This window comes from Astyanax mexicanus, chromosome 1 (assembly GCF_023375975.1).
Source record: "Astyanax mexicanus isolate ESR-SI-001 chromosome 1, AstMex3_surface, whole genome shotgun sequence".
NCBI lineage: Eukaryota > Metazoa > Chordata > Actinopteri > Characiformes > Acestrorhamphidae > Astyanax > Astyanax mexicanus.
Genome location: NC_064408.1, coordinates 49,689,192 through 49,820,791, shown reverse-complemented (window position 1 = coordinate 49,820,791; position 131,600 = coordinate 49,689,192). Strand labels below are relative to the sequence as shown.

Here is a 131,600-nt window from a genome sequence, read left to right as displayed (position 1 = left end):
TGCAAACTGTTGTGGAATAAAGCAGTGCATCACGTGTATCATCACTCCATTTATAGACCTATGACGTGCTGCTCTATACACCAACAGCAAATATGAACAGAATACAGAATTATACATTACACATTAAATGAAATTTATTTTATACAATGCAAGTTAAACATTAGAACAAATTGTTTTTATTTTTTAAAGAAATAAAAAAAAAGAATCCTCAGTAAAGACGGTGGTTCTCTACACTGACATGCCAAATTTCAAGGGAGAGCAGCATGTAAATTGTCTTGAAGTGTTACCTCAGAGGACAACTTGGGAATGTTCACACCTGTATAAGTTGTGAGGTGTTATCTTGTGAGTAAGGTTAAAACCAAACAGAGTTTAAGTGAGGCCTGATAGTGGGTGTATGAAACATTTAACATTCTTCGATCCACTGTGTCATGTGGACACCCACAGTGAACAGCGCAGTGGGTGGGGTAATGTCCCTGTCCCATGACATTTGCCATGGCATTGTATAACATCATGAAAACTCACAGAACCATATAGATGTGTACTAGATGTTATTTGCTCACTCATAGGATTCTTCACACTGGTGTAAAATGTTTTCTTTTGTGGATTGTTTTAATGGAATCTCCTGAAACATGTTTCTATGTAACACTAAATTGATCCCACTAGTGTTTCCCTCCTTCGGTACAATATAAAACTGTTTTGCCTAGAGTGTACTATAAAAATAATTTAAAATCAATTGGAGCTAATAATATGAGACTATGAATCTATGAATGTGTGATACAGAAAGAAGAACACAGGGTATAGTGTGCAATGTGACAAACAGTCAGAGCTAGGACTGAGCATTTAGGATTCTTTCTTGCAGGGGCACTCAAGGGCAAAGCTTGATTTAATGTGACATCATACCCTGGCTTGACCTTGTGTCCTTGTGTTTTCCCTGTGTGTTCATTCCCCTTTGTGTCTAGGGGGATATTTCACCCACTGGTGCGGAGTGTTCAAGGAATGTCCTTCAGCTCTTCTGGTATTGGACAGTGTGTTATTTGAGTCTGGGCTTCAATTGTCTGGATAAACTGAGAATTTGCTTTGTGAAATTTAAACCCCTTTAGTCTATGTGCTTCTTTGTGAATGTTTTGGTTTCGATCTTTGTCACTGCTTTGCCCTTGTCATCCCCCTACCAGTGTTTGGTTTGTAGTAACACCCCCATGATACTGCCCTCAAGTGTTCCTAGTACTGTGTTGGCTCTGTTTGTTGGTGGTAGGTGGTTTATTTCTCACAGCTTTTGTATTACATTTTATTTTTTATATTTACAAACCAGACTGCTATTAGTTTAGTTGTCTTTGTGTTTTTCTGCCTATCATTTTCCCAGTCTAGTATTTTGGTTGTTACTGACAGCTGCCATCATGGACATTAAGAAATCCCCTGATGTGTATCTTTCTCTTTCACTTCCTCCTGTATTCAAATTATATCTGGGGAAATAACAAATCTTTGTTTAAAGAGATAAGTAACATATTTGAAGTTTAATAGCCATGCTTTAGTTTAAATTTCTGAGTAATATCTAATTTCCTACCCAAGGTGGCACAATTATCAGGTTTGTAACTCCCTCTGCACCCTGTTAATGAAGGAAATAAATGCAAGATGTTCCTAAAATAGTGTAAACATAGGAAAAATATACGGCAGTTTTTTGGCTTGGGTCTAGCCTAGGCTTGGACTAATCTGCAGTGCCAACTATCCAAAGGTCTAAAGCCCTATCCGGATGGGATTAGTTTCTCAGGGGGGCATCTGTGGAAAATATTTCACACTTCTACTCAAAGATAAAACTCTTGCATCCGGACTGCAATGGAAAAAACAGGAGGACCAGTGAGTTTTTTTTTTGGCTTTCTCTGTCACATGACATCACAATCAGTAGCTCCTCCATTTCCACTCCCTGTTGTGTTTAAGTGCATGTCCATAGAAACGCATCCAAAGTGTAATTATGGTGTGTGTAAGTGGACAAATAGCTATTTTATTAAACGCAAGGTGATGAAATTTAGAGATGTGAGTCCAGATGGGACTAAAATTACTAGAGAACCATGGAGTTCAGCGAAAAACAGTAGTAATTAAGTAATTAAATTCCCCATAAAAAATAAAATGACCACAAAACCCCCTGAGAAACTAATCCCGTCCAGATAGGGTTTTTGTCTAACCTTGTTCTATGTCTGGAAAAAAAAACAGCCCTGGCATTCTGAATGACACTGTAAATATTCTGAAAAGTATAGCCTGTAGTCAGGCTTAATCTTTGTGCAGGACAACAGTCTTTAGTGTGTCTGGGAATAAGTAGGCTAATAACTGTGTTTTTCAAAAAAGCAAACACCCAGCACACTGAGAGGTTGTTACCGGGCTGCATCAGGTGTTTGGGAATTAGATCAACTGTGGAGTTTGTGGCTTTCTATATTGTGTCTGGTAGGCAATTCTTTTGAAAAGAGCAAAAGGAAACGTTATCTACTATATACATCTGGTTCATACATAAGACAGTCTGTTTTTTACCCCTGTAGACTTTGTTGAAGCATGTATAAACCCAGCCTGTTTGTGTGAGGTAATGTCACTGTGACACTCTCTGAGACAAAGGGCGCCCAACCCCCCCTCTGATAGACACATCCTCCTGTTAACAGCATTAGCCTAGTTACTCTGGGCAAGCGGGACAAACCAAAGGCTATTTTCCATACTGTGAAGAGAATGGGAGCTTTGGATATAAGAACTAATAACTAAATATATATATTGGTTTGTGTTCATGTTGACAAAATTCCCAACAAAATAATAATAAAGCTGCTTTGCTCTTCCTCTCTCTTCCATTACGTAATCCTCCGGATGCGTAGCCCATATATGGAGAGGCTCGGGCTTCGTCCTTTGTGACGTGGTTTCGCTTGTAATCGCCGGTGTTCTGTCGAGTTGTGTTACCCATTAATTTGTGTTTCTAACTAACAGTGCGCATGCGCGGACCCACATTTTCTGAGTTATCATGTGTTTCTAAGGTAATTCTCTTTTATTTGGGTGCTTTAAATAATCACAGCCCCCTTGTCATTATTTGTGTGTTTTGAGTGTTACAAGTGTAACAAATGTGTAAATTGCAGTTAATAATATTAATAATAATAATAATAATAATAATAATAATAATAATAATAATAATAATAATAAAATAACAAAAGTAATCAAATGACAACGAAAAATACAAATATTATATCGAGAGATATTTCATTCTTTTATTTTTATATTTTTATTTTGCTGTACTTGTAACTTTGGGAAGGAGATTTATTAATTTCAGTTCTCTGTATGTCCTGTACATATTGTTGCTGTCCAATGAAAAAACAAGTATCTCCAAAACAGCAACTTCACAGGAGAGAGAAAAAACCTTTTAAACTTTCAGTTGAAGTCAATGTAAAAAGAGTTTATTTCAGGACATTTTGAAGTATTTCTATTGGTCCATTCATCAAGAAATTTTGGCACAATGTAAGGGAGATCTGTTCAAAGGTCTGTTCAAATTATGTAGTAATCTAAAAACCGACAAAAATGGAGATACTTGTTTTTCATTGGACAAGACGATATGCAGTACTGACATTAAAACTACTTGGATTTACTTGAGTAGGGTAGCACGATTTGACAAGATAGCATAACTCGCCGTAACAGCTCCGGAGCCCCGCCCCCGGAGTTGAGCAGAGTGGGAAAGTCCAGCCGTTTGGACTCTGTGGAAATAAAGAAACGAGAAAGAATAAGCTCTCTTTAGTCTCTTCGGTTTAAAGAGTTGTGTAGCGAGCTAGACTAGGCTGGGTGCGGTTTGTTAGTTTGTTAGCTAGTTAAACCGCTGCTGCTGAGAGTGAAGCTTAACTTATTTAGTTGGAAAACTCTCTCTGGACTCAGCTTCATTCTGAGACTTTAACTGACACTAACCTGCCTTCTGCTGTTCTGACAGCCAGAGCTGAGCCCTAGTTCTCTCAGCTGTTCGTTTTTTACCGCAGTTTAAAGTCAGAGTAAAGGAGTAAATGTTTAGTGGTTTAGTGTTTTTTTCTGCTCCGGGTTGTTTTCCTTTGTTCCGCGGCGGTGGGAGGGGCAGGACTACAGCCGGAACTTGCGATGCTTCTGCGCCATTTCGGTGAAGTCAGCTCGAGCTGCGCCATATCTCTCGACCTAAACTTTTTCAGCTCGTCTTTCTGAGCGATTTCAGCATCTGAAACGACTGAATTCAGGTTAAAGCGGACTTGTTTTCGGCCGTATTTTCTGTTTTCGAGTAGAAGAGCCCGCGAGGCGGAGACTCGAGCGAGTAAAGCGAGTTTTTTTCCGCTGTTAGCTCGCAGGCTAACACTATAGCTGTAGTTAGTTAGCTTGCCCGCGCCTAATCCTCAGCTCGGCTCGGTCCTGTGTCTGTTTATTCACCGTCCATGTATCCACCTCTACCGCCCTGCGGCGGGTTTGAAATCATGCTGGGAGAAACACTCGTGCATCGAATCGAGTCAAGCCTGGACGACGTGGAAAACAACAAGCCGCAGTTAACGACGACCACAGCGGCCACCACCTCCTCCTCCGCCCGCTCCAACCTCAACGCCTCCAGGAGAGCGCTGCTCAAGAAGGGCGCTCGCCGAGTCCGCACAGCCACCAGCCTGCAGGGCAAACACGGCCAGAGCGGCCAGGGGCAGCAGCAGCTCCACCACCACCATCAGAGACAGCAGCAGGCGGCTCTGATCCGCAACAACAACCACCACCATCAGGCGCGCCTGGCGGACATCATCAACAACAATAACACCAACACCACCAGCAGCAGCAGCTCCTCCAGAACCGCGGCTCCAGCAGCCGAGCTGCCAGCCAGCAGAACCGCGGGGAACGCGGTCACACACCTAAAACCTGCAGCCAAAAAGGAGGTAAATATAAGAGCCTACTTGTTTTGAATGTCTGTGGTCTGTCCTGATATTCAGAACAGCTCTAAATCGCGATTTCCCTGCATGTTTTTCGTGCTCTAACCAGCTATACAGAGGGAGAGGTGGATGAAGGTCAACAACACCAACAAAATAATGACAGCTCGAGTTGTTTTGGTCTCTATTAAAACGAACCAAATCTTATATAAATGTTTGTTTATTATATCTACTTTTGGACTAGTGTACAAGATTTGGACTTCGCTACAACACTGGGTACTGGGGATGTTGTGCTAATTGTCTGATCTGTAACTAATTTTCTTAAATGCACTTTTCTTAATGTAAGTTACACTGTTGACAGTATAAATAAGTTCTTTTGAGGAGTTTTTAAGTGTTCTTCAGTTTGACTGGAGAAATTCTGGGGAAACCTTTAAGGAAGATTAATGTGTTTTAGGGAACATCTATCTTCTAAAAACATTTTTCTCAAAGCACCTCGAAAACACCTTAAATGTAGCCTAAGAATCGTATAGTTTTAACAGTGTTTTACTTTTTTATTTTTCAATTTGTGCTAAACATACATATTAGATAGCTACGTCGTAAGCTATCTTTACGTCGTCGTAAAGAAAAAAATGGTTCACTTCTTTGGACCACTTGGTAAAGCTGTGAAGCCTCGCCTTTAAACATACCAGACAGACAGCCTTTACCTAACAACTGTTTACCACAGCATCTGCTCTATGCACGGTATGTCTGCCAGCAGCGTTGTTCTTTCTATTGAACCTGATCCTGCAACCAATCTCCGAGCCAAACACGGAAGGAAGAGAGGGGTAGAGGCACGGCAGAGGGCGGTGCATTAGGGCATACGTGCTGTTCGAGCAGTTGTTTATGAAAGCGAGGACAAATGCAGTTCCTGTGTGTTTTTGTGTTTTTTTTTTAAGTGGCATTGATCCACCTTTGAGTGAAAATGCCTGGCAAATTTTCTTGATCTTATACTAATGTTGCCTCCTTTTTTTTGTTAGCTGCTGAAATCGAAAACAGGAAGAGCTGAGAGAGGAAACCAGCCAAACGGGCAGTCCATCCACAGCCTGAGCAAGCATGAGCAGTCCGCTCCTAACCTGATTGTACGCAGTCAGAAGAGCAGGCTCAGCAACACACCTGGAATCATAACACTTGCAAGAAAATGTGACAGCAACAACAAGCAGAGCCCCCCTGTGTTATTGCTCTCCAGCCACAGGGACGAGAAGAGGCCTTTAAGCTCAGCAGATGGCGGCAGGAACGCCAACCTGTGTCCACCTCTACCTTCACCCGAGGAGAACCTCAAAGATGGTGAGAAGACGTACGCAGGGGCCAAGTTCAGCGAGCCACCCTCGCCGAGCGTGCTGCCCAAACCACCCAGCCACTGGGTGGGCGAGAACAACCCCAAACATTCCGTCAGCAGCAGAGAGCAGATGTCCGTGCATTTGAAGACCCTGCTGAAGGTCCAAGCCGAGCCATGACCCCACATTCGGCAAACATATCGTCCAAATTTGGATTCTCAGTGGACGCCCAAACACCTTAATAGTCACAAATTGGCATTGGACAATCGAGCATAAAGACTGGAAACGTTATTTGTTGCAACAGAAAGTATTGAGTTTGGACTGCGATTTACAAAAAGAAGAAAGATTAGAGTTCTGCGTTTGTTTTAAGAAAGTGGCCTTGTGTTAAATGGGTTTTTTTCCTTTTTAAACAAAACTTGTGTAAATGTAAATACTGTAAGACATGTAATATATGTGTATATTTTTGATGTTCATTTTAACAAAAGAGTAAATCTAGTTTTGTTACTGAGGCTTATGAGTCACATGATGACTGCATTCATCATGGTATATCATGATGTGGTATGCTCTTTTAAAGTGTACTGATAAGCTACAGGAGCCAATTTTGGGGCACATTGCATGTAAGAAGTTTGCTTACAATTTTGCACAAGACTGAAAAAAACAACACGGGTCCCTTTAAGGTGTGAGAATTAATTGAGAGTGTGGCGCTGTAAGGTTCTGTGAACCCGTCCACACGTCCTGTGGCTGCTATGGCTGAATGCACTGCATAGAGAGCCTGCATCATGGACTGTCTTGGAAAGGGGGCTCAACAGACAACAGAGAGAAAGAGTGTAAGTCTAAATGGAAGGACTTTGGTCTCGTATGAGGAGCACTGCCGACAACCGAAGCAAAACAGAGAAATAACCAACAGCATTTCCAAAAACCTATGGATTCTTGTTCCGCTCTGCAAGCACTGATCCTTTAGATTAACTTTTTGTTTTCTTTGTATTAATTCCTTTTCTGTAGCATTAACAGCCTTGCTCCTGGTTTATTGAATGTTGTATTTGTCATACTGGGGAGAAAGAAGTTTACTGTGAGAGAGAAGGATTATATGTTGTGAGGTGTTTACTTGTGTTTGGAGAAAGCCAGGCAGCTACCAGCATCCTTTCCTTCTTTTGACTAAATTTTCACACGACTTTACTTTTTTTTTTTTTTTTTATAACCGTCTGAAACCCAACACATTTTGTTGCAACAAAAAAAATGTTTTCAATCTTTTGACCACAGTCTGTTTTAAAAGAAAACAAACAATGCATTCCCCTTTATCTGATTGGAAAGAGAAACGTTATGAACGTTTTTATTGAAAAATATATATTGAAATAAAGAATTGGCTATCCCCTTTATATGTGCATGTGCATGTGTATTTGTTTTTTTTTTATCATGGAAGATGACAGGGTAGTTGGACACTAGGCAATGCCACACTGACATTATGAAATGACAACATTCAGGGAGAGAGCTCCTCTTTAAACTGATCTCATTAATTATAAATCCTCTCAGAGCCTGCCCTGCACTCTTCACTTAAATGCTATTTTACAGTCATGCCCCACACACACACACAGGTTATACAACAGCCAAGTGCAGCAAAATGCTGTGAAACACTGTTGCATAATATTCAACGCTGCTTCAGTTCACCTTGCCTCAACCAGCTGGGATATACTGTAACCGTCTGGCAGCTGAAATCAGACTGTTCTGTAGCAGTGTCAAGCTCTAATCCCAGAGATGTAAGTCTGTGCATGAAGGGCTTAATAATTAGCTGGCTAATCAAATCCAGTGTGTCAAAGCACAGTCTGGAGGTTGATATTTGTGACCTACATTGTTTTTATTCGGCACTGTAAGCAAATGGAAATATCTCTGAAGGAATAGCAGATCCTCAACACTTTTCAAAAATCAAATCTGCTACTGTTGAAAGCAATTTTATTTAGGACTGGACTATTGGGGCTGTCAAGTAACTTTGCCTGGTGGTATTGGAAGAAATAAACAGAGGAAACCTGATTAAAACAAGCTTATGTTATTATGGTTTGACATTCAGTAATCAGCTGCCTGTTACTACACTGGAAACTATGGAGAATTCTGTTAACATACATGTTTTAATAGCTTCAACTGAAACTATAACATTTGGTGCATTAAAATCCTAGTTATATTAGACACTAAGCATTATTGTGTATTTAACTTGAGTAATCTCAGTGCAGATATTTTGACTTGATTGCTAAGGTATAGAAATATGTAATTAAGCATTACACCTATTGGCAGGTTCTGGCAGTGTTACACCAGTCAACCATAACATTAACACTAACTACCTTTTTGTTTTCTTCCCTCGCCATATAGGAGCATAGTTCTGTAATTCCAGACTGTGGTCCTTTTGCCATGTTCCTCAATGTTGACCTCATGGTTCCCACAGGACCACCACAAAACAGGTATTATTTTGCCCATTTTTTCATGAAAATGGTGCTAATTTTGCCTCTGGGTAGTATTTAAAACTCTTAAAAGGAACTTTTATTTATTTTATTTTATTTTTAGGATTTTTTTTTACGGAGCACTTGTACTATTACTCAAGTCTCTCTAGTACTTTATACATGTCTATTGATTTATGAGTATTGAGAAAAAAATATGATCTTTCAAGTGAAGTTTATTAATGATTTCAAGTCCTCAGGGTTTACAGGGTGTGCGTGCAGTGCTTTGGACTTCACTGTCCACAATGCCCAGCTTGTGTGTTCAGTCTGTATAATGGACAGGACCATCTGTTAAAGTGTGCTGTAGCTGCATGCCAGCTTCTTGGAGCTTGTCCAAGCTTTTACGCACAACAGAACAGACAGTAAAACTGCTCCAGGTTAGCAATAGCTTAATGATTTTCCTGGCCAATATAAAACTCAGTAACTGAGAGAGTGCTGGAAACTGGACTTTTGCCTTTATGTAGTCTACCTCACCTTGTTCTTGTCCGTGCAGTGGCTTTGGTGTACAGAAGAATGTCTGGAAAACTCCAGCAGCTGAAGCAGCAGGTCTGCAGTGCTATTGATCAGTCCAAGGATAAACTCCATCAGCTAGGTACAGCCATATGGCGCTGCCCAGAGCTGGCATATGAAGAACGTCAGTCTCATGACATATTGGTGCGCATTTTCCAAAACAGATTTTCTTTGTTGCCACCACGTAATAGCTTAGAAAATATCTGGCCAGCGGCCAAACTTAATTGCCGAACCCCTGTCCTAGACTAATAAACTCAGGGACAAAAAAATAATGCACCAAGCAGATATTGTTGGAATTGAATTAAACTTGAAAAAAATGTGTTGTAATTATGGGATTTGTGCAGGCTCTAGTACTATGTTGGACCTCAACCCTCGATACATGAAATACAGCATACAGGTTCCATTATGGCATCCTGCAGCCCATTCGCCCTGAAGCTGGGCCTCCACTTCTTACACACTTGTAGGTTTCTCAAGCTGGCTCCCATCTGGTCCCATAAATGCTTGATTGGTGATGAATCAATAAAGGATGTGTTGTAGTCTGGTGGACACAATTCTGGGAAACCCTTGTTTTGTGTGGGCAAGCATTTTCCTGCTGAAAAACAAAAAACGAGACGCAACATATGACCGTATGCACACAATGTTGAGCTGTTAGTGTCCCTTATATCACTACTAGAGGTGACTGACTGTTGTATGCAATGACTTCCCAAATCATTACACCAGCAGTTGGGACAGTTTGTTCCTCCACAGGAAAAGCAGTATTGAAGAACTCACCACAAGGCCTCCATAGTAGGCACCTGGCTGTCGTCAGATCCCAAACCTTCTTGTGCATAGACCCAGTGTGTAATCATTTACGTACCTGCCTGAGCAAATCTGGGTTTTTTTTTTTTGTCAATGATTACTGCTTAGAGGCTAGGGGAGGGACAATATATTGATACCACAATATATCTTATTACCTGGCATTAAATAACAATACCTTCTATTAAAACATAGGTGCTCTAAACTCTTTAAGGCTATCTTCACAGAACTACATTCTGATTTGCAAATGTTTCCTAACTGCATATCCTTTCAGACCTTCCAATATGGAGCCACCTTCTGAGAATAGACTAATAGACAAAAACTGTTGCAGATTTTTGCAGATCTAAAGTGAAAATGGAACTTCATTTTTATCTCTCTCTCAGATATTTGTGCTTCAAGTTCTGTTTTTATTTTTGATGGCTAATTGTGTTTTTGTTTATAAAATATTGAAAGGTTGTAGAGGCCCTAGATTTTCCTTAAAAATATCTTATGGAAAATGAATAACTTAAATATTGTGACTGAGAACTCAGTAAATGAAGCAAGCTCTCTGAGATCCACAGCAGTGGTCCGTACATGCAATACTTCTACAAATCTCAAACCACAGTAAAAAGACAGACCTCCATATTAAGTTATGACACTGAGTATGACCCACTCTCTGTCATCTATAAATATAAAGAAAAAAAACGAACACTTTGTTTTTTTTGCAAGAATGTACAGTTCTTTTGTTTATGTTTATCTATAGATAACGTTGTGTCACACTGCCAGAAACCACACAATCATGGCTACTCAAGACTGCTTAATGTGCAACAAGACTAATGCTTCAAAATCTAGGCAAACGTAGGTTAGATTTTCACACTGCTTATTGGCAGCTATGAGCAAAATACTGTAGAAGCTACAATCTTCAGATATTGAAAAGGTCTTATACAATATGTAGAGAGTGTGTTATTAAAGCTCTGTATTTAATTGGCAGGTGACTGTTCTGGGAACTCCAGCAGAAGAGGATGGAGGGGGGAAGATTGACCTGCTGAGGGAGGGGGCCTTCGAGGGCCTGGATGTCGTGTTAATGGCCCATCCCTCTCAGGAGGATACTACTTATATTCCAGACGTGGCTGAACATGAGTAAATGCATATTCTATTACAGGATGGTGTCCCTAGGATGACCCATTACCCTCCTGTTATGTTGTAGGCCAAACTGACTACTTTGGAAGGGTTGGGGTTTAGGAAGTCTGCAAGAAGACCCAAAATCTAAATAAAAAAGTACAAAATAAGATTTAAAAATGTAAAACAGATGCTTATGTTTCTCCAACATACAGGAATAGGTGGGTGAAAAAATGGGGGGGGGGGGGACGACTTTAAGTTTTAAGTACTTAACACTGGGTCAATTTGGATTGGTTTAAGCTTCTATTACTTTTTAGCTACTTTACCTTTTAATACAAACCAAGAAACCACAGTCAGATACTAAAAATGCATTAGCAGTTCAACTATATTTGGTTTAAAGTGAATCTTTTTTTTTTCTTTTTCTTTTATTTGTCAGACCGGTCAGCCTTCACTGGAGTCTAAGGCCGCACTTTTTTGGATAAAAGTCATGACCCAGTCACACTATATAGTTTTCATGCCAAGCCATCTGCATGCCGTTGCTATCTCAGTGAAGCAATGCCCTGGCTCCTGACTCCCAGAATAGATTACAGGGCAAGGGGCCATATTGAGGCATGTTAGCACAGCGGCGCTGATTCTGAAATGGAGGTCACCACAACTAGGAAGTCAAATGATGATACAGAAATGTATGAGAGGCTACAGCTGCACCCCTCCACTGTCAGAATCCTTTAACCCCTTAACAGGCCTTGGCTTGTCTACGGGTGACAAGTTTAGGTGATACAAAACCCCTTTCTGTGCAGTAGAATACGTTATTAGCATCCTGAAAACTTTGAAGGCTTTGAAATCTCCTACAGGACACTTGGAGAAGCGTCTCCAACCTGTCCACTCTCTACTTCACTTAATAGTTCAGATCAACCACCGGTAATTAATCCCAAATTATTAAATAAAAAAAACACACATAAAAAACTAGACAACCATAACAAAATTAAAAATTTGAAGGACATTAAGTGTTTGATTTGCATTCAGTTTTTTAACAGTTGTAGATTTACCTCAGTATTCTTAAATATTTTCTATCACAATTCCAATTACTTTCTTGTGAAACATGAAACCTTTTCTTATGTAATGCTTGAAAATAAATCCTTTAGATTTACAGGGATTGGACAATGAAACGGGAATACCTGGTTTTAGACCACAATAATTTATTGTGGCGACAGACAGTTCTGGTGGAAACAGGAGAGTTGAGGTGCACATTGAATTCTGTCGTGATTTGAGCAGACGTGGTTTTATGTATTTTGGATACAATCCGGGTTAGCACCCGAACATCCCTTTCAGACAGCTTCCTCTTGCGTCCACAGTTAATCCTGTTGGATGTGGTTGGTCCTTCTTGGTGGTATGCTGACATTACCCTGGATACCGTGTCTCTTAATACATCACAAAGATTTGCTGTCTTGGTCACAGATGCGCCAGCAAGACGTGCACCAACAGTTTGTCCTCTTTTGAACTCTGGTATGTCACCCATAATGTTGTGTGCATTGCAATATTTTAAACAAAACTGTGCTCTTACCCTGCTAATTGAACCTTCACACTCTGCTGGTCCAATTTAGCTATGAAACCTCCCACACTAAAATGACAGGTGTTTCAGTTTCATTGTCCAACCCCTGTAGGTGTATAATATTAGGCAGAAAATAACAATGCTGGCCTGGTAAGGGGGTTAACTGCAGCTACTAACTGTGTCATTGTGTGTTATGTGTGTATCATTCTGTATTATACTTTTCAGTGTGGTGGTGAAGTACCATGGGCGTGCATCTCATGCGTCTGCATACCCCTGGGAAGGTGTAAATGCTTTGGACGCAGCTGTGATGGCTTACAGCAGCCTTTCTGTACTCCGACAGCAGCTCCGGCCTGACTGGAGGATCCACGGTGGGCAATTTCATTGTAGAGACACAAAATTGAAAAAAATATATTTAGCTTATTTTATCATACAGTGTCAGATTAACCACACAACTCTTTACTAGCCTCATAACTCCAGTGCAAAACCAAGGAAGTATACCTAAGACCATTACATATTTCTTTTGTTTTTTTAAAGCACTTTTTTTACATTCTACCAGTATCCATGGGAGAAAAAAAACAGTGCTGACCAAAAAGAATACAACAAACATCTTAACGATCCCCAGGACTGTGATGAGACATAAGTAGAACTTTGTGGATGGTATGTGTCCGGTTACATCTGGCATAAAACTAACACATAATTTCAGAAAAAGAACATCAAACTGAACATAAAACATGGGGGTGGTAGTTTGATGGTCTGGGGCTGCTTTACTGCTTCAGGACCTGGACAACTTGTTGCAAATAATAAACCATGAATTTTGCTCTCTACCAGAAAATACTGAAGGAGAATTTCCAACCATCAGTTAATGACTTTAAGCTCAGGTGTATTTTGGTTCTGCAGCCCTGAATGGCTAAAACAAAGTCTGATAAATTATCAAACTGTTTTTTTATATTTAATCAGGATACATTTGCCTTATACTGTATTTGCTTGTTAATCTGAGAAAAAAAATGTAAGTATGATTAAAAAAGCAAAAACAGAAGAAATCTGTAGTGGGGAAACATTTTTTATGAAACTATATTTTGCTTTTAAGTGGGAAAAGGTGTAAATGAAGATTAATATATCTGTGTTGGATTACTAATAGAAAACATGCCTGAAGCTTCTCCTTCTTTTTTGGTAATGCCTTAAATGTTCATATCAAACTTGCGTTTATTGTTACTATTTACAGTTCCCTTCTTAAGTTCTTCTTAAGCCTGAATCCTAAATGGCCCATTCATAAACAAACACTGAGGATCATAAACATCATATCTGCCTAATATGCTAGTGGAATGCCTTTAGTTTCTTAATTTAACCTAAAATGTCATCAGACTTTTACACCAGATATAAAAGTAAAATCATTATAACCAAATCAAACAAATAAAGTATTAGATGTTTAGTACATGAACCTATTATAGATTTGTCCTGTTTCTGTACCAGCATATCTGACAGATTGATATTTAAACATTTGAAGGCCAAGGCTACACCCTGTGTTCCCTGTGTCATTGTCCTTAAACAACCCTCAAGCAATGTGGTCAGTCCTGCTGAAACACACCATTGCCACTGGGGAATATCACTGACATTTACCTGGTCTACAATTATGTTTAGACATGTGTCATGTGTCAAATTGGCACCCATATGACTGCCTGGGACCAGGATTTTCCATCAGAACATTTTTCTCATCATAATACTCGTCTACTGACTTATTATTTTTTTGTCATTATATCCAGATGCTTGCATGGCTATTGCTGGAGCTTTTGAAGGAGGACAGTGGTTACCTGTCATGTCTGGTGCTGAAAGCACGTCTGTGTCTCCCACATCCAGCTCTATCTGCGATTCCCACAGTAACAACTACAATACCCAGAACGCACCACTCCATGACACAACACACACTCCCGATCACATGACACATCACATGACGCCACCAGGAAGCCCCGAGTACTGATTATCCACAGTATTTAAGGACCATGCTCACGCTCACACCTCGCCGAGTATCTGTTTGGTAATACCTGCAATACAAAGCGTTTCTCTTGCCCTTGCCTTTTTCCGTGTATGATCTTGTTTTTGTTTTCTACCGACTTTGATTTTTGCCTGCTCCCTTGTGTTGGATATCCGTGTATGACCTGGACTGTTTATAGTACTTTGGATTTTTGCCTACCCTGTTATACTGCCTACCCGTGTATGAACTCTGGACTGTCTTCCGGTTATGGTATGGTTTTTTCTACACTGTGTATTATTGGTACTGACCCTGTTTCCGTTGACTACCCCTGTCTGCTCTATAACTTTTACTAAAGTTATTTTATTGTATCTGCACCAGTCTCATTCCTGTCTGGCCCTGACAAGATACTCGGCCGTAATGACAGAGACTGCGGATACAGAGTCTATTAAGTCTGGTTTGGCTAACCAGGGTCGGCTTTTAGGTCAGCACCAGCAAACGCTCGCTGGTGTGACTCAAGCTGTTGACGAGCTAGCACGCCACCAGGTTAACCAACAGCAGCAGCTAGCCGAGATCATGAGTCATCTCCGGGGTTTATCCACCCAGAACCCCAGCCCAGTGGTTAGTCCTGTGGTCAGCCCTAACAAGACCACTACTCCCTTTTTCGCTGTCTGTAAACCCGAAGTCTATGACGGTGACACTGAAAAGTGTAATGGGTTTCTACTCCAGTGCTCCGTGTTTTTTAGCAACTCTCCACCTGCATCTGATAAAGCTAAAATCGGGTTTATAGTTTCTCGACTGTCTGGCAAAGCTTTGGACTGGGCTACAGCTATTTGGGAGAACATTTCTGAATCCAGCTACGACACTTTTTTGTCTATTTTTCGCAGCGTTTTTGATCATACACGCTATGGGCAATCTAGTGGAGAGCTCCTGATTAGCTTAAGGCAAGGTAAACTATCTGTAGCAGCCTTTGCTCTGGAGTTCCGTACGTTAGCTGCTAGCAGCGGTTGGAACGACCCTGCTCTCATTACCATGTTTCGACACGGACTTAACCCCGAGATTCAAAGAGAGCTTGCATGCAAGGACGACTCACTCACCCTGGATCAGCTTATCGCTCTGTCTATCCGTCTGGATCAGCTCCTTTCCCGAAAACCCAAAGCTGTTAGCCACACTCCTGTGGTTCGCCCTGTACTACTCCAGTCCGGGAATCCAGTTCCGGAATCTGCGCCTGCACCCATCTCTGAACCCATGGACATCAAACGATCCAGACTATCCGTCACTGAGAGGCAGCGTCGGATTCGCCTTCACCTGTGTCTCTATTGTGGTGATCCAGGTCATCTGAGAGCTAACTGTGACCTCCGGCCCAATTCTGCTCAAGCGTCTGCTCTGGGACAGCGTGTGGAGTACTCCACGTGCTAACGTGGTATGTACCCCTGTTTCTGAACTTATAGAAAAATGTTTCATGTTACCTGTTATTATTACCACTCCAACGGATGTGTTTTGTGTCTCAGCGCTTGTAGATTCAGGGTCGGAGGGGAACTTTATCAGCCTGGACCTGGTGGAGGAGCACGCTGTACCCACGAAGGATCTCCCTAAACCTATCTCCATCCATGCCATCGATGGAAAGACTGTACGCTCCAAACCCGTGACCCAGCAGACTCTTCCTCTCACCCTTCAGGCCAGCGCTCTGCATGTTGAACAACTCTCTCTCTACGTGCTCCCACGCACGGAGCATCCACTGGTTTTGGGAGCACCATGGCTAAAGACACACGACCCCGTCATTTCATGGAGCCTGGGAGACATCACTGCCTGGTCTCCTTTCTGTCGTGAGAACTGTTTATCTTTAAATTCTCTCTCTGTGCAATCTACCTCAGTTGAAAGCCCTAATTCTGTAGATTCCCCTGCTATTCCTTCCGAGTACTGTGATTTTTCTGACGTTTTTAGTAAATCTAAAGCTACTCAGTTACCTCCGCATTGCCCCTATGATTGCTCTATTGATTTAGTGGAGGGTTCAGTTCTGCCCAAAGCTCGTGTGTACCCACTCTCTCGTGATGAGGAGAAGGCTATGGAAGAGTATGTTAGTGAAGCTCTTGCGCAGGGTTTCATTCGCCCATCCAAATCCCCTTTTGGTTCCGGTTTCTTCTTCGTTAAGAAGAAGGATGGGGGTTTGAGACCCTGCATAGATTACAGAGGTTTAAACGACATTACCAAAAAATTCGCTTACCCGCTTCCGTTAATTCCAGCAGCTTTAGAGCAATTGCGTAATGCCGTATACTTCACCAAACTCGATCTCCGTAGTGCTTATAATCTCATTCGCATCAGGGAGGGTGACGAATGGAAAACAGCATTTTCCACCACCAACGGCCACTACGAATATCTGGTCATGAGTTACGGTCTCGCTAACGCCCCAGCCATTTTCCAGTCGTTTATGAATGACATATTTCGCGATCTAATTAATCACTCCGTTGTCCTTTTTATAGACGACATCCTTATCTACTCCCCAGATCTCCCCACACACATCCAGCAAGTCCGCCAAGTTCTCCAACGCCTGAGAGAACATAGCCTGTTTGCCAAAGCCGAGAAATGTGAGTTCCACACTCAAAGGGTCACATTTCTCGGCTACGTTATCAGTTCCTCCGGTGTCCTTATGGACGATGAGAAAGTAACTGCCGTTACTAATTGGCCTGTGCCCCAGACCATTAAAGAACTCCAGCGATTCCTCGGCTTCGCTAATTTTTATAGGCGGTTCATCCGTAACTTTAGCTCCATTGCTGCGCCCCTTACTGCCCTCACTAAGGGGGCTACTAAAATTCTGAAGTGGTCAACCGAAGCTGAGCGCGCTTTCTGTGAGCTGAAAGCTGCGTTCACTTCAGCTCCTGTACTTAGGCACCCTAATCCCGAGTTCCCCTTCGTAGTGGAAGTGGACGCTTCCGAATCGGGAGTTGGCGCGGTTCTCTCTCAGCGTAGTGGGTCGCCACCCAAATTGTTTCCTGTAGCCTTCTTCTCACGCAAGCTTTCCCCTGCGGAGCGTAACTATGGGATAGGGGATAGGGAACTTCTTGCTGTGAAATTAGCTCTAGAAGAATGGCGTCACTGGCTGGAGGGGTCCGTCCATCCGTTTACTGTGTATACTGATCACAAGAATTTGGAATACCTCCGCACGGCTAAACGACTTAATCCTAGACAGGCACGTTGGTCTCTTTTTTTTCTCTCGGTTTAACTTTTCGATCTCGTTTCGTCCGGGAAACCGTAATACTAAAGCTGATGCGCTGTCCAGGGTCTACAGCACTGTGGACAGCACATCCCAGCCCCAGGAGGCTGAACGCATCCTTCCTCCCTCTGTTCAGATCGCAGCCATTCAATGGGAGTTAGATGATCAGATTTGCCAAAGTAATGCTAATCAGCCCAATTCTGAGGACTGTCCTCAAGGTAAAACGTTCGTACCCGTTCAGTTTCGTGACAGGCTCATCACCTGGACTCATTCCGCTTTAACCTCCGGTCATCCCGGTGTCACACGCACTTTACAATTACTCTCTGCCCGTTACTGGTGGGATTCTATGCGTGCTGATGTTCACTCTTTCGTTACCTCCTGCTCTGTCTGTGCGCAATGTAAAACGCCTAAAACCCTTCCAGCCGGTAAGCTACTTCCTCTCCCTGTACCTGAGAGACCTTGGTCGCATATTGCTGTTGATTTTGTTACTGATCTGCCTGTATCTGAGGGTTATACTACTGTTCTCACTGTTGTTGATCGTTTTTCTAGAGGAGTTAAGTTTATTCCATTCCCAGCTCTGCCTACTGCCTTCCAAACTGCTCAGGCTATTTATATGCATGTATTTAGACACTTTGGTATCCCCGAAGATATTTTGTCTGACCGTGGTCCTCAGTTTACCTCTCGTGTGTGGAAGGCATTTTTTGAACATCTTGGTGTACATGTCAGTCTCACTTCTGGGTTCCACCCTACATGTAATGGTCAGTGTGAGAGGGTTAATCAGGAACTCGGGAAATTCCTCCGTACATACTGCTTCAAACATCCCACTGATTGGTCACAATACCTCATTTGGGCTGAAATAGCACAAAACTCATTAGTCAACACTACTTCTGGTCTCACCCCCTTTCAGTGTGTTCTGGGTTTTCAGCCTCCTCTAGCTCCTTGGACAGCGGTATCCACTGATGTGCCGGCTGTGGATGAGTGGATGAAGCGTAGTGAGCAGGTGTGGGAGGACACGCATCGTAAAGTCTCTGAGGTACTGCGAGTGTACAAGGAGCGTGCTGACAGACACCGTGGTGACAACCCCAACTACCAACCAGGAGATCGGGTGTGGCTTTCTACCCGGGATTTTAGGTTTGAGGGTAGTTGTAGGAAACTCCTGCCTAAGTTTATTGGTCCTCTTAAGATTTTGTCACAAATTAATGAAGTCACTTACAAGGTGGAGTTACCCCCTCAGTATCGTATTAATAACTCTTTTCATGTATCTCTCCTCAAGCCTATGGTCCCGTGTCCGCTCGCTGACGCTGCACCGGCTGATGTTCCACCCGCGGCTGTGGAGGGGGAGCGGTCGTCCACGTATGCTGTCCGGGAGGTGCTGGATTCACGCAGACGTGGGGGTGTACTCCAATACCTTATCGATTGGGAGGGGTATGGTCCGGAGGAGCGTTGTTGGGTGGCTGCCAAGGACGTGCTGGACCCTGCCTTGCTCGTGGAGTTTCATGCTCGTTTTCCTGGTAAGCCTGCTCCTAGGCCCCGTGGACGTCCAAAGCGTCCTCCGACCTCCTCTGCTCCAACTCGTCGGGTTTCTTGCTCTGGAGAGCCCCGTCTGTCCGGCACCTCCGCTACGACACCTGCACCTCCCGCCGGTACTCCCTGTCCGCCGGGTGGTCGTGGCCGGGGTCGGCCCCGTTCTGCCTCCGCTCCGGGTCCTTTGGGGGAGGGTACTGTCATGTCTGGTGCTGAAAGCACGTCTGTGTCTCCCACATCCAGCTCTATCTGCGATTCCCACAGTAACAACTACAATACCCAGAACGCACCACTCCATGACACAACACACACTCCCGATCACATGACACATCACATGACGCCACCAGGAAGCCCCGAGTACTGATTATCCACAGTATTTAAGGACCATGCTCACGCTCACACCTCGCCGAGTATCTGTTTGGTAATACCTACAATACAAAGCGTTTCTCTTGCCCTTGCCATTTTCCGTGTTTGATCTTGTTTTTGTTTTCTACCGACTTTGATTTTTGCCTGCTCCCTTGTGTTGGATATCAGTGTATGACCTGGACTGTTTATAGTACTTTGGATTTTTGCCTACCCTGTTATACTGCCTACCCGTGTATGAACTCTGGACTGTCTTCCGGTTATGGTATGGTTTTTCTACACTGTGTATTATTGGTACTGACCCTGTTTCCGTTGACTACCCCTGTCTGCTCTATAACTTTTACTAAAGTTATTTTATTGTATCTGCACCAGTCTCATTCCTGTCTGGCCCTGACATTACCATTGGCGCTCTGGTTGGGCTAATGGCTATAAAGGCCTGTAGCAATTCCTCAAGTGACCATCATCAACAGAAATTAAAATATTGAATATGATCAAAAAATTCGAACTTTATTGAAAAGTTTTAGTAATTAGGTTCAAAATGTGAAACTATTAAATACAAAGTTATCTATTTTAACACAGTTTATTTTTAACACAGTGTTTATTCATTTTATTATTGATGATTATGGCTTACAGCCAATGAAAATCCAAAAATCAGTGTCTCAGAAAATTAGAATATTATTAAATACAAAGTGATAAAAAAAAATTAAAAACAAAAGAAATCTGTAATGGGGGAAATGATCTTTTTTCTTCTGATAAATCTTACAGCACTTCATGCTTCCCTTTGCTGACAACTTTTCTCGAGATGCTGATTTCATTTTCCAGCAGGACTTGGCGCACTGCCCACACTGCCAACAGTATCAATTGGTCTTATATAATACTCAAATTTTCTAAAATGGATCACTCTGTGTATAATACATCTATATAACATATACGTTTTACATTTTGAACTGAACTTTTCAATGCTTTTCTAATGTTTTGGGATGCACTAGTACATGTTTTCATTGGACAGCAGTGATATATTTACACACTGTTGGCAGTTTATAAGTTGTCACTTCTTAGACCACTGTCAGTAGGTTCTCACCCCTGCAAACCAGGAGCAGCTCATAGGCCTTGCTATTTCAGAAATGCTCCAGCACAGTTGCCCTTTGGCTCTGGCCATAGTTGCTGACTTCTCACGCATCTAGTATGTCAACAACTGTTCACTGTGTAAACTGTGCCATAACTAGACATGCATAATCATCAATATTCACTTCATCTGTGATAATATTTTGGCCCACAGCTGTAGAATGAAGTATTGGCTCTTAAATGCTCTATTGTATGACATTTGTAGAGTAGTAGTAAATGCTGATCTGCTTAAGATTCAGCACCAAGGGGTGACCTTTGGGTTAAAGCTCAGTATGCACCAGGCAGCCAGCTGTCCTGCATTGTGTTACCTTAGAGCATGCAATGTGCCATAGAGCAAACTGTAGCATATACAATTAAACTGATTTAGCCATTAGGTCAAGTACCCACCTCAGATCAAATTAATTAAACTTTAATAAAGTCGAAATACCTTTTTTAAAGTTTGGACTCTAGTTGAACCTTTTAGTACAGTTGTTCTCAAGCTGTGGTATATTTTCCACTGGTAGTATGCCAGTTGATCTTAGAATATATGCTGCATGCACATTAACAAATTAAAAATAGAAATCTACAAACATTTTACCTGTTATTCATAATATTACATCTGTTTATAATACATCTGTTTGAGTTTTGCTTAACCTGTAATACCCTGTATGTAATCCCACCATTCAGTTATTTACTCTCATAAACACAGTAATATCATTATTACCATCAGTGTTATAGGCTTTGCAATGAAACCCTATGGAACTCCACAAGATATGCTAACCCAACCACTCATCAAGTAGTTCAAAGTAGTTTCTTCATTAAGATTAATAGCCCGAAAAACAATTAACTTAATTAATTAAGACACTGTAGTTTACAACACTGCACTTCCCATCTGATGTCTCAAGCTTTCTGAGATATTTCTGTATATATACTGTGTTTTAAAATGAAAAATATTCAATCATGACACAATGCTAAACACCAAAGTAGAAAAGAGTTGGGGCAGAAGGAAAAAATGCAAATTTCTTACCTTTAACTTTTATTTGTTTGTAAACAGTTTGAACCCACACTTTTTCATGTTTTATCTAGTCAACTTTATTTCATTTGTTAATATAAATCCATGCATTTCAGTCCTGCAACACATTCCAGAAAAAATTGGGATAGGGCAGTTTAGGGCTAGTAATGAGGTAAATAAACTAAACAATAAAGACATTTCAAACAGGTGAAGATAGGCGGAGGATCTTCAATTTGTAACAAACGCATGAGACAATGATTGGAACACTTAAAAACAAAAATATATAATGAGAATATCATGAAACCATTCAAGGAGTCAGGAGGAATTCCAGTGCATAAAAGGAAAGGGCACAAGACTAAACAGAACACCTGTGATCTCTTACCCCTCGGGCGGTATGGCATCAATAATCGTCATTTAACAAAAGCAGATAGAACCATACGGGCAAGGGATGACTTAAGCAAAACTTTTGACAAGCACTACAGTACAGAGTTACTACATTCATCAATGCCAGGTAAAACTTGATTGCGCAAAACAGAGCCTTTTGTTAACCATGTCCAGAAGCAGCATCGACTTTTCTGGAATCTGGGGCATCTGGGACTGACCGGCACTCAGTGCCAACATGTATTGTATTTTTTAAAGAAATGAGCTCTGTGGGCTCTGAATCAGAGAAAAGCACCATCCAGGCTGTTATCAGCAGCTAGCCCAAAAAACAGGGTCAGACCCTGTCATGGTATGAGGGTATGTCAGCATTAAGACAAAAGAAACTATGAGATTTAAAGCAAGAACATATGCTGCCCTCGAGACCACATCTTTTTCAGGGGTGCCAATGCTTTTTTCAACAAGACAATGCAAAACCAAGTGCTGCACACATTACTAAGACATAGCTGTTTAAAAAGAGGGTAGGAGTGCTGAACATTCCTGCCTGCAGTTGTGACCTTTCCCCAATATAAAATGCACACCTTATTACGTGTTTGCAGAAAGAATAATACAAAATATTTTAGCATTATACAAACATTTTAGCACTTGGTAATATAGTATATTATATTATAGTATAGTATATTAATAGCTTAAATTAAATTGAGCAGACAAAACATGAAATATCTTGGGTTCATATTGTCTGCTGTCAAATAAAAGTTAAAGCCAATGGGAGAAAAACTGCATTTTTGGTGATTGTAGCTTGTAGACTGTAAAATCAGGCAAGCTCTACACAAATGGTAAAGAAAAACTAGCAATTTGAGACTACTATGTTTTATGTTTTGTTGTTTGATCCTTTGTCCTACTATCATATTTCTGTATAGCTCATTTGTGATAAAAGCACTATATGTAAAATGATATTTGATGGCATTTGTTCCTGTGAAATGACTTGTAGATGATACTTGGACATCAAGCATTTATTAACATAGGACTTTATGTTTGTGAGACTCAGTTCTTCTCTTTCTTTGGTCTTAAATTATTTCTTAATTTATGAAGTAAGAGTTGTGAACATCAGTAAGGTTCTAGAAACTGATTTGTGGAGTAAGAACTATTGTCTAAGTGATGTAAATCATATGAGGCCATGTATTGGCATGTCTTACAGGTATCATAAAGCACGGAGGAGTGAAGCCCAACATTATCCCTGATTACACTGAGCTGGAGTATTATTTACGCACCCCCTCCCACCGGGACCTGGCCACTATCAGAGCCAAGGCGGAGGCCTGCTTCAGAGCTGCTGCCATGGCAACAGGCTGTGAGGTCAGTGTGCTGCTGGATGCTCTCCTGTAAACATATTAATGTCCACTCTGTAGCAGAGCTGAGCCGAGTGTAGAGTGTAGTGTGTTTCAGAGTGTCAGCTGGCCATAGTGCAGCGGGCTCAAACTCGATTAGCACACAGGCAGCATGAAACTGAAATAGAAGACAGCCACCTGCTGCTCTGCTTTTTCACAAGCTGACTGAAACTATGCCCTGTTCACTGTATCCTGCACGCTGTATCGCTTTGTGTTTATTGCATTTTTGTATCAGTGATCAAAACAACAGTAGAGGACAGACAAGTACAATCCCATACAATATACAATTACAATATACAAGTACAATATTACATCTATTTTGTGATTTTTGTTTGTGACACATAGTAGACTTGTTTCTGTATAGTTAGTTTTATAGACAGTCTAATATGAATGTTGTCCATCAGCTTTCAACCAACAATCAGACAGGCTGCAACTTAGTTATTGGTTACTTGGTTATTAGTATAGTTACATGTCCATAGTGACATGTTCCACATGTCTATTGACATTATAAATATTGACATTAAATTAAACGGTTGGTTCAGTTTTTCACTTTTCAAAAATCTACTCAGTTGTTCACTATAATGTTTCAAAATGTTATTATTGATGGGATATAATAGTTATAATTTCGAAATACTTGGAATAAAATCTTCATACATTTACATCTATTGAACACAGAGAAAGTAAATATGCACTCTCCTCTAAAAGTATTGTAATAGTGAGGCCAATCACTTTATTTCGGCTGTAGACTGAAAATGGTTCAGATAAAAGGTGCTCAACTTATGAACTGTGGATCAGATCCAGATATAAATACCAGGAAATAAAAGCTGAAGTGTTGATTTTTATTTTATTTCAATTGTATCTTTTATCATGTCAAATTCCATTAATTTTAGAGGATCGTGTCACGCCCTCACTCTGTTTCCCTGTGTTTCTGCCTTTCCCAGTGTGTTTTCCCAGTTATTTTCTGTCACGTGTCTGTAATTTGTAACTCCGCCCCTCGTTACCTGTCTCCCCAGGTGTTCATTGTTTCCTGTTTGTATAAATAGTCCCCTTTTGTCTGTGTTTTTTCGTCGGTCTTTGCACCCTCTCATGTTGTTTGTTGTTCCACGTTTATCCTAGCTCTAGTTTCCTTGCTCCGTGTTAATCTCTGTGTTTATCTTAGTTTACTTCCCTGCCCTGTTTAGTTTAAAATTTATTCTGTTCTGTTTGTTTCTTAGTTTATTTCTCCTTGTTTGTTTGTTAGTTTATCTCTTGTTTGCTCCTTGTTTATTTCGTTGTTTATTGCTCCCAGTTTATTCCTTTGTTTATTATCATTACCCCTCGTTAGTTTTGGTTTGTTTCTTTGTTCTTTGTTTACTCGTTTATTTTTTTTTATTTGTTATTTATTTAATAAAACCCCCCTTTTACCTGCTTTTACGTCCGCCTCCTCGTCATCCTGCCTGCAAACTCTGACAGGTAATATACAGTAGATATTAAGATATAAGGTTTTTGTGTCACAGTGACAGTATCAAAGACTGTAAAACACAGAAAGGTTGCACAGGTAAATTGGATTCTACCTTCTACAAATTTTAGACTATTAGACTATTTTATGAAGATTACAGTTAACGTTCTTAGGAAACTTTTTTGACATTTTAAACATTCTGGTAGCATTGCTGCAACATCACATTTGTCAGTGTTTTCATTTTTAGTTTTGGCAATGTTATTTTGATATTTCCATAATGTTAGTATTTGTCTAGCTGGTAAAGTTATGTAAGAAACATTCTAATGATGTTGTGATGCTTGTTGTGATTTTAGAATGTTCCTGGAACATTATTTTTGTAACGTTAACCTTCCTGGAATCTTTTCCAAACGTTGCTAAACGTTTTTAAAACATTATTTGTTAGCTGGGTTTTTATGTGGTTTTTATGAACTTTCAGGTGTTTTCCATGGTTTTACTAGTTGGCTGATATTTAAGCAATAGAACAAATGATTGCTATGGTGTTGGTAATTACCATAGCAACCAGTTGCCAGCTATGGTATCCCAGGTATATGCTCTGGTGTTGTACGCATGGATGCTACAGTATGGGAAGGTGATTGCTATAGTATTACAGGCAGTTACCAGGTTGATGCTTAGTGGTTGCTAAAGTGTTGCTAGGTGGTTACTAGGCATCTGCTATGGTGTCTCAGGTGGTTGCGCAGATGTTGTGCAGTGGTTGCTGTTGTACCTCATGTTGGTGGCTGTGATTTCACCTGTGCATGTAATATGTAGTATTTTGTAATATTTAGCTGTGTTTTGATCAGTGTACAAGCGTGCCTACTAGTGTAGCAGCATTCAAACACCAAGTGTGCTAAATGGAACACAGCCATATTTTGGTGGTGTAAACAGGAATCACATGGTGCTTGTTTCCATGGTGATGACTGCACGCTGATTGAGCTCTTTATAGATTTTTGGCTACACTTCTCCAGTTTTCACACATGAGAACATGTGAAAATGCAGATAGCACTACTCCACACTGCTACGGTACTGTCATAATGAGGATACTGAATATCATATTAAAATTAACCTCTAAGTTAAAAATGCAGTGAATGACATTGACATTGGATAGGATGCTGCAGAGCTGTTAATAATAATAAAAAAACATAAGTAGCTCTAAAAAAATAAGAGAACACTTCAGTTTCAGTTATAGGTAAATGTTTGAGTAATATGTACATTGTTGTTTTATTCTATAAACTACAGACAACAATTCTTCCAAATTCCAAATAAGAATATTGTCATTTAGAGCATTTATTTGGCTGAATGGTTGAAATAACAAAAAAGATACAGAGCTTTCAGACCTCAAATAATGCAAAGAATTCATATATGAATTCATATTCATAAAGTTTTAAGAGTTCAGAAATCAGTATTTGGTAAAATAACTTTAATCACAGTTTTCATGCATCTTTGTTGTATGATGTTCTCCTCCACCAGTCTTACACACGGCTTTTAGATAACTGCATGCCACTTTTTGATGGTTGTGATCATCAATCTTCCTCTTGATTATATTCCAGAGGTTTTCAATTTGGTAAAATTAAAGAAACTCATCATTTTTAAGTGGCCTCTTATTTTTTCCAGAGCTGTATAAGAAAATATAGAATAAATGCATGTTATTTCACTGTTTAAAAGCACAAGGCATTAGTATATCAAGTAAAAATACACAGAAATGTGTTACTATTTAACATATGGACATTAAATAAGATGAGAATCCTATCAATCTGAATATAAGGTGAGTGGGGAGAGAGTCTTGGTGGGTGCAGTGTGACAGCAAGTAAAACACAGGGTGCAGAGTGAGTTTGTATGGGGGTGATGATTATATCTTGTATAGTTACTCTGGTGAGATGAATTATGATGGACTATGGACTGATACACTGTTTAGCAGCCTAATTACCTGGGGAAGAAGCTGTTTCTGTTTCTTCTTGCTTCTGGTCTTCATGCTTCTGGGCCCATATTTATCAAACTTCTTGGAGTAAGAATGCTTATCCAGGATCAGTTAAAGTGTACTGAATTCTGTCAAACTGATATCAGTACTTTGACTCTGAGATGCTCAATAAATGAAACCCCTGTACCGACTGAAGAAGGCAGTGGTTTGGTTGGAGTTCTTAGAATCCTCCTGGCCGATACGAGACAGTGTTTAGTTTATAAATTGAGAAGGTTTGGGAGCTGAACCGCCGTGATACCCAGGTGGTGATGCAGCCTTTCAGAATGCTCTCCACAGTGCAGGAGTTGGAAGTCCTGAAGATGCAGGTAGACAAACAAATTAAGCCTTATAAGTGGGCTCAGTCTCAGGACACATTTAGGATGCTTTTCTGGCCTCAGTTTGAAGTGACCTTTAAGTAAAATTTTCCTTTTTACAGGTTGAGGTCCTGTTTGCAAAGAACGAGTTTTATGAAATCCTGAGGAACCGCACACTGGAAGACCTGTATGAAGAAAATGGAAAAGCCTTAGGCATGAAGTTTATCACAGACGACTCCTCTGGTAAGACCAAAACACCACATATCACACCTTTAAAAGATTAATGTTGCTTTGGATGAGTTAGCAACCAACAATATGAACCCAACGAAATCAAACTTGCTTCAATATAGTTCATAAATGTTTGACAGCTGTTTGTTTGTTTGTTCGTTCAAAACATCTGGGGAGCCACCATCACCCTAATCATGCTACTCTAGCACATACAGTGAAGAAAATAGTTATTTGATCCTTTGCTGATTTTGTAAGCTTGCCCACTTACAAAGACATGAACTGTCTATAATATTAGGGGTAGGTTAACAGACAAAATATTTAAAATAAAATCCAGAAAATTGTATAAATTATATAAATTTACTTCAATTTTGCAGAGAGAAATATTTAATCCTTCAGGCAAACCAGATTTAATACTTGGTGGCAAAACCCTTGTTGGCAAAACAGCAGTTTTTTGTAGTTGATGATGAGGTTTGCACACATTACAGGAGGAATTTTAGTTCACTCCTCTTTGCAGATCATCTCTAAATCATTAAGATTTGAGGCTGTCGCTTGTCAACTCAAAGCTTCATAAGTTTTCCCTCCAAAGGTTTTCTATGGGATTAAGTTCTGGAGAGTTCTGGAGTCCTTAGCAGAGAAACACCCCCAAAATATATTGTTCCCACCTCCACTATTAACCTGAGATCATTACCAAGTTCCCCCGGTGTAGTTTCAGGCTGATCTCCCACCTTCCTCACTTTCAAGGACACCCCACGAGGTGAGATTTTGCTGATGACAGTCATTTTGTGTTTCTCCTATTTTCTTACTATTGCACCAACAGTTGTTTTCTTTTCACCCAGTGTCTTACTTATGGTTTTGTAGCCTATTCCAGCATTGTGCAGGTCTATGATCTGGTCCCAGACATCTTTAATAAAACTCTTTGGTCTTGCCCATGTTGTGGAGGTTAGAGTCAGAGTTAGAGTGGACAGAAGTCTTTTATACAGGTGACAATTTAAAATAGCTGTCTTTAATGCAGGTAATGAGATCATTAGGAGTGTCTAACTGGTCTTTAGGAGCTAGAACTCTTAATAATTGGTAGGGGATCAAATACTAAATAATTTTATATAAATTATACAATGTCATTTTCTGGATTTTATTTGTGATATTCTATCTCTTACTGTTAAAATAATAATAATAAAAAAGATAGACTGTTAATGTATTTGTCTGTGGGCAAAAATCAGCAAGGGATCAAATAGTTATTTTCTTCACTGTATTATTGTGCGTTTTAAGGTTTAACAGCTTAAACCACAATGAAATGATACTGCATCCTTTATACTTTGCCTCAACTAACCATTATTGCTGGCAGGTCACTATTTTTAGTTGCTTATTGCCAAATGCCAATTGTGGCAATAACTACTACTACTAACCCATGTCAACATGCTCATGTAAGTCTCACATTGTTGAAATGTGGGCTATGTAGGCTCCAGGTGGTCATGATCTGTGGGTAGATTTGTACTTGCTTTGTTACTGGGACTCTTTTGGGCTTCTCAAAAGTGCACTATCATTACAGCCCACCTACATCTATCAAAGGCCTCAATTAGGCCCTGTGCACAGTGTACAGCCCAAATGGTGTCTAGGTTTAACCCCTCCTGGTCCCATCACTGACCCTGACATGCATATTCTGGGAACCAGTTAAACTTTTCCTGTTGGGCTTCCCATAGAGACACTACATATCTGGAACTGCAACTGCAGCATATAACTTTGTTCACTTTAAACCTGATTGATTCTTAAGGACTACTAATGCATTTTGCCCAGCAGTAAGTTAACAGATCAATGAAAGCATTATATCACATTAATATTTACCGTAATTTAAATAATTAAATGCATAAATGAAGCAATGCTGGGGGTTTTCTGGCTTAGATGTGGTCATGACTTTTTATTTCTATCATTATGTACAAGTCATCAGGGCACGTATTACCACAGGGGGAAATAATTTTTATGCAACTAAGCATTTTTAAGTTGGACATGATTTTGCATGTTTAGACATCCATCTTTTTAAATAACTTCAATTGTATATTTTTTTAGTCAGACAAATATATTATTTAAGATTTTAAAAGTTACTAAGAAAAATATTACTAATTAATTAATTAATTAATTCATATATATATATATATATATATATATATATATATATATATATATATATATATATATATATATATATATATAATTTTTTTTTTTTATTCTGCTGCAGCAGCTCTTTTGGGAAACTGAATCAGATAGACTAGGTACTGGTCACTACGCACATCAGAGACTCTTGTCCATATATTTTCATAAACCAGATAGATTTATTTAACATAAACCTACCTCAGAAATATTTGGATACAATAACATTCATATGTGTACAGTACTGATTTTACAATTTTATTTTTATATATATATATATTTTTTCATTTCATTTATCTCTTGGCTTATATTGCATTTCAGTGCTCTTTATTTCTTTAACACTTTTAACTATATTCTTATTCTATTTATTGTTTATTGTACCTTCTTTCGTAGTGTAATGTTTGTCAATAGTCTGTGTAATTATTACATGTTATACATGTGTTGCTCCCACCAAGCCTAATTCCTTGTATGTGTAACATACTTGGCGGAATAAAGTGATTCTGATTCTGATTGTGACATACCACCACAAGAAAACAGGAACACGTCACAATATTTTAAATTGTGTATGTTATAATCATATCATATACGATGAAGTGATTACTTATAAGGTGCCAGAGTAACCTGTTGGTCAGTGTTATTCCACTTTTTCCTCCACATGATGGGGTTATTTTTAACTTAATAAAGATTTTTTTTTTATTATTCTCTTCTGCTCTCAGTTTGAAAAGTTATTTTTGCTCAAAAGTAACATAACTGTATCCAATCAAATGTGCTTGTATTCATTTTATAACTGGTCTAACTGTACAACAGTTCAGAGCACTGTTCTCTCTGCAGGCTCTACAGATTTTGGGAACGTGACTCACTCTGCTCCTGGAATTCACCCATATTTCTACATTGGCTCAGATGCACTGAATCATACTGAGGAATACACAGCTGCTTCAGGTGAGTGTGAAAAGAAAGGGGACAGCTCCCTCTGCCAGTGTAACAGTGTTACTGCATGTGTTACAGCACTGAAGGGTTCTTCTTCTGTGTAACAGAGTTCATATATATATATACATGTTTTATTGTTAGAATTCCCCAAAATTCTTCTCCCTATGTTTGTCTTCTTTCCCTCTTTTAAATATGTGTGTGTCATATTTTTCATGCACATCATTATTATCATCATATGGTGCAAACAACAGGATTTTAATGTTGTTTTATATTTCGATAATTAAAAGTGTAATTAAATACTGTATGACTGTAGGGTTTACTGCCCTTTCAGTAATGTTGAAGACAAGGATGTTTAGACAAATACGAATTTGCTCCAAAATTGTACTTGCCACTTTTTCACTTTAAAGCAGATTATAGGAAAAGAAAGGGCAAGACTAGTGAGGGGAAAAATTGTCTGATCAAACACATATTTTACTAAGAATACTGTATGTTTTTTAACCTTCAAATAACCAATTTAGAGTACCAAAGCTTGAACAGGCTTAGGAACTCCTTTATTCCTCAGTCTGGACGATGTGATAGTGACGATATTAGGTGTGGATGTTTCATTTGAGTGTGAGGGTATATAAGAGGAATATGATTTGTGTTGGTGTTTTTTGTGTGTGTGCGGGTGGTGGTTTGGGATACATGTAACCAAATTTGTGTCATTTGTATAATATGATGCGTATGATACACTGTACACTTTTGAGTGACGCAAGCCACATTTCAGATAACTCTAAAAATAAAAGTTTCTTGTATTGTATAAACAATTCATACGTAATAATTTAGCACATCAGTGAAAGCTCTTGTAGATGTGCTGGGTTAATTTTGGAGAAAAAAATATCTATTTTTAAAAGTGCATTTTTAGTTACACGTGCCTTTTTAAATTTTATGACAATTAAAATGCTTTAATAAAATGTTTTGTGTTCCACAGCATTAGTTTTCACTCGATTCCTTACACAAAATGTTACGATACAAGTTGTGTCATTAATGTAACGTTGGGACTTAAAATAATCTTAAAATACAGTCATTTGCTCTTTTCATCACAATTAGAAGAGAGCTAGAAATGAAATGATTTGTTTCAATATCCTTAACTTGGCCTGGGCTCTCGTGTGTTAAGCTAGTGCAGTATTAATCGCTGGCATACTATTGAACAGTTGGTTTATTTTAACAGTGTTTTATTTTATTCAGATGATGACTGTGGGCAAGTCTTTGTGATGGCTGGGAGCACCAGTCAGAAATGTGGAACCTTCTAATCTTTTTAAAATACAATACCTTTTTTTTGTACTAGGTTCCTTGTTTTGTTGACATTAAGAATAAACCAGTTTAAACCTAAGTTCAAAATTTTAAAAAAGTTTAAAGCAGTGATATGTTTAAAAATAAATTAATTAACATTTCAATAATCATGTTTTATTACTTCAGTATGGAAACCCATTCCCGCCACCTAAAAAAAATAAATGTAGCACATTTTTTAAATTACAATTAAGTAAACTGCTTTCTCAATATTTTAACATACTAGGTCATTATTTTGAGATAGTAAATCATTATATAAAGAGTTGACTTATGTTGTTCCACATCGCTTTTCGACCTTATTATTCAAGTGGTGACACATATATAACACACAGCATTGTCGGAGCCACAGCCACACTCTTCAACACACTAAAATAGAATGTGTTATTAAATTAATCTCTTCTTTTCGGAGGTCTGGAGGCTTATTTTGATATTGTGTGGTTCATCTAAAAGCAGCAATATTTCATGATTTGTGAATCTATGTCTGAAGTAATCCTCAATAACAGTATCCATTTTGTGTCTTTGTCTCACCTGCTTCTGTCTCTGAACAGTCTACTTGTATCCCAAAATAATGACTTACTACCTCAAAATATTGGAATAGTATATCAAAATAATGACTAAGTATCTCAAAATACTGAGACAGTATTTCAAAATAGTGACTTAACCCTTGTGTGGTGTTCAGGTCCGTTTTCATTTTTCATCAAATGATACTAAAAAAAAAAAAAAAAATTCTAACTCAAACTCATTGGCATTGGCTAATTGTTTGTGAAAAACATATATCAAAACACATTTTCACACCCAAATTTCACAATTCACAATTTAAAATTTTCTACTCTATTTTCTTTTACATTTTATTAAAAAACTAATAAAAAAAGAGTAGCACTTTTTGAAAGAAATGTAACATAAGAAAGGTAAAGGGCAAATATTAACCATGTAAACTGTTTATATTGCTTGCAATTCAGGTGAAGCAAGCATGTGTAAAGCACTTTAAAAATTGCTTAATTTTGCTGAATTAAATACAAAGTAACAAAGTAAACGAGTAACAAAAAATGAACACCACACAAGGGTTAATATCTCAAAATATTGAGATTATTGAGATTTATTGAGATTGAGGGAAATATAAAAAAAAAAGAATGTGCTGAATTATTTTTATTTTTGTAGGTTGCCGGGAATGGGCTTTAATACTTCAGGTCTGTAATTAAGTGCATTGATATATTTGTATTTTGATGCCTGCAGGTGCAGATGAAGCTCTGTTCTTCACCCTCCGTGCTGCCAAAGCACTGGCAATGACAGCAGTGGATGTGCTCTTCAGCCCGAGTGTCCTAGAGAGGGTTAAGCAGGAGTTCACAGAGGCTAAACTCAATGAAGAAAGAGGCCTGAGGAACACGCCCACCAAGGAGGACCAAGTAGAATCATCAAACACCCACACTCAATAAAGTTCAGGAAAGAAATGATTTGTGCCCTCCTTTCTTCCTAACTGAATTAGGTGCTCAGTCTGACCTGGTCTGCACTGAAGATATAAGGATAATGTACAGAGTGATTCTAGGATCAGAGATTTAGGGGTGCTGAAATTGCCGAAATTGAGGCGAGTTCCCAGGAGGAGTGGGTCATATTAGAAGGAATGCAATAATTTGTATTTTAAATCAGACACACAAAGCTATGTTATACAGGGGCAGGTGTGTTACTTTCAATTTAAACATATATTCAACAGATAAGATGACAAAACTGTTGGAGGTACATTTTTATGGAGAAGAATTAGTGCCAAATTGAAAAGCAAACCCTACTGTGTAAAAATGTAAATGCAATTCACAAGATATTGATTTATCTCACTAACATGTAGAATATGTGCCAAAATTAAATGCAAAACCACTATTACATTACCCTGCACTTAATCTCTTTATTGAAAAACAATACACAAGAATTTTCATTTTTAAAACCAAACGCAAAATTTGTTTCAGAATTGCACTTAAAATGCGACCAACTCAACAGCATTTGTATTCCACTGTGTGGCGCTGCAAATGTTCAAAATCAAATAACAATTCTGACACAGATTTAATGTTTGGTTTTGAAAATGTAAATTTTCCTGTATTGTTTTTTAATAAAGAGATCAAGTGCAGTGAAATGTAATGTAATAGTGGTTTTGTATTTCATTTTTGGCTCTTATTCTTCATGTTAATGAGGAAAATCAATACATTTTTTATAGTTGCACCGTATTATCACAGTAAAAATAAACATCTATTTTCTGGTCTATTTTAAAACGTAACGTGCACCTGATTATAAGGCACATTTTATGCAACAATATTAAGGAACAGGGGTGTCGCCATGTTTTCCTTCTAATTCAGTAAGTTATGTAAAGCTAAGCTAAGTAGGCAAAAATCATATTTTTACAGATTTCCAGTATTTTAGCGCGGTTAGCAGCAGCGCTAGCCATGGTTAGCAGCGGTTAGCGCTTTTAAATGCCGCCCAACAGCGCTAAACTGATAAATCCTGAGTGTTCCGGTAATCCAGGACACAATCAGCTAGTGCCTCCTCCCATGTAGCTCGTTTTAACACGGAAAACACGCAGGCTACAGTCCGATAATACTGTTTTTCTGAACAGTGAAAGAGCTAGCGCTTAGGGCAGTTAGCTGGTAATGCTAATGCTACTCTAGCAGTGCTAGCTGCAGTTAGTAGCAGACTAGAGGCCGGTAATACTTAACTCTGAACAGCAAAAGAGCTACCACTTAGCACAGTTAATTGCTAATGGTAATACTGTTCCAGCCTGGATTACCTTCACTAAAACTCCTGCTTAGTCATTTTATTTTTTAGGTGTTATTAAAAATACCATTTAATTGCTCCTGCCAATCGGCAGCAGTTCCTGCTTGTGTTTTTTTTTCACCTCAGTATTAGTTGTTTTTGATGTCTAACCACTAGTTGACTCAATCCAGGACTCAATCAAGCCAACCGAAACTCCAAACTCAAACTGCAGCAACACAATATTATTGGACATCTAAGTTATGGAGGATAACACCGCCAGCAAATTCAGTTTAGGTCAGTTAACAGTTGTCCTCTGACTAGCACTATAAAATATATATAAAAAAACAAAACAAACAACACTTACAAGATCTCGCAGTAGTTGCTTCCTTTTTAAATCACAGGGCAATACTGCAGTTCAGAGACGGCTAAGAATGCAACAGAAGGTTTAATTCAATTAGTGAGACATTGTTACCATACAGACACTGGTGCAGTTTTCAACATTTATCATAATTCCATAATTGACTCATTCTGACCAGGGTATATACAAAATGCACATTTTAGTCCAAATAAAACAAAGTGAAAAACAATTGAATTAATGAAAAAAAAGAATGAAAGACATTTAATACCATTTCATTTTCTAATAAATATTTCCCAGCTTATAAGGAACACTGCTGTGTGTATTTAAGTACACTCCATGCATGGTCATATGATTATACTTTAATTTTCCTAAAACAGCATGGTCATAGCTTATAGCTAAAACAAAAACACTATATGACAATATCTCTTAGGCAATGTATTCACAAATATAAACAAGCAAAGTACATACAGTACACAACAGAACTTCTGTTGGATAATGTATTTGGTGCAACTGCTTAAGTATGATACTTTTCAAATTGAAATTTGGACATTACAACAGTAATACACATCTAAATCAAAGGGGCTTCGTGTCAGCTTTAAAGGCAGAAGATTTCCTGATTTCCATTATAATACAATTAATAAAAATCTATAAGTCTCAAGATAATATCTAACCCTAACTGTAACCTTAACCACGGTAATTATAGTGATTACATGTATTAACTTTAAGAGGAATGAAACATCTCAGATTTCTCAGACCATTCTGAAGGGCTTTATCTGACCATGTGTTTCTGCAGAAATTATAAAACTCTCCTTTCAGTGGGTATTTGGATTACATCAAATGCTGTATGTTACAAGTGTCTATAAATAAATAAAAAATCCACAGTTAATTTATTTTCACACTAGGATAAGCAAGGTTAACTTACTTTCATAGCTTTAAGACCTGCAACATATTGGACTCATAACACAACTGTCCCATGCATCCACTGAGGTGTTCCACATTTCTATTTACACTATACAGAATGCATCACAGAAATGTCATCTGGCACACCGGCAGATAGGCCTGGACGATACACTGCTAATGACAATTATCAAAATAAAACATATTTTTTTCGATATTGATAATATTCACACAAGGTATTTCTGGATAATGATTCCCAGATTTAGTAACTACTTCAGCACTATTTTACATGCTCAGTGGGGAGGGAGAAGCCTGCTAGCCAATTACTGAGAACAGCTAAAACCAGTATAACAGTTAGGAAAGCCGGTTAGCTATTTATTTAACAATTCATTAAAAAGAAAAAGGCCGCAGTTGTTGATCCCTTTATGTTCTAATTAATTGTAGTGTTGTTGCGTTGTTATACTGTGTTATACACTGTGAAGATTTAATTGCATGCAGTGACAGAAGCATTAGTGAGGTCAGAAACTTGCGTGATCACCATCCTCATCCCAAATCATAATAGATATTATATGGAGCACCGTCATTCCAGAGAAATCAGTTCCACTGCTCTACAGATCAATAAAGTTTTTATACCCCTCTAGCCCACACATGACATTAGTCCTACTCTATTGGCAATAATTATGAATAGAGACTAGTCAATCTGCACATCTGTATGAAAAAGGGATGCAATTTAATATAGATGAATTGAATCATTAGAAGGTGTGTTCACAATTATTTGGACCTATAGTGCATGTGTGTGCATGCAGTTTGTCCTTTTAACAGTGTGTGCTATTGACTTTGAAATACACACTGACAGACATACTGGGCCCTATTTTAGCTATCTATATGCCAACACATTGGGTAGCTTGATGTAGGATGTGTCAGTGTGCCTTTGCTATCGTAACAGCGGGGAAAAATACGCTGTTCACAGCTCAAAACTCGCAAAAAGCGTGTAATAATTCTCTTAATTAATCATGGGTGTGTTTTGGCCAGAACATGAAATAAACCAATCAGTCACTTGCCATTCCCTTTGTGCACCTGTGTTTTCTATTGCCAGGACAATAATACACCAGTAATTTACCTGAACACAACTCACTTCCAGACCACTACGTGCATTAGCGCAGGTGGAAGGCGTGAAAACAGACTGTTGGTGGGGTGTAACAGCAAAGAGCATCACTACTTGCCATGGAAGGGTGTAAAATAGGGCCCTTTGTCTATAATTAACAATATTGCCTGTCATTGGTTTCATTTTCTTTTCTTTCACTAATTACTAATTATTATTATATATAGCACTTTATTAATTTATTGAAAAGCACAAATTAAATTGAAAATGTTGACTCTTCTAACATATTACTGAAACCTCAATAATCAAATGCACATAATAAATGTTTTATATGCAAAAGTATTATAATAATGATTATCAATATCGAACAGCATGGAAAAAAGCGTTTTTGGTCTTATCGCCCAGCCCTACCTGGAGGTATACTAAAAAAAAATAAAAAATATATACAGACATACAACTGCTTCTACATACACTACAATATCAATGCAAATGCCTAAAAAATGATCTCCCATTGTAGTGTGAATATAGTCTAATCAAAGACTAACTAATGAGAACGTCTCTCTCATGCACAACTTTACAATGAAATTGTAATAAAGTCAAACATGTATCATCATTGCCTTTCCTATGAACTGTTCAGTGTAAAAAAGAAGGTGGATAAAGTCTCTGAGTCTCTGTAATGTTGTGAGAGTCTGGCTTCATTGCTTCACTTGTGCTCTGACTTGGACTGAATGAACAGAATGGTCTAGCACTCTCCAGCGTGACCTCCATTACAGACAGTTAAAATGTCTGAAAGCTTCCAGGACATCTCTATTGTGCTGCGCAGTAGCTCCAGCGAGAGCCGTTAGGAGTAGATGGACCAGTATATGATGTTGAAGAGCGTGTAGGCTCCAGGGAAGATCACCCGTGAGTATTTGTCTATGGCGTGGGTGTCGATCCACATGCTGTTGTAGGAGCGTGTGTTTCCGCTCTGGCTGTGACTGCTCTGCTCTTTGTCCATGGCCAGCTGCACCAGGATTCGCTCGCGCTTGTCCCCATTCATCTCCGGCATGCCGTAGTGACCCGTGGTCATGGCATCCATCTCGCTGTAGCTGCTGCTCATCATGATCTGGCCCGGGTGAGACATCCCACACGTGCATGGCAGCTGTAAACACAGGTGAAAAAACTGTCAGGGATTTTTGTAATAATTATTAACATATTAGGGTCACATTAGCTGAGGCCGCTGTGCCAGCTGTGCCACGGTTGCATTGGGACACGTCCTCAGAGAGGAAAATCTGAGGACTACCTTGATAAAACATCAAATTACCACGATTTTCTCTTTACTTTAAATGTAGATAATTGAAACTCATGTCTTAACACATTGTTTAGAGCAAATTTGGCCACCTTTTTATACACTTATCAAGCACAACATTTTCACTACCTCCTTGATTTTCAGCTCCCCTGAGGACAATTGGTAGTTCTATAATTTCAGACTGTAGTCCTTATTTTTCTATGCACACTTTATTATCCTCCTTTTACACGGTTCTTCTTGTACGGACCCCAAAGACAGACACAAACACCTTACTTTCACTACTGGAGTAAGAATAGACCAACAGCCTCTTGTGGGCAATATATAAGCTTCTGCCATTTACTTTATATCCACAGTTTGGAGCACCTAGGTACTTAGTGGACGCTGTTTAAAAACTCCAGCAGCACTGCTGTGTCTGGTTGAGTCATACTACTCATACTACACAAAGTGGTAAATCATTGAGGAGCTGAGAAAATGGACAATGGATGTGTCAAACTATGTAAATATCACTGTTTCATACCTCCACTTACAGACCCATCCTATAAAAGTTAGAATATCGTGGAAAAGTTGATCAATTTCCATAATTCCATTCAAAAAGGTAAACTTTCATAGATTTTAGGTTCAGGGCCCACAGTTTAAATGATTTAAAGTATTTCTTAGTTAATTTTACATAATTAATTGAGGCAATGATTAAAGCAAAGGATTTCCAATGAAGTATTGACATATTGTTTTTAAAGTACCTTATTTTGATTGATTTGATGTGATCCTATTTTTTCACAGTATTCAATTTTTTTTAATTCCTGTTTTCATGGGTTTTATGAGCTGGAAGCCCAAATTATGTAAAAATAAACAAAAATAGATACCTGAAATCATTTAAATTGTGGACCCTGAATCTATAAAAATGTAACTTTTTGAATGGAATTATGGAAATTAATCAATATCAACCATGATATTCAAACTTTTTGGAATAGGTCTGTATGTCTATGTCTACGACAGATATGTCTATGTTTGGGTTAAGGCGGGAACTTGTGTAAAGTCGTTTTTTTGCCCACCAAATAAGTTCTTTAATATGAAATGTTCTTTAATAGTGGATGCCAGTTTAATCAAAACCTCTAAGGGCTTGTTTTCCAGTGAGGGTTTAAACCTAGTACTGGAACACACAACAGTCCAATTGGAAGGAGAGTTTTTGGTTAGTTTGTGTCGGCAGTTGGAGTAAATAGTGTGTGTAATGGGTGCAGACTTTGATTTCCGGCCTATGGATCGTGGTACAGGCGAATCTGAGCATATCAAATATTTAATACGTCATCTCGTCCTGTCAACAACCAACGGAAGACCAACGTACAAGGCTGAGGTTGCCTTTCTATTAGGCAGTTTCATAATTCACTTTTACGTTCCACCTTAAATCATGTAGCAGCTATACCCTGGTTCTAAGCTACAGTAGTGATCACATTCGTTTTAATTACATTGTGATCCTTTGAGAAGGTATAACCTTTCTTTTGACAGTTTTGATGTAATCAGCTACATTTCAGGGGGGAGCTGAGGTGTTGGAAAACAAACCAGGTACTAAATACCCAGATGTTCAAAACCAAGTAAAGTTGAGCAGTGTAGGCCATATGATATCTATGCAGACATCTTCAAAATATTTATCAACTTCTGTTGAGTGAAAATCTAAGACTTGGATGCTGACCTAGAGTTGTATCTCATATATTGCATAAAGCTTTCACTTCCCACTGCTTACATCCATCTACACTACTGATGTAAAGTACAAACAAGACAGACAGATACAGCCAATATCTGCTCAATAAGCTTCAATAAGGATGACATTCTTTAATCAGAGGTTATAGTGATGAAAGAACAAGTATTTCAGCATTTCAGAAATTGCAATACCAGAAAACAAGAAGTGCAGCTTTCACTGAAATCTCACCCTCTCTCTGAGCTTCCTCTCCTTACGCTCCTGCAGGGTTGACAGGTAGTTGACAGCTGCGTACTCTATAACAGAGAGGAAGACGAAGACAAAGCTGACCCACAGGTAAATGTCCACGGCTTTGATGTAGGACACCCGCGGCATGGAGGCGTTCACTCCTGTGATGATGGTGGACATGGTGAGCACCGTGGTGATGCCTGAAAGAGAATAAGCTCATTGTACTTATAGTATACTCGACAGATGGAAACAACTGGCGAATAACAAAAGATACTTTGTATGAATTATTTAATTGGAGGAAGGCTCTAAAAATGTGTAAAAATATGTCAAACATATAATGTACAGTGAAGTTCAGAGTTTATGAATGTTGAGTATCAGCCAATACAAGCCAAATCGGATCTTTGTGAAAAACGTCCATACAATTTGTGTAAATGTGCTGTGCTGCTAATTAATACTGCAATAAAAAAACATCCTATACTGATTTTATATTCAGCTTAGTTTTTTTTATTACCGTATTATCCACACTATAAGGTGCACCACATTGTAAGGCACATTATGAACAAATGTCAATTTTCTGATCTATTTTTTTAAACATAAGGCACACCAGATTATTAGGCGCATTATAAGCGGCACTTGTTAGGAACAGCAGTGTAGCCATGTTTCCCTTCTAATTCAGCAGGTCTGTAAAGCTAAGCTAAGTAAACAAAACTTTAATTCTTAAAAAAACATTTTCAGACGAGTCAGACAAGTCAAACGAGCGCTGGATATTAAACTACACAGATTTCTCTCCTGAAAACTGTTTATTTGGGTGAGTAAAGCACTTATATTTATTTAAAATAAGCTTAGATTTCCAGATTGCCTCTAAGGCTTGGAGCATTAGCAGCTAACCGCTAATGCCACCTAACTGCTGCCTGACACCACTACACTGAGAAACCCTGAGCGTTCCGGTAAACCAGGGCGATATTAGATATTAGATATCGGTTCATCCCACGTAGCTTGTTTTAACACTTGTTTTAGCGGCTAATGCTAATACTGCTGGAGAACTAAACTGAAACTCCTGTATAATGCTGTACTTCAGCAGAGTGGCTTTACTGCTCCTCACAACCTGACTGGTAAAATTCATACATTGCTTCTGCAACAATATGGTTTCTACTATTAACTATAACTCATGTCAGGCCTAATTTCCACTTTTTTACTATAATTTAGGAAACACAAAGCTTCTATTATATACACAGTTGTCCCACTTCTGTGGAACATAAGTAACCTTTTCACAGCTCAGTTGCTTCTTAGACACCTGTGTGTTATTAATAGCTCACACACAGGAGAGCTAACAAAAGGTTCTACCTGCAGCCTCTGCGCTTAGAGTCTAAGAGTTTAACCGGACCAAATAGTGTTGGTGTGAAAACGCCCTAAAACTCATCTTGCAGCATGCAATGCCACCAAATAAACTGATAAAACAAAACATTTCATTATCTAGGCAAGCATTCATTTAACTTACTGTTGCTGTTTGATCAAAACCTTGTATCTCTATAAAAGTAACATATATGCAGTTTACTAATATATTATTAACCACTGGGAGGAGCAATAAGAAAATTTACCTTCAATGGTTTACAACTAAACAGGCTTGACCTACAAATAACCATAAAACCATTTATTTCTTTATGATCGTTTCAGATGTTTGACATCACAAGACATGTCTTTTTACAAACACTCACCTAAAACAAACACTGAAATATTAAAGCCTTACTTAAAAAAAAAAGTTTTCATGTTTTTCAGCCAATCAGGTTTATTATTAGTTTGTGATGGACTTGAATCACTGCCCAATTACTGATGAACTGCACTCTATACTAATCATTTTGTGACTGCGTGGTTGGTAGCTGTCTGTCTATATTTTAATAGGATTAGTTTTAGAGATCAGCGCTCTACCAGGGGAAACATTCAGGTAATGAAATGTGAAAGTCCTACACAGTATTGCTCCTGCAGTCCACAGTTAATCCTGTCAGCGTAAAAGATCCTCCAAGACACAGATCATGCAGTGTGAAAAGGGCATAATCCCTTTGCTTTTAGCAAAGTGACATCTAAGCCATTTTTCATCTTTTAAAAGTCTGTGTCTCTTACCCAGAGGCACCCTGGCAGGAACGGCGCGGCGGTCAATCCAGAAGGACACCCAGGACAGCATGACCATCAGAGTGGCAGGGAAGTAGGTCTGCAGCAGGAAGAAGAAGATGTGACGCCGTAGAGTGAAGTTGATGTACAGACGGTTATACCAGCCTGGAGGAGAGGAGTTAAAACAGAAGAGCTTTTAGTTAAAAAAAATAAAACTCAGTATCAAATGAGTTAAACAGCATAAAACTGTTTCTACAACTTTATGTATCTGAAACAGTTATAAACAATTTCAATACATAATTGTTTTTAATCTGTACACCTTTTTATCCCTGGTCTTGCATGGGCTGTTTCTGTTAATGTGGCTTTATGTAATGTAAAACGCAGAATGTCTTCACAGAAAACAACAACATACAGATCAGTAGAAAACAGAATGGCTGTTAATTAGAACTTTTGGACCTGCATTGAAAGAGTACAAGCAGTTTGGTGGCTGTGGGACAAAAGGGAGACTTAGATTTGATCCTGCCAGCAATGAATGGGAGTGAATAAAAAAACAAGAGTTGAAAAGAAAATGAAAAACAGTTGAGTGTGGGTCAGAGCAACAGTGAATTAGTTTACAGGGCCTTTACTAAGATAGAATATAGTTTTTATATTAATTTCAGTTTTTTTCCCCACTTAGTTCAACAGTTACCAAAACTACAAAACAAAGAAGACAGAAAGAAACAAACAAAATAAGAAAACCCCTCTCCATTCCTTACACTTACACTGGTTCATTCACCCCATTTCCTGTACATACAGTCTAACTCACATATAATATGAAATCAGTAAATCCAAAATTTAGTATCTAAAGGTTTGTTTAAATGTGTGCGTCTGATTATGTATATAATCTAACAATAGACCACTAGAGGGTGTACTGTAACACTACTGCACTGATTTGGTGATTATAGTCTTAGAGGTAATGGTCCTGACCCAGCCAGCGTAAGTTAATCTTGTCAATACTGATCTTGTTGCAGGTTAATCTGATTAACACTAACCAGATTGGAACAAATATTTCAAATTCTACCTCACTTTCAGGTCTCATTTATAAAAACAGAATTTGTGAATCCTAAAAATAATTTCAGTCTACAACAAAGTAGTCATAACATGACAGGGGTAACAGTGAAAACTATTTATACTGCTCTACTGCACACCTTCATTTATTTAATTTCCAATCAAAGAAGCCATTACATTCAAATTCTACTCTTTTTTTATTATTTTATTTCAAATTTTTCCCATTTTCTCCCCAATTTACACGACCAATTACCCAACCCACTCAATAGGACTCCCCCTATCACTAGTAATGCCCCAACGCACCAGGAGGGTGAAGAATAGCACATGCTTCCTCTGATACATGTGAAGTCAGCCATTGCATCTTTTCGAGCTGCTGCTGATGCAGCATTGCCGAGCAGCCAGCACACTTGGAGGAAAGCGCAGCGGCTCGGTTCCGGTACATCAGCTCACAGACGCCCTGTGCTGTGCATCACTAAGAGTGATGTGGCGAGAGAGTGCCATCTACCCACCTAGAGGGAGCAAAGCTGCATGCAAATTCTACTCTTTTCAGAATCAGAAAAAATGCAGAAACCTTTATTTAGAAGACAGTTATACAAGAATCATCAGCAAATCATAATTTGTTTGTTGTATCTCTCTTAGCGCTTTTCCACCAAAAAAACTCTGGTTCTTGAACCAGTTCCGTTTGGGCTTATAAGAACTGTGGTGCTTTTCAGTAAACCAGCCCTGGTTTCCACCAGTTTTAGTGGAACCGTCAAAAGGTCACATCATAGGTCATAAACAGAGGGTGTTGCACAGTTCCGGTGAACAGAAACAGTCATGGTTTGAGCTGAAGAAACCAGTATTCCTCGGTTCCCAATGCGAACGAATGTTCCTGGTTCCAGAACATACTTTTGTTGGTGGAAACGTTTTAAAACTAGGTTCACGAACCAGAACGGTGCCAGTTCCACATCGGTGAGAAATCTTTGTAAAATAAAGAAACCACTCAGATATAAACCTTAACTTTTAGATGTAAGGTACTTTGCTGTCGTTCTAATCCAGAGCCAGTGTATATGAATCAGCTTACACAGACCAGTGAATGAAGAGTTAGGGGCCCTGCACAAGGATTCTTATCAGTGATGTACACTGCACAATTTGGGAATTAAACTCCAATTAAAATAGAATCAGTCACAAGGGAGTTGCCTAGAACACTCTACCAACCAAACATTGGCTGGTCTGGTATCAGTGATAAATCATGGGAATTAATTAACTGAATAGCTGTTTTGACTGGACAGTCAATAAACTAAGAATGGTCACTGAATTTATTTTGTATGATACTGTAAACTCACTAAGCCTGTCACAAAAATGCGATGCCAATATAGAATAGATTCCGGCACCCTTTGAACATCAGCTAAAAATCTATTTTTAAATTATGTCACATCATATGCTTTGGAGCAGGGAACACACAGGATGTCAGGTCTCTATCCTTGTTTTTTCTAGACATGCAGAATAAAGCGTATGAAAGCTCTAGAGCTGACTGCAGATGTGGCATTTGCTGCTGTCTCTCCACATAAGGTCAAAAGCAGTAGCATTGCCAGCAAAACAGGCCATCAGGAAGCTGAAAGTCAAAACGAATCAGAGACACAGTCAAAACAGTACCCGTGCTGCTGTAGAAGGCCAGCTTTGTGGTGGTGTGGAACTCCTGAATGAGGAACTGGGAGAGTGAGATCCTGTCGTCAGTTTTCAGAGAGTCATTCCCTTTCTTCCAGTACAGCATCAGGTCATCATCAGTGTAGGCGTCTGCAAAAACCACAAAATACTCAGGATCGTCCTACCTCTGATCAAACCAAGAAAAGTCTCCAGAAAATTACCAGGAATACTGCTAAAATAACAATGAGTGCTAACTATGAAATAAATCTAAAGAAAATGAGATAAGATTACTGGAAATATACAACCAGTAACTAAAAAGCTTCTATTTTATATTCTCACCAACCTAAATACTGAATTTAAAGTTTTTTTACTATGTATTACTTTACAGATTTGAACTGTATGTAAATTTGGGGTTTTGCTGGCTGTTCAAGTTCAGTTTTCAATCTAAACAATTTTCTGTGCTTCCAGATTTATGGAGATTAAGAGGACAAACTGAAGTGGCACCAGTTTTGCTGGTGTGTGTTTTCATATAAAACACCAAGCATCTCTACATTTCATGTAAAATAGATGTGGGCTCAAAGATAATCAACTAATTATCTGATTAGCTTGAGTACCTGGTTGTAGAAATAACTGCTAGATCAAAAGGATGTAATTAGGTACTCACAGCTTTCAATCTCCAGTGAACATGTCTGAGTATCAAGAGGAAAGTGGCTAAGGTCCATGTTGCACATAGCTGTAACAGTGACCCTGAAAAAAAAAACATACACACATAGAAACACACCATATTAAATATGCTGTCTTTCCATCTGCCTTAAACATGTTCAAATACATAAAAAAACTAAATTTGATCCCAAAAGTCAATATTAATGTCAAACTATCTGTAAATTATTATTTAGTAAAAATACCAACATAGGGAAATTTAATTAGTACACACAGTACTGAGACAGCACTGCTAAAAGTGTCTGGAATTAGAGTTGGCACCAAGGGTATTGCATTAGTAGTTTGCTGTTTGTTTAAAAGATCAAAATTCGTCTTCTGTGGCATCTGTTACTTGTGGGAAACTGCAAAGTTCTATTTAAGGCCCAATTTTATTATATCAATTCTATATATGTACTTGTTATGTTCAATCTTTTAAAATCTAACTTTGTCATCATTATACATATTATTATACAGATATCACACAGCTGCCCTGTTTCTTTTATTTACGGATAATAAGCAGTTTAACTAATTGTTTTCAAAGCCTTATACTGCATATTCCTTAAGTTTAGTATCTTTATTTAGTTTAGTCCTTCTGTATTCAGGCATCTTATACTTTCTAATAAATTGCTTGCTAAGTGACTTTGAATCTATCATGGCCCCCACTATCTATCATCGTACATCATATCATCATCTAATCAGGTTCTCTCACTCTATACAAGTGCATTTAAAAAAAACATAGAATATCAATGAAAAGATATTAAAAACTTTATTTCAGTAATTATTTCAGAGTGATCTATTTTAAGCATTTTTTTGGTAGAGTGGGCCGTGTGTCAAGTCCTGCTGGAAAATGAAATCCGCATCTGCATAAAATAAGTTGTCAGCAGAGGGAAGCATGAAGTGCACAATCATTGACATAATATTGTAATTTTCTGAGATACAGACTTTTGGCTTTTCATTAGCTGTAAGCCATGATCATGAACAATACAAGAGATAAATGCCTAAAATAGATCCCTTTGTGTGTAATACATCTATATAATGAGTTTCACATTTTGAACTTTCTTATGTAATGATGCTATGTTAATTCCACCTCTGGTGATGTAAAGAAATGTAGCATTTGTACATGCAGGCTTAGGAGGAAGGTCAGAGCCGGAAAGCAAGACTGTCCTCACTAGCGCTTCTGTAAAATATTACTTTGGAGGGGATTCATTCACAGTCCAGCCTAAAAGCTAAAACCTCCAGCCTGTGCTGATGAGCGGTATGTTATCAAAATGAACGCAACCCCCAGAAGCAATCCATCTGGTGACGGGACAGAGCTGGCCAGAGGCTGACTGTGGAGTGTACAGAGTCCATATGCAGGCTGGATAAATAAAAAGGAAATCCTCGCCCACGTTTAGAGTGAGCGAGCGGGACACAGCTGCAGCTGTGGGCTCAGAAGATTAACCCCTCAGCAATCAGCCAGCTTTGCATCCGCACCAGAACACCCTCCCACGTGGCCTCTCCACCCAACTCCATCGACACAGCCCCTAATCCAGTCGTAGAAGAGGAGTGGGATTACGGGATGCTCCACCGTCATACCCTGCACCCTTCAATCACCGCCCGCTCTGCAGTTTAACCAATAATACCACTACAAGCTGTACAGCAGGGGTAGATTGCTCAGGGTGGATGGAGAGAGGTTAAATTGCATCACTGCGTCATCGCTTGCTTTAGTCTGAAGGCAGGGAGTGATTTGATTGAGATGTTACATTTAACAAATGAGCCAGTTCAGTTACTTTCTTTATTTACAGTATGTTATTGTATTGTATCTTCATGAATAAAAAAATATAAGTCTAAATAAAGCACATTTTAGTTTTTCTTAAAAAATAAAGCAAAAAAACTTTGGAAATTCATCAGAAGATTCAGAAGTTACTACATTCATTTGATGTTGCCTATAATTAAAAATATATATATATTTCCAAAATAAAAGTCTTAGAAAATTAGGATGATCTGTTTTAACTTAATAATCATCTATGGCATAAATGGAATAAACATATATATTTTTTTATTTTTAAAATTTACTTTCTATTTTCACTTTTGATAACAAACTGATCATTCGATTCAGATATTTAAGAGCAAGGAAGCACCCAAAATATGAAGCAGTGGTCTACCTGCATAGCGTTGCCCAAAGTCAGGTTTACAACAAGAATATAGTAAGAATATAAACATCCAAATATACTTCTTTACATATTTGTGCACATATACATATTTTTTATTTATGACCCACTTGTACATGTCATTGTAATGGATATAGATGTTATGTAACATTTTAATACAAATAGTGGTGTCCCAAACGATTAAAAACAATAATAACATGAATCCCAATAGAATTCTGATTAATCACAATTAACCACTTTTTATTTTTATATTTATATTTATTTTTTCGGGGAGGGGACAGTAATAACAGTGTATTGTAATTTACACCTGGCTGACTAGATACTTATTTTACTGTATTATAATATATCAGGGTATTTTTAATGTGCTGAGTTCCTGAATTTAACGGAGAGTTTTAAATGAGGAAAGAAACGCTAGTGTAGCTCAGCATTCCACATTCAACTGTTTGAAAACCGGAAACGTGCCATCAGCTGTGTGTTTTTATGCACATGACCATGCAAGGGTGTGTGAGAGAGAGCATAAACTTCAGCATAAATAAAAGGTAATATACCTTCTGAACTCAACAGTAAGCATTGCTGTTTTGTTATTTCACTTAATTAAACTGCTAATGCGTCACCAGGCTGTCAGTTTTGTCATGTGATTAATTTGTTAAAAAAAAAACATGATAAAATTTCCAGATTAACTGCATGCATTAATGTGTTGATGTTGATAGCCCTAATTAAAAATAAATAAACATAAATACGGCACGGTGTGGTAAAGTGTAATAACAAAACATTTGATTTGTTGCGTAAAAAGCAAATATATGCAATAGAGGGTTAACTTCTTATATATTTCATTTTTGGTAAACAGTTCTTTCAGTCAACTCTGTGTATTTAATCACAGTATTTTTGTGTAATATAGAAACATCAATATTAAGGGTTAAGAGATTTACACTGTTAGTGGATTGTGCTGTGCATACAAGTTGTGGAGGAGTGAATACAAGTGAATATTGCTTCACTGAAGTCCAAGTAAGTGCAATATCACCCCTAGGGGGAGCACCGGACCCACTCCCAGTATACAGCCTAAGTGATTATGAGAGCACTAATGAGCTGCGGTTCTGCGAGAGAGAGAGAGAGAGAGAGAGAGAGAGAGAGAGAGAGAGAGAGAGAGAGAACGTGTGGATTATGCTCTCTGATTTCAGCACTCTGATAATTACTCACCCACTTCCAACAAGGGTTTTGAGCAGCACACACTGCCAGACAGCACTTGAAATCCACAACAATGAAACTGTCAGGCTGAGCAAATGCACATTCCTCATTTATTCCTGTAAACAGATTATCCAGGCAGAGGACGCTTGATGAATTGCTTTGAAAACAAGTGCTAACTGGCGTCCTGAGTGGTTTGTCAGGAAGGTGTTTGATTTGCTTGATGAAAACGAGCTCACTGGAAACACTATTAGACAGCTATAATTTCCCGCTCTTATCTGTCCTCTGTTTACTGCCTGCTTTCTCTTGATCTGGCAGACAGAATTTTGGATAGAATCACTTTTTTCTTTTTTTTTTTGTCACACGTCGACTGCTGCAAAGCCTCGCCACCTCCTCTTACGTAACGAGACAGCGGATGATTTGGCGACGGCTAAAAAACTAGCATCTGTTTCATGCCCGGGCTCAGAGCGGGGTTACCGGCTGTGTTTCCAACACGGCTTCAGAAGATTAAACGATGAGGAAGAAGCGTTCCAGCGGCCCAGTGATCGCAGCATGCCCTTCGAGTGCCTTGGCTGCAATCGGTTTGGGAAATGCCTCCCGATACCTCTTGAACTATTTCTGAAGTAGTACAAAAATGGGGTATAGAGAAGATCTGGCATTAGCAATCGCACAATCAGATCTGAGGAAACTGAACTGAAGCAAGATTTATGCAAATGCCAGAATCTTGCTTCTCTCTTTTATCGTCTCTCTCTTGCTCGCTGTTTGTCTCAGCTACAGCCTTTGCATTTTGATCCAAGCTCACAGAAACTTCCTCTACATTACAGGCAAATACAAAGGGTTCTATAAAAGAGTTCACTAGTATCTTTTCTGATGCTATTTAAAGGGGACATGAAACATTTCAGTTTGTACAAGTTTTCTAAGGGATTATATATAATGGAATTTATTTGGGGGGGATTTTTTTATATAAAATGTTTACACACTAAATTATAATATATTTATTTTTGTTACGTTTGAGCTAGGGCGCCGCCATGTTGCCCGTGCAGCGCTGGTGGCGTCACGAGGTTGGTTGGTTTAAGATCCCAGGCATATAGCTAGAGGAAAAGCGCTTATTGTTTGTGGAGGTTATGGATGAAGATGAAGCTGAACTAGGCTAACATGGAGCATTTGCTCAGAGATCTTTCCTGTATAAACCTGAGCAGGACTTTTCAGATGCTTTTCTGAGAGCAAGGGGTTTTGGGAGTGTTTATTCTCTCTACGTGGAGCCGTGCAGAACCCTGCAGCGCGTCCAAAGCAGGTAACTACCATCCCGTTAACCAGCTATTTTATATACATTTAGCTATTTAACATGTAAAGTCCAGAGTTCATTAAGACTGAATGAAACGAACATGATTTAAGTGGATATTGAAACACCAAGGCACTGTTTGGTTGATAAACCGTTCAGTTTAGAAGTTAGAAAGCTTACTGGGTACTTAGCTTCATCTAGTTAGTGTTAGCTAGCGTTGGCTAGCTATAATAAGATAGCTAGCTAAGTAGCTAACGCTAGCTATGTTCTCTTTAAATTGTCATTTTATCTAGACTCTCGGTAACGGTACCTCTCGCTGCTCTGCTGGGTGAGCGCGGTGTTCTCGTTCCGTGCGGCTCACAGCTGCTGCTCTCATAGTAACGTTACCCATTCGGACGGTCTGTACATCTCAGCTGATCAGAGGAAAAATAAAAAACGGAGGAAAAAAGCCTCGGACTGCAGCTTATTTATCCGGCGCTAATGCTCCTGACTCAAACCCCTCTCCTTCACATAGTCCTGGTCTAGAAAGTGCTCGCCACTAACCCCTAGCATTGCGGCTAACCGGAGGATTCTCACGCTTCAGCGCTGCGAGCTCCCGCTGAAGGTATGAAAGTGAAAGTGAATATTTCTCATTCCTCACCCTATTAAATTTCACTACTACCAGTATTACTACACACAGGGACAATACAAAAGTGCTCCCCCGCTCTGCATTGAGTTTTGGTTTGGATTTTATGATCTATTGAGGATCTAAATTACGGTATTCTCATAGATTATAGTAGTGAGGCGTTCGAGAACCAACCTCGTGACGTCACGTTCAGCGCTGGGACAAGATGGCGCTGCCCTTACTTAAAAAAATGACATTTAGATTGCTTATTATTTTAATTCCGCTTCACTGACAACTGTTAAACTTCTAAAATTAGTTAGAGTGAAAATACATCTTGTGAATTATACTAAATACTTGAAGTGTTTCATGTCCCCTTTAACCATCTTTTTATGTGTAAGTATAGTGCCTTACAGTGCCTTGAAAAAGTATTCATACCACTTGAACAAAACAAAGTAGCAAGTAATCTGTAAAGTGAAAAGAAAATTACAAATTGTTTTTTTTTTATTTTTATGAAATTAAGTACCGTATGTTTCGCACTATAAGGTTCACCGGGTTATAAGGCACGCTATCAATGAACATCTATTTTCTGGTCTATTTTCACACATAAGGCGCACTGGATATCCGATATACTCACCTCAAAACGGCGAAAGACCTAAGTTGAAGTTTTTGGCCTAAATGTAAAACGCTACCTATGGAGGAAAACTCCACATGCATATGAAGAAACATTATACATCACCCTGAACACACCATCCACACCATGAAACATGGTGGTGGCAGTATTGTGCTGTGGGGATGCTTTCCTGCAATATCACCCATTGTGTTTTCACGTGCATTTGTTCACAAGAGAATGAACGTTGCCAATGTTTTAGCCAGTCACACAATGACCAGTGCATTAATAATACACAGAAATACACCAAGCTACAAGGTTTTACTCAGGCCTTTTCTGATTAAAAAATTAAAATATCTAGGTTTATCTAATTTATTTATTGGACAATATATCATCCATTCCTCAAAAAATAGTTAATCACGACAGGTTTCCACCAACCAGACGACCATTTAAGCCTGGCAATTAATCCGAATGTTTCTTTATATTGCATTAGGTCTACACACACCTGTACTAAAAGTGGCAATTAACTGATTCAAGAGGAAATAAATGATCCAATTAGGATCTTGGGTTTTCTCACTTTATTTCGATCAAAGTGAGAAAACCCAAGATCTTAATTGGATCATTTCTTTCAAATAATGAGTCACATGCTGCTCTGTTAGGTCAGACTGATCTCACCTCAGTCTCAGCTGAATAATATTCACTTCAGAAGAGAAGTAAGAACTGACAACTTTTTTTCTACAACTAAGACTGTTTCTCTTCACTCTAAAAGAGAGAACTATCCTGTTAGCTCTTAGGTCATCAGGAATAAGTCAGTTACTGCTGTTTAAGGTAAAGTCTAAACACAAAGACGTGGCATTGAACTATAATGCTGCTGTTAAATTAAAACATTCCTGTCTGAGGAAGCTTTCAGCTCATTTTAAAACATAGTTAGTTCAACAACACTTATATAATGTAAAGGGATGCTTTTGTCCTCATTCTTATCTGTTTAACCAAATTTTTATGAACACCACATAACCAGCAGATCTTCATGATTTTATAACAGTATTTGGTGGTTAGTATTAGGAAATTGACTAAATAATTATACTGCTGGAATATAATATGTTTCATTTAAAAAAAAAATCACAGCCATCCTATTAGCAGTTTCTATTTTACCTAACCTTCACATTCCCAAAGGCTCAAACATGTACTTCACAGGCTTGTGCTGAAGTGCGCTATCTCCCCTGCTATTCCAGAGTAGGAGAAGCAGGTGGGTGAAAATCTACCACACTGCTGCTTCTCTCACTTTCCTCATCTGTACATTGTTGTATATTAAGGCTGGTTCTCCAGGTTTCAGGACACTGCCCACCTTATCATATATAATACACTGTTATTCATCATGATGCAAACATTTCAAATTGCACATTTACAGTTTGAAGCACTCGATATTCAGGTTGTGGAAAATATCACTTGTTGCCATAAATATTGTAAGAATACGGAGGAGTTTTGTCTTACTATGTTCATTGTTCATTGATTAAAGGGTTAATCTGTGTGTTACTAAATCAGCATTTAACTTAATCAGTAGGTTATTCCAGCATTTAGCATGATTCCTGATGATTCACGTTGTGACTTAGAATGTACGTATATTGTGTCCTTGTGCTTAAAGCACGAGGCCGGTTTTCTTGCAAGATAGCATGGTTGATTCCACAGGTGTCCAGAGATACTGTGGTTTTTCCAGCAAAACCATGAGTTTCTGTACATGTAATCTATAGAATGGTTAACTATGTCTGATAAGGTTGGGGTAACAGACTTCTCGGCTGCAAATATGATGAATAACCGCTTAGAGATCAGGATCCGGGGGGGGTGTGAGGAGGCTCCTCACACACTATTGGACTAAGGCCATGCGAATGCCTGTATAATTGGCCTCGACTGTCTAGGTAGAGGAGTAGAGTTGGGAGGGGGTGAGCTTCTCCCCGCATGGACCACAGAGCCACAGGTCCTGTTCACACAGCCGAGAACTCTGGAAACCCAAACTTTTCTCACCTTTGGGGTTTTCCTCTTATTTTCACCTTTTTATTTCAATTCATTTTTCAATCATCTTTTACTCAATTTTTGATGTACCCAAAAACTGTTTTGCTCAGAAGATTCTTTGAATAAAATCTGACGGAACTACAATTTTTAGACTGGATCTCCTTTTCTTCTTTATGACGTATCAAGCCAGATACATCATAATTCGAACAATAGGTCAATAATCTTTCAATATGAAAGGTTGCAATGCCCAATCATATAGGTTTTTACATATACACTGTGTGTATTTAGACAGTTATAAACCATGCTTTCTTATAATTAACAACTGAGCACAGCCCTTGGTACTAGAGTTAAGATTCTCTGCCCAAGCCCGAACCCAACTGATGCCCAACCAGAACTCGGGCTAGGTCAGTGGTCTGTGACGTGGTGGTCTGTTTTTTTAATGCTATTTTTATAGCATTACAAAGTAGTAGCAGTAACAAATCAAACTGTGTTTTAAAAAAAGTTGCTAAAAAAAATGTATAATCACGCAGCCCACAGGTGTCCTCCACTTGTCATTGTAATTTACAAAGTCATTGTAAATTAGGTTATTGTTGTTGACCCATTTCAATTTAATGATTGTGCAATGCATAGTCGTATTGTTGTATTTTTTGTGTATGTGTTTTTGTACAGCTATAAGCCAAATATAAAAAAGTTGTTTGTTTAGAAAGTATTTTAGATTCTTAAACCATTTTAAATTATACTAGATTAGAGGAAAGTCATTCAGACATCATTCTTGTAGCCTAATTTACCAATGTTGAGGCCTGTGGATCATTGTTCACATTTTTTGAGGTTTTAATATTTCAGAGATCTGTTAATAACCTTTTTTTCTATTTTATTGCTATGCTTTTTCAGTGTTGCAGTGTTAATTAACATCATTCTAAACAGATTTTGCTCACAAAATCGGAAAAAGACCGGAAATATTTTACCTTGTACTAATGCTGTGGTCCATCTAAACTAGTTTTAAATTTCAAATTTTAACTTGAACACCTCCAAAGATCTGCTACTCTGAAAGTCAGGAGAGCTAGATCTTCACCAACTCAGAGCCTGGAATCCAAGATGGCTGCAATGCACATCATAAAAAGTTTATTAGCTCTTCTACAGGACATTTTTGCTGGTGTTTAGATGCATAAAATATTGCAAATGGCATCACTTACTATGTTAACCTGGGGCAATGCTAGCAATGATAAACAGGGGCATAAAAAGTGGGACATAGTTGGGTTAGGTCCTTAAAACACTAGAAAACGACTGTCAAACCAGCTGTTTAAACTCCAACGGTTTTTGCTAACACTTTTTTGAAATGTGTTGTAATCACGTACATTTATTTTAATGTTTAACTGCAACAGGGTTATCCTAGGTGTGAAGTTATTCCTAGCACCAACAACCGACTTCTAGGGTAATTTGAATGCTGTATAAGGAAGGCAATAAGAGCATATTGAAAAACATAATAATCTACCTGGAGTCACATTTCTCTTGTCCATTGGATGAACACACATTTTAATAATTAGCAATGGCTCCAATCCAATAATGGCTTTTGAAATCAGGCTGATACCAGAACAAAATGCTGCCCTGGATATCAATAGAAAAAAGAATCCAATCTAACCTTGTAAAATGTTTCCTCCGGAGTAGTAGAGTGTTTTAGCAGTGTTTTACATTTGGGACTTACATGTTCATCATATTACACAGATAAACAAAAGTACCTAGACAGACATGGTGGGTGGTGGATTCATAACATGAGGCGCAGACTCTCTGCTTCTTCAGACACTAGCTTTTTAGCTCGCTTTTTTTTTATCCCAGACTTCCAGACGAGCATCTTCTACAGAAGACAGATATTGCTTAATACTGGTATATTGCTTAAGAGCTGTAACATCATTGCAGCACATTTTTATTTACAGAGAATATCCTCAGCTCTTCTTGTGCCTGCAGTTTACGTCCTTGCTAACACTAATGCACTAAGTTAGCTATGGAAGAATTTAGAGCATCAATCAGTAATCAACAAACTGTGCACCCAGATGGAGTTTTTATTGTTGCGGGGGACTGGCTGTGGCTGAAAAAGTTAATCAAGCCAATTTGGGAACCGCTATAATGTCTACTGCCCAAACAGGGCTGATGACACTTCATCATGTTGTCAGCCTCATCATAAATATAAAAGTCTGTCCCGCCCCAACATGAAACAAGCTAATTACCTCTCATTGTTCTTGCTCCCATCACATGTCAAAAACTACAACAAAGACAGTTAAAGTATATCCAGAAGGAGCTGCTCTCTATGGCACCAGAATTAAGACAAATATTAGAGGACGTTATCCTTTTCCTCCCCATAATAGACTCTCAGAGACATACACCTCAGCTACCATGACTACACTCATCGTCAAAAAACAAATGCCTGCAAAAATACAGCAGGAAGTGTCAGATTGCAATGCTATTCAGTTGGAAGATAAATGTTACCAGGAACAATAAATTATAAAAACATTTTGACTGACATGGGCAACTCATGATCATATGAACTGAGCTACACATAAAGAAGAAGTAGTCTGTAGTTCATGCCATACATTTCGGCATGGAGTTGTAGAGGTTCCTAATGGTGTCCTATAATAATTCAGTCCATTTAGCTTGAATATTCTTGAAGTTCCTGTAGATTTTTTGGTAGGAGTGGAGTGCTGATGGGGCATCCAATAGAATCCCACCATCCTTATTTTCAATCGAGGATAGGTTTAGCCAGTACCTGGGTTTCCAAGCAAAGATCTTAAGATGGCAGTAGTATGCATACAAACATTGTCCTTATGGAACAGTGCACTGGATTATGCGTTGTAAGATGTAGGATGCAATGTTGGATGATGCCTGTAATGAAGACCTATATCACTGACCATGGTTCAAGTTTCATTCATGTTGGCTGATTCCTTCTGGTGCTTTTTGACAATGTGTATAGATTTTTTTTTATTTATTCTTTATTTAACCAGGCAAGTCATTAAGAACACGTTCTTATTTACAATGGCAGCCTGGCATGAAGCAAAAAGACTCTTGAAAAACACAAGCACATTTTTTTATTTTATTGTATTTATATGTATTGTTACAGTTTATCCTTTTGTAACTTTGTGTACTATACATACCTGCTGCTGGATGTCTAGAATTTCCCCTTGGGGTATCTATCTATCTCAATATCAGACATGTGACAACAACATTTGTCATTTAAAATGTCCACAATAGATTTTTTAAAAGTCAACTAAGAAATAACATGATCCTATTTTAATGTTTTCTGTAGCGAGTTCAAGTCTATGGCTGCAGCAATTGAAAGCAGCTTGAAATGCCGACAAACCAAGTACTGTATTTATTTTGGGGATGGTAGCATGATGCGCTGAGCAGTATGGGTGTTATAGGCAAAAGATGAATAATGTATCAAGCTACATATAAACTGAGGAGACACAAAAAAAAAAAAAAAAAAAAAAAAAAAAAAAGAGTTTTATAAATAAGCATGTACCAGTGGATCGAATGGTGAATATGTAGCAATGGCGAAATAGCAAATCTTACAGCAGTGTAAAGGGAGCAATTATGTGTTTTAAAAGGAGCATTTATGGCAAACCGAATAGCTGAGTGATAAAGCACATCAAGTTTCTGGAGAAGGCTTTTGCAAGCAGCTCTGTATATGATATTAGCGTAATCAAACATACGCAGGATAGTCATTTGGACTAAGGTCAATTTGGTAGAGCGACGAGGATCGTATTTTACACAAATAGCAAATTTTAGATCTAAACTTAGACTGTAACTTGTTAATGTTTTGAGAACAACAAGGTATTTTCTAACCAGATACCCCGGTACTTATATTCTATGACCTGATTTATTTTATTTTATATCAAGTTGTGTATTGAATAGATCTTTGCAAAACTATGGATTCACTGAATATTTGGCAACCAAACTGGAAAAAGAGCACTTTCAGTGTAAAGCTCAATAAGTTAAAATGCTGCATACGTTCTGATGATGTGACATCTGTACACACTTTTAAAATGTAGTTCTGCAAAAGTGTATTTTAGGCTATTTAGTATATTTAGTATAAACTAGTGTCATTTACAGTAGTTTAAAGTTTACATACCTCACACTGTAGAGAACTTTTCCATCAGGATAAACCCTGAGCATAACATTGTCAGTCGTGGTGTCGTGGATAAAGGAGCGCTTGGAGTGGACGAAGAACATGTCCGGGACCCAGATCTTCTTCACCAGACGGCTGTCGAAGGTCATGCTCTGGTTGGTGGTGCTGGGGAAGGACAGCCGCTCATCCTTCCAGTAGTGCCTCAGATACAGGGTCATGGTGAAGTCCTGCAGCAGAGTAACAGCTGTTATAGTAGGCTTACCTTACATACAGTAATTTACTAGGATTTCGTCACTTTCGAGTTCCAGTCAATTTTAGACGACCCTTCCATGAACTTGAAGCACATTTCAGCTTGAGCTTCTCTGTACAGTGTTCCACCTGCTGTTTCTGAGTGAGAATTAGGATTCAGGTATAGTGTTGCTGTCAGTCAAAGGGTCCCAGTGTTCCCTGATGATCTTTTGAACTAGTCAGGAACAGACCCCCTACCGATTCCATCCTGTATGCAGAAGTGTCAGTGTTGTGCGCTGCTTGGACATGAAGTATAAAGTTTGTGGACGAGTGGGCTAAATTGACAGAAATTCCCATGAGACTGGTTTAATTCTTACCTGACAGAATGAGGGCTGCCATTGAGGAAAGGGGACGCATAAATGTATAGGAAGAAACGAGGGCAATGTTTTGTCCTGCTACAAAGATTTAAGCTTTTTAGGTCCTTCCACAACATTTCTATAGATTTTTTTACAGTTAAGCTTTAGTTAATGGACAGATAAACCATGATACTACCACCCTCATATTTAGGAGTTCAAATGATCTTTTTATACTTAAATACATTGTTTGATTTAACCAGTTTTAGGTTTTGCAATAAATTCCACACAGGGTTCTTATCTTGAAATTCTTGGACTGTCTTACATAAACTGCTGTAATGTTGGGCTGATGGAGCAGATGGTTGCAGACTTGAGTAAAAACTGAGTTTATTAAAATATATCAAATTTCAAAACGGTCTGGATGAAACAAGTCCAAAGGAGCAAAACAGAAACAGAGAACCAGAAAAACAGGCAGGGAGCCAAAACTCAGACATGCAAACAAACAGATAAAGACTCTGCAAGTTACAGAATAAACACTACCTCACAAAGTAACAGGTAGCGTCAGAGTGAAGACCGCTAGAGCTGAGTTCGAGTCAAGGACAAGACTTTTAGTAGTCAAGTCTGAGTCAAGACCTAGACTTCGTATCAATGCCATTTATTAAAAATGTTTAGTATCCAAATTATAATTTACTTTTACTTTTGCTCACTAAAGCAAAATACTGAAAGAAATATAAATGATAATTAGTCCAAATCAGAATATATAACTAATTTTACTAATACTGCTGTCATTTTAAAATGAGAGATACCTAAATCAGCACTGTGTTCTCGGGCTGATCTGTTTTCTAAAACTCTAATTTTGTGTGTGCTGTTTGTATTACTGGCAGAGTGCAGTGCGAGGGGGGCTATAGGCAGCAAAGATGGCTGCGTCTCAAAAACCATGTGTTTAAAACCACGTGTCCTGTAGGTCTCTCGCCTCTATAGTACTGCATGTTGATGATGTCATCAGAGAGTAGACTTTGAGGGATAGTGTAGGGTGAAGGGAGTGATTTGGGATCGGCCTGTAAAAGTTAATATATGATGTGCAGAAGTGTGAAGTGGGTGAACGTAAAAATGAGTGGCTTTGGTATAAACATTATGTTCAGGGCTGTAGCTTTAGAATCCCAAGACCAGGGTCATTTCTCGAGCTGTGTTCTTTACTGTACTTGTGTTCTTGTGGACTCTGGAATCGTCCTCAGTCGCAGCCCAAGTACTGTTCCATTAAGAAGTTCGCAGTTAGCCAAGTTCACTACAAATAACCGGATGAGTTCTTGCTCCTTCCACATTATCAAGGATGCATTGAAGGTGATTGTGTGGACCTCTGACAGTCCAATATCCCAGAATGCACCTTGCAGCAGTATCGGCGTGCATTCCTGGAAGTTTTGACGAGTTATTTTTAGGGGAGAATATAGTGGTTTAGACTTCAGAAATGTGGTTTATTTATTAAAAAGCATTTGAAATTGTGCTCCTACGTTTTGGGAACAACACTTTTTCGCTTCCCTTGGAAGGTAAAGTCATCAAGTACACAATTACAGAATAAAAGTCCTGCTCCCTCCCGTCCTCAGGAGTATGCACTCGCGAGCCAAACTTACCAAATACTTTCTGGCCAAGCATGGGAGTCCAAACTTGGGCTGTTTCTTATCACGGAGTACACAAGACTGCTCGTTTATGGTCTCAAAACCGAGACCTGACAAGCAAAACTGGTGTATAATACTAATGCTAACAGGTGTGGAGCATTAGTGTATTGGGAACATGAGAACTGGCTCTGATTGGCTGGAAGGATTGACTATACACAAATCTGTGAATTGTGTGATTTGTGAAGTCTCTAAAGTAGAACAGGTCTGTGGGCGTGAGAGGAGCAGACAAGTGTGACAAATGTTAAGGTAATGGAAAACCCCTTATCTGGGTGGAGGAGTATTATCCTGCTGTAGAAGTCATCCTCTTCCTATCTTTAACTTTCTTAAAGTATTGGTGGTGTTTGCTTCTATAATATTCTGGTACTCACCGATACATTTTCAGTACTGGTACATTTATTTCTGCCCTTTATACTGTACACAGAGGCTGGCTGTTTGAAGTTTGCTGGTTGAACTCAAGTATGATCTAGGTATGATACTGAAAGATGAGCTACATAAGGTCTTTAATATGTGCATACATATTAGCATTGTGTTATCTCTGACATCCACTGACAGCACGAGCCTGGGGCCAGTCCGTGGGATTGTCTTTCAATGAATCATCATGGGGCAGAAAGTGGCTGAAAAAGTCTGTGAGCTCTGTGTGTCTCTAGCATTCACCGGTTAGTTTTGAACTCAGGCAGAGAAATATTTAAATTTGCACTGGTCACTCAGGCCACAAAGCCTTTGAACCTTGTGGCCTAAAGTAAATGATTTCTGCAGCACCCTTAGAAACTGAATAGAGGAATATTTTATTTTTTTAACTTCTTTTTCAAATCCACAGGAGCTACAGTGTAATAATGTTCATACCGCAAAGTAAAACAACAGGGTATTGAAGTACCATATTTTACCGTGTTGTGTAAAATATTTTAGACAGCAATAAAAAACATTTGAAATCCTGTTGAATGTGGATTAGTAAGTGTTATATTATTTGTTTAAAGTGTAACTTATATGTGCTATTCCTGTTTATGTGTTTGTTATGTTTATAATAACATTACATCTGACATTAACAACATAAAAATCTATACAGGGCTTAGATCATGTTTAATATATACTAAGTAAATGCAATATTAATATCACTGAGAACACTGAATATATAATATACCCTCTGAAATAAACACTCTGAAAGGTTATGCTAAAGCAGTTACAGCCTCTTATAGGAAAAAACGCATTAAAAATCACCAGATTGGCAACAGCTAGAATATGGAGCAGACCACTGTTCACTGTACAGGGTTCATAGTAGTGCTTAAATATGCACCCCCGCCATGAAAAGCACCCCCTCTTGGTAGCGCGTACGCACATTCTTTTTGATAAAAGCAGAGATAATTGCTTTAGCTAAGTTGGAATAGAAAGGCACTCCCGAGAGGTGGTGCTTTCCATGATTTTGGTGCACTTTCAAAATAAAAATTTATTTTAAATAACAATTTCAGATTTTTTTCTAGAACACTGAATTCAATTGGTTATGCAGCTGTCTTGTGACTTCATGCAGAGCTGTATTAGCTCTCAATATATTATCATAAGATCTGACCAGCTTTTAGAATTTACAAAATTATCCGCCAACCGCTAACTGCATCATTCCATACCTATTGAGCAATTTTGGCAAATTTAGTCAATGAGGACACATGGCTTATATGATACCAGGAGGCCCTTCTACTACTACATTAAGCTTTTCTATATTTTAAGTGTTTTGTTAAAGAGAAAAACAATGAACACACACACAAACCTTAAAGGCAAGTGACCAAAATTCAATCTCCTGTAGCATTGTATGGGGCATGCCCACTGCTGAAACTCACTGGTTGACATGCAATGGTTCTTTATCATTTCTGTGGTCAATTAAGAAATAAACAAGAGTCTCTTACCATGTCCACTTCTGATATAGTGTCCAAGCTCTCGACTTGGACATCCACACCCACAGGAATAGCTGGACCTGAAAAAAGGGATTTTTTTATTTGAATATATGTCTTATCAGAGTCAAAACACACTGTCTATCACAGTGAATCTCTAACAATTACTTAATTAATAAGTATATTATCATAATAATAAGTTACTATCGTATTTTTGCAGGCAAATGTCGGTTCAGCTCACTTATCGTCATCAAAAGACCTGCTCTGAAGTCACACGGCCCTGGTGAATGTTTTCAGAGGCAGGGTGGACACAGACAAAATTCATTATTTCCGCAATTTATATTTGTGGCCTGTGAGTCCTCAACACATCCCCAGGGCAGGGGGACACAATTAGGTCACAGTGCTTCCACACAGTCATATACTAGCAAAAATAAGTCACTGTGCCCTATAGCTTAGAATACATTAGCTTTCCAGGACCTTTGTTTGGCATGTCACAATGCATTAGGTTTTAGAGTTGTTTTTGCACTCCTTCACACTCACAATACATCTCTAATAATTGTTACTTTGCATTCCACACGTCACAGAGGAAGCATTATCACCAAAGGTCAAAATTCAGTAGGTCTGCTCTTCAGTCTGCCCTTCGCTGGCCTGATATGCAATCCACTCAATCCATCTTCATAGCTCTTTAGAGCTAAAGCGAGACATAGCATGTGGATGTAAATGACTGAGGATTTAAATGCATACATCACTCGCCGTAATCCACAATGCCATAAGAAGTAGCACTCGCTCCATAATCCTGCTGCACATAGCCCCTAACCCAGTAAATCCCTGCAGTGTAAGTACAGAGAAATGGAACGCCGTGCTTACATACAGCGCAGTCGGACTTCCGAAAGTCAAAGCTGCGATTTCCTTTTTCCTTTTTTTTAATTTCAAATTAAAATGGGTCCAGGTCAAGAGCACAAATCATGGCATAAATTCATGGCTTAGCGCTGGAAAGGTGAGGTCTAACAGGTTCAAAGTCCAGGCCCATCTGTGCAATGCTCTGACCAATCGCAGACCGGCTATGCTGTTGTCATGAAACAGCATTGTGAGATTAAACTTCTCCTTAGAAGTTCACAGAGTCCTCATGATAATGCAGTGTGGCTGACAGTTGGAAAAGTTCATCAGAGGGAAGGCTTGTGTTGGGGTGAAAAATGATGACTGTCTGAGGAACACATATTACAGAAGATACTACACTGTGAAATTTGCAAACCTTTTATGTTTCTTTTTTATGTTTTATTTATATGCAGATGATATACACTTCTAGCTTTCTAGAATTAATAATCATAAAATCCATTATAATTTAGACATTCAGTTTTGAGGAAAATATGGTAACGTATTTACAATCCTGATTACTAGTATGGTGGCCGATACGGCCTTAAATTACGATAATAATAACAATATTTCATGGTATTTTCAAGATAAATCTTCAAGAATACACTAGGACAACAAAATAAAAATAAAACTTTATTACTGCGTACAATATGATATGGCACATCCCTAATTACTAGTATAAAAAATATTTTAGACATCTGTCCACTTAGTGGTCTTGGGACAAGAAGGTCATCGGTTCAGTGCCCTGAACTAACACTCACAACTGCCCGATGCCTCAGTTACTCCCTGAATGCTGAGCTTGAGTCTGCCTCGGCGGGTGTGTATCCTCACTGCCCTAATCACTACTCTCTCTCTCTCTCTCTCTCTCTCTCTTCTGTGTGTTCATTGCCACAGGGGTGTTGAATGCAGATGTTGAATTCTGTTGTACTGCAGTTTAATGACAGTAAAGAGTGCTAATTCTTTAATCATTGATTGCATTGAACAACTGAACATGCCTAGAGGAGAACGATATTTTTACTCACCAAATATTTCCAAATTCCAAAACTAGATCTTTTACCGTAAAATAGAGTAGTAGATGCCAACTCTCACGCTAACACTGATTTAACAATTTGTGATTTTTATTATAATATTAGTCTATTATATGATCTCATATGACATCAGGGGAGTCAAATGCATTATTAATAGTAGGATGAACAAACTGTATGTGGGTGTTGTTGGGGTGGGTCTAGGTGTCACCTAATTTTACCTACAAAAGAGACCTAATTTAATGATTCATTTACATTTTGGCCAGGATTTTTGTCTAATAGTCTGCCTGACCACCACTAAATCTTGAGAAATTCTATTTAAGCATTGCATTAAAAATGTTTGATTAGGAACATTACTGCAAAGTATAATTGTAATGGTAATAGATAATCTAAAAAAATAGTAAAAAAAAGTAAATTTGCTAATGTCAAAATATAATGAATAAAATCAGAAAACTGGCTTTCCTAAACATTTTCATATCAAATTTTTTTCCCGAATACAAATCAAACAGTTCACATCCTCCAAACCTTTAGTTTCATTATGTTGGTCTAGTTTTTACATCCATTTTTTAAACCTGCAGAATTTGGGTTGATCCCTGTTACTTATCTGGAATTATTAAGTGAAGTAGAGAGTGAACAGGCAGCTTCTAAATTCTAAATGTCCTGTAGGAACATACACCTGTAGCATACAGGACAAGGCATTTTAAGGGGTTAAGCATTTTATGCTTGCTGATAAAAAATACTCAACTCTCAATAAACTGATGTAATTCTATAATTCCTGATGGCAATATAAATACCAGCGGGTGGCGCTCTTTGCACTATAATAAGCTTAGCTGATGCTAGTAGCAAAAATCATAACAGAGAATCAATAAATATCATCAGCAGATATGGCCTCATTCTTGGCGTTACAGTACGTTACTGCTGAAAACAAAATCAATGATAGTTTTTTTATGTCATCACTGAAATTAAATGAAACGATAGCTAACATTAAGGTAGATTAAACATCTCATAACTTTGATAAGCCAGGCAACTGCACTAACATTACATTGAGGAAAAAAAACTGTCCTGTAGTCAAACTTTTGGCTTACTGTTTTTTTCACACTATAAGGCACACCGTATTATAAGGCACACTATTAATGAACGTCTATTATCTGGTCTGTTTTCATACATAAGGTGCACTAGATTATAAGGCTCATTTTAAGCAACAATAGTAAGGAACAAGTGTGTCGCCATGTTTCTCCTTTTAACCGCGACTAAAGCTGTACTTCAGCAGAGTGGCTTTACTGCTCATTACAACCTGACTGGTAGAATTCATACATAAGGCACACTGGATTATAAGGCGCACTGATGATTATATATAATACAGTACTTTTAACTTTTTTTATTAAGAATTCCTTTTCACCCGTTGTTTCTGGAAGGGAGCAAATACTGCATACAATGGATCATCAACCAAGAATACCTACTGTTACCTACAGTAAATGAGGCAAAGCTTACTCCTAATGCAGCCCTAAAGTGGCCCTGGCTTAATTAATATTCCAAAAAAATAAGGTTTTAACAAATGGTGGACATTATGAGATTGAAATGAGGCTGACGTTACCTCCTCCAGTTTCCAGCAGCCTTCACTGTCTATGCATTGATTGCACTGACGATTCACTTCACTCTTATTTTGGTGAGTTGTTGTAGCCACATGGAAAATCCAGCACGGACTTTCAGTGGTATGTGTATTCTCCTATCGACAGAGTGGAATGGATTCTTTCGCGACGCAACACAAACAGCGTTGGGAGAAATATTATTTTGTGTTGAATGTGGGGGGTCCAAACTAATAATTCTGAAATGTGAAGGGGGCACGTCCCTCTCAGATTTAATGTTGGTGACACCCATGTATGCGATAAAGTTTTACAGAAAAACAGCCCATAAAATATGCTTGCCCTTCAGCAATTTTATTGCAAACCACATGCAAGAGTTTTATCACTAAGATAAAACAGTTCATCACAGGCATCCCACTGATACACTAATTCAGTTCAAATGAGAAAACCAACTAAATCTGGAGAAGTCAGTATAAATGAATGAAATTAAATGAATGAAATAGTTCAAAAGGACACTTCTCAGTAGATTAGAGTCTCAAGCTGTTTTTTTTATTATAAATGTTACTATTAAATTTGGGAAGCTTGACACAAACTACAGCATGCTCTCTGTCTTACGCAAGTCGTCCTTTAGAAGTTCACTGAGATTCCAGACAAGAAGTCCATAAATGGTCTGTGACAGAGGAACATTTTTAACCACAAAAGTCCTGTTTTCACATTTGATTTGAACTCTCTGTTTACATTTCCCCCCCCAGCTTTCCAGCTTTTTGACGTAAGAACACTGAAGATTACCCAAGTCAGAGACGGGTTAGTGAAGCACTGAGCCTTAGTAGGATGCCCGTCTGTAATTAAATCACTCGACTTGGCCGCTACCCTGCGGGCTGAAATCCTCAGGCTGTTATGTCATCAAAAGGCCAGCACGAGACGGCCACGTTTTCCCACCAAGCCTGCCAGACATTTACACAACATTAATGGTGGGTTTTAAATTCTTCAATACTAAACAGGAGCTGATCCTTAACTGTTTTTTGTTTCTTCCATGATCAATTCTACCTGCTAACTGGATTTCCTCCCATCATGCACTGTGTGAATAAACTGAAACGGCAAAGAATGAGCTTCCTCCAAGTTACACAATGGACCACAACGTCTTTTCAGTCTGTAGCATATGCAACATCACTGCATCCCTGGACAGCTGAACGCACTTAAGGGAGATCAGTAACTGCTAATTCTATTATTTAAGATAACAGATGCCAATGCTAGCAAGCAGTATAAATGATGGTGGAGGGGGAGGGCCATTAAAGCCATTTAGAGAAAGTGAGATTACACTCTCTCAAACTCTCAGACTGTGGCATCAATGGGAATCAAACTCCTCATCACAATGATAGGCCCAACACTATGATATGTAAACATTAAGCTCGTATTCATTGAAAAGTGTTGTATGAAGCAGATCTGCATTTTGTTGTATTTTCTTTGCTTTGCGCTAAACTGGACTAAGGCTTGCTTACAAGTGGCTTCCAAACCGTTTCAAAAATAATCTTTCAATTATAAATTCATGCACAGGATGTACCTTACGCCAGTTCGCTTGAGTAAAATGTTCTCAAATACATCCCCCAGATGTCATTGTTGTAAAATGCATACTGGATCGGTCATTCATGTTTTTTGGAACTGCCAAAAATTAAAACACTTGGAGAGCAATACATAACGTAACTGTCAAGGTTCTGGACAGTTCAGTAGACTTGGCATCCGCACAGTTCCTATTTGGTACCGATCTTGAAGGGACAATGGACTCTGTGTCTGCTAAGAGGATGGGCATAATATCTTATATAGCAAAAAAACGTATCCTGCTGAAATGGAACCATGAACGACCTCCAACACTTAACCTCTTCAAAAGAATTCTGAATGAAACTCTATGGCTGGAGCAGAGCACTCACTGTCAAAATAACAAAACAGAAACGTTTTGGAAAATATGGCAGCCACTTACGGACCTCTAACTATATATTTTACTTGTATAATTCACTCTGATTTTGAGTTTGCCTGGCTTTGTTTCTGTTTCATTTTACTGGTCTAACAGCTTTTAATTTTTTATTTTATTTTATTTATTTATTTTTTGTTCCTTGCAGGGGTGGGGGGTGGGGGAGTGTTTTCTTCTCCTTTATAAGGCACTTTGTGCTTTCTGCACATGTTGTGCTGTTGTGAAAAGTAAAAGATGACAAATAAATAATAGAAAAAAAAGAATCTTTCAACTCTTGTTTGGGGAATTTTTCACCTATTCTTCCTTATAAAAAGCTTCTTGTTCTGTGAGATTCTTTGGCCACTTATTTAAAGATTATTTACAGATTCTTAATGATGGGGGCGATAGCAAAACATTTAGACTGAGCCCTTTGATGTAGTTAGTTAAGGGAAGGCTTTTTTCCCCTCTATCAGTGAAATGTTTCTCAAGCCACTGGTTGCTACAGAAGGTCAAAGAATGATGAATCCACCACCATGCTTAACAGATAAAGGGGTGTAATTCAATACATTCTGAAAATATACCTTCAGGCATACATCCTTTTGATTCAAAACCTTCTATTTTAATTAATTGTTTCTAAAATACATCACAGTTGCTTAGATTGTCCCATGAAAATGTTGACAGTAAATTTTGTAGTGAGAACGCAGGAATGGCTTATTTCTAAGGAATTTCCTATGTTGGCTATACAGCACAACAGTTTATCACACACAAAAAAAAACAGTTTGATAAATTCTCCTGAGGGTCTTTTCTGTTCAAACTGGGGTTGTTTTCTTGATCTTCCAGACCTTAACTTTAACTGTTGTTTCCTAAATATATTACAAACAGCTACCTGAGAATATTGCTATTTTTATATAGCCTACAATGCAGGAGAATATTTAAATACAGTGGCGTGAAAAAGTATTTCTTTTGTATTTGCTTTTTTGTCGTACTGATATTTTTCTGATTATCAAACTAAGCTTAATACCAGACAAAGATAATCTGAGTAAGTAATAATAAAAAGCACTTTTTTAATGATGAATTCATTTATTCAGGAAAAAAATAACCCAAACCAATCTAGCCCTTTGTGAAAAAGTGTTATAAATTAATTAACTCTGATATAACTGATATAAATGAACTGTGATTAATCACACTTTTTGGAAATCTGAGTTCAATTTCACTACAATCCACAACCGGGCCTGATTACTGCCAGACCAGTAGAATCAAGAAATCAGACACAAAACCTGTCTGACAACATGAAGCAGCTAAAAGATCTCAAAAGCAACACATTATACCCTGATCTGAAGAAACTCAAGAACAGATGAAAAAACAAAGTCATTGATCATCTGTCAGTCTAGAAAAGATTACAGTTATTTCTAAGTAATTTCTAAGGATTTGGGACTCCAGTGGACGGCAGAGAAAGTTATTATTTACAAATTCTAACTTAATAATTGAAATTATTTAAAAAGTGCTTTTTATATTGACTCAGGTTATATTTGTCTGCTATTGAAGTTTGTTTGATAATCTGAAAAAAGTACATATGACAAAAATGCCAAAACAAAAGAAATCTGTGGGAGGCAAATACTTCTTTTACACCACTGTAGAACAAATATAATACTATACTACTATTACCACTATTACTACTACTACTACTACTACTATAGCTTAAATATAAAACTATGGTGTTAAACAACTCTACATAACACCTCTACATATCTAACATTATGTTTCACTGAACTTCAGTTTCTATGCTGTATCTGTAAATATACAACAGTTAGTTCCGACCTCACAATCTGATTGGTTGAGAAGTGTTCTAGCCGTGATGATATTTCGTGATAACATCACGGCCTTCTCACACTAAACTTGTATCACTCCGCCGACGCGTTGCCAAGTAACGGCGTATACACACAGAACACCCGCAGCAGCGTTAGCTTAGCACAGGCTAGCGCTCAGCCTCGGCACCCTCGCCCGCAGCGCTGGCTCGTCTTTCGTGGAAAAAAGGGAAAGAAAATCGCTCGGCTAATGCCGTCTGACAGCCAGATTGCTAACCAGCCAGGCTAGGCTAAGCTAAGTTAATGCTGAGCTAAAGCAAGCTACGCTAATCTCCTGCTCCGCTAAAACCAACACCACCCAGCAAAACAAGCAGAAATGCTCAAAAATGCGCAACGTTCACCTGAAGACGATTCCACGGAGCAGGAGAGGAGAGTATTAGCGTTATTTCACGGTTCTAACGTTACCATCTTCACTTATTCCCAATTTTGCTTTCAAGCTAACTTTTGTGGTGTTAGTCTGTATGAACCATACACCGTCTTGTAGTTAAGTTTCAGTTCTGTTACAGTTGTTGTGGAACTACTTTTTGGCGGAAGCATATTCATTCTTAATTTCTTAAAGTTCTTTGATTTATTTTCTTTATTCATTTTGTAAAAAAAAAAAAAAAAAAAACTGTTATCATGAATAACATCACGGCTGTGATGATCTACGACGAAATCACAGCCGCGATGTTATTTGTGATAACACACTCCCTCTCATGTTCTATTGCTTAAATGTGAACTAAAGTCCTACCTCCAAAGCCAGGCCTCATGGTGAAGTCGTGATCATCTATCCTGAGCAGCTGTTCTGATTTGGTCACTGGATTCTTTGTGATATCAGGGCTCCTCTTCAGAATGGGGCTGTAAGAGAACAATGCAGTAAATGCAGTTGTTAGTTAGAAGTAAGATAATACACAAACACTGTTCATTTAAAATACTTTTGCAGGCTTACAATGAGCAAAATATAAATTTGCCCTCAGAAGAATGCTCTAAATGAATTCCTGTGTGTGCTGTAAGAAAAAAAGAGATTTCATTACCTTCCAGGCTTGCTCCTCCCTCCAACTCCTCCCTCTGTTCTTGTAGTTTCTCTTCGGGACCTGGAACAAGTTCGTATTTAGATCACAAAGCTCTCGCTTGTTACAGGGTGCTTACAAGCAGTACATCAACAATTCAATTGCATCATATGAAGATACATAACATACTGCAATGTGTCAGGTTACAACAACACTGTAGAGATACACACTTATATATATATATATGCATATGTATTTATACATATATGCAGCAGAAGAAGATGTCACTAGATATCACTAGATGTCCAAGAACACTGCAAATGCTATTTTAATCCTATAGTAGTGTTTGTGGTACTGCACTTCATGAAAGATCAACACTGTTTCTGATGATTTCTACTGACTGGATTTCCTTTAGTCTTTTTTCTCTGCTTTTTTTTTTTTTTGGAAAGTTCTGCCTATTAACTGTAACATGACCTGACAGTCTGTCACTACCAAAGGACTAAACTCAAACTACTGGTGACCAGACAGCAGTATTATTTAAAGTCAGCACAACTCTGATTCTGATTCAAGTGAAAAAAAATAATGGCATTTATTTATTTTATTACTAAGATTAAAGCAACAGTCCATACATTTTGAGGATTTTGGGATTTGGAGACCTCTCTGGTAAATAGTTTTGTTTATTTTGTTAAGATTTAAACACTGTCAAAATGTAGAGAGCAACCAACCTACGTCCAATAACCCTACCAGACCACTATGTTTTTAGAATGAATATACAGCTCTGGAAAAAAATAAGAGACCACTTTAATTTCTGAATCAGTTTCTCTGTTTATGTTTCAGCAAAATGAACATTGTGGTTTTATTCTATAAACCACAGACAACATTTTCCCCAAATTCCAAATAAAAATATTGTCATTTAGAGCATTTATTTGCAGAAAATGGGAATAAAATAAAACGATGCGGAGTATTCAGACCTCAAATAATGCAAAGAAAACAAGTTCAGAAATCCATATTTGGTGGAATAACCCATCTTGGCATGTTCTCCTCCACCAGTCTTACACACTGCTTTTGGATAATTTTATGCCACTCCTGGTGCCAAAATTCAAGCAGTTCAGTTTGGTTTGATGGCTTGTGATCATCCATCTCCCTCTAGATTGTATTGCAGAGATTTGGTAAAATCTAAGAAACTCATTTTTTTAGAGCTGTATATGAAGCTGCTGGGATGATTGGGAAAGAAAACACTTATCAGTTCATTAGAATATTTTGTCCCTTACCAACTCCCAATAATACTATTTTTAATGTAGAAGAAAAGATATTCTGAACTGCTGCTTTAACATGTTAAACCATTTTCCTATAAATATTCCTTAATATGCAATTATGATAATCCCCTTAACACAGAGATAGAAAAAAAATGTTTTAAAATGTTTGACATGTTTTACAATGTATGGAAACCCCCAAGACGGAATAAAAAGTACTGAATTTTTTTCAATTGTACATTTGTATAAATGTAATAATCAGGAGAGAAGAGAACATGGAGAATTTTCACAACATAACACAGGCTTATCTTATAGCTTGCATTTTCCATAAGGGTCATAATTACCATGTAATTCCTAACTAGGTTAGCTTCTAATATCCTATTTTGTAATATAAATTAAATATTAAGCATGTGTCCGAACCAATTTTAACCTCTACAAGTGTGAAACTTTTAAGTTGGTTTAAGGTTTAAGTTGGCTGTTTATTTCTGAGAGACTATATATAGACTAAATGCCCTCTAACGCTGTTATCATTCAGCAGGTCTTCATTTTTATTTGGCTTGAAAACAAAATATAGCAAAACTCTTTTAGTTTTAGTTTCACTGGCCTCAGCATTCTTTAACAGGCATAAATATTCAACACAGTCTCTCCAAACGATGTTTAAAGTACAGTTTCAAGAAAAAAGTATGTGAACCCTTTGGGATTACTTGGATTTCTGCATTGGTAATTGGTCATTAAATGTGTTCTGATCTTCATCTAAGTCACAACAATAGACAAACACAGTCTGCTTAAACTAATACCACACAAACAATTATTTGTTTGCATGGTTTTATTGAACACAGCGTGCTAACATTCACACATTGCTGAACTGAAACAGTTTTGTAAAAAGGAATGGTCCAAAATTCCTCCTGACTGTTGTGCAGGTCTGATCTGTAACTACAGGAAACGTTTGGTTGTGGTTTTTGCTGCCAAAGGAGGGTCAACCAGTTATTAAATCCAAAGGTTTCATACTTTTCCACCCTGCACTGTGAATGTTAACATGTATTTTTTTGTGGTATCAGTTTAAGCAAGACTGTGTTTGTCTATTGTTGGGACTTAGATGAAGATCTTGCAACTATATATGCTATTGTGAACAACTGCAATGGACCTTTTATATAATTTTATGTACTGATATGTAGGGGTGAAACGATTACTCGAGTAATTCATTTTAAAACGCAGAGCACGGAATTTGGCACAGACTTTTAATGTGAAATAGCGCGCTTAGCGTTACATCACCCACAAACAGGAAGCAGGTGGAGGAGGCGGAGGTTTTTAGAGCAGAGAGCAGGTAAATTTAACTTATAATAAATCAATCAGATTAACATTAATGTACCTTAATAACATAACAGCGCTGTGGGGTGTTGATTATTATTAATACTGTCTAAAGTGTGGTTAGTTTATTAGAACGGAGACAAGTTCTAGACTTAATACAGGTTTTATGTAATCAGTAAACAGCACTGTGGAATTTATAAATAAATACATGTTAAAGTTAGCTGAGATAAAGTTACTCTGCCCGGAGTGCACGGCCATGAACTTACTGTATTGTCATTTAGCTAAGATGCACAACATTAAGCCAATGTTTATGCCTTTATAATTAATTAATGCCCCATATTTAATACTTTAATACAAGAAATCATAAGTTAAAATAATTTAACTTAATTTATTAAACTATTAATTATTAAATTATTACTTGTGGTATTTATGTCTATTTTGTGTTTTATTTATTTCTATTTGTGTTTGCAATGTGGAAATGTATGTTAAACCAATTGGTCCTTCATTATTAAGTGAAATTTCTTATTTTATGAAATCTCTTATTTTATGTTTTATCTGATTACTCAATTAATAGATTCCTTTTTTAGTAGAGTACTCGATTACTAAAATAATCTATAGCTGCAGCCCTACTGATATGACTGTTTTGTTTGTAATAACTACTATTGATCTTTGTGTCTTGGTTTTACTATGTAAGAATATAATAAATACACAGTTTTCTTTACAAAACTGAGATGTTGTTAGTTGTAAGTGAGAATGGAAGGCTTATTTCTTAGCAAAACTGATCTACAGTCGCAGCAATTAATAACACGTCACATTCTGAGTGTCTTATCAGTCATTTATATCTCACATGCTGCATGCTGCAAATCTCTTTTTGAAAATTTAGGCTGGCATTGCGCTCATTTCACGCTAATCTTGGCAGCTCACAGTGCATTTGATATAAACAGCCCCTCAGCTTCGTCAGAAATCGCAACAGATGTTGGCTTTTTTCTTCGTTTCACAAGTTTCCATCTGCCATTAGCAGACGATATAAACTGTTTCCTGAGCCACTGAAATCTGCTTCAGACTAACAGCACAGAACAATACAAAAGCATATTGCTTCACTTCCACTACTGAAAAAAAAAAACATTAGCTTTGGGAATAATACTCCCCGCTGAAGGTCATAGCAGATTAAAGTTATGGATGAATAAGTCCTCTGACTTTTTCAAATCTACTAAAAAAACAAAACAAAGCAAAGTACACAGGATACAGTAAAAAAAAACAACAACACCCTGATAGAGACAAACCAATGTTATTACGCAACAATAAAATATGGTCTGGGTCATCATATCATACAAAATCATATCCCATAATAGATTAATCTACTGTCTAGTAGCAGTCTAACCTTACTTAGTGGGTGTATGTGGGGTTGACATCCTAAAAATAGTGACAGTGTAAAATGAGGAAATGCTCAGTCAGATGCTCTTTCCAGCCCAGTTTGAAAAACATGCAAGGTCAGGAAAGGACACTGATTGCTTGAAGTGCTGAACTCTTCAGCGCTTAATTTGATTTGACAGGGACCTTATATACAGTCATATGAAAAAGTTTGGGCACCCCTATTAATCTTAATCATTTTTAGTTTTAAATATTTGGGTGTTTGCAACAGCCATTTCAGTTTGATATATCTAATAACTGATGGACACAGTAATATTTCAGGATTGAAATGAGGTTTATTGTACTAACAGAAAATGTGCAATATGCATTAAACCAAAATTTGACCGCTGCAAAAGTATGGGCACCCTTATCATTTTATTGATTTGAATACTCCTAACTACTTTTTACTGACTTGCTGAAGCACAAAATTGGTTTGGTAACCTCACTGAGCTTTGAACTTCATAGCCAGGTGTATCCAATCATGAAAAAAGGTATTTAAGGTGGCCAATTGCAAGTTGTTTTCTTATATTTTAATCTCTTCTGAAGAGTGGCATCATGGGCTCATCAAAACAACTCTCAAATGATCTAAAAACAAAGATTGTTCAACATAGTTGTTCAGGCGAAGAATACAAGTAGTTGTGTCAGAGATTTAACCTGTCAGTTTCCACTGTGAGGAACATAGTAAGGAAATGGAAGAGCACAGGGACAGTTCTTGTTAAGCCCAGAAGTGGCAGGCCAAGAAAAATATCAGAAAGGCAGAGAAGAAGAATGGTGAGAACAGTCAAGGACAATCCACAGACCACCTCCAAAGAGCTGCAGCATCATCTTGCTGCAGATGGTGTCACTGTGCATCGGTCAACAATACAGCGCACTTTGTACCAGAAGAAGCTGTATGGGAGAGTGATGCGAAAGAAGCCATTTCTGCAAGCACGCCGCAAACAGAGTTGCCTGAGGTATGCAAAAGCAAAAGCACACCTCAGGCGACTCTGTTTTTGGCGTGCTTGCAGATGCACAGTGACACCATCTGCAGCAAGATGATGCTGCAGCTCTTTGGAGGTGGTCTGTGGATTGTTCTTGACTGGTCTAACACAATTTTCTTCTCTGTCTTTCTGATATTTTTCTTGGCCTGCCACTTCTGGGCTTAACAAGAACTGTCCCTGTGGTCTTCCATTTCCTTACTATGTTCCTCACAGTGGAAACTGACAGGTTAAATCTCTGAGACAACTTTTTGTATCCTTCCCCTGAACAACTATGTTGAACAAGTTGATGCCATGATGCCACACTTCAGAGGAGATTCAAATAGGAGAACAACTTGCAATTGGCCACCTTAAATGCCTTTTCTCATGATTGGATACACCTGGCTATGAAGTTCAAAGCTCAATGAGGTTACCAAACCAATTTTGTGCTTCAGTAAGTCAGTAAAAAGTAGTTAGGAGTATTCAAATCAATAAAATGATAAGGGTGCCCATACTTTTGCAGCGGTCAAATTTAGGTTTAATGCATATTGCACATTTTCTGTTAGTACAATAAACCTCATTTCAATCCTGAAATATTACTGTGTCCATCAGTTATTAGATATATCAAACTGAAATGGCTGTTGCAAACACCCAAATATTTAGAACTAAAAATGATTAAGATTAATAGGAGTGCCCAAACTTTTTCATATGACTGTTTACATTTTTGCACGAATGTAAGTATGGAAGAAAATAATAAATGTAAATGTTTTTTTAACTTAAACACTTTAAACAGATCAAATCAGTTCCATATCGGTATCTGAAGATAATGTGTAAAAACCATTACTGACATGGGATAGGTGTTTAAATGTTTGGTTGGTTAGATGCTGGTGACAGATTGGCAGGTTTGAGCATTTCTAGAACTGCTGATCTAATCGGACTTTCAGTAAAAAGTTTACTTAGGTGTTTACTAAATAATATGGTGTATATAAAGAAAAAAAAAACATATGGAAAAGTACTTCGGAATATACAATATGTTAAACCTAAAAGCAAATGGACTGAAACAGCAGAAGACTAAATCAGGTTTTACTTATGTCAGCCAAGAACAGAAAGCTGAGGCTGCAGTGAACACATGCTCCCCATAACCTGACTTCTGCTAATATGCTATAGTCTAAATTTGGCTTAAGCAACATGAATCTGAGGACATAATGTTCTCTGTGTCAACAGTCCGGGCTAGTGGAGGAGGAGTAATTGTGTGTGAAGTGCCTTCTTAGCTCATTTTGGGCTTGATGATACCAATCTTTATCTGTAAAACCATTGTCTGAATATTGTTCCTGACTATGTGCATTCCTTCATCACCACAATTTATCACATTATAATGGTTACATGTTCTTTGCTGCGCTATGTGACAAAGCAAATGTTATCTCAAACTGGTTTCTTGAACATGACGAAGAGTTCAGAGTCCTTTAGTGATCTTCCCAGTTGCTGGATCTGAATCCAGATAAATTGGATTTACAGTACCTTGGATGAAATATAAATATATTTTAGTTTTAATTATGAGACATTCAAATGTTCTAAATGTATTGAATATCATGATATCACGATCAGCTCATTAATTGCTTAACATGCAGCAAGTGTCTTCTGTCCCTTTTAAAGCTCCTCTAGGCAAGATTGAGATTTTGTGCGCGTGGGCTCCCCTTACAGTTGCAGAGTGTAATAAATGTTTCAGGCGGATTAGTTTCTCTTTCTCGTTTTCTGGCTTTCACAGACATCTTCGGTCTTTTTCCAGCTTCTGCCAGAGTGTCTGTATGTTAGTTTGTAAAGAATGAACCAGTAGTCCTTGTAGAACTGTTAGAACTAAAGGTCGGAAAGCAGGTCGCAGTTCTCGCGAGCGTTGGTCGCGGCCGCCTCTGAAAACTTACAGAGTCTGATTTGAGCTCAGAGGAGCTCCGGCACAGACACGAGAGCACCGCTATTCCTCCTATTACACCTCAATGGAGCTCTGCAGTGAGTTTCAAGCTGTAATTTTACTTCTTTAAAAAGATCAAAAATCAAGGAAATCCTACCTAGTGCTGCTTTAAACTGAAACAGTGTGATGGTTGTAAAGTCACTGATGTCAAAGATTTCTTTCTTAAAGGGGCATTAATTCCAAGATTACAGTGTTGACAGGCTTGATCGTTTATTAAAAATAGATAATTTAAATGCATAAATATTTTTTATTTAGAAAATTATGTTTTAATGACAAAGAAATCATTCAACGTAACGTGCATACAGGGATAATATTCCACACCTCACATCCAAAAAAAGGTTATATTTATTTAAAATATAAACAAATATTCTTTGGAAACAAAAGGCAAATTATACTGATATTGACCCACATGTTATCAGAATAATGTTCCTCACAAAATGATTAGTGAGCAAATACTTGTGTGAAAGAAACTTGGTCTTGATGCACTTTATTAAAAGTGTCTTTTCTATTTTTAATACTTTTGATAAATTTGACTACAGTCTATTTAAAGTTGCTGTTTGTATTTTTAAATGCTGAGTTGTTCCTCAGGGCTTCTGCACATATTAGGAGTTTTGACATGAATGTCTCTTGGGACAGTTTTGTTTGAATTTAATCCACAGGAGTTTTTTTTCCCTGCTGGGAGGAGGCATCACCCCCCATATATACACATCAAGAAGAGATGTGGAAATAAAGGATGACAGTGGGAGAGAGCCTCTGCAGGTCTGTGACTTGAGAAGAACTCCAGGAGAGAGGGATAAGACGAGATCTACAGTGACAAACACTCAGAGAGCACGAGCTGAGGGCACTACAGGTCCTACACCACTGTCACTTAGAAGTAACGACGGATTTGTGTGTGTGTGTGTGTGTGAACTGTAAGTATGAAAGGGAATTTGTGCAAGGGAGTTTTTTTGTGCTGCATTAACCTGTTTTAACCCATTTTAAACTCTTTAAACCCAGGAAAACCTGTATGTAGAACACTATTAAATGAAGCATATTAATACTCAATGTTAAATTATTCTATTTCTCCAGAAGAATAATAAAAAAACCTCTTTGTTTTCTGAACACCAAGGCTGACTTTCTGGACACTGATCAAGCATAGTCTTAATAGCTGCTGCCAGCATGATGATGCACCATCTGTCCAAGCAAAAGTCTTCTCAAACTTTTTTAATGACCATGATAATGACAACTGCTGCATCAGTGGTAAACAACTTCTCCAAACACGCTTCAGATTTTTTACGTCAGTAAACAGCCATGCCTATTTTTAAATCATTCTCTTTTTCAAACAAGACACAACTCAAAACCAAACTTAACTGATTTCCCTATCAGATCCAGTTGATCAGGTTTGAAGTCCATCATGATATGTTTTGTCGGTTCATGCATCAACTATTATACTTCAGACTAGGGTTGCAACGGTATGAGATTTTCACGGTATGATAACCGTCTCAGAAAATACCGCGGTATCACAGTTATCACGGTATCACAGTTTGTTACATATATTATTAAACTGACCCTTAAAGAAATTACAACAAATGTTTTTTGTTCAATTAACTATTTATTGTAGAAACCTGGAACAATTATATAGATAATGTCTCCTTAAAAAAAATAAGCTGTACACCATCAGGTGAAGGTGAAGGTTTTTCCACTACTCTTAAGGGCATTAAGAAGAAAAAAAAAAAAAAAAAATATATATATATATATATATATATATATATATATATATATATATATATATATATACACACACACATACACACACACACAAGTTACACACATTACATGTACTCTAAAAAGTAAAGATCCTGTATTTAAAATATTCAGTACAATTATTTAAGTTTAAATTATTTAATATCTGATAAACTGAGCCTGGGTCAGTGTCTGATCAACAACTGTTGTAAACGTCCGTTTTACTGCCAAGTTGGTATATAACCAGATACTGCAGAAAGAGGGGATTTATTTCTGAGTCTGGTATTAACACATGAAAAACAGGCACGTCAGAATTTGAAAATGAACGCATGTAAATGAATGGCGTCTTTCACGTCCAGTCCGGCCAGGACCTTTACACGGACACGTGAATCCATCGTAGCACGCACTTCACGCCTGTACCCACGTGCCCAAATTTCGGATAACTCAGCGCTTTTGTGGGCGCTTACCGCATGGGTTGTGCACGACTACAAAGAGATTTTATTTATGTTCAGATTAAAATTATAAACTAAACACATACTTTGCGCTGCACAGCGGGGTGGTGTTCTCGGAGATGGGAGAACAGGTTTGATGTATGTCCACCTTTAGCCGTGACTTTACGGCCACATTGATTATAAATCGGATAATCATCCTCGGGTGCGTTCGGCGGGTATCCGAAATAGTCCCACACTGCTGATTTTAGTTTAGCCTCTTTTTAGGCGGAGATTTGTTTAGTCTGATGCACTTTCTGCTGTTCTCACCGCTGTGTGCTGAGCAGCTGAAGCGGAGCAGAGTTGCGCATGCGCGGGTGAGTTTCTCCGCTGGCTTGCGTTTTACCGGTAATAAGCAAACACACACGGTATGATAACCGTGCATTTTAATACCATGGTATACCGTGAAACCGGTTACCGCTGCAACCCTATTTCAGACTGTACTTCTTTTTGATGCTCAGTTAATTCACAATTATAGTGTCGATGCAAACAGACACAGACAGCAGCAATGGAGGACATTTACAGAAGGCAACTAAGCGTTCTACTGCTGCGGAACTGTAAACCAGAAAAAACAATTTAAAAACCTGCAGCGCCTGCTGAGTATCTGCTGTTTATACCAGTTGCTTGTCCTGCATAATCAGGTAAAACCTGAGCACATGGCTACTATCTGCTGTAGTACATTTTTCTACTTGGCAATTTCTCATTCAGTGTATCTTAAGGGTGGTCGTTCTGGCAGACTTGCTCAATCCACAAATGTTAAAAAAAAAGTCTAATAAACATTTTATACAAATTACTAGACTACTAAACAAATAAAATATACAAACATTGTTTCTGCATTAAGACCATAATTTAACAGTGCACACAAAACTGGGAGAAATTTAGGGCTGGCCCGAATAGCGTTTTTTGAGCTCCGGATATTCGGCACTGATTCGAAGCGAATATTCGAATATTCGTTTTTAAAAAAAGAGGTAAAAAAATAAAAATAAAAAAAAGCAAATCACGGCCCCTTTAATCCACTGAAAAATGTTCAATTTGCTCTGACCGACGAGACATATTCACCCCGGATTTTTGGTGTTTTTATCCCGGATTTTTGTGTTTTCACCCCATATTTTTTCTGTGTTTTTAGCCCAGATTTCTTTGTGTTTTCATCCCGGAATTTCTGCTGCCCCACACCGCGGCTTATCCGCTGCGTAAGCAGGCTAGGAGGCTGCTGCTGCACGGTTTCTCCGCTGCGCAAGCCAGCCCTGTAAATTGCTGTTTGTGTTTTCACACTTAGGCTATTTGCTTAAAAAAACAAACAAAAAAAACGTTTGTTCAGGAAGTATTTTATATTCTTAAACATTGTTGATTATATTAGAGGACAGTCATTGTAAACTGTACTTGGTCTATTTCGGTTAAAGGATTGTGCAGGGCATATTACTGATTTTGTATTTTTGCACTTGGGCTATAAGCTCAATATTAAATATTTCGTTTGTTTAGAAATTATTTTATATTTTTAAACCATGTTAAATTATATTAGAGTAGAGGAAAGTCATTGTTAATGACGTTATTGTACTTGGTCTATTTCGGTTTAAGGATTGTGCAGGGCATAGCTGTATTACTGATTTTGTATTTTTGCACTTGGGCTATAAGCTCAATATTAAATATTTCGTTTGCTTAGAAATTATTTTATATTTTTAAACCATTTTAAATTATATTAGATAAGAGGAAATTCGTTCAGACATCATTTTTGTAGGCCAGGCTTTTGTAACCGATTTAGCCCCTACTGTTGCCACATTACCCCTTACGTTTTATTATATAAATCAGTTTCGTTTTTTTTATCATGTATAATAGAGGTCTGCGCGAGACTGATTTTTAAACCCACTCTTCCACGCTCCCGCGTTTCTGTCTCGTTACCGCTCCGCAAAAAATTGCTTCTTTTAATCCCGCGCCCGCCCGCCACATACACATTTCTGCCGCTCCCGCCCCACGTTCCTAATATAAATTAAATAAACTACATTTAATGCTTCAAATTTACTTATATATTTATTAAAACAGCAGCGCTGAATAGTGTGGTCCGTTCCTTACCCCAGTCCAAACACCATCGGTGTGTGCGTGTGTGTGTCGGTCCATCCTGCGCGTTGAGAGTTTTCTTTAGGTTTTTTTTTTTTTTTTTACAATTATTACAGTTTTCTTAACTATTTATTAATTTGCTCCCGCATCGTCTGGATTAAACTCCCGCTCCAGCCAATAACAGTTCAGTTCTGTCCCGCGCGCAAGATATTCTGACGGGACCCGCGAAAACAGAAGTGGTTAGAGTGAGGTGGAACTCTGGAAAGGAGAAAAAAAACGAATATCCGAATACCAAAATTAAAAACCGAATACCTACTCAACGAACAAATATCCGAATACCCGAATATTCGGGTCCAGCCCTAGAGAAATTATTAGTACCCTGTATGAAATATGAAACATCTGCATGTAGTGCACCAGGCCATGTAATGACACCCTAATATAGAACTACTGGTATGTGTCCACTGGAAAGCCAATTATATTCAGGCATGAATTTACCTGAAGAAACCACAACTCATGCTGTACATTATTTAGTTAATAGGAATATGAGATTTAGCCAGTATTATTGCTACAAAATGGTTATGTTTGTAAGTATTTTACAAAAAAAAAATATTTAAGAGAACCTATACTTATAAACAAAACAAAATGATTACATCATTATAAAGCAACAGGAGGCCAAACTACAGAGATAGGAAAATCCATTAAACTGGAACATAATCACTTTTTAGATTAATCACAAATTATACGTAAAAAGAAAAACAGTATAGATCCTGTATCCAAAAAGCAACTGGTGTATTTTTTTTTGTGTGATAAACTAGATCCTAAATCCTATAAATATTTTATCAGTGTTCTATCAATATTCATGCAGTAATAAAAAGAACAGGGAATGATTAATGTAAGGAACAAACAAGCTCATATAAATTGGAACTCATATCAAAAGTTCCTACAACAGGCAGAACATTATTACCATTACACAGTTTCCTGAACTCTAAGCCTCAGAACAGAAGCAGCTTAAATCACGTAGTCAGGCTTCAGCAGCTGTTCACACTGGCCCAGCTTCTGTTCTCTCAGCTAAGAATAAACATCAGCTCACAACAGGCACTCCAGTACATTCTCTATAAAAGGGTTTGGAAGGGGGAAAGAAGGCTACTGGACATAATCACTGAAACATGAAAAACCTTTCTGCCATGAGAACTGCTACTTAGTCTCCTCTTACAGTAGCATTAAGTGACACTGCAGCGGTCCTATAAATGATGACTATAATATCCAGAGGATTGCAGTATTCTGGCAGGAGCTGTGAAATGTGTGAAGCACATCTAATGTACCCAGAAGGCTCACTTTCACTCATTTGACATACTTCACATAATGCAGTTCACTTCATTTCCTATGCAGAGGACACTTTGATCTACACACACTGCCTGCACTGATGAGTGACTGCTGAAGGACCATCACTGTTGATGCACAGTAATTCACACAGATACCATACTACTGCTGCTGATCAGGGTAGTATGGTTAATCAAATTTCCACAATGAACACATTGTTAAAGGCCGGTATAAAGAATGAACCAATAAATGAACAGAAGAAGTCTCATATGGAATCAATGAGTATATTAACCCTTCAGCTACACTAAACCTGGAAACAAAGCACAAATATCTTTAGTGCAGAATCAACCTAAGTGACTAGGGCCTTTTTTTAGATCTATAGGCGTGGCATCAACCATGCACCGGGCATCTTGGTTTAGGTGTTGGCCTTGAGCGACTCGAAACTTAATGATTATGGGTGTGTTTTGGGCATAATGTGCATTAAACCAATCAGCATGTCACTTGCCATTCCCTTTAAGGGCCATGTGTGCTCATGCGCTACCGAGATAGCAATGAACATCTGACAGTGGACTGTTGTCAGGGTTCAAATCAGTCAGTGCCGCACCTGTGTTTTCCGCTGCCAAGAATACACCAAAATACACCAAAGATTTACCTGAACACGCTTTACTTCCAGACCACCACGCCCATCAGCATAGACATATTCACAAGCCTCTTTGCAATTTTAACTGGGCAGACACAAAGTGTGAAAATAGATTGTTGATTGGGTGGAAGATAGCAATGAGCATTGCATCATGCTTTGAGCAGGGTGTAGGATAGGGCACATAATCTGTTAAATGCTTTCTGCAGGATTCATGTATAATTTTCACTTTCGCTTCTGTGTAAAATGACTGTGAATGCACCTTACTCTCAACAATGTTCCCACTATGCTTTCCTGAGTAGCTCACTACAGTCTTTACTGATTTCATACAGATCCTCTATGCTGCTCTGCGCAGCCTGTGTGCTCCTGCTCTACTCTGAATGTGTTTGCTCTCCTTTTTCCCCTGTTTACTTTTAGACTTTGCTTTAATCATTAACTTCAGCTTATCATAGCCTGACAGTATCCTTTGGCTGTAATTAGCCACAGCCATTAGCTATAGCTGCTAGCCTACAGGGGTATCACAAAGCCTTTGTTTGTTTTTAGCTTAAGCGTTAGCCTTTAGCGCTTGGATTTTAAAACATTATTTAGTTTTGCTTTTGTTTTTTTTATCTTTTTGTTTTGTTTAATTGTTTTACTTGGTTTTTACTTAGTTCTTAGTTTTTTTGAGTGGACAATAAAATAAAAAAGCTCATATCAGTCTGCTTTCATACAATTAAATTTAATTTCTCATTAAGTTCTCATTTTAGCATGAAAATACCCTGTTTTTTTTAAATAGCCTAGCAGCAAATAAGTAACCAGTAACTATGTCCCATTGCTTAAATATCTAAGCTATTATTTATTATATAAAAAAATACTTTCTAAAAAAAAAATTAATAAATAAAAAACACTTTGTAGCAAAATGTCCAGTGCAAATATCCTAAAAGCTTTACGTCATCCAATACTAGATTTTAAGATTTACGATCTGTCAGGGCTGGATGCTATAACCTGTATTCATTATACAGTACCAGTCAAAAGTGTGGACATTATGGTTGTGCCATATCGTATTGTTTGCAATTATATCACCAACATTTTTAAACATTGTAAACAATATTATACCCTGAAATATCGGTACCATATCACCCACCCCTAATTATCACATCAGGGTACCCCCCTTTTTTTTTGCTGTTTTAGCATTTTACTCATTTCCCATTTTATATCTACTAGAGATAGAGTATATCCGTCCAGTATTATTCATTTTACTTTAATCCTGGATATATGGAGATATTTGGAGTGCATTATTAGTATCATGAAATGCTGGATGATTGACTTCAGTTACAAATCTTGTAAAATAAAAAATAAAATTCTTGTAATTTTTAATATATCAGTTAGATACCATATTGTATCCTATGCAATAATAAAATTGTATTTTCATTTTGTTGCAGGAGTGTATTCTTGATTTTTTTTTTTAATTCAGTGTTTTGTCATAAAGGCAAGAGTACTGCTATCGCGAAAAATACAATGAAATATTGTGATATTATTTTAGGGTCATATCACCCTCCCCTAGTGAACACACCTTATTTAATGTTTTTCCTTGTTTATTCATTTAATTGATTATTAAAACATGAAAACAGATGTGGAATTACCTAATAAAAAAAAGTGTTTGGGCTCCACAATCCCCTGACTTAAACCAAACTGAGATGGTGATTTGAGTTGATTTTGGATGAGCTGGAGCTTCACAGAGTGAAAGAAAAGCAGTAACTATTGTTCAGCACCTCCAGTAACTCCTTCAAGACTCTGAGAAAACTATGCCAGGTGATTCTCCCTCATAGAGACACTGAGATTAAAATACCAAGAGTGTGCAGATCTGTTTTTAAAGATAAATGTGTCAATTTAAAAGAAAATACAGTTTAAAACATATTCTGGTTTTGGTATCGCTTTCTGTTACAAAATAATTCCACCTGTGTTCCTGTATAGCTTTAATTACTTCAATACTAAAATGACAATCTAAATCATGAATCATTAAAGGAAAGAAAAACACATTGAGTGAGAAGAGGTTTGTCCAGATTTTGACTGCTAAATGTACTTACTGATGTTTACTGCACTACCTGATCCTACTGTCTCCTGCTGTTCTAATAAATATAGTGATAAATGCTGGGAGGGTGTAGATTTCTCTCCACCATCATCAGCATGTCACTCAACATGTGGTGGGAACAAAAGGGAAAGCATGTGACAGAGATTCTATGTTGAATTCTGACACTGAATTCTGTCGCACCTCCACATCCTCATATTCTAACAAGACAATGTGACATAACATCTGTCTCACTGTTCAGTGAAATGTTTGGTTTCAGGTAGAACCATTCCTTGCTAGATATTTACAGATCCTCTGTGATAGTTCTCACTTTTACACCAGAAGCTTCCATAAACTGACAAGTTGAGGAACCCCATGAGAATTCTCCACCTGGAGCTTTTTTTTCTGAGTATGTGTCTATGATGACACAAAAATAAAAATAGCCAGAGAATAAACTGTATCCGGTTGACCCATTTAGAACATCATATTAGCACACAGCCATGCTTGCCAAAACACTAAACTTACAGTGCTTCTTGGTTGTGCACCAGCTGAATAACAAGCTGCTCTCTTGACTTTGGCTTCTGTGAAAGAGAGTGATGATTTAACAATACAGGTCAAAGACTATGAAGCATGGGGGCTGATATTTCTTCAGAATTAGCTGCAGTGTGCCTGTCTGAGTGTGTGAGCTCCTGCAGTAACTGAAGAAGGGGCGTACTGTCCCTGGAAAGTCATTCTGTGATTTATTAAACAGCAAAAGCCAAGTACAAACTTTCTGTCACTTGAAACTACTAATATCAGTTGTAGAACATAAAGAATATCTATGCTCTTTAAAAAAAAAACAAAGAAGGGGGTGTCTCCAAAAGTGACTTGGATAAAGCAATGATTTTACTGTGTATATAGAACTATGATAACTGAATTAACATAGTTTAAATTGTTATTTGCCATTTTCAATTTGTTCTTCAATTACACATACATGTTTTTCTATGTTATTCTTTGAAGTAGAGCTGGAGAGTACTTTAAAATTGGTAATATACAGCTCTGGAAAAATGAAGAGACCACTTTAACTTTAGTTTCTGAATCAGTTTCTCTAATTTTGCTATTTATAGTTATATGTTTGAGTAAAATGAACATTGTTGTTTTACTCTATAAACTACAGACAACATTTCTTCCAAATTCCAAAAAAAATATTGACATTTAGAGCATTTATTTGAAGAAAATGAGAAATGGCTGAAATAACAAAAAGTAAGCAGAGCTTTCAAACCTCAAATATTGCAAAGAAAACAAGAGTTCAGAAATCAATATTTGGTGGAATAACCCTGGTTTTAAATAAATTTTTTATGCATCTTGGCATGTTTTCCTCCACCAGTCTTACACACTGCTTTTGGATAACTTTATGTCACTCCTGGTGCAAAAATTCAAGTGGTTCAGCTACGTTTGATGGCTTTGATCATCCATCTTTCTCTTAATCATATTCTAGAGGTTTTCAATTTGGTAAAATCAAAGTAACTCATGTTTAAGTGGTCTCTTTTTTCAGAGCTGTTTATTTAAATGTAAATGTAAATGTTATAATGATGGTGATCTGTTACTTAAACACATTTCCAATATTTTAATATACATTATTTACAGAACCAGTCATTGACATTGTCATTCAACACATGATGTATTACCTGCATGCCATGTATTACATGAGGTTTGTAGGTCCAAACATCTTTTGTGAGTTTTTTTTAGTTGTGTTTCTTTGGATTTTATATTTTCATTTTGATATTGAAAATAAATTTGTATTGACCAGAAAAAAAAAATAGTTGTGATATAAAATGTTGGCCTTATATATAAAATGGTTCTATATAGCAGCAACAAGGGTCAGCCTTCTTAACTTTTATATAACTATCTATATTTTGATATGTGTGTAGCACATACATCCTTGTAATCCAGGGATGAGCAGAACACCTGACACTGTAAGGCACTCAGCTGAAATTGTGCCTCTCATTAAGCATAAAACTGGCATGAAGCAAAAGCTGCATACAAAAATATTACAAACAACAAACAACATTATAATGAAACTATTTTGTAGGCCAACTTCTAATGTGCTGAAAATACACCACTAAATCAACTGAATAAATAACCTATTATTATGCATATAAAAACAAAAACAATGAATGCTGAACCATCAATGCTTTTGTTTTTCTTCTTCGCTATATAAATATTCTTAATATATTCAAATTGTTCTCATGCAACAATGTGGAGACTTAAACAGCAAAGAACAGCAATTTCTCAAAGGACCCGAATAATAATTTGAAATTAGAAACAATCTTTTTTTTTGTGCAGATCTATATAATAGACTTAAACCTGTACACACACTCATACACACAGACACACACACACACACACGTGAATATGGTATAAAATCTTGCACTCAGAGCAGTGGGCAGCCGTCTCAGTATCCAAGAAGCAACTAGAGAATAGATGCTTTGCTCTTGCACCTCAGCCGTAAATGTTTAGGCAGAAAGGTGAAAGGCAGAAAGGCACCTTCAATTTGCTCACCCTCATTTCCTGCTTCTTTAAATTTCAATTCATTAAAAAGTAAATTGTGGGCAGAATCTATTGCCAAGATTAATTCTTGTTCCTAAATGCACAGCCCTGCCTAATCCAGTTTAAAGTTATGCAGTGCTTACATTATTCAAGAATGAGACTTCATCAAATGTTACCGGATGTTTCTCCTACATGTGAGAATGTGGGGTGGATGAGGCTTTCCTAACATACAGCTTTGCTGTATGTCCTAAATTGGAGGAATACTGGATCGAGGTATTTAAGGTGATATTAGTATTGGATCAGGATATAATTTCACATTCAAAACTGTGGATATCACTAATTACAGGCTGATCTAACACACTGGAACAATTGCACTCGTTTGTTAGATCACGCTTGATGGTAGCAAAAAAGTGGTCCTTATCCTATCCAATAAAAGTCCCTATCTGTTAATAGATGGTTATCAGAACTGACTGAGAGGATTCGGTTTATGTTAGAATGTCAAATGTCTCTCTTTTTTTATGTTAAATGTCAAATTGGGACCCATTCATTTTTTCCTTAAACACCAAATGATGTATTCTTTTTTTGTTGTTGTTGAGGTATATAGGTGAAATCAGGGTGGGGAGAAAAAGCAAGGCGGGGAGAAAAAGCAGGGTGGGGAGGGTGGGTTGTGTGGGGTTTGTTTTTTGGCCGTTTCACTGTTTATGATGGTCTGTTTCGCATAAACTTTCCTAATAAATAAATTGAGCATAAAAAGTAATACATGTAAAAAAAATGCATTAGAAAAAGCTTTATATATCTGATAAATTCACCAAACAGCAGTGGGTGGGCCATCACACAAAAATTGATGTGAAAGTATTTGATGGAAATTTCAGAATAAACCTGCTCAAACAGGACTTGTTTTAACAGAATCTGTGGCTCTGATGTGGACAATTTCGCTTCATATTTACAGCCAAACAGGCAGAGAGTCTTTCATTAATCTTAATGAGATTATTAGCACACTGATTTTAATTGGTTGTTATGCATAAATATTTAGCCAAAAATAGCAATTACCAGCCATTTTTCTTTATAATTACATTTTTTTAGTACCACGGTCGCTGTAGTATGAAGACATGAACAGGTTTAATCCATCAGTTTTAATGAGCATGTACTGAAATCTTACAGATACCAAGGCGTACAACCTGATAACTGACCTTCAGCACTCGTCCTCATCTCTGCTCCCCCCCGTAGAATCCTGAACATTATGCTCATAAACTTTTTATGACCTCAATTATTTTTTTCCTGCTTACATCAAGTACATTTATTGCATTAATCGAGAAGAGTGTTAAAAGATAACTCAGAAATACGAGTTGATCAGAGAGACGTTAGGGTGTCGACGTCAACCAGTGAATTCATGGTCTCACCCACCTCGGCTCAGGACTGCCCACAAGCAGCACTAAACCTGGGCTACAGAACTAGGAGGTATAGCTAAAGAGGAGCTAACAGCTCTGTTTACTCTATTTACAGTTCTGTTTACAGCAGCTAGTTAGCGTTAGCTATCTTGTGTGAGTAACTATAGGTTTAAATTGGATCTCCGGTTGATTCCGCGTTTTATAGAGACCTTAAATAAACACTAGGGAAGCACGGTTTGACAAGGCAGCTCAACCCGACATAACACCCGTCAAAGCGGACGCCGTTCGGGTCGGATCTTCGACATGGTGAAACTGCCCAAGCACCGAATCACCAAGTCTGAGGTAAGAGTTTAGTAGAGGATTCTCTGCATGTATGAATATTCATGAGCAAGAGCCAAAACCTGTCTTTCTTTAGAGACCTCTAATTCAGTTATCTAAAGCAGGGCTAAATAGAAACACCTAGAGACCACAATTAGACATTTTAAAATGAATGAAAAAACGATGAAATGAGACCTTTAAGCTTCATTACAGTACTAAAAATGCATTAGAACATCAGAAAAAACACTTCCACCCAGTCTAACAAAACTGTGCATTCTACTTCTCGGATAAGGAAAGCCTATAGTGCTACCAAAGACCTCAGACATCATGCTCACGCACTTTTCTCATGTTTCAACTAGAAAAAGCTACTGATGTATCAAACCACTCGTCTCAGTCAGAGCTTCTACCCACAGGCTGCTGCTGCAGTCATAAACTATACATGCTGTTTTTTGGCTGTTGTATGTAGTGAGAGAACTGTATGGTGTAATTAGTCAAGAGGCACAATATAACTGCAGTCATACTGGTAATATACATTTAATGATGGATGTGTTATGCTTGTGATTTCACACAGAAGAGCAAAATATTCCTAAATGAGATGTATTTTACTCATTTTTAAGTGTTTCTGCAAAAATAAACATTATATTTCTCAGTAATGTGACATATAATGCCAGGTGCATTTGTTGTGATTTCTACATTTTATTATACAGGGTTGAAATGTTTACACGTCTGCAGCAGATGCGAACATAAAAAGCCTCCGCCTACAGCTGTCATACTGGTACAGTCCTAGTAATTATGTCTTGTCTTACATGGGTGCATTTCTGAGGGTGTGAGAGTTGTATCAAATGTATTTCTGTTGCAGTCACACAAAAACCTTGAATCAATGTCTGCCATTTTTCACTTTTTGATAGAAAATGAATCAGTAGCAGTTTTTTTTAGTTGTGTAAAAGGTTTTTCTAAAATGAAAATACAGTTTTATTTAGTTTTTTTTTTATGCTGCATTTTCACACTGCTGCATTGCTTTCCGCTTTGCTGAATGCTGGCTAATTGTGGTTGCATTGTGCTCCTACTGATGCCGGGCGTCACCTGCTGATTGATAATAGGCGTGGATTTCTAAAACACTTCATGAGTCACATCACACCAGTGTTTTGGTGTGGGTTGTGGCTACTGTCACACCTTAGCCCATGTCTGTCTTGTGTTTTTCCCTCAATTGGTCCCTTGTGCTCCTGTCATGTGTTCCCAACCATGTGCTACTGTTGTGTTTTGGTCCCTGTCTCCACCCTAGCCCCACACTAGCCATTAGCGTTGTCACCTTGTGTCCTGTTTGTAACCCCGCCCCCTCATTACCGGTCCTCACCCTCCTTGTGTATAAATAACCCTTTGTATGAGTGTTTTCTTGTCAAGTCTTTTGTATCCTTGTCTACCATGTATGCCAGTTTTGTATTTTGTGTTCCTTTGAAATTTGAGTTTCTGTAATCCAGGTCTGTTGTCTTGTTTAATCAGTAAGTGTACCAAGTTTGTTCATTTTATGTTCTTAGTGTTTTTCTAGTTATTTAGTTTCTTGTTTGTTTAATTAACTTAGTTTTGTTCTAGTCTTTGTTTATCTACTTCCAAGTGTTATTTTCTTAGTTTATGCGATACCCGTGTTTGTTTTCTGTTTTGTTATCATTTATCTTATTTATTAAATACATTTATATCTGCATTTACGTCCATCCCTTCTCATTTGTGACAACTACAGTATCTGTAGACCTGTCTCTAAACATCAGAATAAAGCTCTGAATCTGGTCTTTCTTTCTGTTATCTCTATATCTGTAGAGAAGTGTTGTAAAGCTCAGGGTTTCACTAATTGTTAATATCAGTCGCTCAACGTGTTTTTGTGCTTTGGACTAGGGGTGTGCTCCATCATATCGTATGCAATAATATCGCCAACATTTTTAAATATCGAGAATGAAATTATACCCTGAAATATTGTGCCATATCACCCACCCCTAATTATCACATCAGGGTACTACTTTTTTCTTTTTTTAGCCAAAGAAAAATTCACACTTTTCTCATTTAGCATTATATATCTACTAGAGACAGATAAAATCTGTCCAGTATCATTTATTTTACTTTAATCCTGGATATATGGAGATATTTGCAGTGCTTTATTAGTTTAATGATATTTTGTTACAATCTGACAAAAAAATCTTGTATTTTTTAATATCTTAGTTTGGGTGTGCCATATTATATGATATCATGTGCAATAATTTAATAAAATTGTAATTTTGTTGCAGTAGTGTATTCTTGAAGAAAGAAAAAAAAGAATTCAATGTTTTATCATATCGATCGCCAAGAGTACCATTATCACGACAATACCATAAAATATCATGATATTATTTTAGGGCCATATGGTCCACCCCTAGTTTGGACTACAAATTTTTTTCCTTGGCCTTGTGAGTTTATGTCACTAATTTTCTGCAGCAGTACCGCTGCAGAGGCGTGGTTATAGACGTGGAAACAACACTTTCTGGGGAAACAATTAAACTCAATGGGAGTCGGCATACAGCGATGTGGCTAACGCACACAGTGTGAAAACACCCTTATACTGGACTAATTATACTTTCTGTGATTAAAATGTGAAGTTGCTCACTGTTTTTTTAAGCCCTGATGAAATCCACAACATACTCATATAATAAGTGCACAATAAATGCGTATCATTTGTCACAATTAAAAATGTATTAAGATACAATAAAATAATGTCCTATTGCCCAGCTCTACTTAGAATGAAATCTTTTTGAACAGACTTTAATGAAAAGATAGAGTTAAAAGAAAGTTAAGAAACTTATGTCTAGGACTGTGCAACACTTAATATTCTACACGCAGCTTACTGTTTGATATATAAACCCTGGTGGAGAAATGATTACTTCTTACTTCAGATTTATTTTTATACTGTTTCAAGTCCTATCTATCATCATGGAAGATAAATTTACTACTGACTTTTCTTACACCTGCTGGCTAAGCAATGACATTTCATATAAACACTGTAAAAGTTACAATGTGTTTGGCTCCTAACCTTACAGGATACTATTTATGATCCAGCACAAGCTGCAGACTGGAATATGGATCAGTGAGAGAATCATTCCTGTCTGTCTGATACCTGATACATTGACAAAGTTGGTATTGGACTTGTTACTGATATTGAACATCAGAATCAGGGATCAGAATCAACTTTTTCTTCTCTTCTGAGCTTGAATGTATTTACTGGAGTGTTTGTTAAATCTACAGTGATTTGTCCAATGTTTTCTTTTATGTATTTGGATAAATTAACGAAAAACATTGTTTACAAAAAAGTTAAGAAGGTTCAAGCTGAACTTGTCTATGAATAAACAGCAGCACTATTTGAAAGTTGCATTACTGACCCCTTCCAGACAGCCAAAATCACAAGTTGTATGTAACCATAACAACTAGATTTGCTTATTTGTTTTGTGTGTAAACGAAAAACAAAACCACAAGAAACATGTGACCTTGTTAGTAGGCAGCTGGCACAAGAGTTCAGCTTAAAATCTTCATAAAAATCTCCATAGAAACTCACTGCCAATACAAAGAGAGGCTCTAGTGGAGCCACACATGAGCCTAAGTAGCACTACTAATATACGTATTGCGATATTATGTTTTGCAATACAAAATCAATTATTAGTTTAAATACAAAATCAATTATTAGATTTTATGAATATGATAATGTATTTTTTAACTATGACATCCGCCCTACTACAGTTCCAGTCAAAAATATAGACATACCTTAAATCTTTATTTAAAACTTTTTTCTTTGTAGATTAATAGTAAAAAAAAGCTTTCAAACTATGAAATAAACATGGGGAAATATTTAGCAAACAAAAAGTGTTAAACAACCCAGAATATGTTAATATTTTACATTATTCAAAGTAGTTCCTCCTGCTTAAGATAAATAAATTGGCTTTCAGTTAACAACTGAATTTATCAAGAGTTAATTACTTGAATTTCTTGCTTCTTGTAATGTGTTTGAGAGCATCAGTTGTAAAGATGTGAAGAGGTAGAGCTGGTATAAAGTGAATAGCCCTATTTGAGTAAAGTTCTAATACATATTATGGCAAGAACTACTTAAAGCAGCACTAGGTAGGATTTTCTTTAGTTTTTATCTTTATAAAGAAGTAAAATTACAGCTTGAAACTCACTGTAGCACTCCATTGAGGTGTAATAGGAGGAATCGCGGTGTTCTCGTGTCTGTGCCGGAGCTCCTCTGAGCTCAAACCAGACTCTGTAAGTTTTCCGAGGCGGCCGCAACCAAGGCTCGCGAGAACTGCGACCTGCTTTCCGACCTTTAGTTCTAACAGTTCTACAAGGACTACTGGTTCATTCTTTACAAACTAACATACAGACACTCTGGCAGAAGCTGGAAAGAGACCGAATATGTCTTTGAAAGCCAGAAATTTATTACACTCTGCAACTGTAGGGGGAGCCCACGAGCACAAAATCTTAATCCTACCTAGTGGAGCTTTAACTTAATAAAAAATATATGATCTTTGAATTGAAGGTCAGTCAATCTGAATTTTTTAAGAACTTTGAAAGTTTCCTTTATAAATAATAAAAACACTGAATGAGAAGGTGTGTCCAACCTTTTGACTGGTACTGTATTGAAATATACCTATACTTGTAACCCCTGTATTGTGATATGTATCTCACAGTATCTCCAGGTTCTTTTTTCCCCATACACAGCCATAAGTCAAAGGTCACTGTATACCAAACTTCATCCCCACAGTATTTAGCTGTGGCGCAGTGGAAGTCTTCCTCTGAAATGATGAAGTTCCAGTGCTAGAACTAATTCTACAACATCAGTATCTGAAGTCACTAATGCTCTCCAAGGCTAAATGCAATCAAACCATATCAGCAATGGTTGAACATATAACTTAGGCTTAACCAGAAGAGTAGAGTCAGATACTGCAGCGATGTGGGATCACAGCCCCTATTATTATCCTGGGTTTCAGAAGGTAATGCATTTTGATACAGGCAACATTAGGCTTCCTGGGCTTCTCTACAAATACAGGAACCAAACAGCCACTTTGTTTTCCTGAAATGATACAGTGTCTCTTTAATTACTATGCTTATCATGTTGTACTCATGACTGTACAGCTGCAAACACGAGCTCTCATCTCTCCCATTTACAGAACACCACTTCTAAAGGTTGTGACCCTCCTAAAGATTACACACAGCGTGTTTAGCAGAATCCTGCCACAAGCCAGCCAATGAAATGCAAGTGACATAAATCAAACGGGACATTAACTCATGGTATTTCAGATTACAGATTATGTAATCAGCCAGAGTGGGACGTTTGATATCCACGCTCCTGCTCTTGCGTCTGTATTTAGACAAACAGTGGACAATAATGGGCCGAATGCTAAACCACCTATAGCGCCACAGATTGCTCTCAGACCTACAGTCCACAGACGGGCAGTCTGTCGTTTTCTGTGAATGCGCGAGAATGAAAGGGAATGCTTTAAATGATGTAATCTCAAATGGGAGGTGTAATATTATATCACCAGTGTGGATTTTAGGCCATGATGGGTAAAAAAAAAAAAAAAAACTGGCGCTGTTGAATTTGTTAAATTCAGTCAAAGAAAAAAAAATGGTCAAAGCAAAAACAGAATACTAAATCAGAAATAAATTTTATATGGGCCTGTGATAAACAAAGACACTCCTTTTGAGCTAATGAGGGTTTTGCAGACAAAATAGAATTTATATATATATATAGTGATAAACAGCCCTTTTCTCCTATTGTGAAGCATGACAACCGACATCATAGCTTCTTGCTTCTCGCTTCAGTGTGAAGATCAAAACAGACAAGCATTAAAAAAGAAAGACTCAAGGCCAGCAAGAAGTGGTTAGCCTTTAGGCGGGTTGTATTCACATTCAAGAAGAGAGGGTACTGGATATAACAGAGCGGTTCTAGATATGAAAAGGATGAATGAATCTACTGATGAAAGGAATAAAAACAGCATCTTATTTACAATGATCTAATTCAGTGGTTCTCAATCCTGGTCCTTGAGTACTAATGTCCTGCAGCTTTCAGAGTTTCCCAAAAATATAATAACATGCACTTAATCCAACTGACTGACTAAATAACTGGCAAGCTCTTGCTGATAGAAATCAGGTGTGCTATAGCAGGAAAACATACTTGCTTTGTCTGAAAAGTAAGAAATACTTCCTATTAAGATAGGATTCTTAGGCTACAAAACACCCAGTCATGTCTGATGTAAAGACTAATAGTGTAGCCTTTTGCAACACTGCTAAGTAATAACATCGAGCAGTTAACTGTCCATACTCTGGTAATGTTAGAAGTTTTTTTTTTCTATTTATTCTAATATAGAGGCCTATCACTATCACGATCACGTACACTACACTGCCTACTAAGTGAAATATTATAGGCGGAAACACATGAAGTCAAAATTTCAATAATTCAACAATTAATCAGGGCAGTGGAACTTCAGGATCAGAACTGAGACCCACTGCTCTAATTAATCGTTCTTAACAGAGGTTTTTTCTTTTCTAGACAAACTGTTTAGGTAGAACACGTACGCCACGAATACCAGCCTATATGTGTTCAGAAAAAAAAATCCGCTTTTGCTCTCCTTCAGGTGACATTCATTCGGCTGATTGATTCCATGCCATCTGTAGAGCATTGCAGGTAAAATCGCTTTGGTTGATGCATACAGCACCCCTGAGATTAATGCTTACATGCACTTAAAAACGTATACACAAAGGTGTAATAATTTGATTGTTCAACACATAATAAGACTCCTCTAGACAGTGGGGGTACCCACTGTTCTGCAGCATATCCAGAGCCTTCGTGCCAATTGTGACACACGAGGGCACCAAAACGCTGGGTGACGTTTTATTTACACTTTTTTCACCCATTTTATTATCAGCCCTCCTTTCCTTTCATTCACTCAGTCATTTACTCCAACCTATAGACCTTAGGCTTCCACGACCACTCAGCTGAGACCAAGACCCCTGAGGGCAAGCTGCGTCCATTAATGTTTCAACCTAAAGTTATATAAGTTACAGCAAATGCATAGATATGCATAGTGAAGGAATAATAAATGCATACAGAACGGGACAAAAAAAAGGCATAGAAAATGAACGCATATTGAAAAGCTCGTGGAAGAGATGGACAACGCCTGTAAGAGAAATTCTGCACAAAAGCAGTAAAGAAACACATGTACGAAGTTGAAAAAGCAGTAAAGAAAAGCACACACAAGGTGAATAACGCTGTGAATAACGATATGAATACAAGCATGCAGCATGCGAACAAAAGCATGTATGAAGTCTTTTAAAAAGACGAGTTAAATTAAAGAACATGCATGATGTGAATAAAGCATGCTTAAGGTGCATAAAAGCATGCACGAGGTAAATCATGTGTGCAGCAGGTTAATGGAAGCATGTATCAGGTACAAAAAAAGCATGCACTAGGTAAACAAAAACATACACACTGTGAATAAAACATGCACTAATTTCACAAAAGCATGCAGCAGGTGATAAAAAAAAACATAAACGTGGTGAATAATACGTATAGCAGGTGAACTGAAGCATGCATCTGGTGACTAAAAGCATGCACGAGGTGAAAAACTCCTACAACAGGTGGATAAAAGCATGCATGAAGTGGATAAGAACTTGTCCCAGCTGTAGATGTGAATATGAGTGTGCAGACGGTGAGAATAGACGCATGCACGAGGTGAGAAGAAGGTGCGCTGTTACCTGATCTGGCCGTAGGTCTGCAGCGTCCGTCCCCTCGACCGAGACGAGGCTCCGCAAGCGCACAGGAGCCACACGAGGAGCAGGGCAAGCACGTCCGCGTGCATGGTGCTCCCCAACTACACATACACACACCCTCACGCACGCACACCCACACACTCCAAAAGCGCGGGAAAGTGTCTGCAGTCCTCTGAAGTCGCGCGCCGCCTCCTCTCACAGTGTTCAGGTGCCTCCTGCCATTGCGCGAGCCGCGAGCGGGAGAGCGCGCGGAGACTCCAGCTCGGCTGTGTTTGGCGCGCGCATCAGTGAGCGCGAGCGACTGGGAGTACACACACACCACACAGCAGCATCAGATGGGAGCCCACTGAAACCCCCCCCCCCCCCCCCATTGCGCATGCGCAGAGACCAAACTCCGCCCGTGCTTCAGTGCTGTAGTACAGTAAAGAGAGCCTTCCTCCTCGATGTTTAGGCTAGAGTTAAACAACTATTTTTACAAGCTTTACCAGGTACGTGTACAACATTTTCCTTGTATTTTTTTGCCTGTAGAATTAAAATTATCTAAAATGACAAAAAAAACAGTGTTTATTGAAATAAGTTTTCTGTTATTTTACAAACAAAAATCTGTGGGATAGTGGAATAGGCCTTTACTTAGCAATTTAAACAAAAGCACCAACATTTTCTGTAATTGTGTATAAAAAAAGACCCTTGTTATGAGGATATATCATTGTCAATGTCACGTCCTGGCACTGTTCAGTTTCTGTCCTCCTTTTTGTGCTCTGTTTATCTCTGTTTATTTACCTTTTCCTCCTTGCCTGTCATTCTACCACGTGTTCCTCTGGTGTCTCCACCCTCAGTGTTTTCACATGTGTCTCATTTGTAGCTCCGCCCCGTCGTTACCTGTCATTAGCAGTTTCCTGGTGTGTATTTATAGTTTGTGTTTACTGTTCCACTGTAGGTTTTTGTACGTCCTTGCCTTAGTCAGGTCCCATGTTTCCTTTGTTTTCTGTGTCTACATGTATTCAGTGTTTCCTTGTTTGTTTAGTTTTTTTATTTGTTTGTTATTTGTGTTAATTTCAGTGAATACTCGCATTTGTGTCCACTCTTTACGTCTCCTTCCTGCTCCTACCTGACAGTCAAATGCAGTTTTTATATACATGCAGTTTTTTGTGTACAAACGTTTTACAATAATATACGGTTTATTTTTCTAAAGGAATTGACAACATTTTAATAACAATAAATAAGCTGTGCTTAAGGCAGTTTTAAAGTAGTGTACTAGAAAAAAACTGTCTTGCATGTATGGAGGAAGACAAGACAGCCTGTCTTCAGCAAAACTGCTGGTAAGTTCAGGTTTATATTTCTTAAAAGTAGCATCTAGCTGACAAAACATGATAACCTTTGAATAAATAACTGACATTCACAAACTCTTTAACTGTTAAAATGAAATGAGGACAATATTACTTGTCAGTGTTGCTCTTGGACACTAGCCAGCGGCTATTTAGCTAGCTAGCTACTGTAGATTAGCCAAGTAGCTTAAACCACTTGTAGAACTACATTTGAGGTTTAGGCACGTTGTGTGTTAAGATTTTCATTCTAACCTCTTAAAATTTTCATTTAAAAAAATTATAACTGCCTGTGCCTGAATATTATCCCAAATGTCTTTTATATGTTTTTTTTTTTTTTTTTTTTTTGCAAATGTAAGACAAGCATTTGTGTTTGTTTTGGTCAGCAAAACTAACTCTTTTAGTTTTCCATCAGATTTAGTAACTTTGATTCACATCTGAATTTGAATCTCTAAAATGTAACATCATCTGCTGCTTTCTGACCTCTTAGTTTGATTTACATCATCAAACAAGTTGTAACAAAGAAAGGTTTAGATACAGAATCCCTGGCAGCTATCCTTCTGGTGAACCTTAACCCAACAGTCTTAACCCAAGTCGTTCCTTTCTTGATTTATTTGCTAATGGTGCATTTACCTTTTAAATAGTTGGTTTTATAATATTTATAATATGTTCTATTCTGTTTATTGTTGGTGTAATAGTTGGGTTTGAGCATTGCTGCGTGTCCGTGTGTTTAACAAGTGGCACACCTGCATTGCCAAGATAGCAATAAACGTCAGAAGATTGACTGTTGTCAGGGTTCAGATCAGTCAGTGGAGCACCAGTCTTGTTAGTTGCCAAGATAACAATTTTTACCTGGACACACCTCACTTCCAGACCACAACCATCGCCCCCTAGTGTTACATTGTAGTGTGTACAGCTTCCACATGCCTGTATGCACTCCCAGAAACGTCTGCACATGCTCCTAAAAGACAGTGAATGATGTCCTGGGGATGCCCACACCTGGATTAGGACATCAGTGACCTCCTTTACAGTCTGTGGTTCAACTTTGTGGTGTATGATACACTGATACAAGAAGTCTCAGCGAGTGTCTGCAGAATGTGATTGACAATCATCAATGCTCTAATCATCAAGGAACTGCCAACACACTCTGGCCACATTGTCCTGCTTCAGGAGGAACCCAGAACCCACTGCACCAGGTCTGACAATTATTCGGTACTTAACAGCATTCAGGGTAGATTTCTGTGATCCTCCAAGTATTATGAGTTATGAATGATGAATGGCGATGCTGCAGGCAGCATAACAGTTACCACAGCATCTCCAGGACCTGCTCTAATCTGTGGAGAGAACAGGGTGTCAGTGTTGGAGCTGCCAATTCTGGCAAATGTTCAAGCACCACTGTGCTGAGTGGCATTCTCATGCCATCCTCATGGAGTCTGTTTCTGATGGTTAGTTTAGAAACATCACACCAGCAGCACCCTGGAGGTCACTCTGTAGGGCTCTGTAGGTACCCCTTCACTATACCATTAGTGACAAGGACAATAGCAAAAAGCAAAACTAGAGAAGGATCAGCCAGGAAAGATGCTTACACACTGCATGCGGTAGGCGCGCCGCCGTATGCCGACCCCCATTGGTTTCAATTGTTTCTGCAGTGGCAGAGTGGTTTGCCGCTACAGTGGAGCAGTGTGGAAATCAACGTATTTTCGTGCCTCCACCGAGCTAACGCTTAACGCGGTTAAAGTTCAACATGGTCTTGACCTCGCGGCAAGCGGTACCACTGCAGAAAACACGCCCAGAGAAAAACTGTAGTCTAACCAACCAAAAACACTGACGAATGACTGATATTATTGAATAGTGAACATCCTCAGATGTACATCACCTCCCCACACTAATATAGAGATAACAGAGCTTTATTCTGACGGTGACAGACAGATACAGATCTACAGAGGCTGTAGCGACTCAAAACTACAAAACAACGGTCACAGAGGTGATGACTATTATTAGCAGGTGACGCTGATAATTGAAAAAAATAACTCTGCCCAATTAGTAAGCACAAGAGATTGTTATGCAAGCTTTTGTGGAAATGCAGGTGACAACACATGCACTGGAGAGGCAACTATAAGAAAACACAAAAAAAAAAGGAAATGATTATACAGTCTATCTAGTAAACACTTATCTATCTGTGAACACTGCGCCCAGTATGCTGCGTTGCTTTCTGCTCTGCCCTCCACCCTGCTGTACACTTGCCAGTTGAGTTTGCATTGTGCTATTGCTGATGCTGATGCAAAAAAATGAAAAACACTGATCAAATGTGTTTATTACGGTGGCCGAGAAAGCCCAGCGCAGTGCAAATTGAAAAGCGCTGCAAAAGCACAAAACACATCCATCAAAATTACAACACAGGCAAATAGAACCACAACACAACAGAAGTGAGTCACAACACAACGGAATTTTCCCGGGGGACCTTAAAATATGCTGTACCAGCTGTATACAAAGGACAATAAGTGGTAAACAAGCTTCTAAAAAGTAAGTTATGTTTATTACCTGTGATTACCACGGTTGTGTGCATATTATTAAAAGTTCTGCTTCACAAAACGCCTTGTTTGCCACTTATTGTCCTTTATACACATATTGAAGTCCGAGACGTTACTGAAGACGCAGCTTAGCTGGTACAGTATTTTGTAAGGTCCCCCGGGAAAATTCCGTTGTGTTGTGACTCATTTCCGTTGTGTTGTGGTTCTATTTGCAGTGTGTTTTTCTATTTGCAGCGCGTTTTTCTAGTTGCAGCGCGTTTTTCTATTTGCTGCGTCTGTGTTGTAATTTTGATGGATGTGTTTTGTGCTTTTGCAGCGCTTTTCAATTTGCACTGCGTTGGGCTTTCTCGGCCACCGTAGTTTATTGTCAATTGGAAAGTACATAGTACAAAAGTACGCTTCGGTATATTTTAATGCTTGATAACCAATTATGTACGCAACAGTAAAACCCAAACTAAATTTCTTTGCACCTCAATACTACATTTTGTGTAAAAATCACAGAAAATTGAGCTTTCTATGCTCAATTGGACTATTTACTAATTACTGTTAATTGTTAGCATTGAGTAGTGGTAATCTTTCAGGCTCAACAACAATCGACTGATTGCTTTTTACTTTTTAGCATATCTTTGAAAATGTTAAATGAGATTGCATTTAGCATTTAACACATTTCTTACAAATAACTGAAAGAGTTGTTTGATCACATAGCAAATCTGGGCTACTTACAAGTCTAGCATTTGCAGCTCCAAACAGACATTCACAGTAACATTCTTCACTATCGAGATCACTTTCACATGCACATTCATCTTCATTACTAATACTAAAAACTTTTTTCAGAGAAGATTTTTATTATCTGACCTACTTTTAGAGAAACCTCTCATGTGACATTACATTAATTTGATGTATAATGTTCTCATAGCAGAATTCAGTATTAGCTTTTCACTTGATGTAAAAGGACCCATGTCTTCCAAAAAGTTCTTGCTTCAACTGATCAGTCTGAAGAATATTATTCCAAATGTCTTGGGGCTCATCTATATGTTTTTTTTTTTTTTTTTTTTTTTTTTTTTGCAAATGTAAGACAAGCATTTGTGTTCTTTTTGGTCTGCAAAACGAACTATTTTCATTTCCATGGGATTATAGTAACTTTGATTCACATTTTTATTTAAATCTCTAAAATGTAACATTATCTGCTGCTTGACCTCCTAGTTTGATTAACATCAGACAAGTTACAATAAAGAAAGGTTTGGCTTCAGAATCCCTGACAGCTATCTATCTAGTGAACCTAAACCCAACGGTCATTTAATTGTCTATAATTTCTTAATTTATTCGCTAATGGTGCAGTTTCTTTTTAAATAGGTGGTTTTAAATAAATATGTATCTTCAATAAATGAAATGTTCATTTAAAGGTTGCTCTGCATGCTTAGTTGTTTACATATAATACAATTAGCTGGCTGATGTGAGACATTTAAAGCTCACCTTCCGTCGTTTTTTCTTTCATTTTAAAATGTCTAGTTGTGGTCTCTAGTATGAATGAATGACATGTGAGCCGTTTTTGTAAAAAAAAAGTGCTCAGGTGTCTCTGTATAGCTCTTTTTTAATGGACTGTTTTAGGGGTGTGTCCAAAATGACCGGATTCCAGCTTTGCTCATGAATATTCATACATGCAAACAGAATGCAAATATCTCTCCTCTGATTGGCTAGGAGCACTGCGACGCCCCTCCGCCGCTCTGCCGCTCACTGCCTCCCACCTCCTAACTGATGAGCGGTGATGTTGCGTCGCTTCAGCTCCGCCTCTGGGAGTTTCTCGAGCCAAGGTGGGCTGATCTGTGAGTTTCTGCCTACGTAGGCAGAAAGATAATTCAAAATTCACCCGTTTTTCGGAGGGGGGGAGGGGGGATTTCTTTGCTTAGCTCCTGCAGACAATGGGGGCTGCAAAACAGTTTAATGTGCAGGTGTACACATTCAACTCAGAGAGACCTACTGTATTCCACAAAAAACAAGAAAAATCGGATTTTCGCGGAAGGTGAGCTTTAATTAAACAACAGAAAGTGGGAATAGGGAATATGGTGTGGTTGCAGTCCTTATCTCCTTCAACTACCTGGATTTCTATTGGTTTATAAAAAATGTACTTCCAAGTAACACCAGGCAGAATTCTGAATGATCAAATGTGTTGGGGGAATACTGGTGGGAACCCACAAAAAGAGAGGCACACACTTAGATACGAAAACAAAGACAAAATGAAAGAGCAGGCCAGAAATGCAGAAAATTAAAAAAAAGTAAACGTCATGACAAATTAATTGAAAAAAAAAATCAGAATTCTGCCTTATTTCCAAGCAAAATTTAAGCAGATTTGTAACCATGATCGTGCTGTTTTTATCTCCTCAACTAAAGCTGTTCAAATGTCCCTCAAACGGATCTAATCTGTTCATCAGAGGCTTTTGCACAAATGTAAAGTGTCAATAAATGCTAAATTAAAGGATTGATTTATATACTATTGACCTGTCCTTTGGATGCAAATGTTTATCTTAATATTATTTTTAACATTTGAAAATTTTCAATTATTTTTTATTATTTTCACCACTTCTAAAATTTTTATTGAATCTTTGATGCAAACAAAAAGTAGGGCAGCAAAAGTGTGTAAATTGCTCAGTCACCTACAGCGTATCATATATAGGTTAAATTAGCGTATAGTGCACCATAGGTTAAACATGGATTGCACAGACATATAAAATCTAGGCTATGTTGTGAGTTAAATAGTATAGTGGATGTTCCGGTGTAAGGATATGATACACAGCTGCTGTTTGAAATAAAGGATAAGCTATTGGATAAGTCCTTAGAATTAGTTTGCTGAGAAATAATGCAACATTGTTATGGAGCCAGGAGGGATAAGGGTGGGCTGTGTGTTGTGTAATGGGTGAGCTTACACTGGACAGGGCAACAAGCCTTCTCATCACATCCTCAATGCTTCATCTGTTCATGGATAAACTGGGCCATTAATGGTGAACGAGTCACTCTGAGACCATCCACCTCTCACCTATGACCCGACCCATTACAGCATCCAGCTGTGCTCCGTTATCAGTATGTAGGAACAGTTTTACGTAAGCGCAATATAAAAAGTCATTGTTAAAGGTGCTGAAGAGGATGTTCTAGAAAGCGGTATGACCCAGTAACTTAAACATATATGTAGGACATGTCCTCGAAGTGACTGAGCTCTCTGCAGAATCTAGTTCAAATGCTTTGTGAAAATGTCAATTTACCTTAAAAAGTACATTGCTTGAAAGTATATGTATGTACATGTATTGCTTGAACATGCATGTATTGAAAGTACATGTAATGAACGCATGTGGATTGAAAGTACACAGATTGGTTTGAAGGTTTGGTAGATAGTAGATAGTAGATGGATTGAAATACATGGATTGAAAGTATATTGCTTGAATGTATATTGCTTAAAAGTACACGGATTAAAAACACATGAATTGGCTTGAAAATAGATATATTGAAATACATGAATTAAAATACATGTATTTTAAGTACATGAATTGAAATACATGGAATAAAATACATGTATGTAAAGTACATGAATTGAAATTACATGGATTAAACTTACATGTATTAAAAGCACACGGATTGAAAATACATAGATTAAAATTCATGACTTGAAAATATATTGCTTGAAACTACATTTATTGCTAACATGGGGATTGAAAGTACATGAATTGATGAGACATGGATTGAAAAACATGGATTAAAAATATATAGACTGAAACTACATTTATAGATAACATGTGGATTGCAAGTACACGGATTGAAATACATGGATTGAAATACATGGATTGAAATACATGGATTGGAAGTACATGGATTGGAAGTACATGGATTAAAATACATGGATTAAAATACATGGATTGAAAATACATGGATTAAAAGTACACATCTTAAAATACATGGATTGAAAATACATGGATTAAAAATACATGGATTAAAATACATGGATTGAAAATACATGGAAAAAAAGTACATATCTTAAAATACATGGATTGAAAATACATGGATTAAAAGTACATATCTTAAAATACATGGATTGAAAATACATGGATTAAAAGTACATATCTTAAAATACATGGATTGAAAATACATGGAAAAAAGTACATATCTTAAAATACATGGATTTAAAATACATGGATTAAAAGTGCATATCTAACTAAAAAAACATGGATTTAAAATACATGGATTGCAAATATATGGCTTGAAATACACAAATTGAAATATACATGGATTGAAACCTCATGGACTGCTGAAGTCCTTCTCAGAAAGTTTTTCATATTTGGGTACATGTTTATGTAATTTTTCAGGATTTGTTGTGCTGGTACGAGTGGATCAGACAGCAGTGCTGCTGGAGTTATTAAACACAATGTCTGCTCACTGTACACTGTATTAGACACTACTACCTTACAGATATAAAGTCAGAAACAAAGATTTATCTGTTATTCCACAGTTTGTGTCATCTTGGGCTTGATCAGTGGTCATAGGACGCAGCCCACTGGAAGTTTAGAACAACATAGTGTTCCTGTGGTTAGTGGGGCTAAAAAATTGGACAGATAGTGTAAAAACATGGAGGTGGTTAATATTCTGTCTTCTGTTCTGTCTATATATTTTGAAACTCAACTTCAATTGTTCATATCCAATTATAGTCAGTCAATAAAATAATAGTAATGATAGTGTTTTGATGCTCAGAATGCTGGAGAGGAATGGAAATATCCTGTATAATGGTATAACGGGCACATGTCACCCCGCTGCTCATTGAGCTCCATTGGCTACCAGTTGATGCTCGCATCAAATTCAAAGCTCTTACAATCGCCTACAAGGTGATGACAGAACAGCTCCTTCCTACCTGCACTCGCTCCTGAAGGCTTACGCTACCTCCTGGCCGCTGCGCTCCTCCAATGAACGTCGCCTCGCTTTGCCAAACATTCACACAAAGCAATCCAGACTGTTCTCATACAGAGTTCCCCAATGGTGGAACAAACTACCTTCCATTACCAGATCAGGAGAATCTCTCACTATCTTTAAGAAACTCCTGAAGACAGAGCTCTTCAAAGAGCACTTACTCTCCTAACACCTCTAACACACTAACTACTTCTAACCTCATTTCCTTCTTCCCCTCCTTCAGTCCTCTATCCTATTATTCCCCTTTGACCTCCTTTTATCCCTATCCAAAGATGTTTTACCTTTAAACTTATTTTACATTGTACTTGACTATTGTAAGTCGCTTTGGACAAAAGTGTCTGCCAAATGTAATGTAATGTAATGTAAAACAAAGGGTTTTGAAATGGCATAGAAGAACAATAATGAAGATTCATGTGTGGGAAACCTTTTAATGGTTGAAAGAAATTGATACAAATTTTATATAATTTTCACTCACACTTTTTAAAAACAAGGTTTTTCATGGATCCAAATAGAGTTTTTATTGCATTGCTAAATGAATCCTTTGTAGTACCCTAATTTTTAGTAAATGCAGTGCTGTTATGAACCTGGTCATACTATTACTTTCTTCTGTCCGCTTCTATTGTGATCTGTTTCTGTTTTTCTTTGTTGTAGTGTATGTAGTCCTGTCCCCAGAGGGATAGTCTCAACTATAAAGTAGTCTGAGAAAGCAGGACCTATGGTTTCTCCTCTTTGATGACTTGAAAGAACACTTCTCCAGACCAATCTGGCATGATGCCCTTGCTTTGTTACACTTTTGAAATCGTTTGGGAAAAGTGATCTACGTTTTGTTTTTCAGTTTTCTGACCTGCAAGTTCAGGAATAAAAGCTTTAAAAACTAATATTGCAGTGGTGATGTAGTTAAAATTTTATATGGTCTTCTGTCATACAAAAAAAGTTCCTTTATTGGTCAGATCTGACATTAATTCCTTTGTGAACACTCTCTTTGGCTTTATTGAGACTTTATATAAGAGTTGTTTTGGTCAGTTGTTTTGCCTTTTGTGGAGGAAATTGGACAATTGGAGTTGCGAGGAAAATTACACGAGTCAAGCCAACCAGTCGTAATAAGAAAATACACTTACTGGAAAAAACAAAGACATACATACAGAGTTAGGACAAATACATATTACATACCTGTCAAGTCTCCCGTTTTGGCCGGGAAACTACCGTATTTTACTCCTCTTCCCCGCCGTCCTCCGGTATTAGTATTTTCCCGTAAATTTCCCGTATTATATTAAGATTAAAAAATATATATTATTGAGGAGACAGGGCACTGACCTCGCTGTGTCTCTTAACCAATCGTGGAGCCGGTTCAAGGAGAAAGTCCCGCCTTTCAGGAGAAACAGCCAATCAGCTTGCAAAGGAGGTTCAGTGTGGTGAAGCCCCCCGTCACTGTGAGTTCAGGCAGCTCGTCGGAGCTGCTGATGTTAAAACAGATCTGGATATACAGCGATTTTTCTTAAAGAAAGTTAACGGTAGGCTATTCATGGAAACTGTGATGAGATTTTTCTGATAGCTGTTTAAAAATACTCGTCTCCGAAACAAAACACACAGATTAAACCTTTTAAAATAAAAAAATTACAGCTTGTGACTCAGTTTAACTAGAAAATGTGGAGAGGACCGAAATTAACTGAACTGATCAGGGGTTGAGTGATCAAAAGAAAGAAGTATTAATTAAAAATTATTGTGTAGGTCCCTTAAGACTAATTTTTACTGATGGAATATATCTGGTCCATGTCCTTTTAGTAAAAGCTCATAATACTATTTTTAGGTCACCTACAGTCATTTTGCAGAATTTGTGCACCCTTTGTTCAATTTTAAATCTATTAAATAAATAAAAAATATATATTATAAAAGAGTGCATTTATGGCAAAAAAGACATGAAATCTTAACTTTTTTTAATATCTAGAAAAGGATTTTTAATTTGGCTGTATTAAAAGAATGACATATGTAGGAATGTCCACAACATTTCAGATTCTGATAATCTAATTGTAGTGTGTAAGTGGTTCACATGTGGTTATTTTAGATTTTTTGTAAACCTGTCTTAAAATGTAAGGGATACTGAACCTTCGTTGGGCTGGTGGGACGGCTTTAAGCGTACAGAGGAAAATATCCCTTATTTTTAAATCTAAAACTTGACAGGTATGACATATTATGGAAAGATAAGAGCATGCCCTGGCTCTCACCTCCCTTACAACCATTTTTTAACCCCTTTTCTGGGAGGGACAGAACATTCTAGAACAATCCATACATGATGTAACCATCTACTTATTTCTGCTTAACCATACAAAACGTGACCAAAAGGTTGGAGTAATGTTCTAAATTCATTTAAAAGAGGAAGTAAAATAAACATAAGGTATATGTCTGGAACAGAGACGTGAATCTTATGATCATGCAGGATAGAATGCTGCAAATAGAGTTCTGCAAATTAGAGGAAGTATCTAAAAAAATTATGTTTAATCCTACATGCATTTGGTTTGAGCACAGTAAATATTAATCTTACAAAACAGTGTTTCATAAAACAAATTGTTTGAATTGGGTTAATAGTTTCAATTTCCCTCACACTTTTAAGCAGGTTAGAGCCCTTCTGTTCGATATTGGTTCAAGTTGCACTAATCATTTCGATTCCAATAATTTTGGTCTGTGTGCACCTTTTTTTGCTTTGAAGGCGAGAAGCTCTTATTATATTATATTTATATACTTATTATATTTGAAATATGTGAAAGTTCAGTGTTTGGAATTAATATATTTGCTGTCCAATCAGTACTTGTTTATTCAATATTTCACTCATCATTAGCACCCAAGAGCAACCAACAAACAGGAATGTCTGTGGATAGGTTTGAGATTGCGAGGCATATAAATTAATCATGAATCACACTTGGTTGTAGATGTGATGTAAGCACAGTGGAGCATTATCAAAGCACTTGATTACTAAGTAAATGATGTGGGGTTGAAGCTGCAGTTGGTCAGGTTTAGGTTCAGCAACAGTATGTGCTGAAAGAATGAAGTCAGCTACCTGAATATACTGAATATAGACCAGGTTATTCAATCAATGCATTTTTATCTTCCCTGATGACACGGGTATATTCCAAGATGATAATGTCAGGATTAATGGGGCTGGAATTGTGAAAGAGTGATTCGGGGAGCGTGAGATCATCATTTTCACACATGGAGTCCAGACCTTAACCCCATTGAGAATCTCTGGGATGTGCTGGAGAAGACTTTGTGTCAGACTTTACCATCATCAATGCTGCAAGATTTTGGTGGAAAATGAATGCAACACTGCTTTAAAATAAATCGTGTAAAATTGCAAAAGCGTATTGAAACAATGCCACAGTGACTGCATGTGTGACCTTTTTTTTCTTTGGTGGCCACTTTTTCTTTGACCAAGCAGTGTATATTCCACTGACAAGCTGGCTTAGTAATAACACTGACCAAACTCTGACTGAACAAATCTGTAATGGAACCAGCACTGGCAGTAAAGTAATTCTATTTATTAGCCTCAGGATGGTGAAAATGAGTCCCTGAGGAATGTCTAAAATTCAAACCCATGCTAGCCTCATTCTATAAAGAAGGGGAGTCCAGTCTTATCTAAAAAGAGCCAGCGTGTGGCTGCAGGGTTTCATTCCAGCCGAGCAGACGCTCAGGTCATCAACAGTTTGAAGACTGACTAATTTATAGTCAGTCTGTAATAAAAAATCATATTAGGGAAAAATATGTACTTTTTATATTTCCATTGGACAACATTTCTACATAAAAAAATAAATAAATGTGCTTTATTTAGACTTATACTTCCTTAATGAGTTCACTTAAAATAAAATAAGTTATAATAGTAAACAGAAGAACAGTTTTCTCCTAAAGTATAGAGATGGTTGATTTATGATTACTCAAGTGGAACCAGGTGTGCTTCAGGTTGTTTAGAATGAAAACCTGCAACCACACATCGGGCCTTTACAGACGAGATTGGATACTCCAGCTCCAGAGGCTCTGTTTTTATTTTATTTTCTGATGAAAAGGTTTGGAACTAAATTATACGAGGTCACACAAACAGCTCATTGTTGATAGAACTAGCCAGCTGGACACAGGTGTTAAATAAAGAGCCCAGTCAAAAAAGCCTGATTATAGGGACATAAGGACATCATAAATGTAGCTGCTGTTGTTTACAGGTCTTTTCCTTATTATAATATTAGTCTGTATGATCATATAACTATATGTAACAGGTTTGTAGACAATACAACACATTAGAAACTCGCTTGTTCTGTCTTCATCATTTTGTCGCTTAGATATGAGAATTGTGTCACTGAAGATGTGTAAACCTTTCACAGACATCCCTGAATAAACCGATTCACTCTGAATATCACAAGATTAGACATGTGACTTCAGTCATTTCTTACCATTAAATTGACATGTGACAAAACTGACAGGCAGGTTTCACACAATATTTTCCACCCACAATGTTAGATGTGTTCTTCATGATGAAAATAGATGTGTTCTAAATACACTGAGGACCACACATCTAAAATCACAGTGGGAACCTGGAAACAGACATAATGTTAAACACAACAAAAACAACTAATTCAAATTTAAGTTTCACATCATTGTGAAATCATTGCAACTTGACACCACGCAATCAAAGCAAAACTTGAACAAATGTAATATATATATATATATATATATATATATATATATATATATATATATATATATATATATATAGAGAGAGAGAGAGAGAGAGAGAGAGAGAGAAATCATTTTAATTATACATTGGAAAATTTCTGTATTACACTTAAACTGTTATTCATGTGAAATCATGTGAAAACATGATTACATTTAAAAAGAATCAAATAGAACAAAAAAAAGAAACAAAACAAAATGAAGCTGCTTTTTAATTTGTATGATTATATAATCAATCCCCAAGATATCAATTTTTTAAAATTGTCTGTGCAGGGATAAATGCATTATAAATTAAGAAGAAAATATTTAATTCCCTAAAGCATATTGGTCCCTTCCCTTACCCATTTTCACACACTTCCGCTTTAATCTGCTGGCCTGTGTGTATCTACGTTATGTGTGGGTGTGGAAAAGGCTTAAGGGTGTGTGTATATGCATGTATTGGCTTTAAAATATTGCCAGAGCTTCCATAACTCCCATCATCCCACATCATATGGAGTTGGAGGGTTTCCCATGCTGGAGCTTTGCCTGCGAGTGCAGAATTAAGTCATATGTTACAAGAATGAGGAGCACAGTGAGTACACTGAGGACACATTTGCTTCGAAGCAACATGTTGAAGTCAAGCTCAAATCCATTTCTACCCCAAGTGAAGAACTTCTTATATGTAGGCCTTCGGTGCAGAAGCATTAACTTGTACAGTATTTGAGTCATTTTGTAAAATCATATGGCTGTTTTACATACAGTATTGCGCTTAGGCTTTTTCCATATAGTGATATGGTAAGAGAGATGTAAAGCCATTACAGAGTCTAAAACTGCATAAAACACTATTCCCAACTGTATAGACCTCTGAAGCAGCATGTCATTTTGTAGTCTGTGTCATGCTGACTTAAAAAATAACTCCCTTTTGGCCATTAAACAGCAGTGCGGCTAAAAGGTTCTAATGCACACATTTTCAGGGGTCCGCTACTCAATTCAGTAAAGGTTATTACCTCTTTCTACAAGTCCCTATGGGGCTGACCATTTCTGCTGTTCCTTTATTCTTAATAACATTAAAAAATGCACTGAGATTGTTACATTAACATAATAAGTAAATGATTTTTATTTGTTAGTGTGAAAATCTGAATAGGGATATTTTGCATATCACTGGCGTTTTATTTATATTTGTTGATTAAAATAAAACTATACTAATCTGAACTGCACGTTGAACATGTAAAGTAAAATATCAGCATATACAACAAGAACAAAAACCTGATTAATTTATACACTAATTAATTTATGGTAGCACTCCAAAAACACTGACTCTGCAGGTTGAACTATTTTGTACAACTCCTCAGGCAGCAGGCTTTTGTTTTTTGGTTACACAGGGAGTCATGCTGGGTCTTCAAAATAATCAAACTTTTTTTGGATTAAAATTCTTAGCAGATATTTACTTCATGCCAACTGTAAGTAATATTAAAAACACATATGTTAATATGTTCCTTTTACATTTTTAAATCACTTTTATGAACAGAAGTGTTGCTCGCTTTTTTTTTTATAAACAAAATAATAATCAGCAAATGTACAAATAAAGCAAGTTTTTCCAAAACTACAGAGGATTATTTATTGGAATTTCATTATAAATTTAAGCTACACAGGTCAGTTTTTTTTAATATATATATACATTTATTTCAGATTTTATTTTCATCCCAATTTTGACTATACAATTTTCCCACCCCTTTGTGCGTCCCCATCACCAGTGGCACCTGCGACTCTAGGAGGGTGTGGACAAGCACGCGCCCCCTCTGACACGTGTGAGGTCATTCACCCTTTTTTTCGAGCTGCTGATGATGAATCATTGAATCATGAATCATGAATCAGTGCACTCAGAGGAAAGCACATCGACTAGGTTCCTACACATCTGTTCGCAGATGCCACTTGCCACCTGGTGCTATCTTTAAGCCAGATGGAGAGAGAGCGCCATCTACCCACCCGGAGGGAGCAAGGCCAATTTTGCTCCATCTGGGTGCTGGCAGCTGATGGCAAAGCTACATGAATAGGATTCGAACCTGTAACCTTGTAAACTGACCATATACTCTGGTCAGTTTACAAATAACATCGATCTGAACAACACATTTGGACATGGACACCAGACTATACCACACAGAGTTTCGCTGTGTGTGTACTGCATATGAACTTTATGACAGACTCAGAATTTTCAGAAATATGATCCTCACATTCTGAAACTTCTTCCTCTGCATTCCCATCAGAACTCTCTCTCTCCTCCAATATCAACTGTAAGCAGTCTGAACATGGATTCGCTTTGCCATCTTGATCAGTTGTGGTATGGAACTACACTGACAGAACTATAGACTCACAGACCTGAAGACTCTATAGGGGTTAAACCAGTGAATGAAGTAACAGTCGATTTCTGTTTTGCTGACAGAATGGCCATTAGGTCACTAGGACACTATAGGATCGATGGCAGTGTGCAATCATGCGAACATTGCCATGCCCCTGCCCACATACAGGACACCATTCTCTTCAGTCAACTTTTGGGACACATGCAACATTTTCTCACAAGTGCATCTAATTTTGTGTTTGAATTAAAGGTCTAAATTTGAGTATGGATATGAATCTGGCTTAGTGTGTTCAAACTTTAATGCCATGACATTTTTTTTTTTGTATTTTATCAGATATTTTGAAGGTGTGGTCAGATGTTTTCATGCACTCATCGCAGACATAAAGTAATTAATTGTCATGGCAGTTTTGGGCTTTCATTGATTTACTGAACTGATATAACAAGTAAAAAAATAAACATATTAAAAGCAAAAACAAGAATATGTAGCAAAAGTGTATTTTGTATACATACCGGGTGAAAAATATATAAAAAATAGAAGCCCTGGGGCAGTGCAGGCAGCGCAGCACTTCACTAAAATGTTGTTTTCCTCTGCTGTGGTCACTCGACCTGAACCTGGACCTGGAATCCCAAATCGTGGATTAGCACACAAAATGTGATCGTTTTCTGCCACAAACAGATGCATCACTCTAACCTGATGAGGTGTGACTGTGACAGTTCCCTTCAGTTGAACCATAAAATCTGGACCAGAGGTTCAGTGTTACACTGAATTCACCACATGTGAGCAGTGTTTTTAGGCACATAGCTGTCTTTTATAAACTATTCACAGAAAGTGAAATGCTAACATATTTAAACACATTTAATTCAAACTAACAAATAGGCACCATGATTCAGTTTAAAACAACTGTAAAAAATAATTTACAGACTTTGGGTCGTCTAAAACTAAGGCGATGTCACTATTGTCTAGAATGTGAGACACTTCAAAAAGTCCAAAGAGAAGGCATAAATGAAAAAAAAAAAAATATATATATATATATATATATATATATATATTTATTTATTTATTTTTTTTCTGCTATGGGAGCAGCGAAATAGAATCTATGGTTTTGTGTATATACATACTATATACTAGCATTATATTATATTGGAGATGATGACCACAATGTCCACCATGGGCACATAATCCAAAATCCAAAGAAACATATTCTACAAACTATTTGGTAAAACCTTTTCAATAATACATTTAGAGCATTTGTAGATACTTATATTACCTTTTTTCAATTAGTTTCCCCCATTTTCTCCCCAATTTACAGGGCCAAATACCCAATCCACTCGTGAGCACTCCCCCTATCACTAGTGATGCCCCAACAACAGGACGGCGAAGACTAACACATGCCTCTTCCGATACATGTGAAGTCAGCCACCTCCTCTTTTTGAGCTGTTGCTGATGCTGCGTTGCCGAGTAGCATCACAGCGCACTCGGAGGAAGTGCAGCAACTCAGTTTCAATACATCAGCTCACAGACGCCTTTGGAGGGATGATGAAGGGAAAAAGCACCATCTACCCACCCAGACAGAGCAAGGCCAATTGCGCTCTTTCAGGGCTCCGGCAGCTGATGGCAAGCATGAACAGGATTTAAACTGGTGATCTCCTGATCATAGTGGCAGCGCTTAGCCTGCTGGACAACTCAGAGCCTGTTACTTAAATTACCTTTAACTTAGAATCAACTAAACATCTAATTTACACCAGCCCTATAGCCAGTTCTAACCCTAACCTCAAACCAATTCCTAAACTTAACCCTACCCTGGTCTTTAAATTAGACTTGATCCTAACCTTGAGAAAGTGCAATCTAAAGTGTAATATCCAAGTTTAATAATTTAGAAAGGGTCTTCAATTACTACCTTCAAAAGGAACAGGAGGGTGTGATGTCAACCACAACTAGAAATGGCATTTCTGAAAGAACACATAAAATGGTTGCACAGCTAAATTAATGGTAGAAACAAAGAATAGAGAAATAACACACAGAGGAGTATAGGCCAATATTGCTATGGAACCGACTTCTGGTCTATATGGAGAAGATGCTTTTTGGCTGTCAGGACACAAAACTCTATGGCTTGGGAATGTGTGAAACTAAAGAGGGGTAAATAGGAGGAATGAAGTAAGCAAAAAACATTAAACAGAAGAGTGCAGGTCAGAATGGTTGTGGATTAAAACTTGGGGACATTTTGGCAAATTGGACTCAGTGCCTATGGTGTGGACAAAACAAATAGGAGTGAATGAAGGAAATGTGGATTAAATGTGGATGAAAATAAAACAAAAAATAAATAAGTAAAATTATAGTAAATTTGTGCTTGGGGGCATGTCCTAAGATAATATGGCCAGAATGCTGTAGAAGTATAGTAAATGGGTGTGCACTTTTGATAGATCGATAGTATTAATATGTATATGTAACAAATATAGTTCTGAAAAGTGAATATGTGCATATGAATATGAAAAATATACTTGAATGTAAGTAAGGTTAGGGATATGTTAGTGTAATGTGGTGTGATTGGGATAAACTCAGTCAGCAGCAGCATCCCTTCCCCGATGGGAGGAGTTAAAGAGTCTGATGGCTCTCGGAATGAAGGATTTTCTGAGTCTGTCTGTTGTGCAGCTTTGTGACAGCAGTCTGCCACTGAACACACTCCTCTGCTTCATGATGGTGGTGTGAAGTGGCCATCAATCTTCATGATAGAAAGCAGTTTATCCAAAGTCCTCCTCTCAGCTATTGTAAGCAGAGAGTCCAGCTCCACTCCTCTTCATGTTGCCTCCCCAGCACATCACAGCGTAGAAGAGAATGCTGGCCACGATTGATTGGTAGAACATCTGCAGAAGCTTCTTAGAGATGTTAAAGGACCGCAGTCTCCTCAGGAAATAGAGTCATCTCTGTCCCTTTCTGTACAGAACAGGTGACCAGGCAGGCCTGAGGTCAGCCAGGGCCAACCTGTCCCGCGGGATCAGGAAAGCTAAGAGGCTGTACTCAAAGAAGATTTCCCAACACTTCAGTGACAGCAGAGACACACAGAACCTGTGGCAGGGTATCCAGTCTATCACAGGCTATAAACCACATCCACAGACCTGCGACAGCGACACATCTCTGCTGAACGACCTGAATGGGTTCTTCGCAAGGTTCGAGCCACTCAACAACACACCCGCCCAGAAATCCATCCTTCCTCCTGGTGACCAGGTGCTGACGCTGTCCCAAGACAGTGTGAGGAGAGCATTCAGCAGGATCAATGCTCGGAAAGCTCCTGGGCCTGACAACATTCCTGGCCGTGTGCTGAGAGACTGTGCCTGGGAACTCGCAGAGGTTTATACTGACATTTATAACACCTCTCTGAGTCAGGCGGTGGTTCCCACATGCTTCAAAGCCACCACCATCATCCCTGTCCCAAAGAAGGCATCGCCATCCTGTTTCAATGACTATCATCCAGTTGCACTCACCCCCATCCTCATGAAGTGCTTCGAATGACTAGTCATGCATCACATCAAGTCTTTGCTCCCCCCCTCCCTGGACCCCTACCAGTTTGCTTATCGGTCAAATCGCTCGACCGATGATGCCATCTCCACTGTTCTCCACTCAGCCCTCACACACCTAGACAAGAAGAACACCTACGTCAGAATGCTGTTTGTTGACTTCAGCTCAGCATTCAACACAATCGTCCCCCAACAGCTCATACACAAACTGGACAGTCTGGGGCTGAGCACTTCACTGTGCAACTGGCTGTTAGACTTCCTGACTGGAAGACCACAGGCAGTGCGGGTTGGCAGCAGCACATCCAGCATCACCACACTGAACACAGGGGCTCCCCAAGGATGTGTGCTGAGCCCCCTTCTGTTCACTCTGCTGACCCACGATTGCACTCCAGCACACACCTCCAACCTCTTCGTCAAGTTTGCGGATGACACGACGGTGGTGGGTCTCATCAGCAACAACGATAAGTCACACTACAGGAGCGAGGTGAGCCGCCTGGCCTCCTGGTGCAAACACAACAATCTCTCTCTGAACACAGAGAAGACCAAGGAGATTGTTGTGGACTTCAGGAGAACTCACACACTGCACACCCCTCTGTTCATCAACGGAACTGCTGTGGAGAGGGTGAGCAGCACCAAGTTCCTGGGTGTGCACGTCACAGAGGACCTCTCCTGGAGCACCAACTCAGCGTCACTGGCCAGGAAGGCAAATCAGCGTCTCTACTTTCTCCGCAAGCTAAGAAGAGCTGGAGCCCCCACCCCCATCATGACCACCTTCTACAGAGGGGCCATCGAGAGCATACCGACCAGCTGTTTCACCGTGTGGTACGGGGCCTGCACAGCATCCTGCCGCAGGACCCTCCAGCGCATCGTGAGAGCAGCTGAGAAGATTGTTGGCACCTCTCTCCCCTCCCTTCAGTACAGCTCCCGCCTCACACGGAAAGCCCTCCGTCTGGCAGGAGATCCCTCTCACCCACTACACAGCTTCTTCAGCCTGCTGCCATCAGGGAGGAGACTGCGGAGTCTCGGGGCGAGGACCAGCAGACTGCGAGACAGCCCCATCCATCAGGCTGTGAGGATGCTGAACTCTCTTCCTGCTCTACCCCCCATCCCAATCCTGCCCCCAGCACACACTCACTCAGCATCCTGACCCCCCCACTAATAAAGTACTGAAACTCTGCACTACAATGCACAAAGTACTGGTCCCTTCCAAACGGACTTGCACTACACAACACCTGCACTACTGATATACTTGCACTGTCAATACGCACTTTAATTCCACTTAATTAAACTGTGAACTTTAAGGACTTACGCACACATTCACTTTACCAGCCTTAAGCTATATACCATATACCGTATTTGCACTACTGTTATTTACTATTTTTACTGTCATTCCATCTCAATCACCATCAATATTGCACTATTGTCTTACGTATGTTTATTGTGTCTTGCTGTATTGAACATATAGTGTCTCCCACTCTTTTATATTATAATTATATATCTATTTTTACTTATTTACTTATATTTATATATCTATTTCTCCCCCACACCACTGCACCTTGTTTTTGTCTCATGTACACTACCGTTCAAAAGTTTGGGGTCACATTGAAACGTCCTTATTTTTGAAGGAAAAGCACTGTACTTTTCAATGAAGATAACTTTAAACTAGTCCTAACTTTAAACAAATACACTCTGTACATTGCTAATGTGGTAAATGACTATTCTAGCTGCAAATGTCTGGTTTTGGTGCAATATCTACATAGGTGTATAGAGGCCCATTTCCAGCAACTATCACTCCAGTGTTCTAATGGTACAATGTGTTTGCTCATTGGCTCAGAAGGCTAATTGATGATTAGAAAACCCTTGTACAATCATGTTCACACACCTGAAAACAGTCTAGCTCATTACAGAAACTACAAAACTGACCTTCCTTTGAGCAGATTGAGTTTCTGGAGCATCACATTTGTGGGGTCAATTAAACGCTCAAAATGGCCAGAAAAAGAGAACTTTCATCTGAAACTCGACAGTCTATTCTTGTTTTTAGAAATGAAGGCTATTCCATGCGAGAAATTGCTAAGAAATTGAAGATTTCCTACAACGGTGTGTACTACTCCCTTCAGAGGATAGCACAAACAGGCTCTAACCAGAGTAGAAAAAGAAGTGAGAGGCCGCGTTGCACAACTAAGCAAAAAGATAAGTACATTAGAGTCTCTAGTTTGAGAAACAGACGCCTCACAGGTCCCCAACTGGCATCTTCATTACATAGTACCCGCAAAACACCAGTGTCAACATCTACAGTGAAGAGGCGGCTGCGGGATTTTGGGCTTCAGGGCAGAGTGGCAAAGAAAAAGCCATATCTGAGACTGGCTAATAAAAGAAAAAGATTAAGATGGACAAAAGAACACAGACATTGGACAGAGGAAGACTGGAAAAAAGTGTTGTGGACGGATGAATCCAAGTTTGAGGTGTTTGGATCACAAAGAAGAACGTTTGTGAGACGCAGAACAAATGAAAAGATGCTGGAAGAATGCCTGACGCCATCTGTTAAGCATGGTGGAGGTAATGTGATGGTCTGGGTTTGCTTTGGTGCTGGTAAGGTGGGAGATTTGTACAGGGTAAAAGGGATTCTGAATAAGGAAGGCTATCACTCCATTTTGCAACGCCATGCCATACCCAGTGGACAGCGCCTGATCGGAGACAATTTCGTCCTACAACAGGACAATGACCCTAAACACACCTCCAAATTGTGCAAGAACTATTTACAGCAGAAGCAGGCAGCTGGTATTCTATTGGTAATGGAGTGGCCAGCGCAGTCACCAGATCTGAACCCCATTGAGCTGTTGTGGGAGCAGCTTGACCGTATGGTACGCCAGAAGTGCCCATCCAACCAATCCAACTTGTGGGAGCTGCTTCTAGAAGCGTGGGGTGCAATTTCTCCAGCTTACATCAACAAATTAACAGCTAGAATGCCAAAGGTGTGCAATGCTGTAATTGCTGCAAATGGAGGATTCTTTGATGAAAGCAAAGTTTGATGTAAAAACAATATTATTTCAAATACAAATCATTATTTCTAACCTTGTCAATGTCTTGACTCTATTTTCTATTCATTTCACAACGTATGGTGGTGAATAAGTGTGACTTTTCATGGAAAACACAAAATTGTTTGAGTGACCCCAAACTTTTGAACGGTAGTGTATGTCTATTTGTGTCCCTGCTGTATTGTACACATAGTGTCTCCCATTCTCCTTTATTATATCTATTATCTGTACTTGCTGTAATATTGGGAAGGAGAGTAACGTAATTTCAATTCTCTGTATGTCCTGTACATATGCAGTATTGACAATAAAACTACTTGACTTGACTTGACTTGACTACAGGGTGTCTGTATTTGTTGACCAGTCCAGTTTGTCGTCCAGCTGCAGACCAAGGTACTTGACTGTCTCCACATCAACCCACTCGATGGAGACCGGCTGCAAGGTTAGTCCAGACCTACGGAAGTTTGAACTAAGACAAAAACAGGAAAATAAGAGTAACATAAATCAGATAGCAATAAAGTTGCACATTGCAATTAGTTATAACAAGTACAAACAGCTCCTGTCTAAACTTAATAGCAAACTTATATATGTCTATTGAGTTTAGTATTGTTTTACATATGTCTATTGAGTTTAGTATTGTTTCACATATGTCTATTGAGTTTAGTATTGTTTTACATATGTCTATTGAGTTTAGTATTGTTTCACATATGTCTATTGAGTTTAGTATTGTTTTACATATGTCTATTGAGTTTAGTATTGTTTATTGTTTGTGGGAGTGCCCCCCCCCCCCCCCCCCCCGGTTTAACCTAATGACCACTTAGCATTATACAATTGAGCCAAATCTAAAGAATAATTGTGCCTGATAATAAAACAAATACACAGAATAATGGCAAAGACTGCAGTTTTGGTTTTTAGCAAACTTTTGTTTGGTAGAGTGGAAGGTTGGGGGGGCTATAGTCGCACTTCCTCTCCACAAAGTGGGCCTCCAACTAAAACAATTAACTAGTACTTTTAAAACTTTTTAAATAACTATAATAAAATAATGAACCAGTCATCATTCAATGTGCTCATAACATTTATTGTCATGAATTTGTGTGATATATCGTATATTTCTAAGGCTGCTTAAATTTAATTGACTATTTTTCATTTTACATTAAACAAGTTTGAATGACTTTGTTTAGATATAAAATATTGAAGTCTTCACAGATGTTATAGTTTCTTGTTGGTGGACTATTATGGGCTCTTGTAGGAAAGTCTTATATAAATGGCTTTAGGCTACATGTGTATCTGTACAATAATGGCCAAGCAGAGCTCACTAATGGCCATCTAGGGCACCTGTCCCCTAACAGCTCCTGCTATTACCTATAAAAATGCATGACAGCAAAACTGCAAATGCCAAAAGCAATCTGAAGCTCCCAGTCTATCTCTCTTTTTATAAGCACATTACACACACACACACACACACACAGCCTCAATCTGATGTTTATGTGACACTAGATACCCAATACTAAACACAAACACACACACACAGCCCAAAGCAAACACACACACACACACATGCACATTCATTCCTTCATAAATATATAAATATATTCTAGTCTTGGGAACACTGGAGCTCTCCATGGTGCTGAAATCTCTGCTACTGAAACTGTGCCCACATGCATATCTTACTGCGAAACAGATTACTCTCAGTGTTTTATCTCACTTTCTCCTTCAGCAACAGCAAAAAGAAAAACACAGCACATTCCCACTGAAAACCCTGAATGTGTTTATCTTATTCATGCTGTATAAACACACACACAAGACAGCACAATATTAACTCACAATGCTATTGCACCACCAGCTGTTGGCCCAGAGTAATGGCCCACATGGTCAGTGGTAATTCTGGCCCTACATACATAATGTCCATTAGATGGCATCCTTCGACTGACTAGACAATCTCTACAAATTGTTCCAGCTCATATAATAATAATAATAATAATAATAATAATAATAATAATAATAATAATAATAATAATAATAATAATAATAATAATAATAATAATAATATGGCAGTGAGTACAATGTTAAACAACTGGATAAATACCATCCACTGACTGGCATTTTATTGGAAACACCTACATTGTTCTTTCAGTAACTAATCACTTTATTAGAAAAAAAAAATCTACTTACTTCCTCACTTACATTTTATTTAATAACACTTACTCTAAAAATATAGTCACTGTGGCCATTTTAATTGAAACATTTTCATTTTTATGTCCACTTATTCTACACTTAATTAAACACATATATCACTTTATCTGAAAAGGCTACCTTGTACTGCCACTCACTGGCCACTTTATTAGAAACACCTACATTGTATGTCCACTGCACTGCACTGATCACTGTACTTTGTTAGAAACTAAAACCTTCCACTTCCTGTCCAATTTATCAGAAACACCTACTCTGTACCTGATACTGGCCACTTTATTAGAAACACCTACTTTTTACTTTCACTAAGTGGTGACATTATTAGACACAATTTTTTTTTCTTACTCACACTCGCTGGTCACTTAAAAAAAGCCATTTGAAATTAATAATTCTCTACTTGGTTAAATGTTTTTTTTTTTATTATTATTCAAACATAGTTTAGAGCCATTGGCTGATAAAACATATTTTATGTTATATACTGTCAAATGTAAAATTGCAAATATTAAAATTGTGAGTTATTTATGATTCAGATTATAATTCAGATATTCGAGAGCAGTGCTGTAAATAAAAGTAAAAGAAACTGCTAAAATAAAAGTGCATCAATTCATAATTTTCTCAATTGCATATTTCACTCAAAAGGAAAATAAAGCTAAACATGCTAACATGTCAATCATTTTCGACTGCAGCCAATCAGATTCTACACTTTCGTTGTCAATCACTTTTTATTAAGCCAATCCTCAGACAGACCAAGCTGTCCATCATTTTTTACTGCAGCCAATCACCTTAACAGATCTGTCAAAAGAAGGCGGAAACTGCGTTGCTACCGGTTAAACGTAGCGCGATTTAAGCTTCTGAACAGCGATGAAGCTGAATGTGTATAAGTGTTTTACAAAATACTATATTAACAGTTTAAAAACATTTATGTTAAACAGAAGTAACTGAATGAAAACGTTAAAAAAGCTCTGACTTTAGATATTTTTAAATCAAAGATTAAAATATTTGTTTTTCTGGAATGGCAATGGGTTTTTTTTCCTTCATTGCAGTAATTGCATAAAATCGTGTATGTATATATATGTATACACACACACACACATACACGATTAAAAAACATGAAAGTGCCATTCCAGAAAAACGAGTATTTTAATCTTTATTTTAAAATTATCTAAAGTCAGGGCTTTTCTAACGTTTTCATTCAGTTACTTCTGTTTAAGAGCGGCATATAGGCAGGACTAACTACAGTAGCACATAAATGTTTTTAAACTGTTAATATAGTATTTTGTAAAACACTTATACACATTCAGCTTCATCGCTGTTCAGAAGCTTAAATCGCGCTACGTTTAACCGGTAGCAACGCAGTTTCCGCCTTCTTTTGACAGATCTCTTAAGGTGATTGGCTGCAGTAAAAAATAATTGACAGCTTGTACTGTCTGAGGATTGGCTTAATAAAAAGTGATTGACAACGAAAGTGTAGTATCTGATTGGCTGCAGTCGAAAATGATTGACACATGCTCCGCCTTTAAGCCACGCCCACTGGGGCTCCGGTCTGCAGCATTACCCTTCTCAAAATTACTGGGGAAGAAACACAGAGGAGCACGGGTCACGGAGATACAGGCAGGAGGAACAGGTAAACAAACAGAGAAACATGACAACAGACAGGAAACAGGGCGAGGACGTGACATCGTCTTTATTTTAACTTAGTACATATTTTTTACTCTATTATTTATATTTAAAAAGAAGAAAGAGACAACCAGATTTGTGTTGAACACAGATGGGAGTTGGCCTCCATTATTAACCCATATATTAAGTCAAAACACACACACACACAGTGCATGGGGGGGCAGTGTCGGACCTACCACTCTGTCATTGATGTTCAAACTACTGACCAACTGACCAAAAATAATAAGATGTTACCAGGGCTCAAACCCCAGCAAACCTTACATGAGACCATAGCTTTTAACCTATTTGCGATAACATCTATTCTATGTCTATGCTTTCAAAGCCAATCTAAAACAATTAGTATGAAACAAGGTGGGAAAACACATGCATTTTTATAATCATGGAGTTGAAGCAAACAACTGTCAACCTCCAGCATGCATACCATACATGTGCACATGCTCTGGAGTGTATGTTAAAAATCTCTATAGGTGAGTTTCATATAAATAGACATTCCATAAAGTATTTCTGAAGGTCACTGTTGGTTTCAGTAGGATTTACCAGTAATATGATATTTCATATATTCAGATCACACTGTTTTTGTATTTATTCTAAGAAACCTGCTTGATGCAATCTGTTCTTTTGTGTTTTTAAGATGATGTGATTTGTCTTTTTCTATAAAGCTTATCCATCTAAAAGGATTATGAATGGAGAGTTCCTGTCCTAAAATCTGATTTACTACATACCACATGAGCACAGATATAAAATTATGTATTAATGCACTAAATAAATGACCCAAATCATAGGATATTAATAATAAAAATACATTATTACCACTTATGATTTAAAACATGCAATTTAATCCTTTGTCTATTCACATTTATGTAGCTATAAAAAACCTGTGTGAATTCATTGCTTTTACAGTATATTATCACAGAAAACTATACATACATGTACATTATATCATTCTGTCCAGCCCCCCCAACACTGATATGTTCATTTGTTTATGCTTTGAATTTGAATTGTTACAGTGCCACAGGTTCTTAACCTGAGACCTGAGATCTGGACTTTTCTCCAGTTATGGTTAAACAGCACTTTTCTGTTAGTATCATACCGTTTCCCAAACTTTAGATTTTTAACAGATAGAAGGAGGTTATCTTGCAGTATCTCTGTGTTTTACATCAGTCCTTCAGTTTTAGTGTCAATGCAGGAGGTATAATGTATAATGCTTGATCGTTGATTCTTTTTCTTTGGAAATGAATGTGGCATGGGTGTTTGTGACATATTGTGTATAAATAAAATGTGGTTTTATTTGTTGAATAAAAACACATTCCTTATTTTAGATGGATCACTACTTTGATGTGCTTTTACTTTAAGTGTTATGAACTATCTAATGCCCTATAAATATTAATAAATAAATAATTTCTACTTTATTATACGTCTGTGACACGTTTTACTTACAGTACTGTTTTCACACCTAAACAGAATGTATTGAATATCCAGACTCTATAAATATCCAACTTTCAAAATCTTAACCAACCAATCACAACACATTTTGCAGAGTCAAAAGTCTGGACCCACCTTCTCATTCAATGTTTTCTTTTTTCCCAACATTGTAAATTAAAACTGAAATCATCCAGACTATGAAGGAACACATAAGGAATTGAAACATTCAAAAGGTGTGTACTAATTCTCTTAATTTATCATTGATATGTTTTGGGCCTAATGTAAAATTAACCAATAAGTGTGCCAGTTGCCATTTGCTTTAGGAGGATGGTGTGTTCTGACTTTGGTATTCCAATCTTAAAAGCGCGATAAAAGAGGATACTGTCCTGCATGTTCACGCTGTAATGGTACGCCAGCAGATTATTTAAGGGAACAGCAATGTTATTTTATTCTTTATTCTGTTTATTGTTGAGGTAAAGGAGCGTGTAACGAGCTGACATAGGAATGCAATCTGATGAGTGACTGTTGTCTAGGTTCATTTCAGTCAGTGGCGCACCTGTGTTTTCCTCCACCAAAATAGCAACACTCCAGGAATTTACCTGAACACACCTCGCTTTCATACCAACACACCTACAGTGTAGATTAATTCCTAAACTCTGACACTATTTTAACGGCGCGGGGTTAAGGAGTAAAAGTAGACTGTTGACGGGCTATAAGATAGCAAAGAGCATTGTGGCACATAATCCATTATTAGAATATTATTCAAATAGAGTTATTTACTGTATACCTGTAACTCTACCACTTCACACCTTTACAATTGATGCTCTCAAACACATTAAGAGGAAAGAAATTCAAGTAATAAACTCTTGACAAGTTCAGCACAGCTGTTATGACTCTACCTCATAAATCTGACTGAGAAAATCCAGCCAAGATGTACAAAGTTGTCATCTAAACAAGAGGTGCTACTTTGAAAAATGGTTTATACAATACAGAAAATTGTACATAATGACAGGCACTGTCACTGACTGGTAGTATATAAAAAAGTGTTTGGCTTTTTAGACCACATTCTTCACACAAGGTTCTTCACATCCACAGATGCCTTTTACAAACATCGGTTCTTTGTGGAACCAAAAGTGGTTATTCTACGTTATCTCTTTGAAGCACCTTTATTCTATGGCATTAATATGAATACACAGGAGGCTCTGTGACTCTACTAAACATGTTACTTGTTGCAAACTTGAACATATAATGTGTTTTTTTTTTGGTGATGAGTGTTTTGAATCCCAAAGCCACCTATATGTATGTCTGGTTAATAAGCAAAATATGCTGTGTAAAACAATGTTAACGAGGTAGATTTTAACAAGTTTTTTAGTTAATCAAGTAATCTGTATCTCTGTTCTTGGAGACAGGATTTACATTGCATTCCTGAATACAATTCTATACAAATAAAAAGAACTGAAACAAATGTCAATATGCCTTTAGTAGCTCTCCTAAAGAATAACTCATGATGTATGATTTGTATGTTTTTTTGCATTTGTGTAATATCTTTGTGTAAGACTTTTCATAATATTCATCGCAGCCATACTTTTAAACCATGGTTAGCTATGTTTGTTTTAATCCAAAACGTCTGTGTTAAAAATAGCTTAAGAATCTATAGTAATATATGGTTTGCTTTTCGGTTTATCCACACAAAATATTACATAGGAATTATCTGTATTATGTATTATTTAACTTTCTATCAGATAAAGTTAGAATATGTTCATGTTTTTGTAAAAGTAATTAAATTATTTAAATATACATGTATTTTTTAACTCCTTATACATAGAAAAGCAATACAAATGGTCTGTGTTGTTCCTCAGTAATACCTGTAAGTGGAAAAAGCAAGGAGCCACAGGTGGGTCAGAGGAGTTTAATACTTTAACCCCCTAACAGGTCAGGATTTATGTCAATTGTCTGCCTGACATTACACCAACACATAAGCACTTTGAATGACCGTTGTGTATGAAAGGTGCTATATAAATAAACTTGCCTTGCCTTGCCTTACATCTTGAGGATTTCTATTCAAGCATTACATAAAAAGGTTTCATGTTTGATAATGAATGTTACTGGAAAGCATAAGTGTAATTGTAGTAGAAAATATCAAAATATATTTAAGTAAAACTGCTAATTTCAAAATATAATGAATAAAATCATAAAATTGGCTCTTTCCTAAACTTCATTTTAAAAGCAATATTTTCCTGAATACAAATCTTTAGTTTTATTATGCTTGTCTAGTTTTTACGTATATTTCCAAAGATGTAGAATTTGGTAAGATTCCTGTTACTGATCTGGAATTATTAAGTGTTAAAGTAAAGAGAAAACAGACAGGCGATTTTAAAACCCTCACATTTTCAGATTGTAAATAAGTTATTTTACCGCAGAAAAAAAGGGTTTTGTATCACACTGTAGCCCATATACAGGATAAGGTATTTTAACTACATGATATTGTTTTTTTTGGTGCTTTAAACAGCACCCGAAGACTTTGAAAACCTTATACTGTGCAGTGTAAGTGGAGTACAGGATGTGGGGCACTGGTCAAAATCTCCAGACAGGGTCTTTAAACACTTCTGGGATTGATCTTCAGGAATGATTGCGACAGATTGTTGTTTTAGCCTTTAAGCTTGGTGGTGTGAATGACGCAATCAGAGCATTATCTGCCCCCAAGTCATCCTCAGTGTGAGAGATAAACGCCCACTCACGCCTCTCCTCCCCCTTCTACCACTTTTCCTGCTCTCTTTTCCCTCCTACATTTACTCTCCAAACGCTCAGCCTGAGCCGTTTGCTTACACTAGTGTTCAGCCAAGACAGAGAGCTTCCATCCCTCTCTCTTTCTCTCTATCTCTCAAACAAGAATTAAATTAGCTTTATTGACTTGATTGTCAAGTTCAAAGTTGCTAAAGCACAATTAAAACAGAGTAAAGTATCTTAAAGTGGACAAAAGAGCAAAGCAAATAGAACTGGACAAACACCAGGATAAATGTGTATTCCTAAATAAACTGAGAGATGTAAGGATAGTCTCTCTTTCTTCCCATCTTTCTTACTTTACACTCTCATCCAAGTGTGCTGTTTTTTATTTCTATTTATTCTGTTTTCTCTCTTATCTCTTTCTCTCTCCCTCTCAGAAAAGATTTAAATGAGCTTCATTGGCTCGTTTTTCAAGTACCAAATTACCAAAGCATAGTAAAAACAGAATACCATAGAGTATCATAAAGTGGTAATAACAGAGAAAATAGAAATAGACAGATATCAGGAAAAATATGCATTCCTATAAAAGCTGAAAGACATAATGATAGTCTCTCTTTTTCCTTCCATCTTTCTTATTTTATTCTCTCGCCCATGTGTGTTGGGTTTTCTTTCTTCTATATTCTGTCCCTTATCTCTCTCTCTCTCTCTCTCTCTATCTCTCTCTCTCTCCCCCCGCAGCTTTAATCTGGATTTGGTGGGTGGAAGATTGGCGTACTTGATGCTGAGCCAACCGTGTTGTATTATATAAACCATTTTTTTTCACTGTCCATATCGCTTCATTAGTGGTTAATCTGCACTAACCAACTGTTGCCTGATGAACAGAGAGACAGAGCGAGATTGCGTGTTGAGGATTACTGTTAGACGTGCCTCACGTCGTCATAGATCTGATGGGTTTTCTCCAAGAAAAGAGCCCTTAGATGCTTTCCATTTTTTTCTGCTTTGCTATATTTAGATGTCATACACCAGTCGTGCCTCAGAGTCACTTTTCTTAGCATTACTATTGTTTCAGAGAAAAGCCACATCTTCTGATCTTCGCCGGTTCACACACTGCAGAAGCTGCTGTCGGTTAAGTTCATCCTGGGCAGTTGGGCGGAAATGAGGCTGATGATGAATAAATCCTAATAATCAGGACAAAAATAGTGAGCCAGTTCCAGGAAGCTTAGCTCTAGGCAGGCTTTGAGTTATTAATAGAAATGTCCACCACTGTAGCTTGTAGCTTTCAGCGAACAGGAAGCTGAACCATATTCACTTCCTGTGACATCACAGGAGGGAAATGTCACTGGCAACCCTTTTGACAACAAAACGTCACAAGCTTGTGATGATGGACAGATGTGTTCCAGTTTATCTTTAGCATTACGGACAGTTACTCAGTAAACAGTTTCAGTGCTCACCACAACAACATCAACACATTACACAATGCAGCATTTGGAGTCTTGCCCAGGGACTCCAAATGTTTTCTGTTTGCTAGAGTGGAGAATCCAGCTCTTGTCTTTAGTTAAGGAAGGGTTGGCAGGGAAGACTGTACTGTCTGACACTACTGTACGCCAGCTTCTGGCTGGCTTAGTGTTTTAAAACTTTTCCTCACTTTTCTCAAACTACTTTGAGGAAGCTGAAAGCCTTTCTCACCTCAGATAAGGTCAGTATCCATGACTCCACCATTAGAAAGAGACTGAAGGAAAAAATGGAATTCATGAAAGAGTTGGAAGTTTAAAAACCCTGTAAACCTAGATAGCCAAAAGGGCTCAACTAACATGCCAGAAACCGTTCATGGACCGTTCAAGTGTTCTGAAATAATTTTTGAAAACTTTTTGAAAAACAGGGGTTGGTTTCTCCAAGTTGGGCCAAAACACGAGTGAACTAAAGTGTCTGATAGGCTTTTAGGCTTCTTTTTCTTCTTTCTTTAGCTTTCCTCTCTTGTAGAGCACATTTTTTCACTGCTTCAAAGATAACGTAAACTGAGACCACTTCAGTTTCTGAATCAGTTTCTCTGATTTTGCTATATATAGGTTTATGTTTGAGTAAAATGAACATTGTTGTTTTATTCTATAAACTACAGGCAACATTTCTCCCAATTCCAAATAAAAATAGTCATTTAGAGCATTTATTGCAGAAACTGAGAAATGGCTAAACTAACAAAAAAAGATGAAGAGCTTTCAGACCTCAAATAATGCAAAGAAAACAAGTTCATATTTATGAAATATTGAGTTCAGAAATCAATATTTGTTGGAATAACCCTGGTTTTTAATCACAGTTTTCATGTATCTTGGCATGTTCCCCTCCACCAGTCTTTCACACTGCTTTTGGATAACTTTATGCCACACCTGGTGCAAAAATTGGTTTGATGGCTTGTGATCATTCATCTTCCTCTTGATTATATTCCAGAGGTCTCTTATTTCTTTTTCCAGAGCTGCATGTGAGCCCAACTGTGTGATACTACCAAATATGTGTAGTTTATTTTTTGTTTTACAAATACCATTAGACAAATACTTATTTCAAGTTATTTAAGGGCATATCTGTTGATTCAGTCATCATGAAATTGAGACACAATGTAAATAAATATATACACTGCAGGAAGAAGCTTGAAAATGGATAAAAATAGAGTGTGAACATTAAGATATACAGTATATGGACAAAAGTATTTAACATTGAGACAAACACATTACAACTACAAGAGCTTGATACATTGACATGTCATTTAGACTCCGAAAAAAGACTTTATTACAGTGTTGGTTCGCTTTCTTAAGCTCTAACAGTAGCATGAGAAGAGGATTTGGGATTTTTTAATTAAACATGATGAGATGACATGCTAGCAATGCCACAACTTCATGAAGATTTAAGAGCGACTTGGCATTCTCTAACTTCACAATAATATAGCAAAGTGTCTGGTACAATTAAGATATTGTAAGCCTCAGTCAGGGATTTAAAAAACTGCTGTACAAAAGCCAAACAAATTAAAATGGGAGAGTATTTACGCTTGTATATATCTATAAATACAATGCACAGTTTTAAACTGCACTTGTGCAAGAATCACTTTCCATACTTCTGTTTGATGGGAGGATTTATCTCAACATTGGATTCATAGATGACACAGATGACATTGTCACGTTCAACACAGCCTCTTTTTTGTTTAATCTTTATAGATCATGACTTTATTTATTAAGGGAAAAAAACAATCTAGCATGAATTAACTGTGATAAGTCACACTTTTTGGAAAGTTGAGTTCAATTTCACTATTCACAATCATGCCTGATTACTGCCAGACCTGTATAAACAAGAAATCACCTAAATAGGACCTGTCTATCAACAAGAAGCAGATCTCAAAAAGCAACACATCATACCCTGATCTGAAGAAATTCCAAAACAGATAAGAAAACAAAGTCACTGACATCTATCAGTCTGGAAAAGGTTACAGAGTCATTTTTAGAGAGCTATTATTCACAAATGGATAAACCATGGAACACGGTGAACCTTTCCATGAGTGCCTGCCCAACCAAAATTACTCCAAAAGGGCATGAACAACTCATCCAGGAGGTCACAAAAGAACCCAGAACAACATCTAAAGAACTGCAGCTCTCACTTGCCTCAATTAAGGTCAGTGTTAATGATTTAATAATAATAAAGAGACTGGTTAAAATGGTCTCTATGGGAGAGATCTAAGGCAAAAAACACTTCTGATTAAAAAGAACACAACGGCTCATCTCACATTTACCAACGAACATCTTGATCCCCAGAACTTTGGGTAAATATTCTTTGGACTGACGTGACAAATGTGGAACTTTTTGGAAGGTGTGTCTCGTTACATCCCGCTAGTAAAGTAACACATCATTTAAGAAAACGATCACATCACTGTAACATGGAGGAGGCAGGATGTAAACGCAAGTCTTTTTTATTTTCCAT

At 37.8% G+C, this 131,600-nt stretch overlaps 3 protein-coding genes across 3 annotated transcripts; 2 read left to right on the top strand and 1 right to left on the bottom strand.

Annotated features, from left to right (window-relative positions):
* The first annotated feature begins 3,685 nt into the window (after positions 1 to 3,685).
* On the top strand, positions 3,686 to 7,560 carry pnrc1 (proline-rich nuclear receptor coactivator 1). Its single transcript, XM_007255210.4, has 2 exons — positions 3,686 to 4,880; positions 5,888 to 7,560. Exons 1-2 carry the CDS (start codon positions 4,404 to 4,406, stop codon positions 6,362 to 6,364), a joined length of 954 nt encoding a protein of 317 aa, XP_007255272.3. The 5' UTR covers positions 3,686 to 4,403; the 3' UTR covers positions 6,365 to 7,560.
* A 1,391-nt stretch (positions 7,561 to 8,951) lies between these two features.
* LOC103030685 (xaa-Arg dipeptidase) lies at positions 8,952 to 33,381 on the top strand. The gene is made up of 7 exons (XM_049463678.1): positions 8,952 to 9,425; positions 10,924 to 11,091; positions 12,845 to 12,987; positions 23,376 to 23,530; positions 27,430 to 27,550; positions 30,509 to 30,616; positions 33,167 to 33,381. Exons 1-7 carry the CDS (start codon positions 9,181 to 9,183, stop codon positions 33,364 to 33,366), a joined length of 1,140 nt encoding a protein of 379 aa, XP_049319635.1. The 5' UTR covers positions 8,952 to 9,180; the 3' UTR covers positions 33,367 to 33,381.
* Positions 33,382 to 35,104: 1,723 nt separating this feature from the next.
* gabrr1 (gamma-aminobutyric acid type A receptor subunit rho1) lies at positions 35,105 to 97,568 on the bottom strand. Its single transcript, XM_007255209.4, has 10 exons — positions 97,229 to 97,568; positions 70,092 to 70,151; positions 69,809 to 69,915; positions 61,803 to 61,870; positions 57,660 to 57,883; positions 45,673 to 45,755; positions 45,018 to 45,158; positions 42,348 to 42,500; positions 40,233 to 40,429; positions 35,105 to 38,164 (listed from the first exon to the last, which is right to left on the bottom strand). Exons 1-10 carry the CDS (start codon positions 97,330 to 97,332, stop codon positions 37,865 to 37,867), a joined length of 1,437 nt encoding a protein of 478 aa, XP_007255271.2. The 5' UTR covers positions 97,333 to 97,568; the 3' UTR covers positions 35,105 to 37,864.
* Positions 97,569 to 131,600: the final 34,032 nt, after the last annotated feature.

What these genes read in the sequence shown, in the direction of transcription:
- pnrc1 (XM_007255210.4), top strand. Translation starts at nt 4,404, where the DNA reads ATGTATCCACCTCTACCGCCCTGCGGCGGGTTTGAAATCATGCTGGGA. An exon ending in AACCTGCAGCCAAAAAGGAG is followed by an intron (nt 4,881 to 5,887) that starts GTAAATATAAGA and finishes TTTTTTTGTTAG; the next exon opens with CTGCTGAAATCGAAAACAGG.
- LOC103030685 (XM_049463678.1), top strand. Translation starts at nt 9,181, where the DNA reads ATGTCTGGAAAACTCCAGCAGCTGAAGCAGCAGGTCTGCAGTGCTATT. An exon ending in CCAGACGTGGCTGAACATGA is followed by an intron (nt 11,092 to 12,844) that starts GTAAATGCATAT and finishes TATACTTTTCAG; the next exon opens with TGTGGTGGTGAAGTACCATG. An exon ending in GGAATACACAGCTGCTTCAG is followed by an intron (nt 30,617 to 33,166) that starts GTGAGTGTGAAA and finishes TGATGCCTGCAG; the next exon opens with GTGCAGATGAAGCTCTGTTC.
- gabrr1 (XM_007255209.4), bottom strand. Translation starts at nt 97,332, where the DNA reads ATGCACGCGGACGTGCTTGCCCTGCTCCTCGTGTGGCTCCTGTGCGCT. An exon ending in GGGAGGAGCAAGCCTGGAAG is followed by an intron (nt 69,916 to 70,091) that starts GTAATGAAATCT and finishes GTTCTCTTACAG; the next exon opens with CCCCATTCTGAAGAGGAGCC. An exon ending in TTCACTGGAGATTGAAAGCT is followed by an intron (nt 45,159 to 45,672) that starts GTGAGTACCTAA and finishes TGGTTTTTGCAG; the next exon opens with ACGCCTACACTGATGATGAC.